At 37.6% G+C, this 144,179-nt stretch overlaps 2 protein-coding genes and 1 long non-coding RNA gene across 5 annotated transcripts; 1 reads left to right on the top strand and 2 right to left on the bottom strand.

Moving 5' to 3' along the window:
* Positions 1-33,465: 33,465 nt before the first annotated feature.
* Positions 33,466-38,014, bottom strand: LOC127059088 (uncharacterized). Its single transcript, XR_007776532.1, has 4 exons — positions 37,909-38,014; positions 36,182-36,240; positions 35,001-35,052; positions 33,466-33,796 (listed from the first exon to the last, which is right to left on the bottom strand). It is a non-coding gene; the product is annotated as an uncharacterized LOC127059088 (long non-coding RNA).
* Positions 38,015-45,207: 7,193 nt separating this feature from the next.
* On the bottom strand, positions 45,208-91,191 carry METTL25 (methyltransferase like 25). Of its 3 annotated transcripts, XM_030238414.2 has the most exons (12): positions 90,847-91,188; positions 86,898-87,062; positions 82,218-82,318; positions 75,758-76,390; positions 73,363-73,507; positions 64,455-64,549; positions 61,968-61,997; positions 60,815-60,888; positions 58,606-58,699; positions 47,741-47,815; positions 47,048-47,119; positions 45,208-45,479 (listed from the first exon to the last, which is right to left on the bottom strand). In XM_030238414.2, the coding sequence occupies exons 1-12, from the start codon at positions 91,097-91,099 to the stop codon at positions 45,381-45,383; spliced, it is 1,836 nt and encodes a 611-aa protein (XP_030094274.2). In that variant the 5' UTR covers positions 91,100-91,188; the 3' UTR covers positions 45,208-45,380. The 3 variants fall into 3 exon arrangements, 2 of the variants coding, with proteins under 2 accessions (XP_030094274.2, XP_050825646.1); XM_050969689.1 differs by lacking the exon at positions 61,968-61,997 and having other exon boundaries at positions 90,847-91,191; XR_007776530.1 differs by lacking the exon at positions 45,208-45,479 and having other exon boundaries at positions 47,047-47,119; positions 58,606-58,725; positions 90,847-91,190.
* On the top strand, positions 91,142-96,477 carry CCDC59 (coiled-coil domain containing 59). The gene is made up of 4 exons (XM_030238607.2): positions 91,142-91,309; positions 92,504-92,726; positions 93,503-93,602; positions 96,240-96,477. The coding sequence occupies exons 1-4, from the start codon at positions 91,174-91,176 to the stop codon at positions 96,399-96,401; spliced, it is 621 nt and encodes a 206-aa protein (XP_030094467.2). The 5' UTR covers positions 91,142-91,173; the 3' UTR covers positions 96,402-96,477.
* Positions 96,478-144,179: the final 47,702 nt, after the last annotated feature.

Here is a 144,179-nt window from a genome sequence, read left to right as displayed (position 1 = left end):
CCAGAGCCCCCTTTGCTCTGCAACCCCATGAGCCTTGTGGCCTTGTTGCACCCAGCTGTGTCCTCACAGCTGTATCTGGCCTCTGGGAAGATGCACTGGGAGCAAGTGGGATCTGTGGTATTCATTCAGAGCGTTCCTAGACCAACACCAACCAATGTCATTATCCAGCTTGTGCAGTCATGTTCAAGTATTTTGCTGAGTCAGGCTCTACCATCCTAATCAGCTGATTTCTACTAAGGTTACTCACAAAGCAAGCTGAGTTGGAAGGCACCCACAACGATCATCGAGTCCAACTCCTGGCTCTGCACAGGACATTGCCAAAAGTCACACCATGTGCCTGAGAGTATGGTCCAAACAGTTCTTGAATTCTGTCAGGCTTGGTGCTGAGGAGACTGCCCTGGAAAGCCTGTTCCAGTGCCCAACAAGTGAAGAACATTTTTCTAATATCCAGCCTAAAGCCCCCCCAGCACAACTTCAGGCTGTCAATGATCACTAGAGAGAACAGATCCATTGGCTATCCCAAGACTGGATAAACATACCTCTGATGGACCATATGACCTCTACACAGGACACATGCCTAGAGCAAAATAGGTGAATGACTAAAGCCCAGCTCCACAGTTCTGCAAGTCCTATTTAGGAGTCTAATTCTGCAGTTATGGAAGTCAGTGGATGTTTCCAATAAAAATGGGATCAAGATAGGTCCTCATTCAGTTTAAATATTTAAGCAGATACTTTAAGGACAAGATTCAGTCTCTTTGAACTCACTGGGAATGAAACACATGCTTAAGTACTTCAGTGAACCAGGGATCTATTCCAGCTTTGGATCCACAGTACTGGAAGGTATCAACAGAGGCAGTCCAGCAATTTCCTGTTATTGCCTACATCTCGGGCTGCAGCTATGATATTATTATCAGCTTATTTTGATAAATAAAGTACTCTTCCCATTTCAGTATTTTTTTCTTTAATATGCAGGATGCTATAAGTATGTAATTGTTGCTGGATTCATCATTTTCTGCAGTGACTGTGTGCATGGAACCTGATGCTGTTTTATTCTACTTCAGCCTCTCCTTAGATTTTTGCTCTGGCCCATTGATTGAATCATGACAAATGATTTCTTGAGCATGCTGACTGCATTCAGCCCTGATGGCATGTTCAAAAGCCTGCTTGTGATGGCTGATTTCATTTTCAAAACTTGCAGGGGTTATTTATGGGAAAATAAAAGCCCTTTAACAGATACCTAACAATGGATTTGGCTAGTTAGTTCATTTACTGTGCAAAATGGGAAAAAAATCAGGAGCTCTTTCTGCCTATGTTCTCTTATGAAATACTACATTTAGTTTTGAGTCGTCAGCTTATCAATCTTTCATGCCAAACTGGCTTTAGAGGTAAAGACTAAAATCTTTACTACAGCTATTACTGCAGTGCCAGTCAGAAAAAGCCAGCATGGGATGCATAATTTGGCAGTCTGCAGCCATAGAAGGAAGCACTTTTCTCCCATTAGAATCAAAAATAGACTTTTTGACTCGAGATCCTGGGGGGCTCTGGAAATGTCCAGGATCAACAGACACAAAAGCTACTCTAAGATGGATCAAGCCCAGTGCACATTATTCTTATGTCAGATGTACTGGAGTACAAAACTGTACCACAGTACATTGAAAAACTTTTCCTTCACTTGTGCACAGTTGGAGAATGGTTTGACTTTGGAATTAGATCTCTTGATCAACATAAAAAATACTTAATATTTTGTTTGTAAACTCATTGTATATGGCCATATACAAGAGGCAATAGCTTATAGTAAATACAAGTGACAAATTCAATAAATAGTATTTTCAAGGCTGACAAGGACTCAAGTTTTATAAAAGTGAAGTTGTCTACTGGGCATAGAAAAGGCACTAAAAATTAGGGATGGATGAGATCATACTATTTCCTTTCAAGTGCTGCATTTTTGGTTTGAAAACTCCAGCCTTCATAGGATTTCACTTTCAGTTTATTAAAGTTTGCGGGACTAAAAGAAGCAGAGAGTGGGAGAAATGAACAAAATTACCAAAAAAAGTACACTGTGTACTGTATGTGCAGCCATACACCAGTTCATGGCAGCCTAGTCAGGGCACGTGGCCTCCTTCAAACAAAACACAAGTACATTTTCTATAAAGAAAGGGAGTGTTTCAGTAGAAACTTCTCCCTCAAACTGTTTCAGACATGAGAGAAAATATTTATAAATGTAAACAAATTCTACAAGCCTAATAATCCATCTGTGAGATTAGTTACACTGAGGACAAACAAAACTATTCAAAGTACTTGAACATTTAAAAAAAAAGCCAGAAACCAGTGGACAAACTTTTGGTAAAGACAGGCAGCCTGTAAATAAAAGTTCAGAACAAAGCCACAAACTATTGTTCTGTTTCCAATGCCAATATGCATTTGAGAGCTTTGAAAACTATTGTAAATATATTTTTATGCCTTACAGGCTCTGATGTTAAAGAGAATTAGGCAGGTGAATGCTTCTGAAACATTGTACAAGATTTAAACCATTAGTGATATTTACATGGCATTTCAATTATATGGACACTTCCAAATAAGAATTTCATGTTACTCTGCTATTCATTTAGGCACTTTTTAAAACACTGTCTGATTGGTCATTTTTTCCAAGGTGTGTATTCTGAAATACATCTCAGTACATTAACTGACTCATATCAACAATAAGTAGAGATTTTAGCCATGCTCAAAATATAAGAATAATACATTTCTCCTTATCATTTCTCCTTATCTGGCTCCTTCAGGGCCAGATTTGTGTATAAAAACAACAGCAGCTCTCTCCTTCATCAGAACCCCTACTGTTCCTTTGCTAGAGGACATGCATTGGCTGTTCCAGAGGAAGATGAATCTCAAACCACCACCTCATGGAGAATAAATCTTTGCTTTTGCCTTCTCGTTCCATTTCTCGGTGGCAGCTGCAGGAAGAGGAAACCTGCTGCCCATGCATTCTGTTTCAGTGCTTTATTTGGGGTCTGTGATGGATGATGGTGTGAGGGTGAAAGTGCATTATTGAAATGAATGAAAATGAAGGTCCCTAAAGGAAGACCAGTGAGAGGTCCACAGTTCTCCCCAAAGTCTCCTGGGATATCCCAAATTACCCTAACTACTCCCCTCCCATTGGTGTGTCTATGCCAATACATGTCATGCATATACTGAGCTCATTCTCGACTCACAGGCTTTGTTTAGAGAGAGCTGGCAGGACTGGGAATATCTTATTTTAAATTGTCTTGTGGTGGAGGATGATATAGTGTGAATACCAGAGGAGATGGCTTTCCAAAAGTGCACTGATGAGTCGAGAGACACAGACATTGACAAATGCAAAGTATTTTACTGTCTCCTTGCAAAAAAAAACCCCAAAATGCTGTTTGCAATATGCAAGCCCTGAAAGCTGACCCAAAAATAACAATAATACATAGACCCTCTGGCCACAGAGGGAGTACTATGTGAAATATAGAGGATATAAACACTAGCACTCCTGCTTGGACTAGGCAAATTGCAGAAAGATATACAGGGAACATAAAGACAGCCCCTTTCATCTTACTATTTAAAGTAATATGACAAATAAAAAGTATACTTAAAGCTCTAGGATTTGTTTGGAAAGAAAACAAGATTTAGTAAGTGGCTTTTCGTCCTGCTTTAGGGCAGGAAGAAAAATTTAGGAATGAAGGATGCACACCCTCTAAAATTTAACTTTTAAATCCTAATAAAATCTAGGGCTTCAGCTTGAGATTTTCAAGCAATGGATGTTTTCACACCCCATCAGTGTGGCATGCCCCCCCTGGTTTGGACAGGCTTGCAGCAACGTGGTATGTTCAGCTGCTCTTGTAGGGGCAGGATGGTGACAATCTAGGGAGACAAGCAGACAGCTGAGGTGAACTCCATCAGCACATGGAGGAGCTATTGCAGGCACTGTAGGAAGGACAGGAAAAGGCCGTTGTAAAGTACAGTATATTTTCAGTTTTAGTTGATCATTAACCTCTTGTGCCAGGAACACCTGATCATTCTCAGTGAAATATACAGTACAGCAACCCAGCCCTTCCATCACGAAGAGAGATCATGTGCCACTGTGAAAGTTCTCAGATTTCTCCCTTATTGCAGAACCCAGTATTTTCTGTCTTTATTCATGGTCCTCTTTCTGAGTCATGGAGATAGGTCCAGGGCAAGCCTAAGAGGAAATCCCATGTGGAACAGATTATAAATAACACAAGTCTACATTTGTAGACTCTTTGAACCTCCTAGTCAATATAGAATTTAGTCTGCTTATCCACTTCACTTCAAGTCCATCCTCTGGACAAGATCTGTGAACTGATTTCCCTATTCTGAACATTTTCATTCAGGAAGCAGCATCTGAAAGAGCCCTTTGATTTCCATGCTGCTCTCTGCAATATTGGAACAAAATCCCAGTATTGCTGGGTGGAACGTGCCTGGGCTCATCTGGCCCTAATGCTCTGGACCAAACTGGTAGAAACTCAGTTTACCTCTAGTGGAAAAGGTTCAGGTGACAGTGAAGAGGAAAGAGAGCGGATTCTGCCAGAGGGTTAAATCCAGAGTTTTATTCCAGGATAGCTCTGAATCTTGGTAACAGCTCCGAATCTTGGCAACAACTCCAACAGAGTACCGACCGCACGGTTTCAGTGTCTTTTAAGCCTACAGGGAGGCGGGAGGGAGAGGATAGGTGAGCCACCAACCAGGTGGGAGGGGGAGGGTCTCAGGGGACAATGACACCTGGAAAGGCCAATGACTCCAGGTCTGAGAAGCATCTTTTGAACTTCTGCCAATCACACGACGCCCTTGCTGGAATGTGGAACTTGACAGACAGCAGTTGGGAAGAGGGCAAGGGGGAAGGGAAAGGAGAGGTTTGCACACCTGAGAGGAACTGGGACAAGATATTGCTTCACACTGCAACACTTTGAACCTCCTAGTCAATATAGAATTTAGTCTGCTTATCCACTTCACTTCAAGTCCAACCTCTGGACAAGATCTGTGAACTGATTTCCCTATTCTGAAGATTTTCATCCAGGAAGCAGCATCTAAAAGAACCCTTTGATTTCCATGCTGCTCTCTGCACATGTTGACTAGACAACAAAAGGAGAGTGATCAGTTCAGATAAGAAGGGGCATGGACTCAGATCACAGTGAATGATTTGCAGACTTTAGTGGTCACCTGCTGAAGGTGGTGGCAGTGATTTGATGGAAGAGGGAGAATAAAGAAATATCGGGCTTTGTGCTTGAGGAGACAGACAGCCAGGCTGTCTCATTGACATATTACTGCCTACTTATGGCCTCCATCACAATTCTCTCTCTTCAGATTGTGCAGCCAAGCTGGGCTTCAGAAGACTTCTTAAATGTTGTAGTGCCAGAATGATTTCCCCAGTTTTCCAGACCAGGCTTGGTGTATCCTCTCACTTGCAGTAACACTAATCTGGTATTTTATGCCCTTACTTCAGCTCCCATGGTGTGAGAGCTGGGTGTGTTTTAATGAGCCTCAGCCTCATTAAAAGCTTTCAGGAATGTGCAGGAACTGCTAAACTTCCTGCTACATGAAACATTTTCCTATGTCACTGCCCAGGAGTGGGCGAACATCTGGAGAGTGAGAGACAGTCTGCTCAGTGAGGGTATTTGGCTCCTGGGCCCTGTAAGAGAGGGTGGAGAAAAAGGATCCTTCTGTCTTTGGCATGGAGCAACGATATGAACTGACATTTCAGGGTATTTGTACATTCAATAAGGACTCTCCATGTCTGTTTCAGAGAGCCTCTTGTCAGGACTTTGTCCTCAGCTGGACTGAAAGCTTCTCACAGGAGGTGCTAGAGTCTGTGCACCATTCTCCCATGCAGGCAACCTTCCTGTGCACTAAGAGACACAGCAGATGCCAGTTAGGATAAGCCTGTGAAGGAAATAAGCAGGCAGACAGGTATGAGTGTCTGTTCTGGGGCTTGAGGATGGACACCTGCAGGCCCAAGTAGTGTTAGAGTTGAGGACAGAGCACAGGACTGCTAAGGGTTGCATTATGGACCAAGAAAAGCTTGTGAGCTGCTGCTTCAACACATCCCTTTTGTTATCCACTGCAGCCACTCTGACTTGGCACTGGCAAAGACAGTGAGAGACAAACCTGAGCTTTGAAGACAAGGAACACTATGGTGATTTGATCAGAGATAGTTCTAAATATATACTTTCAAAAAAATTACAATAAAACAAAAACTTTACCAAGTGTTCCTATACTGACAAATCTGACTGTTGAGAGAAGAGTGTCACTGGTTCTCCCAGTGGCCTTCTCAGAGAGCTGGGAAAGGGAATTAATCTAGCAGTTCTGACAGAGGGAATGGCTATAGGTGATGACAGACAACAATCTAAAGGTTCAGGCACTTTCCAGTTTCATCTGCAGTTGATTACTAGGAAGTTATTTTTCATCCAATGCATAAAAATAATTGCTTAGAATATAAATCCACCTCAGGTGCCCACAGAGAGAGGGGAGGAAAGTATATGACTGAGCAAAAATGAGAATAAGGCCTCATCACTGCAAGACACCTCAATTTGTACCCTGGTCCAAAGAAGTTCTCCATGAAGACTCGACAGTAGAAGTCCCTCTAAAATTAAAGGATCAGGGGTAGGGACAATGAATTAATCAGAGTAGTTTATCACCAGATTAAGCCTTTATATGATGCTAACCAAAATAATTGTCAATTAAACAAGAATGTTATTCATTTATTATACTTCATTATATATGAATTGGTTGTCATTCATTGCAACCTTCACTTCAGAAGGTTGCAAAAACCAGTAATGTACAAACTAAGGTGTATAAAGAATACATTCAAAATGCTAATCATAGGGCTTTGGGAGGCAGGGACAAGGAAGAAAAGACAAAGGAAAAAGAGATAGAATAATCCTCTGCAAATTTATGGTGTGCCCTAGAGACTAGTTATAAGAAATAAAAAAGCATCCAAGAGAGATCTATCAAGGGTAAGAGGTACTGGCACTCACTGTACAGAAATAGTGAAATGCTGCAAGTCATCTAGCAGACAGCTATACAAAGTTATCTACCTTCCCAGAGTGAAACTGGCTGAAACAGCTCCCCACTAAGCTGCACAGGGTCTGCAGCAGTCACAGATGATCACATAATGATTTTTTACCAAAGCTGATTTTGAGCTAATTTTGGTGGCAGCACCTTAGTTGTCAGCCTGAAGGCCTGGTCTGTTGAGGAACACACCTGGTGCAGGTAGCTCTATCTGCAATCTGCAGATCAACATGCAGGCTGAGCTCTGGGAGGGAGGCCAAGACAAGAGGCCATGAAGTGCCAACCCTTTGGTTACCAAATGGCACAAAGAAGGTGCTGCCAGGCAGGTGGATGGACACTGGGGGACACAGCAGGAGCTGAGAACTCAGGGAAAAGAACAAGATTTTTGCCTGGCTACACTGAAGGTATGAAAGCCCAGGGGTTTCTTTGTTTGGGGATCCTCCTCAGAGGACCAGCCCAGGCTGTTTTTGTGTTACTGCACTGTGAATAAATGGCTTTATGGAATGAGACATCTCAGACTTTGCTATGGGAAACCTGGGGTTAAACTGCTCAGGAAACCTGGTCTGACTGTGAGTGGGGTGTGTGGGGCACCCTTGGGCTCACTGGAGCTGTGAAGGGGCTTCAGTCCCAGACTGCCAGAAAGTCTTGTGAATGATCAGACTGGGAAGTTTCCTTAACAGGTCTACAAATTTCTGTTAGGCTTTCAGCACACATTTGGTTCCCTGATGATCCTGTTCCTAACTGGGCCAAGTCAGTAGAATCACAAAACCGCTGCTTAACAGCAGTGCAGTGAGACACCTATCCTCTCCTTTGCCCAGGCTAAAGATGTTAAAGTTCCTGAAAAAGGAAGGAGGGCTAAGTGTCCCAAGAGCAGAGAGACTTTGAGCTAGTGCATAAGCAGGACAGCTACTACATGCTAGAAAACATGCAGGTAATGATGGATCTTGACATGTTTAAATCCATTCTCAAGGTTTCAGTAGATATAATTTTGAGCCCATGTCCTTCCTGAATATCCTGGATAGGTATTCAGTGAGTAATAGGTAGGTTTCCTCACAGAGGTATTAGTGTGACTTTGGAATACCTGGCTGAAGGGGAGTTGTGCAACATCTCTGTGAAACACTGACTTTCTGGTGTTCTCTGAGGTTACAGAGCTCTCCAATAGCTCACACTGTAATTCATTTCTCAATAGAATAGTATTATTCTGCACTGTGTGAATTGCCTGAGGCTATGCAGACTGAAAATACAAGACTGCCCTTTGTGCAAGAAAAAACAGAAATGAAAGAAGAAATTTTTAAGACAGTTCTTTCCCTGTGAATCCTCTTCTAAGAGTTTCTTGACAAACCATAACTGACCTGAATGTTGGAGATCTGAGGTATATACATCTACACTGGCATCATGCATAGGACTGCAATACAATGTTGAGATAGGCAAGCTAACTTTAATTTAAATAGATCAGATACTGAAGTAGCTTTGAGAGCAAAGTATCACCAGCTTATAAACAAATCCTTTAGTCAGGAACCACAAATCTCAGAGGAGGTTAGAATAACACTAACTAGGTAATGGACTGTCGCCCTGATTTTGTAAAACTTTGTAAAGCCTTCTGATGTTTATATTCTCTCAACAAACTTTCTCACACACAATTCTGTAAATAACCTATGTTTTGCATTCTTTCATAGAGGTAGAGAGAATTGATGGACCTTCGGTCTGTCCAGTGGCATTGGAGAGGTGGCACTGTCACCCTCCAATCCACTGTCACCTTTGGAAAACTATAAATGTTGGAGTCAGAAAATAAAGGTCCTCTTTTTTTGTTCCCCTCGAGAGCAGCAGTGTCTGTGTCATCATTTCGTGCCTTATCTCAACATCGGACCAGTTTTGCACCTCTGTTGATTTTCTTTATTATTTTTTCATGTTGCAGCCTTACATATATTAAAAAACATGCTCACTCTTCTTCAAAAACTCCAAATAAATAAAAATGCGAATTTGTATTCCTTAGAGATAGAAAAAACTTAGTTTTATAACCTTTATTTTTCAGTAGTCAGTGGAGCTACTTCAGTGTAGCTAAAGAACTGATTTTCAAGGGGTCCAATGAACCTAAACTTTCTGCCTTCAAAGCCCCATTTTCTGATTCATTGCTACATCATTTTCACTGAACCCTTGAAATTGTTGGCTGTAATCTTATAGAGTTACTATGTCAGGCCCGTGCCTCGTGAAATCTTGTGGTCTGCAGCTGGCATAATCCAGCCATGGCTGGTACTGGCATGCCAGAGCCACTGCAGTATCAAATTGTGCCATTCACATCAGTCTGCACTGTCCAGGGTAGAGTCATAGAATCATAGATCCATAGAACTGTAGAATCATGGAAGAGCTCAGGTTGATCTTAAAGATCATCTCATTCCAATCCTTCTACCATGGGCTCCATGCCACATGGCTTTGAACACTTCTAGGGATGGGACATGCACAGCTTCTCTGGGTAACTTGTTCCAGTGGCTCATCACCCTCACATTCAAGAATTTCATCCTAACATCTAATCTAAAGCTACTCTCTTTCAGTTTTAAGCCATTTCCCCTTGTCCTGTCACTACAGGCTCATGTTAAAATTTTCTCTCCATATTTTCTGTAGGCTCCCTTCTGGTACTAGGAGGCCACAATTAGGCTACCCCAAAGCTTTCTCTTCTCCAGCCTGAACAATTCCAATTGTGTTAGCCTTCTCTCGTAGGAGAGATGCTCCATCCCTCTAACCATCTTGGTAACTCCTCTGGACTCGCTCCAACAGGTCCATGTCCTTCCTGTGCTGGGACCCCCGAGCTGGATGCAGCTCTGCAGGTGGGGTCACCAGAGCAGAGCAGAGGGACAGAATCCTCTCCCTGGCCCTGCCCACACCATTTGGATACAATCCAGGATATGTTTGATTTCTGTGTTGAGAGTGCACATTGCTGGGTCATGTCCAACCTCTCATCCACCAGCACTCCCAAGTCCTTCTGGGCAGGGCTGTTCTCTATCTGCTCATCCCCCAGCCTGTACTGACCCCAGGTCAGCCCTTTTCACTTCATGGTTACTCCCATAACTAAGGATTTTAACTGAAAACACAGAACAAGCATGAACACTGAGAAAAAGCACATTTGTTTCATTATATATAAATAGTGTCATCTGTAATAATCAGATAATGGATATAACAATAACATGAATATCATTTGAGAAACTGATTTTTCACCCCAGCTGCACAATTTATACTAGCTCGGTTGCTTTACTTAATTTGGCCAGGATTATAATTAATTTGTAATGTCTTAAGATGTCTGCAATGACACTGGAGTGGATATCTAGGTCAGGCCCAGTTCAGAGGGAACTCATTCTCTAGGAACGATGAGAGAGTCACTGCAGAGTCACACAGGGCAACTAATTCAGGCCATGGCTTTCACAAATTGTACTATAACTTCACTGGGGAAGATGTGAATTAATGCCTCAGTCTACTCTCCACATGTTCAGAAAAGGAAGATTCATGCAGTTTATTTAAGTTCTGATTCTTGCTCTCAGGATCACTATTGCATGTGAAAAGTGACATAAAAAGAATTCCACATATATTTTCCTGCTGTTGTTCAAAATACCTGTGCTGTGTTGTTGTTCAAAATATCTGTGTTCCTCAGCTAGAAAAGGCTTGCCTCAGGAAATGTCTGAATACAGCCAGATAGAAACCAAAATGAGGGTGGAAATAAGGTCTGTGTGTCAAGGAACTTTTCAACTAGCTCATCATCCACAACCAAAAATTTAGAAAAAGGACTAGGATAGTCACAGAAACTTTGTAAGGTCTATTAACAGAGAAATTCAGTTAGATCTGCTGACGTGAATCTTCAGCTGGAGATGCTGAAGCCCTTAATAAATGGCCTCTCCTGAAGAGATTTACAAGAACTCTCGATCTGCCATCATGCTGCTTGCATCTGTCACTTGCACCTGGTATGAATATCTTAGTTAGACATCATATATCATTTTTACGTGGTCCAGCAGGACAGCTGGAATTATTTCACCTTTGTGTCAAGACCTTTAATAGTTAGATGTGTTTTATAAGATTCATCTGTGCCATTGCTAGCATCGTTTAGTGTTGGATTCTCCTAAAGCAACAGTAGGTCTGAAAGAGTCTCATCTGCTGGCGACGCTCAGCTCTCACAACCAGTATTGTAAAATTGTCTGTGTTTCTTTCCTCCCTTTTACAGGCTGTCATGTACAGAGTTGGTTTGAGGAAGGGAGATCCTCTGGGGACCTATTTCAGCCATTATCTGAAGCTTGTATTTTGATTTAGGCATTTTATGTGCCTCTCTTTGTGGACCACCTGCCTTTCAGAGCAGGCTATTCCTTTATCCCAGATGTTAGGATAGATGAGCATATGACCCGAGGTTTCCATTATTTCTTTCTTTGTTCTAATGCTACTGTCACTACAAATAGTGCTTTTATCATATGCCAGTTCCCCGAAGCAACAAAACCTCTTTGTTTTAAAACCACAGCTCAGCCTCTGTCAGCTTGGTCCCCTTCCTCAGCAAAAGCTTTATCTCCTAATGGCTCTCCAGGTCCCCATGGAAGTCAGGAGACTGATTAAGTGCCTCCACTCAGGTATGATCCAAAAGAGAGCTGAACAGACTGGAGCAGTTGCATACCTTAACCAAGATGAGTAATTATCACTACCAGGGCAACTTTCTGCAAATCAAACTGAACACAATTATCAACGTGGCACAAGATTTGGACCTCTCTATTACAGATGTTCTCCACAGACTGTCCTACTTTTTATATGGAACTGCCCACTTTAATTTAAGCAGATTTAAAATAGAAGAGCTTTAATTTCCATGCGTGAAAGGTATACTAGAAAGGTATTTCTAGTTCCTTCTAGAAAGGTATTTCTAGCTCCTCACTGAAGTTATTTGCTGCAAGGTGTGATACAAATGTTTTTTAGTACTCAATGCAGATACACAAAAAAGCAACTTTTACAAGGATTTAGCAAGTCTGCCAGTCTATGATTTTGGAAGTGTGTCATTACCATGATTCACTCCCTAGATTTATGAAGCACTTAGTCTTTAATGTAACAAAATAATCGGGCATGTCACTTGCAATTGAGTAATCAATACAATTATCTATAAGCAAAAACTGGATCTAAATCATCTGCCCATTTCTCTACTTTCCTTTTAAAGCTATATTTCACCTATAATATTTACAATCCCTGCAAAAATACTATTGAATTTCCTTATCTATAATTATTACAAGATGAATAATTTTTTTCTGTAATGTGCTACATATTAGGTCAAAGTCTAATAGCAAAATATTAAAGACATTATTCTTCCAGGTGAATAATGACCTTATCATGTTTCCTTTTCCCATATTCATAGGCCCTTAATATTAGTCCTTTAAATTTATGTTCCTTCAAAGTAAATTCCTGATTCAGTCCTCCACATAGTATTATAAGACAGTCTGTGACAATGAAATGCTGAAATTTTCCTCTCATATTAAGGTTCTTCTCCTATTGTTTCCCAGTTTGAATTATTTCCATGTGTCCTTTTCCCTTGCACGCTAGCTTAGTGAAGTCTGAAAAGGATATAGTGGGTACCTTTGTTTCTTTCAGGCCTTGTATCTTTCCTTGTTCTTTCCTTTATATCCTCTCACTGTCTCTCATGGACATGCATTCAGGTATAATTTTTATTCACTCAGTGAATCCTTTATTTTGCCAGGGGAAACGTAAAGAAGGGTTTGTGTCAATGAGAATACGATGCTGGGTGAAAATGCAGCGCAGGGCAAACAGAATGGGAGGAAGGGGAGACTGAAGAAAGGCAGCTGGAAGCACAGGAGAGCTGTGGAGAGGTCAGTGCTCCATGAAGATGATGGTGCACGATGGTGGGCCAAGGCAGAGCAAGCAGGACCAGAAGGGCAAATGTGGCTAAGGCTTGCTGGCTCCTGCTGCTCCAGAAAAAAAAGGTGGCAGTGGTTGAAAAGAGCTCAAGGCAAACAAGCCCAAGGATAGCTGGAGGGAGTGGGGAGAGGGAAGAGTGATGACAGTGGGTGCGAAAATCTCTTAAAGCTCTTGGCTCTGGAAGGGCCTGACTAACCCCTTCCATCTTCCCACTCACATGGGCTGAACCTGGCTTCCCCTCCCAGCTGGCCTTTTCCATTGGCTAGAACTTTTACTGAGATGAGCAGTTTGCAGCTTATGCATTTTCAGGAGTAATTTAAATTTAATTTTCAAGATGTCTCTCCCTCATTTCTCTCCAAAGAACGTCCATGAAAGAGTGAACAAATTCTTTGATGTACATTTCCTTAGGAAATCTACTCATTTCACAGTCAACATCAAAGGAAAACTTCCATAAAAATACCAATGTCAGTGTAATGAGCCCCAACAAGAATGTATTGAATAAGATATCTAGGGCCACAGGTGAACTGAAAGAGGAAAAAGAGAGGGAGATGTGATAAAGCACTCAAGCATCCATAGAAAATATGTGCAGCTTTAGAACTCGCATGCAATAAGTCTTCAAAACAGGGATATTGTTCAGCTTTACTGAGCACTTCCAGAACATTTGGAAATGAAACATGATGAAACAGCAAGGAGGGAGAGGTATCCATGCACAGTACAGTTATAGACCTGACAGATCACTGTGGTGTTGAGAAAAGGAAAAGAAGTCAAAGAAAGAACAATTTTTTTTCAAAGATATACTCTCTGAAACTACCCATGCCAGGTTAGCAGAATTGGAAAAAAGTAAAGCAGTAAGGCTATTTTTATGTCCAGGATATTGTGGTAACCTGCAAGTTTATCCGGTGACTGACACAAGCTGTAGAAAAAGAGAAAATGCATGACCCTGGAAAACCTATTGAAGAAACATTAACAGTGAAAATTAAACATTAGCAATGAAAATTAAAAGCAATTAGCATGACAATATGCTTCATTTGAATAAAATAAGAGACATTCATATACTGGAAAAGCTAATAAAAGTGGGCCAGCTGTGAAACCATTCTTTCCAGTCACCTGGCTTTCCAGCATGTCACTCTGAACTTCTTCAGAATGAATATATAGCAATTTTACATCCTTCTATGGAAAGATGAAAAATTATTAACAGGGTCATTTCTGAAATGCAGCTATATGACATCAGTTTGTGGAGATCAAACAAAGGAGACAGAAGCACAGTTACTGACAAATTGAAAATATTCTGAAGAAGGCTGTATTTGAAAAATATACAGAACCTGTAACGTGAGCAAATTATCCCTTAAATTGAACCAGGTGAATGAAGCAGTGTATCAGTCTCTTTTCCCTGACCACACCTCTTCTAGCTCTTCATCACCCAAAGTACAGTAGGTATCTCAATTGACATAAGTTTTGCACACTATAAATCTCAATAGTGTCAAACTTCTCTATGTAGCCACTGTAAATAATAGCCAAAACAATCAAGAGTAATATGAATAATAACTATAAATAAATTAACCTTTTAAACTTGCATAGTATTTTGCATTTGACAGAGAAAAGATAAATGGAGAAATAATGACTTTATGAGCTGAGAAGAAGCAATCACTTATTAAAGCAACACTTTCAACAGGTCTTGCTGAACTAGGTAAGCCTGGCAAGCTTTAAGAAAAAGCATATTTTCCCAAACCCTCAGAAATTTGTTTAAAATGTTAAAAATGCTTTCTACAAAACATCTATAGTTCCTTATCAAAATTATTTCAAAGTGATGCGTTCTCTGAAGCTCTTCTCAATATTGAAGTAGAAAAATACTTATAGTCTAAGATATTCCAACTTAAGCCCCTTTATCTATGATTTCAGCTCGAGGATAAGAGCTCTTCTGTATGCAGTTTTCCTGCCACAGAAACTCAATGATGAAAAGTGATGGCAGGGAAGGTAGCTCTGTTGTGTCAGAAAAGATTAAAATGTGAAAAGCATAACTATCCTGAAGTCTTTTGAAATCTGTGTCTCTCTTACATTTCTCTTTACTACTGCCAGGAGATAATTCCTCACTGAGTAACTGGTTTTGACATGAGATTCAAATTATACTTTGGTTCATGCTTTTTAGGGCTCACACTAAATGCAGTGTGCCTTCTCTTAGAGTGATACTGATGGGAAATTTGTGTAAAAATCTGACTTCTGGAAAGGATTGTATTCCAGCATTAGAACATTTCTTGCAGGTTCACCCACTGCCTACAAGGAAAATGTTTTTACTAAATGCTGGCTCTTTGGACAGTCAGGCTTCCTGGTGGTGGAGTCACCTTTTTTATAGGCACACCATATGGACTGCTAAGAGAGAAAAGGCTCCTTCCACACCCAGTGAAAAGGATCTTTTTTAATGACCTGTCTCCAAAGTGCCATGAAGGGACTTAGATTCACAGGATTTCAAGACCAAAAAGAAAACTTCAGAATTATATAGACAAGTTTCCTTTAGATCTTAGATTTCGTGTGCTTATTCCTGGGTCAAACCAAGTAAATGCAGCTTAATAAAAGCATAGGACACCATTTTCTCTTGTGTTTACTACTTCCATTTTCCTGTGGCTTACTTCAAACCAAAAGAACCACAGAACAGCAGTAGATTTCCATATGAATCTTGCTTCCCTTTTCTAACTGGAAGAAAAGTGATAGAGATAGCTGCATTGAAAATGACAGAGGAAGAGCTGATAATCTTTTAAGCACGGTTTAAGGAAGTATCTCTAATTCTGCTCACAGACTTGACTAGCACTAAACCTACCTATGTGAATCTGAATGAAAGCAAACTAAGTCCAGGGACTCTTCATGGAGCTCTTCTACAACACAAGGTATTTGTTTTCTATTTCATTTTGCACTAGTGCTTTATAGTACCAATCAAAAGTATGTTCCATAGAAATGGACATGGAAGAAACCTCAGACAAAATCAGGATCAGTTGACAACAAAGGTGCAATTTAAAGGTACAATCAAGAAGTACTTGAAAAAATAACCACTAGTTAAAACAAGTGAACACAAAGATTACTAAGCCCCTTTCTAGTCTAATGCACTTATTTAGTGTTATCAAGATTACATTTTTTTCCCCAATTACTAATGAACTGTAAGGGTTACAGCACTAGATTATTTTGCTTGCCTTGGGTATCTAGATCTTATAGAGACTTCTCTAGGATATTTGCACCAGGAAAACAAATTCATTCTGGATCCAGATATTTATTTATAAGCCATAGCCACTAGCAAGGAACACACTATCACTTAGTTTTGCTCAGAAGGTGTTTTTCTCTCTTCTTCCAGTATTCCCTCTGAGCTCTGCATTTGTGACTATTTCATCTTGAGATTTGGCCTTTGACTGATTCTTTGGTATTTCTTATACCTCTTTCTTCCCTTTTCCTCTCATCACAAAGACACAGGCAGACACAATATGATGAACATATATATAGAGTTGTCTTGTGTCTTCCCCTTCTTTCCCTTGCCTTGCCACATTTCTTAAATTCATGCTTCCCTGGACCTGCCCAAAATAGTTTTCCATTGCTACTTCTTTTGTTAGAGGAAAAAGGAGGCAACTGTTGGGCCTCTCATTTACTTAGAAGAAGATGTGGTTTTCCTTTTTGAAGGTCTCAGAACAGCATTGTGCTGCCCAGCACCCCTCAGTGCTGAATGTCTTGCTTTACTTCTGCAAGTTAACTGTAACTTCAGGAATCTTTACTGCATCATGACTTTTGTCTGATGCTAATTTATTAAAGTTATTAAGAAAATGGATTTTTAAAATAAGCCTTGTTATGGATTTTAAAAAAATACATTTAATCTTACAGTAAAAGCTGGTTTAAGATAGAAATAATGTGGTAATAGTAAGATGAAGGTATTTCAGTTAAAAAGAACTAGAAACCACCATGTCCTTATCTTATGTAAATGTTACATTGTGAAAATCCTCTCAGGCTTAGTATAACTTAGCCTGTGTAACATTTCAGCTGTTATATTTCAACTGCAAAAACAAGGAAAGTGTAATCTTAACAGATCTTATCAAATAACCACAATCCTTCCACACTCAAGGACAAAATAACTCCTCATGAATTCTCTGTACTCTGTCTGTAAGGGTTCTTCTGGGGTTTGGGACTTCTGCCTTCCCTTTTCTTCCCCTTCTGAAGGAACAACAAAAGTATTTGCTAAAAAATGGCCCAGTCTAAGTTCCTGGGAGCTTAAGAACACTGTCTCCTTGTGGATTACAGCTGGCAGCTGTAAGGTGTAAAGTTTTACAATTTACAGGGCTGGAATTTCTTCTTCATTTTAATCTCCACCACTCAGACCCCTTTAGTTTTCTTGGCGAACTGTGAAACTTTAGATTACTAGTTAAATCGAATGTTCTGCCTGCAAATATTATAATGTATATATGGACCAGAGGGAATGTATAGTAAATGAATGCAAAATACATTAATCCTGTCTAGTTTGGGAGAAAGGGTGAAACTACAGGAAATTTTAAGCAGTTACAAGTGTCATAAGGATGAAAGATCATTTTAAATGTGAATTAATCTTTTTCTCTCTTTATGGAGAAATCTTGCTACAGTCAGTGTAGAACTAGCACACACCTTTTAACAGAATGGACATATTTCTCCACTAAGTTATTTAGACTGAATTTAGATATCTTTGGAAATGAGTTCTATAATATTTTACAATACTAATTTTATCAGACTGAGTAATTTAATTTCTGTGGCAATCTACTGCATCTGTCCCATTGGATTAATTATCATTATGTTTTTTAATTATTGTTTGCGACAGCTGGACCACACCATCCCCTTCCATGCTACAATCCTCAAAAGAGTTTTAGAAGACAACTTTGTGAGGGCTTCTTTGGAGAGAGATGCAGGCTCCAGTTTTCTTCAGTCAAAAAAGAGCCCCAGTTTTCTTCAGTCAGAAAATGCACTGAACTATTAATTTTTTCAAATTGTTAAGCAGATGTCTATGTCTATTCCTGCTTGCTTTGGCCTCAGGCAAGACTTCTGGCTTATTGGCAAAGTTGCTGTATTGTACCTGCACTGTATGGGGGATTTCCTCTGGCTCCACCTGACCCTAATAAATTCCCAAAGAGGCAGAGAAGAAATAATAATACCAGGATCCTAAAGCACTTGTGGCTAGAATGGATGTTTGCCATATCCCTAAGCCCCATCCCATTCACTTCTCCTTTAGCCTGTCCAGTTTTCCTTTAATTGCCATCCAGGAATTATGTCTCCTCCTGTCTATCCTGTCAGCAAATGAGTGTGTAGTACAACCCACCACATAAAGAATATCTGAGTGGAGATGCCATGTGCATACAGTAGGTATCCAGTCAGGGTATTTCAGTGGAAAAACAGACACACCCTTCTTATTTTAGGAGACATACCACCAGCTATTTCTACAAGTCTAAACTGATGGTTAACAGACTGTGCTGATCCAGCTTTACCTTCATTTAAAGGAATGTTCCAGTGAGGTACAATTTGGGGTTACTGAAATGGCCAAAGAAAGGCCACGGAAAACAGAAGTTCAGAGAGAGTGAAACAAAACTGTTATCAGCCATTAGGTTTTGCACCCCTCTCTTCTCAGACATAAAATGGATACAAAACAGCCACTGTCTTTGATAAAACACTCACAAACCATTTTTAATATATCTTTCGTAAATTAGCTGTGGCTTCACATCTCAAATTTAATCTGTGTCTCTGCAACTGCTTCCTCAAGGCTCCTCACTGACACATGCTTGGTCTCTCTCTTCTTCAGCCTGACTGCTGTGCTTCTGCACCAGTCTCAGAACACAACATAACCTATGGATAAAATTTCAGCTGCATTTGCAATTTTGTCATCTTTATGAGATGAAGCAACACCTTGACTTTATGAGATGAAGCAACACCTTGGTTTAAAACTCACTCTTCTTTCATCTTAGGCTCATTTAAAAAACAAATGGAGAAGCCTCTTCAATTAAAGAATTACAAGAGACTACATACAAAATGCTTCACTCCAGTATTTTCAGAAAACTTAACGCTTACTTAGACAACTTTGTGTTAGCAACTTTTTCATGGCTATTGCATTTGAATTATTGAGTTCCCCCTTTTAAATGAAATCAGTTTACCCTATATTTTGTAGATATATTAAAGTCCTATGGATATTGTTGCCCTTAGTCTGAGAGCATTCCTTCCACAGACTATCCATAAAAATACCCAATTGCAGCTGAGTACACGTGGTATCAGCAAGAAGTTGTGCACTGTTAAGAAGGCAAAAATACATTAAGATAAGTCATACATTTTAAACTTTGTAAGCATATGTGCTCGCAAACATAGCTTACCCTCTTTTTCACCAGCTGGCCATCTGTAGTTAGCATCATGGTAGTTCATACATTATTTGTAATTGTGCTCAGCATGGAGCTTGAGCTTTGCTTCAGAGCTAAAATGAACACATTTGGATTTCACTTTATTATTAATGTCTTTTAAAGGGCACGGATCAGACGTTTTGCAATTTCTCTCAGAGGCACTGGAGAAATTACAGGGACTAGTATAGGATGATTAGTTAAGCAGGACAGTTTGCAAAAAGGTTTCCAATTCATGGCAAGCATCTTGAAATGGCTATTAATTACAAACTCTTTAATGTTTGTATTCTTTTCCCAGAAGTCAATTATTGCTGCAGCATTTACAGTGCTCCTCCCACCATATGGGGCCATTTGCTGACTAGTACTCCTTCAGAGTTTCAGATCAATTCGAGCCAATGTTATGTGAATTGGTGTCCAGCCCACTTCCCAGCTGAAGTTTAGAGGCAGGTGGAGCTTGATGTGTGGTGACCTCTGCTTCCTGTGCACTGCTATAGTCATACAAGGTTTAACAACAGCACAGCACTGCAACGAATGTAAGTATTTCATGGAGAAAACACAGAATACTTTTTCTGCAATGTTAGCTTGGACTGCTTTGGGAAGGTTTCAGATGACCAGCTGCACAATAAACCACTTGAGCCTAGAAAAACAGTGTCTATCAAAGAGGGTGTGCCTCCTTCACAGATTTATAATAGTGTTGGAACATTTCAGCTGAAATGCTGTCCAGTGTAACTCCAGGTGTTTGGCCACATCTGTTGTTTACCCAGACGAAAATTGTGCATATTGAATAAAATATACTATTTGTATCTTCATTTTGTGAAAAAAAACTTCATTATTAATTTCTAAATTATAAATTCTGAGATTTAGCATGCAATAAGGGATAGAAGCATGCTTGAAAGTATTTTCTCTGTGCAAAATACTATCAACAGCTTATCAGCAACCCATAGATTCTCCATACAACCCTCATTCTCACTTCCCAAAATTATCGCAGAAAGAAAAATGGGTCAGTACAAAATTGTGACACCAAGGACAAGATCCATGACTTGCACTCAGATATGTTTTGTTGCAACTTTCTGACTCTATTCAAAATCTGAAATGACAGATGATTTAGAAGATGGAAATACCTTAGTCAATATAAGGAGTGCTACCATTTCACCCTCTTTCTGGAACAGAAGACTTTTCCAGGCTACCTTTCTTTTTCCTTGTCCAGTTAGTAAGGTTATTTGTATCCTTCCCCAGAAGGTATGACAGCACCCATTGCTGAGTGAGGTTCAGTAGCTGGGACTGTGATATTTGCCTAGGACACCTCAATAGATTCAAAATTAAAACATCTGACATGCTGCATCTCTTCTAGGCACATTTTATGTCATGCAAGGCCTGAACAAAGTCATTTGGTGTTACTAGAGCCCCACAAAACAAAAGGAATGTAAATAATACTCTGTTCAGGACAAAATATTTGAAAGAATTGATGTTGCCTTTCCATTCCAATTTTGCAGCTTTTTTCTTCTACATGTTCCTATTCCCTTTTTAAGTGATAAAAACAAAAGGGACAGGAAAGAAGAGAGAAAAAATAAGTTTATTTCTAAATCCTGAAACTCCCTCATGGCTAAGAGATTAGAGTTCATGAACGATTCCACAGCTTAATTGCAGGTTAGTCCTACATCTGTGCATTAACTCTACCCTGTTTCATCCAGTATAAAATAATCCTCAAGGATTACAACAAGGGCACTTGAAGATTGTTGTAGGATGCCAAAGGAGATTTCAGATATGCAACACCTCTAAAGAGCTAGTCAATGGTACCTAGGACAGAACTGCATCCCCAAGATGATTCCATGCTGCACCCAAAGTATCCTTGTGGATCTCTGAGTTTGTTTGGCTTGGTTTTGTTTTCTGACAAAAGAAAACTATTGCAGCAGGGAAGAGGTCAGGAACATTTCCTTTAAGGAGCATGTAAGGAGGCTTTAGTGGGAAAAGGAGTGGTTTTTCAGCACACTTTTCTGCCCACAGACTGGGCACACACAGGGCATGGGAGAGGTACTGGGTGTCTTGTATTGCACTGCAGTTGCTTTAGATTGATAGTTGGCACTTAGTTCAGGAAAAAATCCTAGTAATATCCAATAAAAAATACCCCATAATACAAGTGTTCATAGTTATCAAAGATTTTTTAAAGAGATTTTTAAGTCTCTTTTAAAATTAAATTACTTTAGTAAATAATAATAATAAGGAAGACTGTTCCTATTAAGTGTCCCATTCAGACTTTCTCATGCCTGCTACTGTTTAGGCAATGAATATTCATGAATATAAACATGATTTGTAACATCTGTATAGCAGTGGTAGAATGTTAGCAAGGCATTTACACTCCTTTGTTTGGGATATATGCATTTATACAAAAAGAGAAAGCTTCCCTTGTGATCTTCTCCAGAGATGATTTCACACTCCAAAGTCTGGCCTTAGAAATATTCTAATGTCTATCATATGACTCTGCAGGAGCAGAAATGGAAGCAGAGAGTTTCTCAGCCCACAGCCAAACCTTTCTACCTTGCCAGAAAACAAAAAATAAGTTTAATTTGTGAAACCATTTTACAGCCTATCTTCTGGAAAAAAAAAAACCAAAACACAAGTAAACCGCATCTGGGTTTGCCGGTACATAAAAATTCCATTTTCTGAGTTAAAATTCCCCTACTCCATGGCATTTCTTTACTATCCCACTTAAGTTAGATGAGGTGACATGGCTTAACACATGAGAAAGTCACTAATTTACTCAACCACTCATCCTTTGACAATCACTTGCAACCACGTGAAGACTGTTATTTCAGATTCCCACTCTTTGTTTTTGTTCTTTTTAAATTAACTCAAAAATGTGAGTTTAAATGACCATTTAAAATTAATGTCTACCATTTTGTGCCTGGTCCTGCAGGTTTTAATGTGCATTTTCAGTTAAATTAAGAATTTACCAAAGTGGAAAGTTCCTCAAGGCAGAAATCTAATCTAAACCAATTAGTTAACTATAGCTAGGAAGGGTAATATCACACTTCCTGGTGTGAGGTGTGCTCAGTGATGAACACTAATAAAGACTAAGAAAACAACCATCTGTGACTTGATCACACTGTCTTTCTGGGCATCTAGTCACAGCTAAACCTCTTACAAAGATTTGTTACCAAGATAGTTTCATTACCAAACTTGGGTGTTCATGTACATATCTGAACATCTCATCTGTTGATGAATTATCTAGAGCTACCGTTCTTGAACAGCAGAACAGCATCTTGCTCAGTGGCTTCAACACATTTTCTTACCTTCTGGTCACTTTGTTTCTCTGCACTGTTTGCATGTAAGAGCATAAATAATTTCGTTAATTATTTTCCTCCAACTTACCACGTCCAATTTTTTTTCTCTTCCTGAGTCTCAGGCTCCTACTCTATGTAGGTCACTGTACACTTAGAAAGAAGCTCTAATTTGTCTATTGACTTTTAGCAGTTCAATCACTAACATGGAGTTGGTAATTACTCATCAGTCACAGCTGGCAGTCCTTCCTGACTCAGAAGTGAGAGAGAACTCACAAATTCAGGATTCATGGAAACTGAAATGAACAAAGTTATAAAATACTCTTGACAGAAGGCACAGGATTGCAGAATAGTGAAACCATTTTTATCACTTGACAGTTTAGAATGAAATATAGTCTGTGATACACCAAAAGGCTTCTATGAGGGACTTTAAACTTTTACTGCAAATGCATGTTCAAATGAAAAGCAGTCTTCCTGTGATTGTTTTCTTTGATTTTTTTAAACTAAACTGCCGTGTGTTATTTGGTCCACTCTGTGATTCTGCAGTCAGCAAATCCAGTAGTCTATCCAGTTCCTTTGGAAACAGAATTCTTTATTAAGCACTAATCTTTAATTGGATCTGAAGCATTGCTCTTCTAGGATGAGAGCTATTGCCAGTGTGCTGAAAAATGCCATTAAAAATTTCCTCTGTCATATTCCTAAATCTTAATCTGAGTAATTGTCACATTCAGACTTCTCAATCAGCATGGAAACAGCCCATCTCAGCCTTTGTATAGATAAAATATGTAGGCTTGAGGAATATTATATATCCTTTCCCAGTCCTTAAGTGTTGCTACATGCAAAATACAGATTCTTTGCTAAAACTACATGGTATGAACAGTCAAATGGCTTCAGTTATCCTATTATGTCCATATTTCAGATTGACTCAAACCTTCTCTTCTGGAAAGCCTGTAAGAGAAAGATTAATGGCAAATAGGAAGCTTCAGAAAACACGGACATCTGGAAGTAAAGATATCATAGTGGTGTAAGCCACAGTGGAATAAAACATTTGTTTAATTCAACCTTTAGTCTCTAAAGCCAGTCAATATGGAAGGAGAGCCAACAATTTAACAGCACACAGTTGTTTACGTAAGGTCTGCTGTGCAAAAGAGGCATCCAATTTTTGCAAAACCAGCAGGTGCTGGGTGTGCTGAACTGTCAGAGCACCCAGTTCCAAGAGTAAATACATGTCATGACTCACGTAATCCCTGAACCCCTTCTGGCTAGCTGATGACCTTTGTCACCTCCATTAGCCCCTTCTTGCTCAGCCTCCTGCAGTAATGCAGGGTCAGAGAGGTGCAGGGAGGAAACCAGCAGCAGTGACTTCATAGGGATGGTCCATATCTACTCCCTACTGCTGCCCAACACAAATCCTAGGGCATGTCTCAGCTGGATGTGCAGCTGCTCCACTATGGGAATAGCTGGCACAAAAATTCAAGTGTGGATATGCAAGAGTGTTATAAAAAGTCACAAGCTTTGAATATGATGAACTATTTTGCTGGTGATTTTTACATTGTGCTGATTTTAATTTCCTACTCAGCAGGTTGAAATATTTTCTTCCAGACTGTCTTTCTCCTTAATCGTATAAGTCTGTTTTTAATTGAAGCTGATATTAAAATTAAGTAGTTATTTCTCCTAATGTAATTTCGTGTAGTGCATTAGAATGCTCAAGCATCTTTTCTTGCTCAGCAGCATTGTCAATAGGTAACATAACAACTACAAGTACAGTATTTTTTAGCATCCTGATATACAAGCAGTATTGCACCATGGGTAAAATATCCAAACTAATTTGCGTTGTGTGATCCTTCTAAAAATGAAAAGACTTTATCTAGTAGATGGCCTGGTAATAGAAAGTACCTTAGAGCATCAATAAATTACACTGATGAACAGAATCTTGTCAGCTACTGAATTTAACACATTTAAATACAATTTAACTGTGTCTATAGGCAAGGTTTGAGAGACCAACAGTGATTTACCACATACTGGTCACAATTCTGAGTGAGTCCCCTCCATTTTATTCAAGTCAATATAAGTCAGGAGTATTTTGCTCTTTTGCAGAGCTGAAGGATAATTCCGTGATAATTCCTTAACTGTTCTATAAAAATGATACAGGACTTTTTCAAGAGGACTTGCATCTTCACCATAACCTCTTTGATTAGGACATGTTCCTAAAAAAGAGAAATCTCTCTATTTACTTTTAGAGAAATCAAAACACCCCATTCTTAAACCCAAAGGGTGAGGAACAGAAACTCTTTTAGCCATTGCTACTGAGCACTGTAAAATTATGGATCAAATGATGATGGCCATTCTAACATCTTCATAAGAAAAAATAGAAAGGAAGCTGTGGAGCAACTGTGGAACATAGCTGATAAGTCTCTTTGCAAGGCACCTTTATGTATATGACAGAACTAGAGCAGAGTCTATTTCATTTTTAGATGAAGACTGAACAACTGGAATTGTCCAAGCTTTCCTCCTGCAAAAGATATCTGTCACACAATTAATCATTTGTATTTGTATGAAATTCTACATCAGTTGGGGACTGTCAGGTCCAGTCTCATAAAGCCAATTGTGAGCTTATGATTAATTAAGCTAAACAGTATTCAGGGTGGAAAGAAAAAAAAAGGAGGGGAAAAAAAAGAGAAAGGATGCAACAAAATTACATGGCGGGGGGAACACTGGATAGCCATCAATTTTCTAATTTGAAATTTTGCAACAGAAGTTAGCAAATTTTCAGTGTAAGTATAAGAATGCAATGTAGGCATAAAAGCTCATTTTCTTTGTTCAAAATCCTGCCAGCTGATTTGACATTTTTTCTCTTATTAATTTAATTAGAACGGCATAAAAGTTAACTACTAATGGCAATCGAGTAGTTTAGCATCCGAATGAACTTCTACTTTATCTGACAGAATCAGATTTTTCTTTGTTTGAGAACCATGTCTCACTCCAGGATAAAAAAGAAGAAGCAACTGGCAATAACAAGGTTCAAACTGTTTTAGGTAAGACTGCAAGAGGCTTGTTATTTTACATTGAGCAAAAGCAGGTTTCTCAAAAGCATTGGAAATTCCCAGCAAATGAAACCCAGGTATCATGCACACTGAAAAGAATGTATCACAACTTACACCTCTTGGTCATTGCATGTTTCAAATCATACCTGGACCCATGTAGAATATCTGAGTAGAATATCTGAGAGACCAATGCAACTTATTCCTAAGACTTCATGCAAAGACTGCATATTTCTAGAGTGGTTAAATTATAAAATATCTCACTGTTACCCATAATTTTGAGAAACAGTACTAGAAGGAATAGGGTACATTTCCATTTTAAAGGCTCAGGAGACTTTTTCATTGTTACTTTGAAGAAAGGACAGTCCTTACCCTCACAGCCAGACTCTGAGACTCTCTTCTGGTGTTAAGCAGAAAAGTCTTATTTTGGAAGGCAGTCAAAAGCGCAGTTGATAAATCAGATAATTTCATGATATAAGCAAGATCTCAGCAGAAATGTTATTGCCCATCATCTCTGCTGAGCAAAAAGTCTGGTTTTATCTCCTTACACGGACATAGTAAGTAGATTCTCATCCCCACAAATATGTTTCTCATAAAGATCAGCTGAGACTGCTGTAAACTAGATAAACCAATGAATACATTTAGGATTTATTTTTAAACTTCTTCTTGCTTCATTCCCTTTCTCATCTGTAGCATTTCTATCCCCATGAAAGTGTTCCACCTTTTTTCGAGAGCTATTCTTGAGCTTTGTCTTCTCAAAACTGCTTATATCACATGCTAATTGGCTTAATTAACTACAAGTCATTGCTCCAACAAAAGCATTTCCTATCTAGTCAATGTGACCATTAAAAAGTGATTTGCATTACATTTGGAGCAGCAGATGCTTAGCTTGTGAAAGGGGCTAATGAAGCATGTGTTCTGGGCACACAAATCAGGTGCTAGAGGTATAGAAAGCAGTACACAATTCCTTTGCAGAAGCAATTTAAAAGACTTTAACTAGTGGTTTTCCAATAAAACCTGACTTTTTTTTATGATAAAATAATTAAGAGAAACGAAGAACATAATCTCAAGCAATTTAACAATTATAAGAAAAGGCAGTCTTTTTTAATCGTCCTTCACAAAAGTGATTCCACACATATTAGGTCAGGAACTTATTCTGTAAATTGTCATTTGAAAATAGAATTTGGAAGGGAAAGTGCAGTGATCAAGTGTTGCTTATGACCTGCAGAGACAAACATGCATAAACGCAGGGCTATGCCCTTACAGCCAGTAACAATGTGGCACCGAAGACACCAGAAAAGGACACCGTTCCAGGTGAAATTTAGGTCACATGTAAGTGCCAATGTACAAAAATATAATCCTGTGAATTTCTGCGCAGCTGCTCACAGAGCTTGGATTTGCTTAAACTCTGTAGGCACTCTTGTTTTCATTGCAGACTTTCCACTGATACCTGTAGCTGCTATTCCTGGCATTTGCACATGTATTTCTCGTTGGCAGGGCTAAGCCATGCTGTCTGCGCCATCTAATTTAGGACTGGAGGGATGGGATTGGGAGCCCCTGCCCAAGGCTGTTGCACAGGTCTGGGAGACGTTCTCAGAGCACATCTGAAATGCCTGCAGTCCACACAGCACACAGGTGAAGCAAGCAATCCCTTCAGAATATGGCCAGGAGAATCAGGTGTTTAATTGTCTCCCCTTTTCCTTCTCTTTCTGGTACAGTTGTGATCTCAGCAGCCCAAGAGATGAGAAGAAGGCTGGACTGTATCCCCACCACCTGCTGTGTTCTGGCCACTCACATGACAAATGGAGACTGCCACATCTTCTTCATCTTAGCTTTTGGCTGACTTTGGAGTTAGCCCTGCTTAGGGGCTGACCCTCAGAGGTCCCTTCCAGCCTAAGTTATTATGTGATTATAACAGAATAACACCTGCTACTCATAATTTAAAAACCAGCAGTAGTCCTTGCTAATTTTCTGCAAGAAAAACTCTAGGCCTTTTTTTTTTTTTTTGGGAATTCTACAATGAATAAGGGAGTAGGTATAAATAATAAGAAAGACTAAGGAAAGTAAATCCTGTCTGTGGAGTTTTTCACACTAGTGAGAAGCAGATGGCTTACTATGCATATAGATGCTTGATTCTGCCATCCCTTAATGGTCCTACTTAGTAGTACCCAGATCTCCTGGGTGCCTAAAATTTCAGTCCCTAAAATTCAGATGATGTGATACCAACAGGATTGCCTTTGGGGAAAAGGAACTTCAACTCCAGCCACTCAGATACCAGCTAAAATGCATTTTGGTTTCTCAACGAGATCCTTTATTCAGCAACTCCTTTTCTGGTTTTGCACTAAAGAAGCCTGGCAGAGAGCTCTTTTCACTCCTGCACCATTTTGAGCTGAGCAGCAAGCCATGAACCAAGTCCTCATGCCCACAGATTATGGCTCTGCTTATAAAAGTGCTTCTTGAAGTTTTAATTCCTTAATACTATTTTTACTCAGTTGAAAGTAAAATGAAAATCAATAACTGAAAATCATGTTAATGCAGCAAAAAATTTCAAAATATTGTCCCACCTATCTGTAAGATACCAGCAGAGCACAACTGGACTAGAGATCATGTCTCTATTCATAGGCAGAAATTAAAGGACCCAGGTTCAAGATAAACTCCTACTAAGCAGCCCTAGAGGGGTGCTGGGCTGTGTCACTTATCCTGGTTTTGGCTGCTGTTTGGCATGCTGGGGTGCAGCAGGGCACCAGGCCCCATCCCACCATCCCAGCCAAGGTGCCCCTTTGCCCCACCACCCAAGAGCCCAAGGTGTTTGAGGTGGCTCTGCAAGAGCACATCTGAGAAATGAGTTAGAAACACATAAACACCCAGGCCTGAGGTGTCAGGATCCTGAGAGCAAAACCTTTTAGACTGCCTGTGGATACTGAAGAGAAGATGATTCTTATGTATGAGAGCAGAAACTTAAAACAGCTGTTGTCACAGGACATTTCCAGGCTATCTCAAACTATGTCTGTTTATTGGCCATTCCAGTGAAAAGGGAGAGCTCAGGGCTGGGGAGATTTACCATGGGGAGAAATGAGCCTGTGTGCTTTACCATGTTCATCCCTTGCTTCTGTTTCTTATGCTCAAATTAAATTGTGAGGTTTTAGATCTATATCTTTGGTAATGTCTGGCACAACACAAAGCTTCTGGTCTCGCTCACAGGCTTATTTCTGCCAGCTGAGAGATCCTGTGTGGATCCCTAACAGTAAGCAGAACTTTGCTGCAAGTGTGAACTGTCAGTTCTGCCAGACCTGGCAGGTACTGCTTTGAGAAATATGTTACCTACTGGAAAGCACCCTTAAACTCTTCCTTGGTATTTTGTTTCTTTCGACAGTGATTCTTCTTGAGAAGATAATTTACAAAAATGAACACTTTTTTTGGGGGGGGGGAGGAAGGAGGGGGTTGTTCAGAAATTGTGAAATTTCCAAATCATTTTTACCCACATATTTTTTCCTTTCTTAAGAGGTGAAAGATCACACCTATTTAACCCTGACTCCAGCTGTTACCTTCTACTAACTCTGGCCTTTTTTTTAGTGATAATATTGTGGTTTCTGGCTGCACAGGCTTGTGCACCTGTGTCCAACTTAAAACAGATAAATGTTTCATTTGTTTTGGATCGGTGGGTAATTCATCTTCTGATGCAATGACATCTAAAAATTCCTGTTTCTTCGTTCTCTCCTGGCACCACTAAACTCCTACAATGTGGTGTAATTACTTACAGTGTCTGCATTCTCTTCTGAAGGCCAGGAATGGTGTTGTTTATTGCAATGCACGGAACTGTTCCGCGTATGCTGATTTTCATCTCCACACATTTTATTTCTTCCTTATTGCAGTAGTCTTCTGGGTCAAAATTGCCTTCTCTTCTTCAAGGTAAAAATCCAAGTAAATTTTTAAAGGTTTAAAGCTGGATCCCTTATTAATTAGTATCTTCTGTTTCAGATTTCCAATGTGATTTGCTATACAGAAACTTAGCCTCCATAATTTGAGGTGTTTCAACCCTCTGTAACTCAAAAAGTCTTGTATCCTCTCTTTTCATTCTGTGATTAAGAACACCTCTCTACCATTTCATGCAACGTGAAGCAGAGCACTCCTCCACTTCTGTGAGTTTCAGAGTATGCCTCTTCTCTCTGTCCTGTGGTTTTTAGTTTCCTTCCTGGCATCCTGCATCCATTAGGAAGGGTAAGTATCAAAGTGCTTGACAAATGTCTGCTTTGGGTTGTAATCTCCCAGTCATTAACACTGGATGGATGCATTTCCAGATCACTGGTAATACATGCTTGATGGAGATCAGGGCTAGTCATACAAACACTGTTCTGTAAAATTAAGAGTACTCAACAGGGTGTTAATACAGCCTTTACACTGATTTTTGATCTTGCTCTGTAGGCTCTAAACTGACTCCAGTGTGCAGTCAGAGCATGACCTCAGTGCCAGAGTTGAAAGCTGGCAGCACACACAGAAAGTGAGCCCCAGCAGAGCACAATGCATTCCCCACAGCTTGTGAAGGGTTTGCAAAATCTGTAGCTCTCTACCAGTTAAGCAAGTCATACAAAGGAGCCTCAAAGCTGAAGATGTGTAACAGTGTATTTTTCTTGATACACAATGATATGGGTGTATACACAATCAAATATTCTTGATATTTAATATAAAAATTGAATTTCTTTTTTCATTTTATAATAAGTTTGCCATTATAATTTTTTTCCCTGCCTACCTATTTCAAAGTCCAGAATCACATCATCACAATAGCTTTGGGTATGAATGCAAATTTAAATATACATTTCATGGATGTCAGTATATATTTAAACTGATTTTCAAACTGAAGTATTAAAGTGCTTATTAAATACTACTGATTTTTTTTCTTCCTGTGAGATATGCCTTTAACTTATATTGTAGTTTTAGTCTATGAAGTCTCTAAGATGAACAGGGAGCATGTTGCAGGTTAACCAACTTTACTTCAGAAGCCCAGTCATGAAAATGTGAATGTAATAGTCCCAAAAGTGAGCAAGCTGACATGCAGAAGGACAGCATCTATTCCCACTTTGTCTCTTCTGCAGAACACAGTTTATTATATTTATCTTCATTCTCTCATTTGCAAAATAGGCATGGAAAAGTATGCCAAAAATATTCTTAGGATCAAATCTAGGAAGAAGCACCTATGAAAATATTCTTTATGTCACTATCAGTGCCAGTACTAACCTTATTTCATAATTCACAAAAGGCTTCAGTGGTTGACTAGAGGACTGGGAAGATTTGAGACCTGACATTATGCAAATTGTTATTTCTAGCTTTGATAAAGAAAGTAAAACATGTGGAAGATGATACACTGGGATAAAGATGTAAAGACATGGCTCTGGAAGGGGTCTCTAGGGATCATGTAGCTCTTTTAATTCTAGTGAGTGGAGGTCACCTGTGAATTAGGTTGGAGATCAAGCTTTACCAGAGCTGGACTGGCTCTGTGCCAACTGAACATCTTCCATGTCATCATTTTTACACAAAAACATCCTAATGCAGTGAAGCCTGAGTGCCCTTGGATGCATTAGCAATGGACTCTGTGAGAGGTGAGGATGCAGATGAGTGGATGTGAAGTGGCAAGCAGGATACAGACACAATGCTGAACGGGAAAGGCTGAAGTGAGCATTCATCCCATATTAATGCTCATCTTCCTGCCAGCTTTGTGCTCATCACTGTGTGCATTGAAGGGCTGTATGCTGTGAGTTACAGTGAATAGGGCTGAAAGATAACCTTACAAAAGATGGGAAGGGAGATGTGGAACCCTGTGCCTTTGGAGCCAGTCATATAAAGAGACATAGGAGGCCTGGGGTGGTAGCAGAGAAAAACTGATCATCTGTGACAGTCAGTGATTTACAGCACACATCAGTATAAAAATCTTTTTTCCCATCCCTTGTTACATGACCCTGTAGCATCTCTCTTCCTTATTCTCAGAAGAGAAATCTGCAGATTTTCTCTGAACCCTCACAGGTATTCTGCCTGTGTTGGGAGAAAAAAGAATTTTGAACAGGAAACATTCAGTTGTGAGCAAAATCCACATGCAAATACTAAAATTTATATTCTGTGGGGAGCTAAATGGAGTTCTGAGGTCTGCAAGCTTAGAAGACTGAAAAATTGCCAGAAGCCTGGCAAGGTGTCATCGTCATCCTCCTGCAATTACTGTGGTACAACATAACCTGAGTTTTCTTGAGGAGAAAACAATCCATACTGGTTTGTACAATAAGCCTCTGTCAAGCACTTCCATTTTCAGGAATCTACAGTGTAGACAATGCTTTGAGTCAAAGGTTAACAGAGGGGCTTACGGAACCCCAAACCATTTGTGAACCAAGTCCAGTTGACCAAGAGTAACCTACAGTTCAGCACTTTGAATTCACAGTTTTCTTTTCCAGTAAGACTTTTAAAGTCCAGGTAGGACTTTAAAAATATAGAAGCATATGACACATGTTTATGTCTACATAGACCCAAGAGTGAAATCTGAAAGAAGGGAAACATAGCAGACAAAATTTAAGCTTATTTTCTAGGCAAATATAGGTATTTTACTTTTAAGATAACTATGACATTCCTTAGTTATGTGGGGGTGGTGGCTTTAAGAGTTCATGCCTTGAAGGCTTGATACTGACATTCAAAATTTGGTTTATATGGTGAAAAAGATTTTGTGCAAATTGGTTTATTTTCTCCTTTTCCCTTCTGCTACAATAAAAAGAACATTTTTATTATAAAAAAAAATCCTTAACTTAACTTCCTGGGGAAAAAAATGTATGAGAACTAGTCTGGATTGTTAATACTTGTTTGTAAGAGAAAATGTATTGATGTCCTTGCTACATGCCATAAAAATAGTACAAAGATCATGAAAATTCCTAATATTTTTCACTGAGTAGAGGAAGTTTGGATTATACAGGTCACACAGAGAACTGTCCCCATCAATTCACTTTTCCCTTTTTCATAGGCTATACAAGAAATCCTGGACTGGTAGGAATACAAGTAGGAATGCTGATTATTTCGCTGGTGATTAACTGGCATTCTAATAAAGGAAAACCTGAAAACATTTCAAGAAAACTAATAAATGCTTGAAGAACAGCATCCACAGAACAACTGCTAATATAGAAGAACTACATATAATGAATCTCTTTCATGAAGTTCAAAAAAATCTCCTTTCAGTAGCCACATAACTGGAAGAAGGATATGATCTGAGGAATTCAACCACTTATCTCTGTTTCCCAAAAAAAAAAAAAAAAAGAAATCTTTGCAGCTGGTCAAATCTTGTATTCTTATTCCTCCTTGGTAAAAGTAGTTATAAAATATTGCCACAGATGTCTTTGTCCACAACTTGCTAACATGCAACACTTCATCTATAATCTTCAGAAGGTAAAGCTGACTTTCCTGGTACATGGAAGTTGCTTGTGAACTCCAACCCTTCCTTCCTCTTGCCAGTGTTTTTTGCATTAAGGTACAGCCCTAAGAAATCACATTTGGCAGCTTTCCTTGAAATTCTTGCAGTCAAGTGGCTACAAAGGATCTCTTCAATTTTACAAGCATTATCCCACTCAGACAGTGGGAAGTTTTGGAGGTGAACCATGCAGTTAAGAAAGCAGGAAATGCATTAAAGTAAACAAATAAATAAATAACACTTTTTGCTGTCACCACTAATAATCCCGGCTTCCAAATGCCTGATAGGATGCCATAAAGCAGTCTTTGTTCAGACTAGAGCAGAAACTCCTACTCCTTAAGTATTTCACAGTGTTAGTGCAGGAGAACAATGCAAAATGACTCACTCATGCCAAATAAATACAATTAAACATGCTCAGACACTGGATTTGTCACAGGAATGGTTAGGGAAAAAAGCAGGCAGGAAATACATTCCAAGAAAAGCCAACAAGGATTTTCAACACTGCTTCTTTCCTGACCACTGCAGCATTAAAACAGGCTTGCATCAGGGAATGGGAAATGGGAATTTGAAAGCTCCTGGGGTTACTATGTAATGTTTAAATGTGTATTAATGATTGACATAACAGATTGAAATTGGGAAGGTGTTCCTTTCATGACAGTGTTACCTCATTTCATATTCAACAGGCAGCAGTGAGAATACTTACTGAAACAATACAAAAAGGTAAGGTGACTTTCTTGTCCAGAACTGAAAAAACAAAAGTGAAAATGAAAATAGAGAAGCAAGATAAAAATTCATGGAAACATGATTATGGCTTTGTCTAATTTGCAGCTTTCCTCAAATCCTGAAATATTTGTAAAAATTGTGAAAGACAGATCTAGACACAGTAAAATCAATTACAGAAATGCTTCACTGTGCCATTCAAGCACGATGCTGCAAGGGGTGTATTTGTACACCATAACAGTACACACTTGATAATTTTTCTAAATCAAATTGTTACATTCAAGCATATTTGAGTCAAACATGTAGCCTCACATCTTTAGAGCTCACCAAGCTGGCTTTGAGTATTCCCATTAGAGATAATTATTTATAAAATTTTGTGTCTGTTGAGCATACAGTGTATAAAAATAGATACGCTAACTGGAAACAATTCTAATTTATATTCTGTTCAATTATTTTGGTTTACATTTGCTATGTTCCAAATGGCCAACATTTTTTTTTTTCATTAATTAATTCAGTCTTGCTTTTGTTTTCTGTTTTAGCTAAACAAAGTCTAAAAAGTTTCCATTGTTGCTGTGTTTCCAAAACATCCTGTGGTATGTCTGATTTGCCACATATTTGGCTATTTTTCATGCACTCTCTGTCAGTGTTCAGTCTGCTGTCATGCAGTGTTCTTTCTGGCATCAAATGTCTGAATTTCCTTCCTAGATTCTTTGGTATTGACTCATGGCATACTTAATTTGATCATGATACAAACATAAATATTAAATGTGTACATTACACATACCATATTAAGCTTGCAGGAAAGTCTGGGGTAAATATGCTTCAGAAATGTTTACTTTCTTTAACTACCCTAATTTATTTTAAAAATGCATTTCTTTAGCTTTGTTTGTGCCTATTTGGTGTACGTGTTCCATAAATACTTTTGTAAATGTTCTTCATTGAGTAGTTACAACCACTAATTTTGGTCAGATGCTCTTTTAGTAGCAGGAAATATAGTTCATAATTCATATACCATTGTTAATCCACATTTAATTTGCCACTGTTGCTAGCTTACAATCCTGGAGGATATCTCCCATTTTTCTGTACCACAATGCAGTGCCTTGTGAACCACACTGGATTAAAGTTGTGAGAGTAAGCAGAAGAACCAATGTCTGCACAAACAGATCTTGCTTTACAGCAAAATTTATCCAGTCAGAAAGCAAAGCAGTGGAAAATAATTGTTACATACCATTTGAGAACCATCTGCAGGTCAAGTTATTCCCTGAAGAAATTATTTTGTCCTACAAGACAACAAGTATGAGAGATAAATAGGATCTGTTAGTACAATTCACATCAGGGAGGAATCCTGCAGGCTGCTTTTTAGCTCTTCAAATAGGGTTTAAATTAGATATAAGTAGGTAATGTATTTTATACCTAGGATCAGAATTCACATAAACCAAGTGAAAAATTCAATTAATCAGTCTGTTGAAATGTTTTCCTGTTCTTCTGTGCAGGAAATAGACACTTGGTGAAAAATATTTTTTTTACAAGGAAGGGTGACATTCAGTTAAAAAATGAGAATGCTTTGTAGTATTCTTCTGGAAGAATTTACTGAAGCATCCTTGTTTTGTACGGGAAGTAATTTATTACCTGTCTGCTTTTTAGGGCAACTTAGCAACAAATTGCAGAGGAAAAAGCCCTGGCATTTAAAGCTAACAAACAAATACACAATTTTTCAGAAATTGAGTGTAAACACTTCTAAGGTCACTTTCAACAGATGATACATTGGTGAGACACCAAAAAAAAAAAAAAAGAACATCAAAATATTAATATTTCTATAGCTGGCTTTCATAAAAAACATTAGAGGTTTTTTGTTACATAAAACTGTCTGTCTAGAATAATTTGCTTAGGTTTTTGGGAAAGCAGAGCAACTGGAATTCATGTTGCTCAGCACATCACTGTTTTTGAAAGCCATAAAAATTGCATATATTGACATTAGAAATTTCTAAGTTTAAAACTTTGCAGTGGGAACCGACCTTTTCAGCATTTACAAAAACAAAATTCAGATTTCTTATCTGTATGAAATATTTTTTGAGTTATTCCAAAACAGACATTACAAACTTTTACTTCAACTGGAAAATGGTACTTCTCTCTAACACTCTATTATTCCTCAACTGAAGGAAAAAACAAAAAAGAACAGGTAAGAAGTCAATGGAAATTAGAGATAAAAACTACATTTATAATACAAATGATAGTTGCCCTGAGGAGATGTTTAAAGAGTGAAGGTCAGTTTTTGAAAAGCACTTTGAAGAGCATTCTGTTGTCAAGAGGATTGTCAGAATGCAGATGTAGTGATAAGGCATGTAGTGTATCTGCTCTTCTGCCAACAAAGGGGGATGTTTATGATTTATCACACATAAAAATACTCACCTGTCTGAACACAAAACTGGTTTTGGTTTTTTTCTCTTTAGTAATGTCCTCTAGGCAACCTGGAAATGATCAGATGTATTGCAATGCTCAATGGCAAGCTCCAGTTCAATAAAAAATGCTGAGAACAACCTGGAACAGCACACCCCACCACACTGCAAAGCACAGCACCACTTCCAAAAGAGAAAGTAAATCCTGCACCCATTTCCTGGAGACAGCAGTTCCCTATCTGACCCCACCTCTGCATTAACAGGGCTGCTCTCTGCAAGGACTGGACATAACAGGAACAAACCAGGCTGACTTCCTCAAAGGGAATTATCCAGCCTTTGGTGGCAGCATGTACTCATTACACAGAAGAGATATACAGGAGCAATGCTTGTCCCTTAGGAACTGTGTGAGCTGTTCACTGCTACCCTAAGACAGTAAGGAAAACTCAGCCCAAAGTGCTTGAAGGCACAACACAAGCAGTGGGTGGGAGGAGTAATAAAACCCTTTCCTTCTTCCTTGTTTATCCTGTAAAAAAACCCAGATAATGCTCAGAGCATACAGATGCTTCTCCCCTGGGCTATAGAGGACTAGAACCATATCAGGGCAGCACTGCACCACAGACTGGTGGTGCTGCAGAACATGGAATTAATTTGGGGGAATCCCAGACTAACAGGCTTATGTGGCCTCTGGGACACAAGGTAGCAATACAGCAATCTTACCTGGTGTAAAGTGAGTCTATCTTCCCTTCCCTGAGATGGAGAATCAAAATGAAGCTGGTCTCAACCTTAACTAGCTAAAAAGCACTGAATTAAGCTGGCATTAACTTCTGATGACAAACTGATAAAGAAACTAAATTCTTACTGTGAACTGTAATCTTCTCTTGCATGTATTTGGATTTGTTTTGGCAGCTTTTTTTTATGGAGAAACACGACATTGCTCACCATATCATACACTTCTATTTCATTTAACAGTACTGTAAAGCACTAATGCATAAAAACATGAATGTTCCCAGATTAACTCTTCCAAAATCTTAGGTGCAGTTCACCAAAGACAAGTAAATTAGCAACATATGAGGCTAAATTAAACCAGAAGTGAATGAATAATTGTGATACCTTTTACACTTTATTAATGTATGTTGTTGCTAAATCATAAAAAACAGGATTTTAAATTAAATTCTCCCCACAGACAGCCTGAAATAGTATTTTAATTCTCCACTGAGATTCTACCTCAGTGGAGAATTAAATTCTAATTTGCAAGTCCTACTGTAAAATATTTTCCTAAAATCACCTTTGAAAATGTTTTCCATAGAAATCCATGCTTAAAACACACCCTAAATGGAATTACAAAAATCAATCAAAATTTTTGTCTGACAGTCAACATTTGTAGGTTCAATTGAATTCTTGGGCTGTGCAGAAGTTGTTATTAATTAACATTCCTATCTTTAACACATGGTTCATGAATGAGGGATGTGCTGCCTACAAAGGGCTGGTAGAGGTGGCTAACTAGTGAAACATACCACTCAGATAAATTCAATTTCTTGTTTTACAATATATATAAAATATCTGCATAGAAGAAAGACAAAAGGGAAATACAGGGGAAAATGAAAAGGGAATGCAAAGTAAAATCTTGCTATGAAAATATTCTGTTAAAGTACTGTGACAAGTGTTGCTTTTAAGAATTAAGGCTAGATCTTACATTTCTTATTCACAGAATCAGTTAAATGGTGTTCATGAGAATCATACCATTGGATTCAGTCAAAGTACAGGCTGTGACACTTCAGTTGTTCTTCGGAACAAAAAGTGCCATTTAACTCTGTTACTGTAGCCAGTGCCCTCATTGTTAAAGACTAGGGAGAGAAGAGAAAATCCTGAGAGTTTTGATACATTCAAACATACTTTCTGAAATAAAAAAAAAAAAAAAGAACAAAAAGCCATTTAAGCCTTCTCTCAGTATATGTCAGGAAGATTTCAATGATGAACCAGCATTCACAATAATTTCTATACTGTTCAACTTCAATATGCCTGAATAAAGGAAGCGTACACGATCTCTTCACCTTCAGAAATGTAAATTTGGAACTGTCCTTGTACAAAAGGTATTTGATCATCCACACTGTTTGTCTTCAGCAGATGCTTTTATATCCAAGCCTGCTCCCATGGTAATCAACAGAAATTAGCCAGTGACTCAAAAGACAATGCAGGTCTTCACTACATTGTTGGACAGACATCTTTTACTTAAATCAAGAATTTGTCTAGACCTTAATCCTAATGATATGCATTTTTACTATTATTTATATTCTCAAATTAAAACTAAAATTTCTGTGACATAAAGAATTTTTTTATTAGCTAATAATAGTCTGTCAATAAATACCAGAGGACTTAAAATTGATATAACTTGTTTTAGATGCTGCTCATTGAGTATTTTGTGAACTGTGTTCTTTGAGTTGATGCCCATGCCTCAGAGTATAAAAAGCTTAGCAAATGGTACATTTATTCAAGCAATATACAGCTCTTTTTGTAGTTTTTAACATCTGTGTGTTCTCTTGATGACTTTAGCCTTTCTAATACTAACAAATGAATTTAGGATTTATAGTTGAGAAACAGCATGGTTGCTTCTGCTGTCAGTCTTTATTCAGTACTCTAATAATAGGAGGTGTAATAAACAGCACAGATTTACAACTGTACATTTTAATGATTGTTTCTGAAGGTTTGTATAAACCAGAGAGGTGATCACTGCTCCTTTCTGCTTTGGCATTTTCTCCTTCAGTGCCAGACATTACCCAGTTATTCAGTAAGCAGACAGCTTTGCTCTTTTCATCAGTGAGTCGTGAAAGAGCTGACAGTGTGTTAAGGCCATCTCAGCTTCAGTCTAACAATCTGATTTGTTGGCTCAGTAGATTTAGTGCATCTTGATTTTCCTGATAAATTCCATGTGAAACCCAATACCAGCTACCCTGACAACATCTTTATCTACATCAGTAAGCTCATGCTGGTCAAGATGCAAAAAGAAAGAAACTTGTATAAATCTGATAATTTTAAAATGAAAACATAAGAGTTTCACATGCAGAATTTGTTAATTCACAGATAAACTGCAGCTAAATTCAGAAGTGATATTTTGCTTTTTTTAAGCTTTGTTAAGCTTAAACAAAAATATTAAATAATTGCATCTTGTTAGCATGTGTTTGTTACAAGAAGAAATAAAAAGTCCTTACAACCACTGTGACTGTAATTGCAAAAAACTGAAAAGAGATAATTTAATAATCAACAACTAAAAAAAAAAAAAAAAAAAAAAACACTAAAAAAAACACCAAAAAAAAAAACCCACCAAAAAAACCCAACCCCAAAACAAGAAAACAGGCAGTTTTGAAGCAAGTTCCTAAATTGTAAGGCAATTTAAACAGCATCTCTCCTGTTTACTTACTGGAAGTTCCAGTATTCTTGTATTGCAGTTAAATAACATAATTGCATTTCTTCCTATGGTTTATAAAGACCAGCAATACATTTTATGGTAACTGCAAATCTGAGATATTTTCCTCCATGTAATCCTGTCTACGTGTTTTGTATTTGTGAATTATCAGATTCTGGCCAACAGTGCACCTCATGATGTAACCTGTCATGTACTGTGCTTTCCTACCCAAGAACACACAGAGTACAATTTCAATTTCTTTCACATTTAATTGGTAATCTAGAAACTATTTTCTGGTGTACTTCAAATGCACATTTCTGAGAAAATTGTGGTATATAGCAGGATTCTGCTTGGATAAAACAACATAAACTTACTATAAAATCCATAAATAAACCTAGGAGTAGCTACCACTCCTAGCAATTAGTTGAAATAATTTACTGTTTGGACAAGTGTATTCTGAGAAAGGTCCACTTGTGGAACATAAACCACAGGACACTGAAGACCTGTTGATGACAGTCAGTAGTGACTGAAGTAAGTAACAGACTGAACTGACTGAAAACATCTGTTCAAAGAATTTCAATAATGGTATCAGAAGAAGTCTTTGAATGTTTAGCATACCTATTTCTAAAGGTTCTGCTGCCTTTTAGCATAAAGCAGAGACTAGAATGTAATTCTCTTGCTGATTTCATGAACAGCATCACTGTGGTTGTGAGACAAGTGTCTATTTGTTTCCAGTTGGATACAGACATTGCAAAGAGCCTTGAAGAGAATGTAGGTTTACACTGGGAAGATTAGTGGCTAACAGCATGTTTTAACAATCTTCATTATGTTGGTGGGTTTCCTTAGATGTCTGAGTTTCATGATAATGTGCTCTGAAATGCTGTGAAGAAAATGCTTTGGAGCTCTTGAATTGAGAAAGAACTGTGAAGAGAAGATATTGCGCACAGTAATTTTTAATAGCCTATGCCTCTCAGGATGTCTGTTGCTTACTAATCTTTCTGATCATCAGGAATTAATTTAAGGCAGAAAGCAACAAGAAGCATAACTGTGGTGCAGCTTCTCTGAGGCATCCTAAATCTCAGAAGGATTTTACTCTATCTCAAAGTACACTGAAATACAACATTGACAGAGATAACAAGCAGGGATAAGCAAATTCAAAGAAACCATCTTATTCAGCAGTTGCCTGGAGATACAGGATATAGACCCACCAATCTGAGTTGGTTATTTCAGATAGGGAGAGAACTGCAGCTGCATTCCCAGAGAATTAGGCCATGCTCCCATCTGGCAGGATTTTGGAATTCAAATTTTGAATGGATTTCAGAAACTTAGGGAGCTAAAGTCATAGTTCTTAAGGTTAGGTGGCTGGTTTAAATGTCTGGACAACTGTACCTAAAGTTCTGATTTGCTTACAAATACTGAAAATTCTTCATGGCCCACAGCCTAGCAGGAATTCCCCTCTTTTCAGTACACTAGGCTATACATCAGGAAGAAGGAGAACAGATACCAGTGAGAATGCTAAGATGCATGGGGTAAAGAGATTTAAAGATGCTAACAATGATGGGTATTCAGTTACTTCCCTGGGAAAGGAAAGTCTGAAGCCCCACACTAAGTTGGTTAGTTCACACGTAAGCAGGGAGGACTTTCTTGGTGCTGGTCCTATTTTACCACTTGCCCTTAGTACCAGTGATACTTAGCAACATAAAGACACACTTAAGATAGTTTTTAGGAAAGAAGTAAGCATAAGCCACTAAGTACTCCAGTCATTTAGAAGACATATTGCTGTCACAAAGCCAAATACATTTAGCATGCTTCCCCTGTGCAGATTATATGCCATCACAGGACAGAGTCTCAAGATTTTAAGTCCATCAAGACATAGCAAAAGCATGTTAACTCTGAGCAGATATTAAGCTCTTTAACAGTAAATATTAAGTATATTTTATGGTAAATTATCTTAATTGACAGTATTCTTTAATCAGAAAAAAACCTCTTAAAGCTAAAACCCCAGAAAATAAAACAGCACAAATTTTTTTGTGGCATGATGTTACAAGTGAGAAATCAGACCTAGAATCACTGAATGGGGTGAGGTGGAAGGGACCATGAAGATCATCTAGTTCCAAGCCCCTGCCATGGGCAGGGACACCCTCTACTAGACCAGGTCTTAGAGCCCTATCCAACTTGAGCTTGAACACTCCCTGGGATGAGGAGTCCATAACCTCTCTGGCAACCTGTTCCAGTGCCTCACCATTTTTTCCTAACATCTAATCTAAACCTACACTCCTGGAGCTTGAGACCATTCATTCCCCCTTGGCCCTTCTCCCTAGGGCTCATCTCAATCCATTCTCTGCCCAGCCTGTGTTTGTGCTTGGGATTGCCCCAAACCAGGTACAGGCCCTTCCACTTGGCCTTGTTGAACTTCAGGAGGTTCTTGTGGGCTCATCTCTCAAGCCTGTCCAAGTCCCTCTGGATGGCATCCCTTCCCTCCAGCACACTGACCACAACCACACAGCTCGGTGCCATCTGCAAACTTGCTGAGATGCTCTCAATCCCCCTGTCCATGTCTCCAACAAGGATGTTAAACAGCACCAGCCCCAATACCAGCCCCTGGGGAACCCCAGAATTACAGCTGAAATCCATCTGCAGAATTACAGCTTGTCACAAAAGTAGGCTTGGAGATTTTAGGGCTACACTGATCTCTTGAATATTAATGTAACCCATACCCTGCATACACTCTTATTCCTCAATCTCAGAACAGCTTTCAGCCCTAAGAAAGATAAAGAAAACACTCTGAATCTGTTAGGGAATGCTGTGCCACAAAGAGAATCAGGCAATCACCTGGTGGAAAGCAGGTATATCCTCTGTTCCTTAGGGAGCACAGCAAGATAGATAATGGTCTGTCACACTGAAAGAAAATGGAGATTCTTCCCTATCAAAAGACTTCATCATATTTAGGATACAGTTTACTTTATGGGAGAACTTCTGGTAATAACCATAAAGAAAAGTGGTTTTATTCATCTTGATTACTGTCAGGGATTTTTCCACTGTGTAAACAATAACTCACAGGTATTCAGCCACCCAGAGCTTTGAAACAGCTTTGAGAGCAGATAGCAACTGACTTCCCTTGAATCCAAACTCATCATATAAACCTCTTGATAGTTATTATTCTAAGAAGCACATTGCCTGTTTTTGCCTGCATAGACTACAAAGTGCATGAAAAGTACTGAAAGAGCCTGAGAAGTTGCTGGGGGAGGGAATGCAAATTTATTCAGACCCTTTTAAAACAGTAGACAAGCACTTGTGCTAATCCTAGAGATGTGCTCGTTTTTCTAAACTGTTGCAAATGTTCTCTTAAGATAGTAACAGAAATTCAACTTGGAATTTACCTAGCATTACACACATATCACATAGAATTAACACTAGTCTGTATACCCTTTGCAATTTCGACTGAGTTCAGATTAAACCAGACAGGGCTTGCTCAAATGAATATTTTTGGACCATAAAAAGGTACTTTCCAGCCCTTGCTTTCAGGGGGAAACTGTGCTTGTTTTGTTTAAACATCATATATGTCCAGTTTTTAGAATTTGGTCTGAAAAAGAACAACAGACTCACAACAGAAAAAAAAAGCGCAATTTCTTCCCCAAGTATATTTTTTCAACAGCAGGTAAAATAGGGATGACAACACTGTAGCACTTCAGTAACAATTAGTCACCATGTCTTACCAGAACATAATATAATCAAACCTGTTTTTCTAGGATTTTTGTGCACCTTTTCTCTTTTTAACATCCTGTTCTTTGCAGTGCCTTTTCATATCAGATATTATTGGTTTTTTCTTTCTGGATGCTTAGAGGGTAGGAAAGGATTTTCTTTCTTTTGATTCCTCTCCTGGGAAAAAAAAATTCAGCAGCTTGTTAGTTTCATCAGTACTCTCTGTATAACAAAAGGTAGGATATCTGTTAGCCCTCATTTTCCTCTTAGCTCTACTGCTCCAGACCTGCAGTTTCTATTAATTTCCTTGGGCACTGAAGATGTTCAGCAGCTCTAAGGATTGAATTTGCTCAGACCAAAGAAATATCAGAATCTCATACTGGAACCATGGACTTAATAAGGACTGAAGTTCTAAAACAGAGAGCAGTGATTTTAGACAGACATAAAACCAAAATATTTCTTCCAAGTGAATGAATACATCAAGAAAGATGGGACTTGTTAGAAAATTACCTTACTTCTTTTTTCTTGAGTGGTCATGTCCACAGACTCTCATAATATTTTGCAAAGGTCAACAGAGTAAAAGCCATTCCTACTCACATCTCAGTCTCAGTCTAATTCCTGTCATTATCCAATTAATATAAAAATATTTTTTGTTATTCTTATCTTCCACGTGTACCCTTTTTTTCTTCTTTCTCGCCTTTTTCTTTAATACTGTATTTTATTATTTATTTGTTGTCCTTTTTTTCTGTGCACTAGTAGGTAATTATATTTTACATACTCTGGAAAATTCTAATAAAAGATCTAGGACTTAGAAAACAAACTTTTCTCTTTTTTAATTGATGGAAAATCTGCAAGTTTAATTAGGCAACCCATTGAGATAAATGCATCAACAAATAAATTTCCCACTCATGAAAGCAGCACAGCTAAAAAGAAACTGCCTGGGAAGTTTTAATTCATTTGGGTACCGAAGTATTTATACCCAACAGATTTGGGCCAGATAATAGCTTTCCAATACAACCCCAAGACTGCAGACTGAGCCTCAGCAGGGCAGCTGATTCTTAAGCACTGGGAAATCTCCCACTGGATTAGAGCACACATATATTTTTTTCAGAGTGACAGGCCAGCAAGTTCATGCCAGGAAAATGCCTGAATGAAGAAGGGGTTGATATAAAACTGTCCTTTGCAGGTAGTCACTACTTAGGCTCTTCTATGCTGCTCTAGAAATAAGCTGATGCTGATGACCTGAAGAAGAGGCAGCACAAAGACCCCATTTAGACTATGAGCCTCTGACACAGCATATGGCACAGCACATGCCACATTCGAGATGGCCACGATACACAGAGTATCCCCTGTTATTTGGGAAGCCTTTAAGCTGTCACCCACACAGAGGAACACCACACCCCATCAGAAGGCTGCGGGCATCTGCCCAAGCAGAGTGACATCACTTCAGAAAGCTGCAAGCATCTGCTCTTCTTGTTCTTTAGCCCAACCTTTTCTACCCTCATGTTGATGCACTGCACCTGTGTGCCCTCTGTTCCCTTTAGTGGCTGGTCACTGCCCCTGGGAGCTCCAGGTCTTCACAGATGTACCCATTGGGGATGAGGCTTGGCCCCAGCCCCACTCCTAAATACCACAAATTGTGTGCCTACAAGCCTCTTGTTTACAGTGCAGGCTTTTTTTCTGTTTATACTCTGCACCATCTGAATCGAGAAAAGAAAAATTGTGCCTAGTCTGAGACTGTGAGACTGCTGATACCAGCCATAGGTAAAAATTGAGGTTATCTTGAGATTAGAAATATGAAGAGAAAGGATACACAAGCATAATACCTTAAAAAGAAGAAACAGAAATGCTATTTTAAATAATAATCACATTTATAATGTAACATTTATAACCAAGTCAGATGTTCAACATTAATAACTGACATAAGGAAGCAATCATATTTATAAAGAAGATATTTATTTCTGAAGATTCAAAGAAGCATTGCACTTTTTTCTTTTGCATCTGAAAAGCAAACATTGTACTTGAGGAACCAATTAAAAATAACAGAATAAAAGGGAGGAAACAGCACTATCAGTTCAGAATTTTCAACCTCTTTGCAATTTGCTTCCATTTAAGAACATGACTGGTGCTTCAGAGCAATAACTGCATAGCATCTCGGGGACTTCACAGGATCAAATAACTTCACAAGTCCAGACCAGGCAATGTTTTCCTGAAAATGACATATGATTGAAGTGCATAAAAATTTGTTTAACTTATGAGCTAAAATATTGTAGGAAGTCCACATTTTGAAATACAAAATTGAAAATAAATAGAATTATCCTAATGTAAAGCAGAAAACCCACTTATATAATAAGAAAATGGGGGTAAGTTTGTTGTGAAAAAAGGACACCCATAACAGGATCAATTTTAAGGTAATTTAATTATTTCTAGTGCTATCAAGTGATAGCTTCCCACCTGCTTCATCAATAAAGCTTTGCTTTTTGGTTGAACCAGGGCAAAGAAATTAAGGATCATGTCATACTCATTTTATGTTGCACATTCTACTACTGCAGCTAATTAACTTTTCAAAGGAATCAGGCTGGCTGGATCTGGTCATCATGCTCCATTTGGCTTTTATAACTTTTATTTTTCTTCCTAAACATTTTGTGAATCATTCAGTACAAGATGAAATCCATGCTTATATTACATTTAGAAAAGGTGAATTAGTGGTATATGCAGCAAGTTTGATCTACCACCTTGGAAATCATACATATTTCTATGCAATTTTTAGCTGGTTGGCTTTTGGGAAAACACATCATTATTTAACTATTTCAAACTGGCTCTCAGTAAAAATACCAGTTAGAACAAAGGCATACATTTACTACAATTCAGTTGTTCCAAGTGCACCGTGACAGAGAATAAAGTGAGTTTTTACTTATGATAAAACAGAGTTGTTAAAATGAAAGGTTTATAGGGGAAAACCACAGCTATTCATATGAATGAGTTTAAACTTTATTTTAAAATTTTCTTTTGACCATGGCCCAGAACAGAAGCTGGAAGATGATACCATTTCCTCCTAGGAAATTATTAGTTGTGTGAAAAATGTTTACTGGTGCAGAAAAAGTATTGCCAGTGCTTTCAAGTTAACCAGGCCAAGCTCCAAATCAGTGGTAGAAGAAACAGTGTAATAATGGAAGTCATTGTGGAGCAAATGTAGTAGCATTTGCTTGTTATATCCCAGATCTATATTTGTAAAATATATCCAGGCTGCATGTTAGTCAAATGTACCTCAGCTGACCCATACAGTTAGAAAAAGTGCACCCTCTCTCATTATTGCTCTTAATTAAGAAACAGTAAAAGAAAGTCATAAACATTTTGGATCTAATTCAAGATTTTTTGAATTATATGTTCCAAAGCACATTAATTGAAAGTTTGAGTATTAACAGCACAATATTTGTTTAGCATTTCCAAAAAATTTAAATTATTAAATATCTCATTACAGTGTATAAAATGAGATTTCATGCATCTTTGATTAATTTATTTTTTACTATCTATTGACTAGTAATTACTATACAATTAAGAGAGCATAAACTTTACTGTTGCTGCTTTGTTGAAAATAAAAACATCTGCTGGGCATATGTGTATACTAAATAGAATGAATGCTTATACTTTTGCAAATATGATGAGAATAATAATTCTGCAACAGAGACTTTTCGTCTGCACAGTAATAAATTGACTGAAATAGTCTCATTTCAGTGATGTAGCCTTTAGGTATCATAAAAGAGAATGCAAAAATACCTGCTCCTTCAGGTAGCAAAGACGATCCAGAAGTATCAAAACTTCTATGCAAGGAGCCAGAACAACCTTCAACTGAAAGAAAGATTAGATGCTATAATCCTTTTGGGAAAGACAGGCAATACACTTCCAAATGGCTACACTTCCTCACAACAATTCCAGGAAGGTCAATCATTTTTTAGGAGTTCTGTTGTATAAATGTCGCCTTGCTAGTTCTCCCTATGGGATGGACATCTTCAAAACAGATTATATTAAAGATCAAAAATACATGGAATGCCATAAAGTCAGGGAAATATGTTATTAGTTGTTTTTCAGACATTGTCCAACAAGAAAATAATATTAAATGTAGCAGAACAATTTTAAAGAGGGAAATAATGAATTTCAATAAAAAGAGTTTTTTATGAAATAACTGCATGGAGACCAGTCTAGATTTAAAAGGAGACTGACATTCCATTTTCCAGTGCAACAGTCCCTCTTGAAAAAGAATCTACCATGTGTGCACATTATTACTTTACTTACACCTAATATAGTTCTGGAATAGGATAGGCTCCAAAGTATGGAAGGGGGAACTGCTTTGTTTTTTGAGATTGCATACCACAGTGTAAGACATCCACCTCCACATAAAACTTAACAGGGCTTTGTTCTAGACTAGCACATATACATGCAAGGTAGTAGTATTATTCCTATAACTTTTACCATATTAAATGCTTCAAGCTCATTCATTCTGTGCTTGTACTTTTCATAGTAATCCATTATACAGCTGTCTGGGAGCTGCAAGGGATTAAAAAAAGAGATATCAGAGTTACTGAAGTTACTTTTTCAAGGGAAATTCAGAATTAAATATTTTCACATGACAAAATGCAATCTGTGTTTTGTTTTTGAAATTAGGACTTTGCTAATCTTTATAATAATTTTCCAACAGCAGTTTCTCAATTCTTATTTAGAGTAACTGTTCTTCACACAGCATTTTCCACTGACATGAAATACTGAGATATATCCATTATTCAGAAAACTCCAGTCATTCTTAAATGAAAATTACACAGTGAAGTGGAGAGTGGCCAGCACTGCTGCTACGACTATAAATGCCATGATTTGAGGCTGAATTTCATACACAGACGGTCCAGAAACTTGACCAAGCCTTTTCAGCCCTTGTTGGCCAGTGCAGCAGAGCAGCTGCTGCAGCTGTGACCATGACAGCTCTTCACAAAGCATGCTCTCTACAGGGCAGCCAGACCACCACATCTCCTGGCTTGTGAAGGTCATGGTGTGTCTGCTCTGCTGACCACAGTCCTGGACACTGAACAACACACTTGAGCTAGCCAAAGAAGTGGGAAGAAGGATTGCAGCATTATTGCTGATGGAGGCTGCTGGGAAGAGCACAGCTGGAAGAGCCTGATGCACTTCTGCAGTACTGGGAGTTTTGCAGCATGGCTGTTCTGTTGTGGCTATGGAATGAGGGAGTCCAGACTTTGCAGCAAAGTAACGGCTCTGACAGACATGGAGATGTGGCACTGAGGGACATGGTTTGGTGGTAGACTTGCAGTGTCGAGTTAATGGTTGGAATTGCTGCTCTTAAAAGTCTTTTTCAGCCTAAATGAGTCCATGACTCTATGACAAAAGACTAAGAAAGCTGAAGTGCTCAATAAATTTTTGCATATTTTGTTAGAAGAAACATCTGAGAGCATGTGGCTAATACAGATGCAAAGAAGTAAAATCTTTGTCTAAAATAGGGAAACAAACCAGGAAACATTTTAAAAAAATATGAAAAATATGTGAGTTTTCAAATCAGGTGAGTATTATAAATTTTATCTTGGGACAGCCCAGAAGGGGCTGAAGTGACCTCAGACCTATTACTCATTGTCACTGAGAAGTTCTCAAAGAGAATATGTCAGACAGATAGCAGATATATGTCTTTTATTACAGAGCAGAAAGTTCAGATCCAATGCACTGAAAAAACCAGAACAAATAAAGAATTTAAAACCACTGAAAGATGAGCAAATGAGTAATAATCAACACAAATTCGTCAAGAATAAATCACAATCAGTCTACTTCACTTGTAATGAGGGTAAAAGGATTCATGACAGACAAAAACAACTGGTTCTCATATATTTTGATTTCAAAAAGATTTTTCATAACATTTCCCCATAATAATTTTATAAGCAAATTTAGCAAACAAGCTTCAGTATAAAGTGCAAAAAAGTCAGCAAGACTGTTTGAATGACCATAACCAGAGAGTGGCTCCTAATGGGTCTTTGAGCAACTGGAACAACCTGCTGACTGGAGGTCCATTACGGAATGCAATATTTTCATTAAGAATTCAGACAATAGAAGAGAAACCACATTAGCTAAGTCTTCAAATGTGCAACAGGAAGACATTGCCAGAACTTAAAATAACTTTCAGAAACTGGAGCATTGTTTAGAGGAGAAGTTTGAAATGCTGTGCAGAAAAGCAGAAGGGACTAGGCTCAGGCAGAAATAATCAGCTGTTCAGGATGGGGAGCACCCAATGACAGTCTAGAAGACAGCAGATCACAAGATGAGAGAGAGTCACAGTTGTGCTACTGCAAAAAAAACCCAACAATCACCATTCTGTGACATGTATGGGAAAGCAGCCTGCAAAGTGCAGGAAGTAATCCTTCAACTCTGGCAGTGGAAAAGCTCTAGCTGGAATACTGCATCCATTTTTGGGCATCAGATTTCAAAGAAAGAAATGAACTGTCTGAAAAAGCCCTGAGAAGGAAAATAGATCAGAGATCTAGAAAACATGACCTATGAAGAAAGACTCAGAGAACTGAACTGATCAGGCTAAATGAGACAAAATTGAGAGTGGGGTTAATAGCAGTTTTTACAGGGCTATCATCAAGAAGTAGGGAACAGTTTGTTCACTGTGGCTGTCATGGATAGGGCAAGAACCAATGGGCTTGAATTGCAGAAAAAAACCCATACCAAGCCAAACAAAAAAAAAACCAAAAAACAAACAAACAAACAAACAAACAAAAAAACCCAAACAAACAAAAACACAACCAAAAAACCCCAAACAAACAAACAAAAACAAAAAACCAACCAACCAACCAAAAAACCCCAAACCAATCAGCCAAAAACTTGAAGAAACATTTTCTCTTAGAGGTTAATTAAGGACTGGCAAGGTTGTCAGTCTCAATCACAAGAAACTTTTAGAATATCATTCCTGACAAATATTATTTTCAGGAATGATGCATAATTCTAACTCTGCTTTAAAACAAGAGATCAGAAAAAAGCTTTTGTAGTATTTCAGTCATATTTTTTTGATTTAGAAAGTACATTTTCCCAACTGCAATGGCAAGGCTGAGTAGCTTATCCAGCAGTACTAATGTGGACTAACAAGATTTTTTTTGGTCTTATTGCTATTTTATTTACTGTGAAGCTGTGCAAATATTTTAGAGTTCTTTTTGTTTTTCTCTTCCCCTCTAAACAGTCAAATCAACTAAAATATGCTGGTCATGAAATAAACAAAATAGTTTATTTAACCTCTGCCCTATAAGCTTTTCATTTCAACTGAGTATTAATAGGGTTTTAGTATAATGGATTTTTTGAAATTACAGGCTATTTGGAATTAAAATACAAAGATCTATATTCAGAAAAATGTGATCTTGAAACCTTTCAGCTTTTGCTTCCTTTATGTTCTCCATTTTTCAAGATGAAGCATTCAAATGAAAAGAAAACAAGATGTGAAATGTTTGGCAAATAGAAAGTAGGTCAAAAATGTCTCTTGCACACTGCTGTACTCAAAAATGTGCTTTTCCATTCCTTCCCTGCCTATCACACATTCTGACTGAACACATCCTGCTGTCATGGATAGACTAGACTATTCCAAACTGGCTCAGATAACAGTTTGGTGAGTGAACCGAATCAACAGCTCAGCTGGAAAAGAGAGAAAGTGTCCATTGAAAAGCATTGGTAGAGAAGGGCATGAAAAGGGTAACTGGTAGTTAGCCATGTGGTCAATTCATAGAAAACAACTAAAATCCAGATAACATTGGCTTTGTCTGAAACTGCACCAGCTTTCCACCTGCCTTCGGTACCTAACACAAACTTCAGCTCTCTTTCCAAGATCAAGTAGGAGTAGTTTACTCTTGGCATTTTTGAAGAAGAATTGTACTTCCACATGCAAAGCAAGCTCATTCAGCCACTGAAGTTGTCCAAGCAACTGTTCTCTGTGTTGTAACTTGCTTGTGTATCCAAAAAAAAATTCTTCATATATATGCACTGAACTTTTTCCTTACATTTTGATGTTGATACTATGAACCTGAAAAAACTCAAATATACATATTCATCTTAATAATGACTCTGCACTCAAAGATCTAGCTTATGCTACTGACACTGAAGTAACCTTAATTTCATTTTAGCCAGTATTTCCTCCATGATACAGCTACCATGTCTCCTGGTCTTTATCAGGTTGTCAACAAAAGGACCTCATCTCTTTGCATTGTGATGGTGGTGCAAGCTTTATTTTGAACTAATTTCTTTGTGGATTGATGTGGTCACTCAAACAGCCAGAACAAGCAAGACGACCTGGCAAGGTCTCCAGTGACCTAGTTATAACAATACCACATAGGTATACCATGTATACCATAAATACCATATGGTGGAGATGGCACTAAACATGAGCCATAGGGCTGACTGGTCTGTTGTGACCACAGTGAGACTGTCACAGAGCTCTGAGAGCCTGGGAGATACCGCACACCTGAGCACACCCACCTTGGACTGCAGTCCCACAGGCATGCTGATAGAGCACAGGCTGAATAGAAAATGTTCAGGCACAAGGTGTGGGGCAATTACTGATAACACACTTCATGTTTCTTCAGAGAGGATTTTTTCAGCACTGTATCCTTTCCTAGACTGAGTATTTTCACTGAATCAAAGTCTCTTTTACTGCCCAATGCTGCACATGTCCTCCAGAGAAGAGACAGCCTAAGGATGCTATTCCACAGTCTGTTAGATGCAATTCCTCTTTGCTCAAAGGGACTGCTTCTTCCTGCACTTACTGCACAATTCCATGTTTCCTCTCTCTACTTGTACCAGCACTACCAGGAACACTAATGAGAGTACAAGAAAACTGTAAGGCAATCCTTCTAGCAGAGCAGTGTCTTAGATCAGTTCAAAACATTTGGGAAAACATACCTAACAGGAAATTTTACTACTTTTCCATGACTAAGGTAGTTAAAAATAATGTAATGTTATATACTGTAAAATAACTGAAAACAGATAATGAAATTACTGAAAGACTTAAGTTTATTTAGAACTTTGTTTAAAATGCATTTCAAATGAATGGAATCTATATTATTTATAATTATACCTAATTGGGATACAAGTCACATCTCTTAGGACTCCTTGTCAGAGTAAAATGCTACAGTGCCATAACTGGGATAATATTTTGTCTAAGTGAAAAACAGTTATGCTTAAAAATAGCATTATATGCTTACACTTTATAGAGTGCTATGCAAGTGTTATCTGAGCCATCATTTACTACTTCCCTAACTAACAAAGAACACAGGAAGTCTGTGAGATGAAATTCCTCCTGTCCAAGAAAACAGTGAAGAAAGTCAACTCTTCAACAATTGCAAAATGCATTAAGTGTGTAAATCCATGCAGTACCTTCATTTTTTGACTGCTTTTACTGTCTCAGTTAATTGCTGTTTCAGGATTCAGGGGAAAGTGGAGAGCATTGTTTTGGCTTTGGCTCCATGTTTGCCCAATGGCTGAACACAATAAAACACACCAAATTACAAATATTCTTAGCAAAGACCAACCAGTTTCAGATATTCACTGTCATTTCAAGATATTCACACTGATACTGGCTGTGGGGTAGACATTAAGATAGTAAGAAATCTTAGGCTAAAAGTCCCTCTCTTCCCCATTTCTTGCAAAAATTCTTGTTAGTTCCAGTTAGTACAGCTGCATATATTCAGGTTAGTTCACGTCTTAAAGTATTACACAATTCCACTACTGACAGTTTCCCAGCCTTAAGTGAGTGGTTTTCCAACACTTTTTAAAGTAAGAGAAAATTAAACCACACAGTAAGCTTCATGTTATCTCCCTTCATTTGCAAACTGCATTTTATGATACTCCACTAGTCACTGCTGAGGACAATTTACAAGTCAAGGACAGTCTGCAGTAAGCTAAGAGTAACCCATCTCCACTTATCAAATGCAAAAAAACCCTGACTTGTCTGATAAAAAAAAAGCAATTAGTGAAAAAAAATTTTGTTTTGCACAAATTCTGATTTCAGTATTGTCTTCCAGCTTTACAACTCAAAATTAAATAGTCTGGAGTTTGCAAAAGCACCAAGTCAATAGATCCCAAAGGCTGTCAGACACATATCCAGGCCTTAGTTTTGTAAGCACTTTCTCCATTTAATCACCTTAAGCTAGCTCCTATGAAAGATCTTTTGCTAATCTACCCCAGGAAGAACAGGACACCAGGAAACCTAAAGAGTTTTGAGTTTTCTTTCTTAAAAACTCTAGAAATACATAAATACTTCCATGAGGACTTTTTGCCTTGGCAATGCTATTTGTAGCACTTATTGCCTTAAGCAGCAATATCAGATCTGTTAATAAAGAGGCTTCATTTTAAATGCATTTGCAAAGCAGCTACAAACAGCTGAAACATGTTTTGAGCTGAAGAGGAAGGAGTTGCTCTTGCTGCTTGAAAGCAAAAAGGCTAACAAGTATCAGAGGGGCCAGCTACTCTGAGAGAGAACAGGGATGAATGCTCCATTCTCCCAAAAGAGAGTTCCCCATTCACATTAATTAGGTAAAATGGTCAACAAAAGGAAAAAGAAATCTTGCCATAGAAAGAATGTCTCCCAAATCTCTATGACCCTTAATGCTCTGTCTGTACAACACAGAGTCTGTAGGAACAGAGTGAATTATGACAAAGAAAACAATCAGGAACAAAATACTGCTTTGGTATGTATCCAATTACTGCAGCCCTGTGCAGGCATCTCTAGGCATGGCTCTCTACAAGCACAAAGGAGCAGCCTCACTTTCACAAGTCCTTGTCCTCATGGGGCACTTCAACCACACCAGTATCTGTTGGAGGTTCAACACAGCAGGGCATAAGCAACCTAGGAGGTTCGTGGAATGCATTGATGAGTACTACCTTCCCATGAGATAGGAGAGCCAATGCTCTCAGTTCTCACCAATAAGGAATGCCTGGTGGGGAATGTGAAGCTCAAGGGGAAGCCCTGACTGCAGTGACCATGAAATAGTGGAATTCAAGGTCCTTGGGGCAGCAAGAAGAGCACACAGCAAACTCATTATCTTGGATTTCAGGAGACCAGACTTCTGGGATCAGCTTGACAGAGTACCATAGCATGAAGCCCTGGAGGGAAAAAAGGCCTATGAAGGCTGGTTAATACTCCAGGCTTAAAGAGGAAGTCAGGCAAAAATGCCATGAGGTCAGCAGGGAGGAACAATGATCTCCTAAACAAATGAAACAACAAAAGGGAAGGCTATCAAGAGTGGAAGCAAGAACAAGCAGCCAGGGAGGAACACAGATATTGTCCAAGCACCCAGGGATCAGGTTAGGAAAGATAAAGTTCTCACAGAATTAAACTTGACTGACATCAAGAGCAACAAGAAAAGCTTCTATAGGTACATGTGTGAACTCTCCAGAACAGGAGACTTGTTGCACAGCTTATGGAGAATGCTGAGATACTCAACAGGTTTTTTTGACTGAGTCTTCACCAGCAAGTGTTTCAGCCACACCATCGAAGCTGCAGAAGGCAAAGGCAATGACTAACTAAATGAAGAACTGCTCACTGTAGGAGAAGATCAGGCTCAAGAACATCTTAGGAGCCTGAAGATGCTCAAGTCCATAGGATCTGATGAGATACGTCTGTAGGTCCTGAAGGAACTGGCAGATGAAGTTGCTAAGCCACTATTCAGCATATTTGAGAATGTCAGCCAAGTAAAGTTCCCATGGAAAAAGGGGAACATAATCCATAACTTATTTTCAAAAAGGAAAAAAAACTGAAGGCCTAGGGAAGTACAGGTCAGTCAGTCTCACCTCGATGCCTAAGATCATGCATTAGATCCTCCTGAAAACTATGCTAAGACACATAGGAAATGAAGAGGGTGATTGGCGACAGTCAACATGGTCATTGATGGCAAACTGTGCCTTCAAAGCTGGTGGCCTTCTATGAAGGAGATACAGCATTGCTTGATAAGGAAAGAGCAACTGACATTATTACCTGGACTTGTGCAAAATATTTCCCATTATCCCACATGACATCCTCGTCTTAAAACTAGAGACCACTCAGTGGGCAAGGAATTCACTGAATGGCCACAGTAAAAGAGTTGTGGCCAGCAGGCTAAGAGTGTTGGGGCTGTGCAGCCTGGAGAAATGAAGGCTCCAAGGAGACCTTAAAGCACCTTCCAGTACCTAAAGGGGGCCAACAAGAGAGGTGGAGAGGGACTATTCACAAAGGCATGTAGTGACAGGACAAGGAGAAATGCCTTTAAAATGAATGAGGAGGTTTAGATTACATAAGGAAGAAATTCTTCACTATGGGGGTGGTGAGACATGGCACAGGTTTGCAGAGAAGCTGTGGATGCCCCATCCCTGGCAATGTTCAAACCAGGCTGGATGGGGCTTTCAGCAATTTGGCCTAGTGGAAGGTGTCCCTGCCCATAGCAGGGGGGGCTGGAACTAGATGATCATTAACATCCCTTCTATGATTTTATGATCCATGGCCCAGAGAGCAATTCCATTAATTCTGAAGCTATAAGCAATATAACCATACCTGTGAAGCAGCATGCTCACACTACAAGACCTTTCCCTGCCCTCACAGAATGAGAATGTTTTGTCAGAAATTCAGTAGTCATGGTTTATACCTCATTTTTACTACTGAGGTGAAGAGATGTGTGAAGGGAATGGTCCTGTACCAAGGCAGAAAAATGGATTTCATTTGCTTTTAGGTGTTTAATTGACAGGCTCTCCCATACTAAAAGAAACACCATGGAGGAATTTTTTTTGGCTCATCTAATAGGAAACTTCAGCCCTTGAACAGTATTCTTAACAATGAATGGTACTAGGTTATTGATAGATGCATTTTTTTTTGGTAGAGAAACTGTTTTACTGTGTTTTTTCACTCTAACTGATTTCTGACTGAGACACTTTTCATAAAGAGTCTAATTCTTGCTTCACATAAGCAAAAACTTCATATCTATTTTACAAAGGAAAGACACAGAGGGATTTCTTCACATGAATTATTGGCAGGATTCTATTGGCAGGATTCAAGAACTTATCTTTACTTAATATCAACAGCCAAAAAAACCTTGGTATTTGGATAATTATACCTGGTGAGTCTCCATCAGTTCAATATTTAGCAAAAGGCACACACTTACAAAAATGAGTATCAAGGCAGGTTACATGTTCTATATACTTGCACTCTTTATCCTGCCTCCACAATTGTCCAAACTGGAAAATGACTAGATTGCTCCAGAGCTACCTTTTGATCAGAAACAGAGGTATTGGTGTGTATAAAGGAAGCAGCTGCGAGGCTTATCATGAACCGTTAAGTTTAGAAGAGTGTTTACATCCCACAGTACAGATTCAGCTTCAGTGATAAAAACCATGCAAGATTTTACCATGACAAGCTACCAAACCCTGGCAAGGACTCCTAGAGACAGTGCCTCTACTCCTCTATTTTCCTTTCCAGTACTTTTATTATCATACAGAGATGAAATTCTGTTTAATATTCTGATAAGCCTAGTAAAAGACTGGAGACTCACAGTTTCTTGACTTCTGTATTTTAGAAAATATCTTTGCACATGTGAAACAGAAACCCATATGGAAACAATTTTTTTCTCATAGTTCTTTGGTTGTATTACACAATGCCACTACGTTTTAGCTGTTTTTTAATATAATCTAAATATATTTATGCATCAAGAAAATTATTGCCTCCCTTTTTTTTGGTGAATGACAAGGACATTTTTGATTATTCTGGAAGTGTGCTTCATGCATGCTTGCTCCCACCTTATATTCTTCCCAATGCATCAGTTTTTGTCCACTGCCAGAGATAAAGTACACATTTGGTCTATGCAGTACAGCTGCTCTTTTGTTCATTTCTAAATAGAGCTAAAAACTCAAATTCCACATAAATTCTCTTTGATTTTGTTGTCTTTCAGAGCAAATGTTTAGGCTTCATCGCATTTCTAGCTATGTAAGTATTTTTTTTTCTGAAGAGAGGCATTTAACACATTCTCCAATATTGTGTAGATACAGTGCTGACTTCACCATGAAAACTGCAGGGTCAGAACCACTGTTAAGGGAGCAGTAACAACTTTCCTCTCAGTAGTATCAAAATAGCACTGGTTTTGTGCTGCTGCAGATTTCAATATAGCTGGGAAATAAAAAATATTATTGTTTACATCAGCATAAAATCCAGTCTTCAGTATGCAGCCAGCTGCACATAAAATAAGGAGAAACATGAGCAAAAGTAAGCATTTATTTGAATCAGGTCTTTAGCAACCACATAAATGTGCAGCTTGAAGTAGTGTTGACAGACATCTTTGTCTCAGGGCAACTTGCATTTGTCCAGACCCTTCTTAGCAAAAGGCAACATATCTAAAATTAGACCTCTTGACACAAACTTTCTATGCTTATTGGTTTTAAAGAAAACAGTGAACAAATCTGCACTAGCAGAGTTCAATCAATGATCTTGTGAACTGATTATTACACAAACAGTGCACTATTGCTTTTGGGTGACTGTGCACACATGAAGAAAGACATAATTTTATTTCTAGATGGGGTGAACACATCCTGTTAGTACCTATTCATACAGAAAAGCAAACAGGTAACTACATTCTCTAGGTTTGATTTGCTAACTACAGAGTTAAATATAATAATTTTAAAATACACCACACCTCAGGCATAAGTCCTTTTCTTAATGCTGTCAGGATGATTCCAATGCCATTTGAATTGACTTGCTTATTTGGTTTTGCCTGTTTCTCCTAGCTCATGCTTTGATGTGCCTGGCAAATTTTAAGTGATTTGACATTTTGACTACAGGTTTTAAACATTACTAGAGACTGCAACAACATTTACCTTAAATATTTTACATGCTTGCCCCTCCCACTTTTCCTTTGATTGTACTTAATTTGTTAATAATCTGTCTAGTACTTTCTAGTGTCTCCTTTGCACAACTTGTTCTCAAAACATGGCTGTGATCTTCACACAATCATATTCCATGCCTAATGCTATGTTGCCATCTGTTGACCAATTGAGCAGTTGTAGGACTAAGAATAAGAGAAGATACTCAAGAACATAAATAAAATCTCAAAATTATTTTAAATCTCTACTTTATATTTACTTCTTTTTCTCTAACAAAGTGATTTCAAATCTTCATCTGTTTCCTTAACATTTACTATTGAAAAGGTATTAAGTCTTCAAATATAATGTTCATACAGCAACATATGACATAAATCAACTCAATTGCTCAAACATTGCATTGTGGTGCTGACTTAAGAAATTATATGGATAAAACAATTTCACATAGTCACTAATTAGGGACTCACCTTTGAATCATCCAGTTCCAGCTTTTTCAGAGACCGTCTGACATAATCTATGAAGGAGGATGATTTGGAGAAGGTTTTTCCAACATGTCGATCACTGCAAGTACAGTACTGAGGTGTAGGCTTTTATATATCCAACAACAGAATTCAGATATTTTTAACAGAAGAAATAAATCAGTTGGATGGCTACTACTGCCAAGTTAGTAACAACTTTCCTTTTTCCCCCTTCCACTTAAAACAATCTAGCTAATACTTGAAGTAACTTCTAGACACAGCAAATGTGTAACTGTATTATGGTTATAATACAGTTATTATTTTACCTAAAATTCTGAGAGAGTTGAAGTTTCTTTTTAATTTCTTCATTAACATTTTTTTTCCTTATATGAATGACAAAATTATTATTTCCAATGACAGACATTTCCTTCTATACTTCTATACTACTTCCATAATCTACCATGATGCTGCTGTAATTTATTTAACAGCAACCACTGAACTGAAAAAATGCCACCTTTGCTTGTTACCTGGTGTTATCCTTTCAATTTTTATTGCACTAAATGATGCCAGAAATCTGTCCTGTTCATAACTCAATAGCTTGCATTTCAAGCCAGATGAAAATGTGTGTTGTTTCAAAAAACATGCTAAAATAATTCACAAAAACATAAAAAACATATAGGAAGAATGAATCCTAGCAGACCACTCATATTTGCTCTCTTCTCTGTGCTTAAAATCTTGGAGAAAAAACACACTAACTTTTTGTGAAGTCAGAATTCACTTTCTTGACTGAGTCTAACATTATTTCTCTCCTAGAGTAGGGGTTAAAGATTCAGGTACAGAATTTTCAGCTACTGAATTACTTAACAAGAAATACACTCTCTCCACACCCTCCCAGTGAAAAACTGAATAGAAGTATCTCAGTATCTTACTTTTCTCCCTCTTTATTCTTAGTAAAACCTATCTCCTTACCTAAAACCCAGAACAAACATCTGAAGTCAACAGAAAGATTTCAATAGATTTCACTCAGTGGCAGTTCTAAGTCCTAGCTGTCAAGGACCCTCACTCATTGAGAATAATTTCTGCTGTCATATTTAATATTCAAATACACCTAAACATTTAGGCTGATGCAGACTGAGAATCAGTTAATGATTATGATGTTACGTCATTCCTAGGAAGATGGGTATTTAATATCTTGCTCAGAAAAAAAAATAAATGGGGGTGAGACAGGTCTTTCCAAGGTAGCCATTGTGTTCATTACAGACATATAATCTTAATTACTTCCTCCAAATCATACTTCCTTCAAAAACTGAAAAATCTACCCCACAGTTTTCTTTTCTTCGTAATTTAGCAGCCCTGACTTTTTGTGTGATATTTTATGCAATTTTAAAATAAAGAAGCATTTCTTCTTTCAGGAATTTGATCTTCTGAAAGGTAATCTGTCTGACTCTACATCCAGCAGAAGTTTTAAGGGTATTTGCATTAGCACTTATTTTAGATCAGGAGTATACTTCTGAAGTGAATTTTCTGGTTTTTCCCACCTCTTATGCCTTGGCTCACACCGTGAAATAGTATCAGAGCTCAAAAAATGGTTTATTTTCAAACTAAATTAAACTGGAAGGTGTGCTTCTGGATGTGCTCCAAGTGCTAACAGGCATACATCCCACAGAATAAGATAAAATCTAATTCAACTGCAGCCACAGAAGAGTATAATGTAGATGTCAGGTCCTCAGCAGCAGCTCTCCAAATCCCATTCCTACAAGGAAGCAGCATTTGCCAATGAAGGCACAGGCAGTGAGTAGCTCTTTAGAGCCATGATGGCCATCGAGCTGTCAGCAGTTTCTCTCAGGACAAACAGAAATGCCTTTTTCCATCTGCAGTATCAAAGCTGCCAGGACTTCTGCATGACAGGGTAGCCCAGGATTGTGCTGACTTTTCAGTGCATTTGGTGAGTATTCTCAGGTGAAGATGAGCTTTACCCATGTACCCAGTACCAAAGAGGGCCAATTCAGCTACAGGTAAAGAAAGGGCAATACATTTGTGATGTGGATTGAGGATGAGCAAATCTATCTTGCATTTTAATACCAATGTGTATATACAACCTGATGAGACTGATTACTATGTCCTTCTGCTTTCCAAAACATACTTTCTCTACAACACAGAGGTGGAAGAGAATCAGATCAATCTTTAGTTTGTATTCTGTGAATTCAGAGCTTCCTACCTTTTGGTGACACCATAAATTTCTTCTATAATAACCTGAAGAACAGCTCGATAAAACAATGACTCTGTAGGCAGCTGCAAAAAGTTTTAAAACAGCAAGGATTTAAAACTGGCACTGAAATTAAGATCAGAGTAACAAAACCAGTATTGGCTTCCCTAACTATTTATTGAGTTACGATCAGTCATACCAGATTTAAGAGGATAATTTACTAATGTTCTTGCATCCAGTTAAAATTATGTTTTTAAGTCAGATTCTAACATAACCATAAATGCAAGAAAGAAGAAAAACAAACCCAGACTCTCTTGATGGAAAGAAAGACAAAAGAGGAAAATGCACTGTTCATGATCTGAACTCTAATATGCAAAATAAACAACAATTATCTAAGCTGTTTTGAAGACAAAAGGAGTAATTACCTAGCTGAATCATCTGCAATCAGACCACAGTCTGAACCATGTAGAAAGTACTATGCTAAAAAGAAATACTAAGAATTTCATATATTTGTCTATAGAAAATATGTTTGCATAAAACCAGTTAATGATTGCCAATTAAAAATACACAGAAAAGGACTTCTGGGGTCAGGGGGCTTATTGAATATGGACAGAAGTCATTCTGCCTGGCCTTTTAAATACCAGCACAGTTGGTGCCCACCATCCCTTAAGGATAACTTGCACAAGAATAAATCAAAATATTCTCAGGGAAAAAATATACAGGGATTAAAAACAAGAATGATGATGTTTCTAACAGGTTCAAGCTTTTGTCATAACAATGTCTATTTTTATATTAGTTGATAAAACATTGGGATAGAGTGATCCAAACCAGGAATATCAGAAGGAGATTTGCACTGAATTTATGCATTAGCTGAAAGATAGCAAAGGAAGTTAGGAAGGTTAGTTTAATGCCTTAAATTTTAAGCTGTGCTTTTTTTTCTCAGACTCTTAATTGTAAAAAGAAAACAGATTCACTAAGTACAAGCACAGCAATAAAAATGTGATTTCGTGGTGACACATGCTATCTATCAGGATTTGACATAGCATAGGCCAGTATTTCAGATTCCAGATATGCAGAAGTTCAGTAAAAGGCCATGGATTAGGAACATTCAAGGGGGAAAAACACATTTTATCTTAGAATGGCTTAAATAAACAGTATTACTTACCATTTGGCCAACTGCAACTCTCTCCAAAGCCTTTAAGAGTCAAGGAATTAAATTGCTGATATGTTTATTCTTTATCATAACATTTTATAAACACATTGTATAAAAGTCAGAGGAGATGACATTTTAAAAGATTAATGGTGTGATATAACATGAGCTTGCACACTTTAAAGTGTTAATACCTTTAGGCACTCATAAGCAGCTACTCCTGTTATTTTGGTTTATTTATAGGAGAAGCAATGACATCCAACTGTGTGGAAATATATACATGGAAAATTTGCTTGTTTTTCTTTCTATTGTACAAGAATTTCAGAGGATTACTCTCTGTGAAAGTGCTAAAAGCAAATGCATTTTTCTTGAATATATTTCTACTGAAGTACAAATAATTCACTTTGCATATTTAATTATTTAAAAATAAATACTAGTCCAATGGATAATATTAGTTTTAATCACTACTACTCAGATAAATTGAACTGCTAATATACAGGCAAATAAAGCAACTTCAGAGAGATTGCAGTTTAAAATAATGTGCATTATTTTTCACTAGAGCCTTCATACTATAAATGCTGATGTAGATGTGAGACTACTTGATTCTTATCATGCATAGTGACAAAGAACAACAAATATTTAGAAGCATGTAATACTTTTCACAGTTGAAAAGATAGTGTGACCACAAAATTTTCAAGAGAATTTTAAAGACCATAGCAGAAATGAAGAAAAAACCTCAGTATCTGATTATCTGATACTACATCAAATTAGGTAGCAAACCAAAAATGCCTCATCATTTACAAATTATTATCACCTTTATTCCTAAACTTCACTACAGTAAATAAGACTGCCTGTTACACAATCACCCACTCCTCCTTCTCCTTGTTGGGGAACTGATCTGGAATTTCACACTGCTCTTCAAACACAGCCCACACAGTTGCAGTTCCTCCATTCATGGCTTTGGCCAACTATCAGGTTTGCCTTTTGCTGCATAAGCTCTCACAGCACCATCCATCTGCTGCTGCTGAGGAGATGGATATGGGTTCCAAGACATATTGTAAGTCTCTGAAGCTGGAACTCTTACCCAACACCTCTGGCCCTTGGCAATTCAACCTATTTGAATTCTGAGTGTCATTGCTCAGCAGACTTTCTGCTAACCAGCCATTAGCCCAAAAAAAGTGGATGCTTAGTGGCTCTGTGCTGGCTCCCTTGTACATTCTACATGGCAAGGAAAATCCCAGTCATGAAAAATGCATATAGACAATTACAAACATAACAGGAGAAGTATCTAGTTACACAGGAGAACTCTTTGCCTTTTGTGAATATTCAAAAAAAAAGTTTTTAATTGCCAAATTTCTGTGATTTGTGAGCAATCTAAAATAGATATATCTAGCAAGATCAGTACTCTCTTGGGGGTCATTTGCTCTTAAAATTTATCTTCCTACCACGGCTGAAAAACAGCCCAACCTTTTTCTTTCCAAAAGAAATGGAATAGGAAATGGGTAATGCATCAGCTGAGGAAGGACTGGTATTGTATGACACTGACAAGAAAAAGAGAAAAGGCAAATCCCTTTAGAAAGCACTTCTGCTGAGTTTTACAGCTACATCTCTAAAATTAACAATTCTTTTCCTTTACTTTGCCAAGGGTAACACATTAAAGCCTTATGGATCCTAAACAACTGTCCTCCTATATTTTCTCCTGACAGCATTTAATTATCATGGTAGTTCAAGTTTACATAACCTCAATACATTAGTCCACACTGAGTCTTTAGTCTATACTCTTCTCTGTAATGGAGGTACAGAGCTAGCAGCATAGCCTAGCCAAAACCTGATGTGATTTATCTGGATACCATAAATTAAAAATTAATAGAGGGAAGAACAATGGTCTTCTTACTGAAACAGTGGTCAAAATTTTCAGTACCTATCTGTTTTTTCAAATTAGACAACAGCTCCTCATCCTATCTTGATGAGGCTAAGTCTTTAAAAGTACTTCATCTCTTGGTGCAGTGTTAAAAAGAAGTTTCCAGACTCTTAAGCTACATGGATTTTTAAAGCTCCTCTAGTTTTTAGATTAGGCAGGGTTGTTCAGGCTTTGAACAGCTAGAACATTCAATACTATGAATCATGAAGGCATTGAGGGAGTTACTGATTGCAATCCTTCTACAATTACCTTGTTTCTCCCTAAGACCTTGGCCAAGAACTATTGTCCTGAGGGGTTACCTTGTTTAGGTTTCCGCAAAGTTTTGGCCTTTCTGTCCACTCTTAAAATATATTTCTATCAATACTCATTTTTTCATGCCTCCAGCAAGTATAAAATATATAAAGCTGGAAGGTCAATACTATTTTTTTCAGCTATAATTCATCACGCTTACAACATTAATGATGTTATCCTGTAGATTCTTGGATTAAAGTCATGGCTTCGGGATCAGAAGCCAAAAACAATGAATCCTGTAACATCTGGACAAAGCTCTCAGTAGAAAAAGAAAGGAAGGGGAATCATACCAAGCATGCTGACATCCTAGCATTGCGACCACAGCACCAGCCTTTGTCCTTCAAGTACTGACACATGGGAAATCCCCAGACTTGGTCGTGGCATTCTGCAATATGGAGGGAAAAAAAGGCACAGCTTTTCCTCTTACAGAATACACAATGGATTGAGCAAGATGAGCAGTAGGTAATGTAGTAGAAACACTTAACTGCTCTCATCCAGTACCAAAACTTGTGGTGGTGATATAAAAAACATGTTTTCCCTGTAACAGATGTTTTTGGTTTATGCTGAATTTCTGATAATTTCACATTTTCCAAAACAATTTTAAGTGAGTGCCCTTTACAAAAATCCACGGAAAAAACAGTCAAAGGGACAAGAGATAAGTTTGCAAATACTTATGGCAACCAACACCACGCCATGAATTGTGACAAGATGTAGGCCAAACAGTCATTCCATGCAGCAGGGCTTCAGTACCACTTCTCATTGTCTTATTCTATCCCAAATATCTTTCAAACATCACACAGAACAATATGTATTTGTTTATTCTAGTTCTGAAACAACATTCTGCTGTAAGGCAGAATGTTTGTTTTCCAGAAAAGAGCAGCTGCAAAGGCTCTTGCCGTTCCTTAAAAACACCAAGAAGCATTTGGATCACAATCTGTGCTCAGTTTCAGTATCATTTGTATTTTGAATAACAAGACAATTATTCATGTTAAACACTAATGCAAATGTGGGGAAACTGGTACAGAGATTACTTTATAGATGTTCTTAATAGTCACATCTAAATGTACACAAACTCTAAATGTTTATAGTTTTCATTAACACATTGTCAGCTGATTTTTAGAACAGTGAATTAGATTTACTGCTTTCTTAAAAAAAAAGCCCCACAAATTGGCCAAGATCCTGGCTTTTTAGCACAGGAAGGGGACTGGGGCATATTTCAGAATAAATCATGCAATGGGGTTAAAAAGAGGGGACAGCAGAAAATTTACCAAAAGTTGGAGATATATACATATAAGTAGAATTCACTCCATAAAAATTAAGCAAAGACAAAAAAAAAAAAAAAACCAAACAACCCAACTATAAAAGACCCTCCTCACAACTCATGGGAGGGAGGGAAAGCCTTTGGCATTCTGGCAGAGGTGCCCAGCCTCAGCTGACCACTAGAGAGTTACGGCAAGCAGGCAAGAAACCTCTGCAGGCAACCTCACACTTTGCTCCCCTTTTAACCCTGAGGAACACCAGAGGTTCTTAGGGGCTGAATACTGGTTTGGGAACCGTGATTTAAGAACAGGATTTTAATTATTAGCATGATTAGCAGAAGGAGAATGAAGACTTTTTAGAAATAAAGATGAAATTTGACCAAACAGATTGCAAGTGGTTTCAGCACTAGAAATGTACTAAGAATTTGTAAGTGCCTCATGACAAGCTCTAAAATATTAATTAACTTCAAGTCTAATTATGGAGTAAATGGAATACATGGATATTTCTGCTGCAGGGAGGGCAGTAAAAACTTACTGAGTGCAAGAAAACAATGACTGACATGGTTCCTATTGTATGATTCTCACTAATATGTCTTTCTAATATCATTGTTAAAATATTTAAAAATAAAAATTTGCAAACTGAGTTAGAAAGATTAAATCCTTGATCTTTTCAAGCAAATCTCTTCCAATTTATACCCTGTCCTCCAGGCAAACGAATCATTCATTCAAGTTAAAGTTACTACCCTGTCAGCTACAATCTCAATTTCAGTGCACTGTATTCATGCATAATTCAGATAATCTTTACAAAAGATTATCAGTCAAAGTATCATCTTCATTTAAATTATTGAAACTGTCAAGTAGAAAAAAAAGAGAGGGAAACTAATGCTTCAAGTTAGAAAGAAATTTTTCATATATATCACAAGGTGACCACACATCTACAATATTGCTTTAAGTTCTATTTATTTTTTTCACATCCAGTCTGCTCTCAAGCTACATTTAAAAAAAAACCAACTTTTTTAATGCCTGCAACTGTTTCAGATATACTTAATATTATATAGGTCACTATATTGTGCTTCTATCTAACAACACAACAGCTGTTCTAACCTGTATAAATCTCATAGAATATTCAAAAAACATTTTAAGTATGTTTAGGCATTCCATGGAACATTTCACAGGAAACAGCTCAAGTGCCCAACAATGCGTGAAGCAACCACGTTATAATTCAGTACAGAGTAGCCAATCAGACAGAATTCCCTCTGTGAACAGTTAACAGAGTGGGAGATTTTAGGTAATCATTTGATGAGTTGAACTGAAGCTATGCTGGTGTTTATTATTAGAAGATATTAGTTAAATAGCAAGGACTTTAACCTAACCTCTAAAAAAGACTGAATCACACATTTATTAAAATGCTGCAAATATCGCAGCAAAACATCAGCATATTTTTTATTGATATGGTATTTATTAAAAAAATATAAGGCAATATAAGTAAGATAAAGGTAAAATCCTTTTCACATTTGCCAACTCTGTATGTGCACAAATGATGACAAGGAAGTTCGAGAGAATGGGAAGAGCTTCTCCAATACCTTTAATATTAGGCCATCCATCAATTTCCTCTCTAAGAATAATACTACAATTTTTAGTGTGCTAATATTCAAATTTAACTTCACAAAGCTTTACAGTAAAATATAGTCATTATAAAACAAGAAGACCAACAAGCTTTAACGTTACTGGGAAAAATAAGCCTGACTTAAGTTCCATGGGATGAGCCAGATCAGAAAGGTGTGGAGGCAGAAATGTTGGTGCAGCGCCGTGTTCCCCTTGTTGTGCCTTGTCCAGCCCTGGTGTCCCTGCAGCTGTAAGCTTTGTTGGATTCTCTGAATTGGAATGGTTGCTTTTGGCTAATTATGTAATTCAATGGATTGAAATGGCATTTTTTCTTCTGAGATTTTTCAGTGGAAATTAATCTTTATTACCCTCCTCATTTTTTTTTCCACATACACTCTACTTTTTTTTCCACATACACTCTACTATGGCAAACTTCATCAAAGTAGTACCAAACCACTAAAATAACCTTTTTCAGGTCCTCCATAGCCTTTATCACCCACAACATGGTAGATTTTCAGTCTACTTCTGTTATTGCAAAAAAACCAGATAACTACTAAACTGCCTTTTTCCTTCATGAAAAAGACTAAATCTTCCTTGGCCATGTAATTCACTGTTCCTTGAATTTGTATTTTTCAAAAGAAGTCCCCTGACTAAGCAAGATTTTGTTGGGGGAAGCAGAGGGCAGTGGGGAAGCAAAATGCTCTCTAATTCTAGGAAACAGAATCAGCTGTCACCAAAATAATTTCCAACACCCAAACCTAGAGTACGTTTTAATTATGTGCATTAAAACTTTGGCATTCTCAATTCTAACCTCGTACTTTGTACACACTGAGAAAAATACAAATGTAAGATGGTTTCAGGTTTTAATATATTCTTGCTACATTAATTAATGAAAAATGCCATAATAACTTCAATAGGTAATACTTTCATTTAACATCTGTAAAGCTTACCTTGTTAGTATTTTTTCAAGTTTCATATTTTTTTTAGAATCAATTTTTATAGAAAACATCTGGGGTTTAGTGACTAGTTAGCTGTGTCACAAATACATGGAAAGGTTCCCTATGCAGCAATATCTAAAGATGCCTTGGGAAGGAAATTAAACTTTTGATCTGTTGCTTGGAAGTGTTTTCCTTTGTTGCCATGGTATCAGTGGTAGCTATTTTAAGACATTGGCTGTGGAATATCTTTGAAAATATACCTAGGCTACACATAAATCATCTGTACTCTAATACCCTGAAACAGTGAGTAATCTTTTATATTTGAGTGGAACAGAGTGATACCAAACCATTGTGTTTGTGTAAGTAATCCTTTAGAAAATTCATAGTATTTGTTCTCTGAATCCGCCTTACTCAAGGCTTTCCCATGTCTCACAAGTCTGATAAAATTCTGTATGTGAATTTTGACTACCCTTTGCAACCCTTTTGGTTCCCTTAATTATGTTCAATAGCTTTTAATAGTCAAAGTTTATTCTGCAAAAGCTTTGCTGACTTCTTTCAGAGTGCCTTATTAAGAAGCTACTTTCCACAGCTTCCTGGAGGGCTTTAGAACTCCTCTACCCATCTGTGACTTGACTTTGGAAATCCTTACACAATCTGGAGTTTATGTTTTGTCATACCTTAGCCAGCCTCAAAGAGCTTCTATCAGATAGCTATCACTGAAAGTATCTACGCAACTTCACCGACCTCTTATTTCTAATTGCAGAATCAAAGAATATGCTGAGTTGGAAGGGACCCAAAGGATCATCAAGATCACCTCTTAGCACTGCACAGCACCATCCCCAAGGATCACACCGTGTGCCTGAGAGCATTGCCCAAACACTCCTTGAACTCTGTCAAGCTCAGCGCTGTGACCACAGTGTGCTGAGGACAGTGCATGATCCAAAGCGTTACAACTTCCCCCTACAGGGGAGGTACCCGGGCATTTCCACCTGAACCTGAGCCTATATTAACCCTTGAAGTGTTTGTTTCATGGCTTTCCCAACCCCTGATGGATCAAAACTGTGACCATTGCTTCAACCAATGGACATCTGAAGTGCAAAGTGCTCGTGAAGTGCAAAAATAATGGGTGATGATAACTTTCCTCTCTGCTAGCTACTGTAATAATTTCTTTCTCTTCCTAATATATTTTCTTCAGTGATATTTTCATGCTTTTATAATGTATATCAGAAGGGATATATTCAAAAGAATCTCAGTTACCCCATCTCTGTGGTGGGTCTTAACAGTAGCTCCAGAGCAAAAGCAACATTCATGAGTTTTTTTCTTTAAAACAGGATATAATACTGAAGAATTTCACTGGTTTCTAAATTGGTATTGATGTGTTTGGTGGTATGGAGGATGGAAAGAAGAGAATCAGAACACAGAAAACCAAATTCCTTTTCAAGGAAAGTAAAATATTTAAAAAAATATGTTAAATTTTCACTTCTTTGTTTAGGGATAATCATAGACCAGATGGTACATTGCCCCAAAAATATGTTAGTTGAATGTAATATAAAACAGCTCCCAGAAATCCTAAGAATATCTCCTGAACAGAGACACAGAGTTTGTTTTAACCTAAAAATCATTACCAAACTGATTTTTTTCCCAGAAAACCTGACATAATGGCTCACTATGTAAATAGGTTTATGTAAAATGTCTCTGATAAATAGTACAATCCTTTCTACTCTGATGTAATTGACTACCCAATGCAATAACAGAGAAGAAAACCCCCAAAGGAATCAATTACACTAATGGCTACGTATATTTTATCCATACAAGAATCTCTATATAAACAGACAATTCTCCTTAGAGAGAGCCTAAGTAAAACTACTTAGAATTTTCCAAGAGCTGTCATATTATTCCTTATTAACTGAAACTTAGAATTTCATACTGCTTATAATAGCAGTGAAATTTAAGGACAGGTGTTAAAAGACATTGGCTTCAACTTTTTCAAATTGAGTTGAAATTTGATGTTACACAGCACCTCTTGGTTGTTTTAGCCGCTAATAAATCAAAGTAAAGGCTTTCATATCTTAACAGTTCAAAATTATTCCCAGCATAATTGGAAATGTGGTCCCATTACAAAAATTTCCAGATGAATTCAGCTTATTTAGAGACACAGAGAAGGACACTGTATACTGATTTGTGACTGCTAGCACCTACTTTCATCAGAAATGCTCACAAAGTATTCACGGCAGGTCCAACACCAAACTGAATCAGCCAATCTTGCAATATCTGTACTATTTTTAGAGTATGTGAGAATAATGCATTACATTATTCCCTGAAGTCATCTCAGAAACAAACAAAACAAAAAAAATCCCAAACTTGCGATAGCCAAGGTAATTCAGTAACCCAGCAAAAACACCATAGTAACATTTCGTTGATGTTTTGTCAACTCAACACCTCAGACTTATAAACACTATGTTAGGCATCATAACAGGTAAATTTTATTCCTATGAATACCAGTTACTATGAACTGAAAAAGTAATTTTTCACTGGTCTCAAACAAGACTGATCTTGATATTAAATCTTAAGTGCCAAAGAACATACTGTCCAGCCATACCAATTGATGGCAAGCAGAAGTCCATTGCAGCTCCTCTGTGAGCTGGCTCCTCTGCTTCAGCCCTCTGAGTTTCCATTAAAGAAACAGCAAAAAAGGAAAATGTGCTACTTTGGGGGAAAGAGCTTTGAGGAGGACTTGCCATAGCCTTGACTTTAAGGGTTCACACCTCAAGAAAATAAAAACCATTCTGATTACAGGAAACAAGTGAAAACCATACTCATCTTCACCTGAATAAGCTCAGATACTCTCAACAAGTTTATAAAGCACTTTTCCTAGAAACCGTGCCCAGGCCCATGAAGAGTAAGAAGAAGTTTGACACTAACTGGCAGGAATTCATCAGGCACTGACAAACTACTGCCTTCTCTGAGGCAGTGACTGGCTCCATGAACTAGGAGACAGCAGAGTCACAGTTTATCTTGATTTTATGAAGTCTTTCAGCAAAGTTTCCTTAGTATCTTTATAGACAAAATGGAAAGATATGAATCAGACAGAGCATTCCAAAATAGGTAGAAAATCGATAGTAATCTGAAGCTTGACAGTGAAGCCTGCAGATTAAGGCATGTGATTATTCTCTATTTTTAGCACTTGTGAGAGTATCTGGAGTGCTTCTTTGGGCTCTTCAGCCCACCATAATGACTGAAATGAATATTTTGGTGACAAAAGCACTAAACAGCTGCAGAGAAGGTCAAGAAGGGATCTAACTGCTGTTTTCCTAAAGGAAAGACAGCAAAAAGGATCAAGCAGGACTATTCTTGGCAGTGCAAAATAAAAAAGACAATATATAGCTGCAAACTCTGAATGGATATGAAGGAAAGAAATTCATGTTGAGGGCAAACACTGAAATGGGCTACTGTTCTTGGAGATATTCAAAACATGACCCTGACTGAAATTATCTAAGTTGGCCCTGCTTTGTACCAGGATCTGGTCCAGATGACCTTCAGAAGTTACTTGCCACTTAAATGCTATGATTTGATCCATTGTGGAAGCAGTATTTAAATCCACTTTCTTCTGACAGCTGCAAGAGGAGTTTGTTTACTGCTTGAATTGTTGGACCAATACCATCTGATAAGCGACAGAGTCCCCTAGCTTCCTCCAGAATGCTTTGTCCATTTGAAGTCCATGCACAGGAAATGCAGACACAAGATACAGTCTGAGTTCTTTCCCATTTTCCATCTGAAGAAATCTTAACTCGTAGATATTGCCAGTCCTTGTTCTCTTAGCCCTCCACTGCACACTTAAGAACAAGTCATATGGTAGATGACTTAGTAGGGGAATGCAACAGCATTTTACATTTTAGAATACTCACTCTCATAGTAATAGTAAAAATATATATATATATATTTTCTTTTGAGCATTACTAGGACAATATATATTTTCTTTCTAAAGAAAAGTATACTGTAATTTCCTTTTGTTCAGTCCAAATGTTCTCCTTTGAGAATAATTTTGTCCTTCAAGCAGAGTAAAAGCAATCCAACATGCCATTTGACTTCATTTTCACACTGCTATGAAACTGCAGTATCTCTTCTAACCATGCACATGTATCTGTTTGTTTGAACTTTGAAAAGGTTATCATGCCTGATCCTTTGGGGGGTGTCTGAGTTTATGCACTGGTCTGCAAAAAGTAATCCTATATAGCTAACCATGTCCTCTTTGCAATAATAAAAAACAACCAAATGTTTCAGACACTCAGACTTAATGAGAAGTACCTGAAAAGTTTTTAATTTCTTAAAACTCTGATGTAAAAGTAATTGTATATTTTTTCTCTAACTGCATTTCTGTAGCACAGAAACTTCAATTGTATTTTCTTTTCCTTTGCTTTTGGAGTGAACTGAAGTATTTTGAAGTATTACTAAGACTAATACACTGAAAAAACTCTTAAAAGAGTTGCAGAGTTAATTAAAAACAACATGAAAATATTAGTAAAGCAAGAAAGACCTAGCATGTGTCATGGTCAGTGTGGAGCTGTGCCATAACTGCTTAAGCAGCTAACTCTTAAAGAGCAATACCTGAGTCCCACTTGCCTTTGTGACTGTGAGGTTCCCTGAAAGAGCTGAAGTAAACCTTGCCAAGGCAGCCCTTTCTCAGATTTACTCATATGATGATCAGGTTGTAGCATGTCAGCAGATGGTCATTTAGACAGATCACCTATGTACCACTTGTCTCAAGAAAGCCAGTTCCTTAAATATTTTTCATTATAAAAAAATTTAAGCAAAAATACCAACTTTCTCTCAAAAATGGTAATGAAACCCCCTCCTTCCCATTTGTAGGAAAATTTGCCTATATTCAGAATCCACAAGAACTTTCATGTTATCTTCCCACGAAAAACTGTTATATATGTACTGTTTCATGCTGGCATAGCACTCAGATGACTGTTTTTCTGAGTATTACCTTACATTACAAAATCTTAATTCTGCTCATTGTTGTATATGTACAACTTAACATAATTGGATGTTGCATGCAGACAGCTGAGGACAAAATCTGGTACAAAATATTTCAAAAGGATGGAAACTTACTGGACTAAAAGAGTCTATACATTTAAAAGTGAATTAATGGAATAAAACCAGCTGTAGTCATGACCATATAAAAACATTATGCACTTATGTCCCTAATCTCAGTTAAAATATTAGGAATATTGGCATAACAGAAAAACAACAATGCATCTGGGAGTAAATGGCCCTCATAAAGTAAATAAAACCAGTACTAAATAAGCCACTGGAAAGGAACAAACAAATTATTAAAAGGTATAATACTCTTAACATGCAAACTGGCAGCCACAAGTTAAGCTCAGAAGAATTACCTTCTGGGTTTTCAAACTGTTCTGACAGCAGATGGTAGCAGCAGCCCACACTGCAAACAGCTTTGATTTCAGGCTTGGCAGTAAAAATTCGTAGTGTATTTGCAGCAAGATCTCCACATGTATGTAGACCCACCATCATACAGTCCTAAGAAGAAAAAGAAAAAAAAAAAAAGGCAACAATAAATCATCACCTTCATCAACTGAAAGAGCACCAATAAAAACAAACTCCAAAACCCAACCATGGTGCAAATAGTGAGCTGCAAGGTAGAAATACCCAACTCCATGAGGCCTCCTGCTGTTCTGCTCTAGAATTTTTCAGTGCTAATCAAAGCTCTTCAGTGCTAAGAAAATATGGTGAGAACTGGCTGTGATGCAGAAGTTCAAGACTATGAGTAACATAGCTGCAGGGAAGGGAATATCTACATGTTCACTGGGCACAGACATTTTCTCTAGTCTTTCCTAGGTTTCCTGTTCTTGTTATTAGTACCACTGCTACTTTTCTTAGTAAAGATTCCTTTTGTAAATCTGGCTGGACCTATCTAAGGCATTTCTGCTAGTTTAACTTGTTGAAATCAAACCAACTTCCTGAATACAGGTATAAGGTGAAGAGCAGCTTTGTTATTTCCCAAACAGCAGTACTGACAGTTTCACAGTATGCCCACTACTATTCAACAACAAATGGGCATTCTCCTTCACAGCACAAAGAAGAACTTCAGCTTCTGATGCTCAGCTCTTCTGCCCATTCTATTTCCTTCTTTCCTTTTTTCTGCAACTTTGCTTTTGCCTCCATTTCTCCATGAAAATTCTCTCTCTTCTCACCATTCATAACAAGCTTCTGCCATTATTAGTTGGAATCCACATGGAAACACAGTGTTGCTTTGAATTCCAGACATATTTATTACCCATAGAATCAAAAAGTCATTAGGGTTGGAAAGGACCTTAGAGATCACCTAGTTTCAATCCCCCTGCCCTACTAGACCACGTTGCTCAAAACCTCATCCAACCTGGCCTTCAACACTTCTAGTGGCATCCACAACTTCTTTAGGCAATTTTTTCCAGTGTCTCATCACCCTTACAGTAAATAATTCCCTTTTAGTATCTACCTAATCTCAATCTACCCTCCTTCATCTTAAGGCTCGTTATATCATGACATGCCCTCAAAAATTATCTCTCCAGCCTTCTTGTAAGGTTCCATTTAGGTACTAGAAGGTGCTAAAAAGTCTCCCCAAAGCCTTCACTTTTCCAGGTTATCAACAAGAAATCAGGCCAGGGTAACTCAATTGAGATACCTATAATCATTCTGATTTTATCTGATTATCTCACCCACCTGTATTACATAGTGCATTCATGTCTGAAACAGTAAAACTTCTGCTTTCCTCTTTCATGTTCCCTGACAGTATTTTTTAATATCAAGAAAGGCAGTGATTTAGGATTTCTTCCACTTTTAACATTGTACAAATTAGACACTAAGAGGATACAAAATCCAGCTGTGCAAATGTATAGGCATATGCTTCATCAACAAACCCTGCTGCACAGGGTGTCTTTTGCAGACTGACATGAGCTTGCTCCACATGTTCTCAGATACTCAGCTGTATTTATAGCTCAAGTTATAGGGCCATCAGCACAAACCCATGCTCTTGAATCAGAGATTATTACACCCTGGAATAAAATAGTCTGGTTACCAGTGAACACAGGGAAGTTTTTATCATTCAATAAAAGACTGAATGCATCTACTCAATCAATGTATGTTAGTCCAGGCATAAAAACTAAACATACAACCTCAGATTTCTAGACTTGTGCCACTGGCAGCTGAACTTGGGCTTGTTTGTGTAGACACAAACCCTGCCAGCGAGTAAATTACTAAATGAAATTAAAGTAATTCTGTAAAGTCAAAATAAAATCATTTTTTACAAAATCTTCATCTTGAGTACTATACACAATAAATTCTCCTATGCCTTCCCAGTGTGAATGAAGGTATAAAAATATGTAACTTGAAAAAGTAAGAACTTTCAGGAAAATTGAAACTCCAATGCTTAATATATGCATCTACCTGGTAAATAATAATAAAAAATTCACAATAATTTGATTTTATCTATAATGACAGTTGTAAAATAACTGAATATGCTGCTAACTTTGACAGATGATTATTATCTACCTCATAGATTCTAAAGACTGATTCAAAAAAAATCCCAACACATATATCAAAATATAGATACAATATTTATATGGTAGCAGACATATTTCTGCTACCTGGTTAAAAACCATTATTGGGGCAGAATATTCATTTACACCAAAGATAGTACTCTATGTACACTCAGCAAACATGTACATATTAAAATGACAATATAAAGACAACAGGCAATCTAAATATAGTAAATATTTAGAATAAAATAACCTCCAGATCTGTTATGATGTCATTGAGTTCTGTTTCTGCAGTGATGCAAGAGGTCAATGGAAAATACAGGTTCGATTCACTTGACTTTCCTGCTTTAGTCTTGAGAGATGTCATTTTTCTTTGTACTTTTTCCTCTTCACAAGGTTCCCCACAGTTACAATGAGATGAAGAAAAATCTTCTACAGCATCAACAGGAAGAGCATTTAGAATATCAAGAACCTCTTCAGAAAGTTTGGTCTCATGAGATTGTGTCCCAGTCACAAAATCAGCTTCAGTTTCTGTGCTGGTTTTGAGTGTAGCCATTTCTGTGAAACCACAAGAAGGAACTAAATCTTGGATAATCACTTGGTCCTGATTTTGAAGACTATTGGCATTATTCAAGAGCTCTTCATTGATTGTTTTACAATTAATTTCATTTTCCACTGGCCTGTCATTTCCCATTTCCAAACTCTGTCTTTTGAGGGTTTCTTTTCCTCGACTTTGATATGCTCTCCAGTGCTTCTTCAATTTTCTATTTCTTTCATGAGCACCATTTGTGTTGGAGCTTGAGGAGTCAATGCCATAAACCTTTAAGTTATATTGCATGGACAAAAACGAACTCAGGTAGCCTTTCCCAGAACCTATATCAATCACCTAGATAATGGAGAAAATAAAAGAAAAGAAAATTGCTATATTAGTGAGCAAGAAGGCACACTTTAGGTGCAAAACTATTCCCTAAAAATTTAAGCATGGATTGAATAGTTACTTTATTAGCATCATACTTCTCAATGCACTTAGTTCTTTAGCTTTGTTGGTCCACCTTCTGACTTTAAAACACAGAATTAAGTCTTAACTGATGTGTTCCAGAAAATAGACACTGCAAGGTTTATGCAATTCACATGCCCTGGTTCTTGTAAAGGCTTTCAGTACATTATTTGACACAGACCTTTCTTCTGCCAAAAAAAATAACCATGAACCACCAACAATTCCACCTGCCCTTGCTAAACTTCATTTGCTAAAGAGTTAGCAAATAAACAGTTCTCAGTATTCAGCTTTAGGCACCTAGTTCTCACACTGAGGACCCTACAACCAGTGGGTGTACAGCAAAAAGCATCTTTAGTTTCGGTGCTTAATTTAATCCCTTCAGATCTGACCTAAAGATGGGTGATATTGATACTCTTTTATGTCAGAATGCTTGTTTATTCTGCTTTCCCATTCCATGAAAACAATCCATACAGCTTTGTTTAACATGAGGATGCTTTTCTAATAAACAAAGGGGCTCATAATCCACATGCACTTTCCACTGCCCATTCTGGAGGATGGAGTGATAGGTACCAGTTTAATTTGTGTCATAGCTGATACCATGTGCTAGTTCAGTGACTGATGTAACTCAGGAAGGAAATAGCCTTACAAAGTGTTAGCAAAACCAGGAGTAACCTGAGACCTTTCAGTACATAATCACAGCTTTATATAATGTATACTTTAATATGTAATAAATAGATAACACAATATTTTATAAGAATTGGCAGAGTGACACTTCTCTAAGGAAAGAAAATTATAATGTTCACTTCTGTCAAGTTATCTACCAAAAATAATATTGACTAGATATAATGACTTATTTGTAGAACTTCCTGGAAGTGTTTGATTCAAGAACATTTATGTTTTGTTCTTGGTCTGTCACATGTTCACAAGAAAGCTTAGACTGATAAAACCAAATTGCAGCATACACTACATTGATGCATCTTAAACTCAACTGTGAAGTCTTTTAACAGGTAAAAATATTCAACACAGCAATATTCTTACTCAATGAGAGATAAAGATTTATTCATTATCATAATAAAAAAGATTTGGACATCCATGGAATTAAAAAGAACAATTTTGAGCCAAAGTCAAACGGACTATGCAAAACAGTGGAGAATACTAATAGGTAAAAATTGTTTATTCAAGTAGCACATGGCATTCTCATGGGTAGTTATTATGTGATACTGATGAATATTTGCAATCTAGACAAGCTGCAACCATAAATTTTTTTAAAATAAATCTATACAGGAATGAATTAAATGAAATGAAATTTATATAACCTAGGCATACTTTTTAAAATGTCATTTATTTGTCAATTCATCACCAATATTCTGCTCTACTGAGCCCCAGTGAGGCCACACCAGGAGCACTGTGCCCGGCTCTGGGAACCTCAGCACAGGAGAGACCTGGAGCTCCTCGAGCATGTCAAGCAGTGGGCAACAAGGATCATGAAGGGACTGGAGCACCTTTTTCATGAGGAAAGGCTGAGGGAGCTGGGCCTGTTCAGTCTTGAAAGGAGACAACTGAGAGTATAAGTATGTGAAGGGAGCATGTAAGAGGATGTTTCCAGGCTCTTCTTGGTGGTGTCAAGCAATAGGACACGAGGCAACGGGTGCAAACAGGAAGTTCCACCTGAATATGAGGAAGAATTTCTTTACTGTGCAGGTGACTGAGCACTGGAATATTAAGCTATAAAGGAATAATCTGGACACTGTCCTGTGCCAGGTTCTCTAGGATGATCCTAATTGAACAGGGAAGTTGGACCAGGTGATCCACTGTGGTCCCTTGCAACCTGACCCATTCTGTGTTTCTGTCATTTGAAATGAAAGAGAAGTACTGAAGGAATAATTTTACCCACTCTTTTATTTAATAGGCATTACAATTATGTAGAATATACACACCTAAACTTTAAGTTCTGAATTTTTTCAGAAAAAGCAGCTTTTGGACCCAGGAGAGGGGTAGTGAATAATTCCTAAGTGTGACCCCTAGTGGCTGGAGAAACCAGCTGCAGCTTGGGGAAAGTTTCTCAAGTAAACAGAAATTAGCAATACATTGTTAAATTAGCACTGGGATTTAGAAACAAAAGGAAAAGCTGACTAAAAATAGCAAGCAATGATCTTGGGCTAAACAAATAAACTGAATTAAATTATTCCCTGCTTTACCTTCTTTTGATTACATAGGGAAAGGTAATAAGCAATCCATAGCATATCTGTCAAGCATGAACCTTTAAAATGAAATTTCCATGATATAATAAACTCCAAAGGTCTTGTCCACAGTGAGTTGGGTCCTATGTTTAAACACAGTTTCTGGCACAATCAAGCATTCCAACATTTCCCAGCACCAAATAACAAATGTAATGGATGCTGAATGGAGAATTATATCATCCTTACATTATACACTCCAAGTCTTGCTGCACATGCTGCAATTTCCAAGGAAAACTGTGACCAATACGTTAAATAAACCAAATGTGCACTTAGGCAAAGAGGAGTCAACACTGGCTTCTTTTCAGAGTTTAATCAAGAACTTCTTTAAAAAAAAAAAGTTACACTTATATGACAGGAACAGTGCTTAAAAGGGTCAGCAAACTACTGGAAAAAAAAAAGCCCTTTAGTTATTTTGCTTTAATGCTTAAATTAAAATCATAAACCTAGAAATTATTATAGTGGTAATAAAATTTTTGCTTTTATTCTTGTTTGCTATTTACTATTGTACATTATAAAATATCAACAGAGAGCAATATCCTCTACCACCCATTATACAACGTGAGTATGGAGGTGAAATGGAGGGCATTTTTCAAGCTGTCAGTGATCTGTAATATCTGAAAGAAACACCCTGAGAACATGTGCTGTTGTAAAACATGTTGTTTTTCATGGCTCTAGATTTTCTAATTAAATATATTAAATATATTAAATATATTTTGTTTTGCAAGAAGGACAGAAAAAAATCAATAAGGAAAAACTCCTAAAAATTTATAATTGCAACTTTTTTTTTTAAGTTGAAATAAAACAAAAACAAAAGGAGTAGCTTTTTAAAGACTAAGAAGGAGGCTTTTCTTTTTTTTATTTTCCAAAGTAACAGGAAAGCTCTTCTCATATATTAGAGATTTGTAACTTTGCACAAATAAATATCATTAAAGTGCATGACTAAAATGGAAAAAAGTTATTATAGAGCAGTCAGCATTTCATATTTAGTAAGACACTGCAATAATATTTTTCATTTAATGCTATATTTTTTTAAAAAGTAAACAGAAAATAATCCCATGTATAGAGATACTCCAAGCTACCTGATAAAAGTATTAATCCCTGGATGAAATTGCAGCATAATGACAGATACTTAGTAAGAATTGGTTTGTGATTTTATTAGTAACCATTTACATCAAAACTTTGGTTAAGTTAAGATGGCTTTACTTTTTTACTTTCTGAACAGGGTTTTTGCTTTCCTTTCATTCCTGAATCTCACAGGAACTATTTAAATCTCAGTGAAAATGCTATATGAAACACCACCTTCCAGCAAATGCAGAGACCACTTACTATGGCACTGTAAGCAAACTATACCCTCCTACAGCTTTTTCAGTACATGAAAGGCCCTGACAACTAATATTTGCCTGGAACAAAAGGAAAACAAGGTAAAACAACATGCTCCTGAGAGAACACAAGACATTCACAAGTGTGCTGCTGGTGTATTTCTGTTCTCTCCAGAGCACACCCACTTTGGGGCTGTGGAGGGCACCCACTCTTGTCACTGTGGCTGCCTCTTCAAGGGCTGCAGGAGAGCCTGCCTAGGGCACCCACTCTTGTCACTGTGGCTGCCTCTTCAAGGGCTGCAGGAGAGCCTGCCTAGGGCACCCACTCTTGTCACTGTGGCTGCCTCTTCAAGGGCTGCAGGAGAGCCTGCCTAGGGCACCCACTCTTGTCACTGTGGCTGCCTCTTCAAGGGCTGCAGGAGAGCCCGCATCCCATCGCGGTAAGCGAGCGCAGATGCTCACAAACTGATTGTGTCTCACCCAGAAATGTTTGGCCTTAATTAAAGCTCTCTATTTACTTGACAATCCCAGTTGTAAGAACACTGCCTAAAACTTTGTCTTTGTCAGCTGTTCCTTGCAAAACAGATGGTCAGGACTGATCTCTGTTTCCAAGGACGCCACAAAGGCCTGACCCAAATCTAGCAAGAGTACAGCATCATTTACTTATCTAAATTAAATTCAGACTGAGCCAAATAACCTCCTAACCAAAGTTCAGCTTCAGCAATTCAGAACTGAATCCAAGTTTTGGGGCTTTCCCTGTGGTGGGAGCAACAGCAACTTGGGATGCTGCAGGTACATTAATTTTAAACTATACTCATCCATATTTACTTACAAAAAAGAATACTCAGAGAAAATACCCTCACCATAAAATCTGGGCAGGTACCTTATTAACCTTTGCTTTTAAACAAATATAGTTGGTTCTCCACAAAGATTTGTGGGAATGAATATTAGTCTGGAGGAAATAAGTCTCCATTTACAGTTACAGCCCCTTGAATGGAAAGCAAGTGCAGCTCAGATGTAGAAAGGAATCAAATGTCTGTTGAGCGCCCCACATCACCTCAAGTTTAAAGCAAGGATGAAGCTACATTGGCCAGTTACCAGCATTACAGAGATTAAAATGAATAAACAAACCCAGCTCACCTGAAAAATTTAGCCTTACCACAACACAGGCCTAAGGTATGGAATCTAACAGAAGGTTTACCACCGAAAAAACTTACAAAAAAGCATATGTATGTAAACTGAGGAAATGGTATTGGTGCACTTTGTCTAACAAAATATGAAACATACTACAAAAAAAGGTCAAGTATTTCTGGGGTGCTTGTGTTTTGTCTACAGTTTCACAAATAAACCATTACAAGGTTTTACTGAAACAGTTATCAAGTGCACTGTGCAATAATTACATGTATATAAAAAAAGGTTTAAGTTACAATCGAATTTGAGAAAGGAATCCTGCTATTCTTCACCACCCAAAGACAAACCTAGCATCTGATGTATGAAACAGCCAACTCATGCAGTAATTGCTTGGTGATAATGGTGTTGGGTGTCCAGGCCTCATACATGCTCTACCAAATGTATTTCATACACACTCTTACCTAAATCTCTGCCTAATTTTGTCTCTCTTCAAACTAAAACATCATAACTAGATTTCCAATTTACAGAACCCAATCCATGTTGAATAAAGGTAAACAGTATTTAACAATAGGAGATCAGAATCTTGCATCAGAATAAGAGGAGCTTTCAAAATTTCTGAAGATATTCTGCCTTCCTCTCTGTGTGACACGCTTGTGTGCATGACACAAGGCAGCTCTCCTACTGACACATGTGCAACACTGCCAGCAATATAATACTGACAAACAAGGCAGCACTGCTCCAAAAAGCAGAACAGTTTTTAGCTGCTCAACACAAACAGGATGATCTTAACTTTCTTAAAATTACTCATGAGTGATTATGAGTCACTGAAAGGCAGTTCCTTTGGAACAATACATTTGTAAACAAAATTGTCCTTCAGTTTGGTCCCAACAGCTCTTCTTTAGCTCCAATTATGCACAGGAAAAGTAAGAACAGCAGTGACAGAATATCAAAGTGATGTATTTGCACACAACAAGGAGAATAACTCAGAAGGTACCTAGTAACACAAAGTAAGAAATGCTTTCTTACCTGCTTTATTCCACAATAATTTGCTATGCTGTCTACCAGCTCTGACATCACCTGCACTTCATGTGATTTCTTGTTATTCATAAACTCATCTGGTTTGATACCTGTATCAGATTAGGAAAATAAATACACATTAACATAACCTGTAATAATAAGGATTCGTGACCAATCAGGAAAAAAAAAAGCTAATATATACTTCACTGTTTATATATTTTCAGGGTAGTAATTTTTAATTAAAACCCCACTAAATTATTACAAGAGTAAACTTCTGAACCACGGATGAATTAGCAACATTCAACCTCCCATAATACTCAGTTTTTTAAGATACAGCATATTTAATACCTGACCAGGTATTAGACAATGGCTACAACTATAAAACTGTACTATTTCTTCCTTTTCATTGACAAATATTTATTTTTGTCTCATTTATCACATTTACCTTTCCATAAATGAAATATAAGGGCAGGGACAATAAATAATCACATTGTACAGCTTATTAATGCTGCAGATTTGCTGACAGTATCAAGAGGGAGATACCTCTACTAAAACCTATGAGCAATCCTGGGAAAATTCAAGGGAAGATGAACTTTCCTTTTCTTTATTTACCCTTTATTTTCCTTTTCTTTATTTACCCTGATTGGTTATAGAACTGTTACACCTTTATGGCAGAAAATCACTCATTTCAGTGTTGCTGGAGAATGTGTTAATGAGATGGAGTAAACCTCCATCATGGGTTAACAGCTTGTGGAGAACACCAACCTCTGTGCCACCCTGCCAAAGCAGGAGCTCAGAAGTCACTCCCCTGGGAAAAAACCACATGTTTCTCTTAGGGGTCCAATGCTGCAGTACACTTGGATCTAGTTAAATTGATGGTAATTCTGAGTGATGGTAGAAGAAACTAGATCATTACTGATGAGCATGCTCCTAGAAAACAGGACTTTTCTACAGGACTAGGCAGATTAATATACTTTCCCATTTTCTGCTTCATGCATAGCATGTATTCATCTGTCCAGAAACTGATCATTAGGCAAAGACCATGCTCATTTCTTGATCAGATCATGCTGGGAGCAGAGCCAAGTGTGTTACTTCTTTAAAAGAGAGTGGGGAATTGAACTGAGCTCATAAGAAACCCAGCATTTTCTCGATTTTTCCCGAACCCCAAGGGATCTGCCTATTTCTTAAACATCTGGGGTTTTTATAATAAACTATTATGACAATACTTAAAATCTAATATAGACTCTCTGAACTGACAAAAGGAAAAATAGACTAAAAGACTTAGACAATACAAATAGCAGAAACAAGTGTTTGTCATCTCATTGAAGAATTTCCTTAACGTTAAAATTGTTAAGGTCTATACAGCATCCTAAAAAGCTCTCAATTTGTAAGCATATCAGGTTAAAGAAAAACAGACAGGAAAGAAAATTTAAAAAGAAAAAAGGTCTCTCTTTTTGTTTATGTTTGAACATATTTGTGTCTGGATAGGCTCATCAGAAAAAGAAGCAGAATTGGAACGAGAAGACACAGACATTTACCTCCTTGACACAAATAAAAGTTGTTTTTTCTCCAAAGCAGCACTGTCACTTTGGACGATGACCACATACTGCACCTCTACTCTTTTCTCTGTTATGAACTCCAAAGACTGAATGGGGTAATACTAGCTGAAGTACTATGTCAGAGAGTACTTAATCCAAATTAAGCATTTCAAACACAGTAGAAATCCAGAACAATTACCTAACTTACAAAAGCTGAGGTTCCAGACAGAAAAGGCATAATTTGTTTATATCTACATATATAATTTATTTATCACCTTAGCTACGAAAGCTTCTTAAGCACTTTTTGACTTCTTTGCCCACTTTCTGCAAGATAGCACACTGTTTATATTTCAGCTGAGGGAAAATGAAACCTTTTGGAGAAAATTATAGTTTTTGAAATAAATTTTATTTTTCCTGCTTTTTATGCAAAATTCTGATAGATTTTTACATTATTCTGAAAAACAAGCAGATATTACAAACTAATGCAAACAAATGTAGCTGGGGACTGTTCTATATTGCCTGCACAACTGAAAATTTGAATTTTAAAAAAATACTAGTTTGACTCAAACTGTGTAAATTCTTTCTGCTATCACAAAATTACTTTCTTAAAACAAATAATTACACATGTGTGTTTCCTTATTATGTCTACAACTGATTCAGGCAGAACAAATACTAATTTCAAAAAACATCAGAAATTCAGAGAACCATCTCCCTTTATGATGAAATAAAGATAGTGTGGTTTCAAATACTTTACAGAAGCAGCTTGGATATGATAGAGTAACAGAAAGCTTTATGCTACCAGTTTAGTTGGTAATGAAATGCTGCTCATTTCCATTGGGAATCCCTAGCATGAGAACCTGTATTCCATTTGAAGAACTGCTTTAACTCTGTAGTGCTGTTTACAGCTACATCTTTAGTTGTGAAGCTGAGCAAATTGAGGAGAGACTGTTTTTATATATGGCTAACACAGATGTTTTTAAGATCTCCTGTGACAGAGTGCAGGAGTCTTATACCCCAGAGACATGTGGAAATTCAGATACACCAGATAAAGATGTATAAATCCATAGTCCACACCATCTATACAGAAGCTTACTCAGGTGATTTAACTCCATGATCCAGAGTGAAACCTGGACTAACCATATACTCAAAAAAACCCTTCTGAGGAAAATGATATTCCAGCACATGGAATTTAAAGATGGATTCATTAGTACTCACTGCATGGCATTATTATTACCTTGGCCATGAACACACTGCAAAGGTGAAGCACTCTCAATGCATCCCTCACTTCTGGGTGGTTACGAAGCAAAGGGAACACCCTCCAGACTCAGAACTCCACTCTGAGTAGCTGTGTCCACAACATGCTTAAAATGTTCATGCTTCCCAGTTATTCCCAGGAAGGATACCAATAGATCTACTTTAAGATTGCAAAGGAGCTAGAGAACTATATAAGCATGCAAACTGTGGGAATAAGCTCAAAAGTCTGTTTGTCTTAAAAGAAAAAAACATATTAAAAACATCTGAAACATAAATGGAATTATCCTGATGCATATTTTTCAGAATATAAACAACACCATCATAAAGTTGCCAGTTTTCTCAGACTTACATATCTTTGAACTTGCAAGCTTTAGGATGCAAGGGAACAAACATATCTTCTGAAATACAGAAATTAGCTCAAAATTTCTAAAAGACCTCAAAGATCTCAACTTTCATTTGGCAACTTGCACACTATGAATCCCTTAACTGGTATTTTGCCTCTGCCAAACGATTACCAGGAACTTCAATTAAGTTAATTTAACTGGTATTTACTGCCAATTCAGCACAAAGGTTCTGAATTATAATTCTGTTGTACACATTTGGAACACATTTTATTTTTCCCAAGAAGTACAACTCAGAAGTACTGCAAAAATACGAATCCAGACCCCAGTTACCCAACCAAGCATCACTCCTGCAACACAGAAATCAAAATATTCAGCAATTGACTTATTCCTGATGCTCCATTCTGCATGACAAGAAGATGAAAGAATCCTCAAAGTTTTGGCTAAGAAAGTTAATCCAGGTATGAACTCAAGTACAAGAAGGTAGAACTAGAGAATTACAGAAAATTAAGAGGAACATGGGGAATGAGATATAGTAAAAATGAAAATAGTTAAAAAGCTAGTGGGAAAGAAAAGCAGCACACAGTTGTCAAGGAAGAAAATGGGTTTCTGATGAACTAAGGACATAAGGAAAGAAGCCAGAAAGTAAGAGGAGTGCACTACAAATCATTAGGAGTACCTCAGCAATGACATTCTAGTACTTCTAAAACAACCTGAGGAGCCAGCCATGAAAAATGGCAAAATTGGAAAGAGATCACTGCAGAAAATGGGAGAGATGCACAACATTTGTATAATGGTGCTATCACTTAGGATAAGAAATGTCAGGAGTTTTAATGCATCCCAGAGATAAAAGGCTCTAGAAGGCAAAGGCAGAGAGCTGCTCAGTCTGTCTCTTAAAAACTAATGAGAAATTTCAAAATATAGGGAGGCTGAGGACTCCACATTTCACTCCACATTTGCAGTGAAATGACAGCAGTCCTAGTAAGGATAAATGTCAGTTTATTATCTGATTCAAAAATTAAAATTAGGGTAAGATTCCAGTGCCCAACTTGGTGCCAATTTAAAAGTGTTTTAATTCAATGTCTTTAACTACAGAAAGTGGAATTACTTTTATTTTATCACATATAATTGGTGTTAGTCCCAAAAAAACCAGAATTAATATATTTTTTTTCCTAAGACATCATATATTTGCCATATTTTATGGTGATGCTTCCAAGAAAAGCAACTATGAGTAGCAACTATGATTCTTGCCACTTGGGGACAAGACAAAAAAGAATTAACAAAGTATCTCCTACAGCCAGGTGCCCACTTCTCTGTTCCATCCCCTTCAAAACCGAATCCCATGATGGGTCTATAGACACCAAATGCTCAAATTTTAGCAAGAGAATCCATTTCATAAACAAAGGCAATAAAGAAACTATCCAAGAACAAATGAAAATGGAAGTGAGGATCATATAGGAAAAAAATCCTCAAACAACAAACTACCCACCAAAACCAAAACTCTTTTATAGTCCTATAGTGAATAAGTAAACATTAAAATCCAAATGTAAATATACCCATTGCTCCTTCACTGTCTCCTTTCAGTGCTTCAAGCACATCTTCTAATGGGGTGCACACTCCAAGGTTGGACAAAGAATAATACTTAGCAGCCAGGGCAAACAAATGTACATCGACGAGCTTCTCAGAGTTCTCACAAAATGCACTGGAAAAGATGTCATCATCTGCACATAAAAGAAAAGGAAAAGATTTTTGTAAGCCGTGCTTAACAGCTCTCTAATACTGCTGACAGAGAACTACAGGCAATAAATACTTAGTATCACACACAACTGGCCATTTATCTTGCTTCCCTAAGTGGGAAAACTCATTATTTTTCTTCAGCTGCATTCCCCCTCCAGAACCAAGGTGAAATTTTGCTCTTAGTTGAACGAGTGTAAATGTGACAAAATCTGTTGTTTCAGCAGACCTACTTCTGTATAATTGACAAGTTAATTCAGTCAACATTATCACTTCTCTTCTGTTTACAGACTTGCTCATTAAACATGTCCTAGTCAGCCTAACCCACCAATATATGCCGCTAGATTTTTTTAAAGGAATGCAGCTGCTTAGTATATGAAATTTACAATCACTCAATTCACGTACTTCCCAAGCTGCTTTGTAACTGATGAATACTGGGAGAATTAAATTAATTTTTTATTTCCAGCCAGGTGTGGGCCAAAGTTGGATTCCAATAGTTTCAAAAATGTACATCTATTTTTAAGTGAAACATATTAATATGAATAATGTGTTAATTCTGAGATTATTTTGAATTGTCTAATTACTCTCTATTTTACCTAAAACTATTTGTGAATTCTACGTAGTTTTGCTAATAATTTTTATATATTTGTATTTATTTTCAATATATAAAAGGCAACCAGTCCAGCAATCAGACCATTACAAAAATTGGGAAAAAGTCTCCTGGCTCGTCTTTTGTGTCATAGGTAGATTTTGAGGAAGTATATACCTGGCAGAGTGGTTTTCCTGAATCTGGCATGACAATGGATTGAGCTGTTTTGATTGACCTCAGCTCTAATGCTCTTAATTTCCTTGCATGACCACAATGAAAGGTCATGCATATATTACAGCCCACTGAAAACAGTCCCAAACCATGTTAATTTTCACAATATGACACTACAAAGGCACAAGCACAGCAAACAAATTTTATATCTAAGAAAGCATAAATATTGTCTAAGCTATGACCAGAATTAACATGGTTTTGTTGTCCGCACAGCACTTCTTACTCCTCTCAGCTACAAAATCTAAAAAGAAAGCCACGTTTCTCCATAAACAACTTCCTTGTCTGAACAAATTTTAGTTAGTGTAGTCTTCATGAAGGGTAAGATTGTAACAGGATATTAGAGAGGAGAAATACAGACTGAAGCTTTCAGGAAGAAGGGGCAACTTTGCTTTACAATGTCTCTTCTGCAAGATTTATTACAGAAAGATAAGAAAATAGATGTGCTTTCACTTTTTCAGCAGCTGACATAAAATATAATCACTGTTCTTACAAATCTCACTTAACTGAAATCCAATGCAGCAATGCCCATGTTCTGTAACACTCCTTAATTTGGTTATCTGGTGGGAGAACATGACAGAACCAGCAGACTCTCATATAAGATCACCCCTAATAACACTCCCACCTAACTTAAGTTGTTGTCCCAGCCTGACAACTAAAAAACAGGAACCAACTGCACTAAGGCTTCTGAAGCCTAATTTCAAGCTACAGAATGGCAGTTGGTGAACTTTGCATTATTTATGAATATTAAAAGCGTTAGGTTTTTGGACATGTTTCTACTCTGGATGCTCACAAGAGAAAATCTAGCATGTCTTTAAACCAGTCAGTCTATACATTTGCAAACAAATCTTGAGAGGAAAGAAATACATGCCCCAAAGTTGGAAGTAATTTACAGTAAAATGTGAAAATACTTAAACACAGATTTGTCTGTGCCTGTGTCCAATTTACAGCAATGACATGATAAACAAAATGCAATATGGCAAATGCCAGCTTTTTGATGTATTCAAACCAGTTTCTGAACCTAAAAAGGGATCTTACATTTTTCTGTAGGGTACCAGTGAAAACAAGGGTTCCATCCTTCACATGGTCATTAAAAGGAAACGAGTTTGAAAAAGGAAGAGTAATTTCTGTTTATGTTGGGTTTCAAGATCTCTAATGGTTGGTTTCTGATCCCTAGTGTTATTGAGTTGCACTAATGCACTCAAATGAGCTATGATACTACATTTCTCTCTCTCCCTCCTAATTTTAATACAGGCTAGCAGTGCATTAATTTGCAAATATAAGTAGATGCTTGCAGGTATCTTCACTGAAAAAACTCATATTCTACTCTGAAGTATTTTCATCATGGGATTGGATGGACAGATACCATGCAGTAAAATTAGTAAGGTGTGAGCCAACAAATCAGCAAGCATATGCCCACTCCACTACAGTGCATTCTGTTAAATAGCACACTAGAATTTGAAAGTCAGAAAAAAGGGGCAATTCTTAATTTTTTATTGTAATTAGCAGAAACAATTCCAGCAGAAACCAAAGCAGAAATGTCATATTTTAGTCACAGAATGAAAGGTTCATACTCTTCAAAAGACGTGCTTAATTTTAGACATAAATTGTCTTTTTGTTCCAGTAATCTCTACATCAGATTCTGGAACACGCATGTTGAATCCGATTTTGAATTCTACAAAACAATACTCTGCCTTCCTGATTCTCATGCTACTCTACAGGCTACCATGTTTGAATCATTCCATGTACTTTCCCATAGAAACAGATTAGATCAGAGTAATTTTCCTTTACTGTTTTCTTTATGATGTTTGCATCTGGTAATCAGTTTTGCTCCAGCCTGTATTTACATTCAATTTTAAGTCCTGTTGCTCTGAATCAGTTCTGACTCTGACATTACCTGTCAAGAACATTTAGCCTGTCCTTGCTGCTTCCCAACACTTTTGCTGGCTGACCAGATAACTGTCTTGTTTCCATCTGGCTCTTGAAGGTAATTCATAATCCAGTGTCTTTTCCATACATAAATAAACTCTGTGGGATTTTCCCCAAACAACTCAACCTTTTAAAAATGAATCTCACAGTTAATATTTTAGAGGTCTTCAGATCCAACAGAGAAATGTCGCTAGTGATGTAGCAATTCACAGTTCTTCAATCTCTTTCTGAGTCCAAATCATTATCTTAGCTTGTCTTCTATGCCAAAAAAGCACACACTACTTACTGTGGAGCCTTCTCTTACACTCCACACTCTTTCCTGCCTGGAGTGCCATTTACCGTAGGATTTGAGAGCTAACGCAACGTGACAGATATCTACACTCCATATGCTTTGGCACGGCACTGACTTTTCTCAGCTAAGTGCTTTGTCAGAGATTTCACCTCGGATTTGAAAATGATCTCTCTGCTCGGGCTCAGTCCCCCCAGATACCAGAGCTTTCAGATGCTTCATCTTCATTGCCGTGCCCTGCCTGAAGGAGCATTACTGCTACGTTTCCCTCCTACTTGGGCTGCAGCACATTCAGCAACACAGCAGCCTAGCTGGCTTCCTCTGCAGTTACGTGAAAATTACTCAAAATATGAAGTGCTTCTTAAATAGATCTCGTCAGAAATAAAGCAGCTGCTTCCCGTGCCAGACACGGGCTGTTACAGACACACAGGAAAGCTCCGTTCAAGCCTTTTCCAGCTCTCCTCCGCATCTCCGGTTCCAACACTCTTTTAACTTTTACATCTTTCCACTCCTGGAGGTTTCTTGTATGTTTTGTTTGATTTGGGTTTTTTTTCATTTTAATTGTGTTCCTCAAGGCTCAATCACAGTGAAGGAATCTCACACTCTGGAGTTTCGTTTCCAAACGAGCAGGATGAAACTGACGGCAGGAGACGCCCCCTCACGAGCGGCACTCCCGCGAGCCCCGGCAGTGGAGCTCCCAGCCCGGCCGCGCCCCCCGCGCCCCGGCCCCACTCACCGCACGGAGCCGCCGCGCCGCCCGAGCCCGCCGCCAGGGGGCGCGCCAGCGGCCCGGCCGCGCGCAGCGCCTCGAGCACGGCGTCGGGGCGCGGCGCCACGAGCCGCTGCCAGAGCCCGCGCGTGAAGAACTCCACGGTGTGCGCGCGGCACAGCGGCAGCGCGCGCCGCACGAACCGCGCCGCGCGCCGCAGCGCCCGCGCCGCCGCCGCCGGGGGCGGCTGGGCCGGGAGCGCGCGCGACGGCCGCGACATGGCCCCGCGCGCGGCCCGTCGGTGCCGCGGCGCGGCTCGGTGACGTCATCTCGGTGCGCGGCGCCGGAAGCGCGATGGCGGCGGCGAGGCGCGATGGGCCCGGGCCGGCTGCTGCGGCGGCCAAGGGGGGCGCGGCGGCCCGCGGGCCCGGCCGAAAGCGGCGGTGGAGGCCCGTCCTGCTGCGCAGCGTTGTCGGCAGCGTCCAAGAGGGTGAGTCGGGGCCGCCGGTGGGCCTGAGGGGGCGCCGAAGGAGGCCCGATTCCCTGGCCCAGCTGCGAGCCGGCTCGACCCGAGCGTCCCGGCTGGGGCCAGTCCTGCCAGGCTCGGCGGGAGCTTTGGGCTGGCGGAGCCCGCAGTCCCGCCTCGCCCCCGGTGTTCGTGGCCCTGGACGCGGGGCTGGGGCGGCCTGTGTGAGTTGCAGCTCCCGGGGCTCGGATTGCAAACCCTGGGCCGCGTGGCGATGGTCTTCGGCTTCAGGACTCGCTTTGAGTTTTCTCCATAGAAAAAGCGTACATTTAACAAGAAGCATGCTTGAGGAGAGGTTCACATTATTGATAGACAATTATGAAGATGTAAAAAGGAATAGGAAAAAGGGTATGGCCTTCAGCAGCACTTTGCTGAAGTGGCAGCTTTGGAGAAACAGTAAAAGGAGAGGTTGAAACTAATTTGACTTCCATTTAGAAAATATTGTGAAAGTCAGTAGATCTTAAGCATTAGGAAAAAAGCATCTTCAACTTTAGGTTGATAAGTTTTCTTTAATAGCTTTTTTCTGAAACAGCTAATGTCTAAACTTTCCTTTAAACAGAAATGATTCTATGATGTAGCTGTAGAAAAGCTCTTCCTGGACATGTGTAGAGAGAAAGTAGTAGCAATAAATACTATTTAAGTGAAAAGACGTGAATTAATAATGTAGAGTGATCGGACAATTTAGTGACTTTTTTCTGTGTCACAGCTGTTGCACACTTCTGCTGCTGCCGCCAGAGTTATTACCAGTGTCTTCTTGAGACTGCTTTTAGGAGCTTATTTTAGAATCTATTTTCATATTGCTTTAAAAGCTGCCAAAAGTAGGAGTGAGGTGAAATGGTAGTACACCTTTTCCTGGACTCAAAAAGGTGGCATAGGTGCATAGTGGTGAGTGGGCATCAAGTAGCAGTGTTTGCAGTGCTCTCCCGGGGGGTTGGGCAGTCATTTTCAGTAAATTTCTGCAAGCTGCAATGCTGCAGTAGGGAGCAACCTAATCGTAGTGGTTCTTGAACTTATGACTGGTCCTTATTGAAATTGCCACACGTAGTGGCTTTTTTCAGTTTGGGAAGAAGACAGATGGCAAGGGTCCTGACAGCAGTTGAATGGTTTGGTGCTGTTTTAGTGCAGGTGTGTTTAACTGCCTTTTTCCTGTGCTTTCAGGACGAGGATTTGCATTTCGGAGGAAACAAAAGATTGAACGACAGTACAGGAGATTACTGAAAAAGAGAAGACAAGTGCATTCCCAGCAGGATGATCAGTTTACAGATACCTATCCAGAGCACTTGAAACATCTTTACCTTGCAGAGGAAGAAAAGCTTAAGAAGAGGCGCAGGACTCCAGATGATTCTGTGTCATCAGAAGAAAAGCTTAATAAAGCAGCAGAGTAAGTTTTCAAAGCATGTCTTTAAGAAAAGTAGTTCATTCCATCAGGAAAGGAATATTTTAGATATTAACAGTTCGCATGGACTTTAGTGGGGTGATTTTCATTTTTACTAAAAATGCTGCTATGTTACATTGCTTAAATATTTTTTCCTGCTGGTTAGAAAAATAATTGGCAGTGTAACGGTTTTGTACTTGGGACAAGGAGATGTCATTGCACAGTACTGCCACCAGATGGAGGTAAGAAGAAAGGAAATTTTTTTGGTTTTTTCCATAAGAGAGTGGTATTTCTAAATGTATGTTCTCATCTCTGCAGTTTCTCCCATGTGTTGGAACTAGAAAGAGAGGATGCAGCTCTGAGCTAGTATGTTCAGGTTTTCTAGCTATGAGGAGTTTGAATGATGGGCAATACTCTTTTAGGCAGTCTTTAAGCTTAAGGGAACATCATCCACGTGAAGATACAGCAGATAAAGTGTATGCATTACTAACAGTTGTGTTCACTCTGGTCTTTGGTACATTTGGCATTGAAGGAGTTTAGTTTGTTATGTTTTCTTGCTGACTGCTCATGCATGGCCTGGCATGGTGTTGATATCATGTAAGAGTAGTGCAAACAATCCATTCAGGGTAGAAGGATGAGTGCTCTGAAACCTGTATTTGTAATTAACTTCACTGACAAAAGCAGTGGAAGACTGTGCTGTGATTCTGCAGTGGCTGTGGTATCTATGGTTATGTCTGTTTGATGGTACTCAGTGTCTCAAGAATGTGTACTTTTCCCTCCAGGTCAGTTGGGACTCAAGAGAAGTTTAAAAATAAAACATCCAATCAGAAGGCAAAAGAAGAGTATGAGAAAATAAAGGCTGAGCATGCTAGAAAGAAAGAGGTAAATCTTAAACAGAGTTATTTCTTGATTTTAAACAGAATCTAGATTAATACCATTTCCACCTCTCAGTCTTCCATCTGAACCCAGGGAAGACCACAGGACATGTTGGAACTCACTCTTGCAGTCTTTTTCAACTTGACAGTGGTATTCAGGTACACAGGCGTTCAAAGAATCATTTTCTTTGTTCTTACTATTTTTATCTTGCAGTTGCCCATAGCAGGATTTTATTATGTTAGTTGGTACATAAAGAAGAGCTTAGAGCTTGGTCTGCATACCCCAGTGGATTATATTAGCCCTCTTAAATTTTGTAGAAGGGAAAATAATAACAATACCATCATCTTGTGATGAAAAATGAAATATGCATCCTGTTTCTTAGGGCATTATCATAATGCAATCTTCATTTTACTTTTTTATGTACTTTGACCAACAGTGAAACAATCAAATTAATAGCATCCACTGTCAAAATTATTAGTCATTCCCTACATTTGAATTTAATTTGCATTATTTTATTGGAATAATTACAGGGCATATTGTAGTATCATCATTGTCAATCAGCTCACTTGAATTATTAATTTGAGAGGTCCTTATTTAATTAGTTTTTTTCTCTCCCAGGACACTCTTTGTTGTACTGTAAAATGGCATACAGTGTAACATTGTAGAAGTTGTGTAACTTTCTGGTGACATACTAAATTTCAGTAGCTACTGTATAAATATTGAATATATGGCTGTATAAAAGATACTGTTTCTTCAGCTATATTTAGTTTTATGCAAGCTGATCTGTGATTCTGGGTGAGTTCCATGGTTATTCAGCTGATGGCTGCTTTCTTCCATATTAGCTGCAGATTGTGTCAAAAGAAATTAATGTTTTAACCAGCGTATTTAGAGAAGATGAGAACAAGCAAAACCCCAGCAAGATTGCAGGGAGTTCTCTTTGAGCAGCACATAGGAGTTGCCTGAGTGCAGATGTTAGCATTTTTGTTTTTATTAAAGATAATTAGGCAAAACAGGAGCTAAGTGCCCCAATAACAATAATCATTTAGGTGGAGTACTTAGGTGGAGCATGATGAAAAAGTAAAGTATGTACTTCATTGTCATGTGTTTTAGCAAACACTGGATTTGTTGTTATTTATCTTGGAAAGAGAGATAAGCCTAAAGACACAATTTTGGCCTCCTCAAAGGCCTTTTTTGGCCTAAAAAAAGCTAGTATTTAGTAAAGATCAGCAAAAATATGAACGTAAGTAACAGTTGTCTAAGTGAGATGAATGTTCTTGCTTTAAAGTAAGCATTTGGTTGGTAGCTTAATTGGATGTTGTTTACAAGAATATGTTGAACAACAGGAAAATTATTAGATACAAAGTGAATTACAGGTAAGTTAGATCTGATGCTGCTCTGTTTTTTTTAAAAAGAGGGGATAAATTGTTTTTGTTATTATGGTAAAATAAGCCAAGGATTCTGAATGGAGAGAGGTTATCTGTGCATATTTTTCCATATGCGTGTTTGTTTGATTGGAGTTTTTTTCCTAAGGCTTTTTAGATTTCTGCTTAGAAATCTTTCCTTGAGTTATATCCTGTAAATTTTATATCAGAGAGCAATTCTTGCTAGTTTTTGTACATTACTGAAGCCATCTATGATGTGGAAAACAAAAATATGATCCATGTATTATCATCTGTTCAGGCATTCTGCAGAAATGCTTGCCTATGTGATCAGCATGGCCCTGCATTTCAAAGAATAAACTTGATGAGAAGAAATTATCCAAATGAATTGAAGCGGTCTTTCAGTCTGATTTGTGATGTCTTGCATATTTTGGTAGGATGTGATATAAGTGAAGTAAGCTGGTTATCTGGCTTCTGGATGTTTGCCCAAATTACTGAGTAAAATCACAACACTGGAGAAGGGGTTGTGAGATCTTGGATAAAATCTGAATGTTACAATGTGGTGATTATATATATAGTGTTAATAGTCCATCTGTATGTAGTTAATGCTCCATTAGTAGTTTGATTGCATGTGTGCTCCATGGAAGGTTTTACAGGTAAACATTTGATTAAGGTTTGTGGTTTCATTCCTTCTCTCTTAAAAGTAAAGACAGTCTGTGTTGCTTTAAAGAGAACAGATCACTAATAGTTTGGTCTGGATTAATTTCCCCTAGATAAAGCTGTCCTAGCATCACAAACCTGCCCAACACGTGGTCCAGATAGGTCCCATACCTGTCCCATGCAGAGGTGTCCAGTATCCTAGCACATCTGGATTGGCAAGATATTTACATGGGAGCTGCTGCATCACCTTTTTCTTTCTTGCACTCAAGAGGAGAAAGTGAATTTTTTGATAGTTTGTCATTTAGGGAGAGTAGTCAAGGCACACATTTCACAGAAAAGAAGTGGAATACATTGCAGCAGCAAGCCTTACTGTAGGATGTTCTGCTGAAGAAAGCTTGGTTCTTGAAGCTTGAGGCTGTATAATTTGTTCTGATTGCAGTATGTGCTGAAAGAACATCCTGATTCAGCTTTAGAGGAATGGTGGTTCTATTGGCATTACAATTCCTAATTGCCAGTACCTATACAAAAATGAACTTATAAATAGCTTCACAGTCACAAAGGGTTTGTAATTGTTTCATAATCTTGCATATTTATTTAATTTCAGGAAGCAGAAAAAAGAAGACAACAAAGAGAAGAAGCTCAACGTTTGTACAAGAAAAAGAAAATGGAAGCTTTTAAAATACTGAGTAAGAAGACAAAGAAAGGACAGCCAAATCTAAATTTACAAGTAGAATTTCTTCTTCAGAAAATACAGCAAAATACATAACCCCTGCATATATTTAAGTTAGCTGTGGACATTTTATTATATTATGTTTAATAAATAATGTCTTTTTGCTTCCATATTACTTTTGTTATTGCCTTTATTTATCTTATCAGTCCAGTAATGACATATTCATCCTGAAAATATGTATTTTATGCTGAGAGTGAAAGGGATTTGGTACCTTGAAAATGAATGGTCTGTATTTTTATACTTAAATTCTGCTAGCTGTGTGACATCTTGAATTCAAAGTTATTGGCTGTAGCACCATGAATCTAATTCTGACCATGAATCTAATACTTCCTTCAACTGTGACTACTAAAATTGCACTCACTTGGGAGGATTAAAATGATGTGTGTGATGTGTTTGATATCTCAAGAACTGCCAGTTTTAGGAGCATATTTTGTGTGCTCTTGGATAGATTGAGCATATGAAAACAAAGTACATATACTATACTTGGATGGCTGTTATTTCTCCACAAAGAATAAAAGTTGCCAAAGGTTCAAAAGTGGTTTGGATATAAAGATCTTGGTAATATAATTGCTGTCCCATTCGTAAAGCTGCTTTGTAACTTGTAACATTTGAATTGCTCTACCTTTTGTGTATAGCTTTGTAATGAAATTTGTTATCTTCCATGTAGCTTTTAATTAATAGCAATTTGGATCAGTATTCTCAAATCTGGATTTTTGTCTTTTCCTGAAAAGAGAGGTTATCCCTGCATTTGTATTTTTTTTTATATCTTGCCATCAACCCAGCTGAGAAAACACAACATTTGTCAGTTGAGAAACTCCAGTTGAGGATCCCACTTTGTGGATATAATTTACACACCCATATCTTCACATACTTACTTGTAAAAACTAGTCTGATTTTCAGGCAGTATCTTAAGATGATCACTTTTTATTTTAAAACTGTCAACAATCACTACCACCTGAACAACAATGTCCAGGTGATAGTGATTGGTTTTAAAATAACATTTTAAACAGTAATCTTATATATATAGATATCATTTTGTGGTAATTTCATTTGCTGAGTGTTCAAGTGTATGAGCTGCTGCTCCTCCATCCATACAGTAATCTGCTCCGAAGGCAGTGGAGGTATGCTGATAAATTGCCTTTGCACTAGGAGCAATAAAACACGCCAAAACTTACAAATGTTTTGTATTTAACAAATATTTTCTTTGGGAGTGCAGGAAGGGTACAAAACAGTTACAACATAGACAGGAACACCTTCAACTTCTGCATCATACTTTGTATTAAAGCAAGTTATCCAAATTTCACTGCATGAGTCGGGGCAGGGCAGCTCTTCCAGCCCGTGTCCCCACTTGCTGTATCTCTTCAGAAGAAGCACTCCTAGGAATGGGCTGCACTTTCAGTCAGTCAGGCTTAAGTACATTCTTGATGTTAATCACATAAAGTAAGAGAAACAAAAAGGAAAAATAAAAAGCTACCTCATTGTTTCTCTAATGTCTTATCTTGTTTGTTTTTTTTCCTTAAGTTGCAACCTAAGCCTTATTAATTTCTGGCCGAGTAGTTTTCTTTTTCCTATTTCTTTTTTTACAAGAACAACCAGAAGAGAATCTGGGGAACTACAGACCTCACAGTTTGACCTCGATGCCAGGGAAGGTCACGGAGCAGATCACCCTGGCTGCCATCACACATCAGATGCAGGACAAACAGGAGATAAGGCCCAGCCAGCATGGGAGTGTGAGAAGCAGGTGCTGTTTGACCAGCCTAATCTTGCTCTGTGTTAAGGTGATGGGCTTAGTGGATAAGGGAAAAAGTGTGGATGTTAACTACCTCAACTTTAGTAAGACCTTTGACACTCTCAGGAGAGACCTTATCCTTCCCTAAGACTGCCTGAAAGGAGGCTGTAGCCAGATGGAGGTCAGCCTCTTCTCCTGGGTAATTAGTGACAGCACAAAAGGAAATCGCGTCTCAGCTTGCACCAGGCAGGTTTAGACTGGATATTAGGAAACATTTCTACACTGAAAAATTTTTCACTAAAGTTTTAAATTCCAACTAAATTCTGAGTATTGTTCATACCTTCAGCATTCACAACTGAAGAAAGCCTAAGAATTTTGATTAGAAGATGGACCTACATTTAATTCTCTGTATAAAATCCAAATGAATAGTGTTTTCCAAATTCCTTGATTCTGAAAGGTACAGGTATTCTACAAAAGTAAAATATAGTCATAATAACTTTGACACTAAGACAATTTAAAAATATTTTTAACTTTCTGAAGATTTTTGGGTAAGCTCTTTTAAAATAGGTAATTAACTTCCTTGGATTCACAAACCAAAAACATTGGTATGGTGAAGTTTGGATATTTAATATTTAAGGAAAAGCTTGCAACTGAAAACCAAAAAAAGTGAAAAAAACAGATCAGAAGTGAGCTTAACCTGAAACTGTAACATGTAGTAAGACTCTTTCCATTTCCCTAGAATGTCATTTGGCAAATGTGAAATTAAGCTATCTCAGACCTTTAGCAGCTGTAAATAATCCTCAACATAATAAAACAAAAAACCCAATTCTCTCCCCCCTCCAAAAAGCAGGAATAGCTTGAAGCATCTTTGTCTGTCAGTTTGTATTAGGTATCTCTCAAAAGAGTGCAGTCTCCTAGAAAATTATGCACTTGATATAGAAATGATTCTTTGACCTGTGGTATAAGAAATATAAGAACAGAAGATTGGTGTATGACTTCTTTGCAGTTTGAATCATTATCTAATATATTTGGGCTATTATTCCTATTCCACCAAAATCTAATTTGTACTGAACACTGCAGATTTTCTTATCTGTTAACAGCTGCCGATTAATTACAGGCTGAAAAGCTTTTCATTATCCTTTAATTTTATTGTCTTTGAGTTTCAGTTCTATGGTAGTATTAGTAAATTGTAAACAGATCTTTGAAGAGAGTAGCAGAGCTATTGTATGGGAAAGAAGTTTATTCTGGAGTGGTTTTGGTACTTGAAGTAAGGAAAATGTCATTAAAGTGGTGGGGGATTATAAAAGTGTATTTTTTATTTCTCAGTCTGGAATGAAGGAAGGGATCTTCTTCCTGGCTTGGCATAAAGACATCTCCCTAAACTGTGTTTTCTTCTTTGATATATTAAATGTGCACTTCCTTGTAAGTTTATATTTTTTAATGTATAGTGACACACCACAGTTGAGTTGGAAGCCTGACAGAAAAGAAAGGAATGGAAACAAAACACAATTGGAGAACTGGTAACAACCATGTGTTTCTTAGTGTAAACAATATTCAGTTTATATGAACCACAGTTTTACAAAACCAGTGCATATATCTGAAGTACCACTTGTAATTTAACAGAGACGTTGGCATCTACAGAACTCATTTTGTTATAAGTTCTTTAGGATATATATCCAGGATAGTTCTTCCAGTTTGAGGCAGGGGTGCCATTGCAAGTCAATAAATAATCTCATATGGAAAGAAAAAAACATAGAATATACTTTTCCGTAGTTTACATGTGGAAAAGAAGTACTACGAAGTAAAGGGTTGTTTATAATCACAAGCCAGTGTTGTAATCTGCTCATCACTTATTTTAAAAATTAAAACTAATTTCAGATTAAAAAAATCCCGCTCTGAAATTTAAGTTTTTTGTCTGGTGACAGCTGGATTTGAGTGCTTCCCAATTACCGTTCCTATAGCAATGGCAAACACATGATGGAAGCAATAATAAAACGTTTTTCAAGATCTCAGATTTGTGGTTATCTAGCTGCAGAAGATAATATCAAATGCCTGTCTACATTTCAACTGATCCACTCTACAGAAAAAATGGAAAGAAATAATTCACACCACCAATGTTGCTACCGGTACTGTGTGTGTGCATGCACTTTTTAGGGTCACTTTTTGTTCTTGGTTAAGAAAAGCCCACTGGGTGGAGGCATGGAGCTAAATTTCATCAGGAGACAGCAATTTGTATATTAAAAAATGTAAAAAAAGGGACATTAAGACCAAAACCCAGCAGCTCTGTTTAATGAAGTCTTTAAGACTTGCTAGTTTTTGAAGTTGTGCACATCTTCCTTAAAACTTCCTGATTATAAATTAAAATTATGTCTGCACTATAGAATCAATGGAAAGCTTTCTTGAATTGCTCAGGTGTATCCTTTACTTTTAATTTTTTGCTGTTCTCTTAAAATTTTGGCCATATCCTGCCAGTTACACAAAAAAAATTGTAACAGTTGTATATGTATTTATCCTTCCTGAACTATTTAGAAGGAACCCTGAAGTCTTGCAGTATAGAATCTGCTTCCATAATTTTTGGACTCTTCTGAGAGCTAATTGCCAGTTTATCAACATTTTTGTCTTAGCAGGGGCATGAAAGCTGAGCAAGGCTAACTGTTCTACAAGCCATTGTGCATTGCACAACACCTTGTTTTCTACCACATTATACTCTTATCCAATGCTAAGTGAGAGTCTTGGCCACAATTCCCCATTTCCCACTTGCAATCCCAGTAGTAGCATCAGCAAAAAACCCTCTTTACAGCAGAAACTAATCACAATTCCACAGCTTCCCTGTGCTCAGTTTTGTCCTGCAGGTGCTGACAGCTGTGGCTAAAAGTATTGTGGTGGCGCCAGTGTCACAGGCAGCTCAAATACTTTTAGCCATGTGAGCCCCTGTTTAGGGGGCCAATCCAAAATGCCACAGGGGATGTGCCTGCATTCCCCTGCAGTGATTCTGCTGGAGGAGCTCCTTCAGTAGGGTCAGTGACCTTGCAGACAGGACTGGGAGTAAAGGCTGTTGTAAATTCAATAGCCCTTGGAATTCTCTCCCAACAAGGGGAGAGAATGATGAAGAGAACTCCATAAAGAATGCTATACTATACTAAAGAATACAGAAAAGATACTTACTGAATGCTAAAAAGATAATAATGAAAACTCGTGACTCTTTCGAGTCCCGACACAGCATGGCCCTGATTGACCAATGAGTGAAAACAACCAGAGTCCAATCAAGCAATCACCTTGGGCAAACAATCTCCAAACACATTCCACATGAGCACAACACAGGAGAAGCAAATGAGATAAGAAGTGTTTTATTTTCTCTGAGGCCTCTCTCTGCCTTTCAGTTTCCAGGAGAAAAATCCCCGGGCGAAGGACTCACGTTCAGAGAATGTGAATGCCACAAAGGGCCAAAAGCTGATTATTGACATCCATGACATATGTACACAGGGATTGTTCATGGAGCACTGTGAGGTGCTGGGATTAGATAATCTCTGCCTAATCTGCTTTTCTGGGCCTTGGACACAGTTTCAGCCCAGGACCTCTATCTGTTAGCTGTAATGGTGGTGACATCTGTCATTGACTGTTCTTCTGTTGATGTCTCTCAAAGCAACTTTGTATAAAGTCTTTTCTGCAGAACTGTGTGGGAAGAAAAAACAAAGTGAAATGAGTTCTAGTTAGAGTTTTGACAGATATCTACATAGTCAGTTCTAGTTAGTGGAGGTACCAGTACCACAAGGTCAGGCTTTGTTATTTTGTTTATAGATGCCTATTCTGTGCTCCGTGTTCCTGGGAAATGTTTGTAGAGAGTCTCCAGGGGAATTGCAATTACTGAGTGGAGTCTTGGCAAATATTGACCCATCTGTGAGACAAGTCAGTGCCCCAAGGTCAACCCATGTGATGCTGTGCTGCTGCAATGCTGTTATACTCCCTTTTGGGCTGGTTCACTTGGGCATCTTCAGCCAGGCATGAAGACAGCCTGAAGTCAGGCTAGATGCACCTTTTAAGCAAAATAGAAAAAATTTATTATTTAACATAAAAGAAATAGCTAGGAATGAGCTGTTAGTCTAAACAACAGTGTGCCCACCACCTCTGGTGTGAAAAACCTTGGCAGAGAGTCTGGAAGCATTCAGAAGGAGGAAGGGTTGGACACCACCATATATCCTCACCACTTCAGTGTGCTGTCTGCCACCAGCAGCGTCAACACTGACAGCACTGCCAGTTTGACCCAATGCTTCACAACTCATTCCAAACTAAACAGACCATCCCAACTAACCTCCCTGTTTTCCTGTCTGGCCTTTTCATATTTTCATCCTGGTATTTTCTCTCTTATATCTTCGAGCTACTATTGATACTGTATCAGTAATACTACCCCTTGATGAGACTTTTGTGTCTTCTGTTACTTTACAAACCTTCCCACAGAACTTTAGTGGCAGTCTGAGCCCAGGTTACTCTACTGTGTCACATGAGACCTGAGTCTTAGATGACCAGTGCGCTGGGGAGAGTGAGGGCAGCCTTCAGGTGGGGTTACAGAATGAAGGTTTCAGCCTATGCACGGTCCCAAGCACAGATGGGCAGGAGTCCCTTCCTCTGGAGAATTGAATTCCAGCATTACTGGTTCTGCTGCTTTTCACAACACAGTGTAAAGTACAAAAACACTTGATCATGGAAGCAGTGTTTTCATCCAGGTCAGAATGCCCTCAAATCCAGGAGTGGATCATGCGACGTGGTGCCACGTCCTTCTAACCCAGGTCCAGGACTCCCATTTGTCCTTGCCCCAGGGGAACATTTGCCTGTTCCTCTGGCCTGCCTAGGTCTGAATCCAAGTCCTGCCTTTGCCTTTGAGCATGGCAGTTGTTATCCCCAGTTTTGTGCCTAGGTTGCTAATAAATATGTCAGACAAGACAGGACAGACCCTTGTGTTATTCCACTTTTCACTGTCTCCAACCAGCATGACCCTCTGAGTGCAGTCATCCAGTAAGTTCTTAGCCTTTTTTTAACCTGTTAAATATTTTTTTTTAATGGTAAATACACAATTTGTGTATTTACCATTTTCTTTTTTCCCCAAGTAGCAAGTAGAAGTATTTATTGAAAATTTAGGCCATTTATGATTTTATAATCAGATTTTGCCAAAACAGAATTGATAGGATTCCTTCTGTCCTAAATAGACCTTAAATTAGTTTTATTTTCCTTACTGTTAGCTATAGAGTTCCCTTGTTATCCTTTAATTTCTTCTATTGATTTTCAACAATTTCTTATTGATATTCATTTTGCGATCCTTCTTTGTTTCTGCTCTGTTGAACATAAAAAGGATTTTTTATTAATCTCTGCAACCCTCTGATGTATATATGTAATAAAAATGAAAATGTAGAAGTACTAATTTATGTGCATAAATTCAGCTCATTTAGTATTATTCAAAAAATGAGCATCATAAAGAGGCAGAGATACTCCATATAAAAATAGCAATAGCTGTTATATTTGTAATGCCTAATAGTCCTGAAGTACAAGAATATTTTCACAAGTATTTGATCCTGTTTTCTAAAATAATCTATATCATCTTGGATGTATAGCTTCTAAGGGGAATAAAAGAAGCCTTTCCACTGAAGATCTTAAACCCAATGTTATCAGCTGTACCAAGATTATTATAAAAGTCTTATATAATTAGTTTGAAAATAACTTCATTTCAATCTGTAATATTTGGTCTTATCCTCCGCCCTGACAGATGATGAGTTATTTTGCAGAATTATAAATTTTTGTAGCTCAGCTCCAGTGACCAATATCTTGATTATATTTCTATTATAGTTGTTATTTACAAATTACATACTGGGGAATAATACTTGAAAAAACTACTGACCCCGGCATACACTTCAATTCAGCCATCTCTTTATTCTAGCAAATAATACAATACTATTACAATATAAGGTTGTAAAATAGCTAGACAGCTTCTTTATGACTTTGGATACTTTTATCTTGTAGATTTATGAGGAACTAAGCCAATCCAAAAATTTACAAGAGAAAGTACCCTTGTGCATTTATGCAGATTTTATCCTGACTGTTATTCTCCTGAGACTAAATGTGTAATATATACAAGTTGTGGCAACTTACAAATTTGATTTTTCTGGTGAGTTTTATGGGTAAATGGATGTTTTCCAAGAGAAATAATCACCGAGAGCTTGTTTGCATAACATGATTGACAAACACCTCAGTACAATTACTCACATACTGTGAAAAAATTCCTGGGGAAAAGCATAACTGAAGGGATTACTTTGTTTGCTGGAGCTCTAGCAGTATTCTAACAACAACAGTGTATGTACAACAGGGAACACTTTATATCAGGATAAGTGTTTGTTAAAATGTTAGGTTTTGTTCCAGATGGCTTTTGGAAACACAGTCTTGATAGACCATTGAATTTGAATTCTACAGATTGAGATTTCTTTGATGCCTGCTCAGGAGAATGGTGCTGGGTGATAATTGAGGTTGGAATCTGTAGGCTAGAGCCATACGTGAGGCAGTAAAGCAGCAATTCATGCAGAGCTGGAGTGAGGCAGGGGGAGAAGGGCACACCCAGCCAGCCACTGGAGCGTCCTTCACATGGAGCTTCAAGGGTCATGTCAGTCAGAACAGGGGACAGGTATTTGACATCTCAGCTCCTTTCTGTGAATCACTCCCTGCTAAACATCTGCTAATATTAAGGTGTGAATATAACAGGAATGTTGCTGGCTTGGCACCACTCTCTCCTGCGTGGTGCAGAGAATCCTTTTCTCTTTGAGCAGCATCCAGCAGAACCACTGCAGGAGTGGGCATCAGGAGCGAGTGGGGCAGATAAGTGACTCTACTCTTTTATGTAATTTGTCCATCACCATTTATCCAGTGCTGTATAGAAATATGTCACCACGATATTTTCTGAAATATCCCTTCGCCAGGATTTCTTCTCCTGAAGGTGGGAAGGTGGGAAGCTTCAGCTTCTCCCTGTTTTGCTGCTTTGGAATGTGATTTGGAGATTGTTTATCCGGCATGTGAATTGCTTTAGTTTAATGACCAGTCATGGTCCAGCTCTGTTGAGGTTTTGAGGAGGTTTTTCTTTATCATTCACAGGTTTTTCTTTATCATTCTTGTTAAGCCTTCTGATGTATCCCTTCTCCTTCTTTAGTACAGCATTCTTTAATATAATATAACATCTTAAAACAGCCTTTTGAGAATATGGAGTCAAATTCTCATCTCTCACCTCGTCCTGGGGACCTCACAAACACCACAGAAATACAATTCAGCCTGCACATTATGCACATCTTCTTTCACTGATGGTGCAATGGGATCTGATATAATGTATTTGCATTCTGATTCTTCTATCAAAACCTCTTAAATAGGAGGATGATTGATAAGTAGTAGGTAGCAATGATTTTTTTTTCTTCATTCCGTACCTTCATAAAAAGAATATGAATATTTTAGTGTTATCTGCAACATTATCTCTTCCACAGTCTTCAACACCTCTGCAGTTTTGACCTGCAGAGTGAGACTAATAAAAACACTGGTTTTGTGTGTCCATGCCCACGCTCATATATGTGTGTGTACAAACACATGTGTGCACGTGCTTAAAATGTCAAGAATTTACATACTCAGCATTGCTGCATGCTTTCCACTGTCTGGTTTTTAACCTGGACCCATAAACCAGTTTGTTTTAAGAGTGATCAGTTCCAGGGAAGTATTCACATTCTTTACACAAAGGCATGAAATGCAGTTTTAAAACAGACACTAAGAAACCATGGTACAGTTGAAGCCATACTTCAGAAGCATATGATGTCCTTCTTTGCCCATCTATTTTGAAGGCAGTTGTTATTTTTCTTGCAGTACTTGATGCTAGTAATATCTAGATACTTTTCCTCTACACTGGTTATATTATTTCAATATTTGAAAATTGAAGTAAGTTTTCTTCATTTGGATTTGTCAGAGCCTGCAACTGTTCTGCTGGAAGTCAGGAAAACTGTTGTTCAAGTCTGAAGATGCTACTTTTTTACACTCACCATCAGATGAGGAGCATTCCTTAGTCTGTGTCAGAGTAAAAGTAGCTGTCAAATGAAGTCTAGCCCCTAGGGAACAGGAAATGAATAATGTTGTGGGATGCTTCTGAGCTCTCTGCAGAGCCTAGAGTATACATTCCAAGCCACTACTTGATTATGCTACTTGTTTTGGGGTTTTACTGTCTTCCAAAGTAAAAAAGAATGAACATGAATATTTTTCCACCACTCTTCTTATTAATAGCCCTTTGCCATAGAGCTTCACAACAGCAGTTTCTCCAGAGAGCTGTAAAACAAAGCATCTTTTCTAGATTGGACAGCTCTCTTTTTGGTTCCTCAAGTCAGCAAAGCTTGCTTTCTTGGCCTCTGTCTTTTTTCAATGTGGAAAAAATGAATGAAGCAGACACATTTGAAACTGAACTCTATTACAATTTTAGCTTTGCAATTTACTGGTGTGCAGCCTGAGCCCTAAAAAACCCCAAAACCAACAAACCAAAAAAAAAAGAAAAAAACCCCAAAAAACCCAAACAACAAAACACCAACGACAGAAAACCCCCAGCTCCCTGGGTCCAATCTCTACTGTTGGATCTTCTGCCAGTTCCTCCTTGCAGTTACATGAATAAAAAGAAGAGTCTGTAAGGCAAAAATCTCAGAGTAAGATGAGGCCATTTCTCATAACAGGCAGATCTCAAACAAGTAGAAGTCATACAGGGTAGCAATGTCCTGTGGAGTCAGCATCTTGTTTATCACGTTGTATGTTAACATACCATAGCAACTATATCTCCCAGAAAATAAAGTAGCAACAAATAATTCCATTGTTTTTAAACTCACTAGAGCTGTTCTAATAAGAAAACTTCAGATATTTTTAAAAATTTTTTCATTAAAAGACAATCAAATATCTGTCATAAAACCATAGAAGTAATAGCTGTAACAGTACTAGTAAAATTATCCAGATACATTAATATTTAAAAAGGAGGCATGTATTTAAGTGTGATGATTAGCCATAAATGAAGCAGCTTGTATTAACTTAATTTTATTTAATTGTTTTTTGAAGTACAAATTTGATCTTTTGAACACAGTCAGATTTTCACCTTGTGTTTCTTTTGTTAACCTTTTTTGCTCCCATGCTAGTCTTTCATTTCTTGAAATGATGGAGTTCAAAGATCTGATTGCAACTCTTGATAGATCTTATGGACCATAGCCCTTTATTTGCTGTGTCAGTAATTTTTAAGCTGTACAAGCAGGCTTGCGAGACCTTCAGATAAACATGTTTTATTTCTTTTTGCTAGCATATGAAGATGGTAACACAAACACAATGCCTCAACACCTGGCTTTCTCTGTAGTAGGGAACACACAGATTTTTATGAACTCAAAGAAAAAAACAGTTAATTAATGGTGAACTGCTGATTTCTCATTACACCCCTTCTTTTAAAACAGCTCCAGCAAGAGACTTCTGCTTGAAAATACCCTGTAACAATGCACAGTCAGTATTTCATCCTGTAACAAGCATAAGTCACCTTCCCTCTGGTGTTGAGAAACAAATGCCTCACCTCAGATGTGCACCCAGGGTCATGTCTTTGAAAGGCAAAACTGTCTGGTGATTTGGCAATGGCTCAGGAAAACATTCTGTAGAACCTGCAGCTTTCACGAAGCACAGAGAGGGCATTTCAGGGCATTTCATTTTGATGCCCTCAGTTCACTTTAAAGGCAGATGAATGAAACTTTCTGTATCCTCTACAAAAGAAAAGGAACAATCTTAACAGAAATCATATAATTCAAGATTTCCTTTGTGTATCTCAAACATCTTGAGAGAAAGCCAAACTGCCATTTCAAAGCAGTGTTACAAATGTGTAGTCTGAATAAACATGTGTTTTTCCATTCAACCACTAGGTCAAGGAAACATTCACAAAACTTAGTTCTAAAAACAAACTGCACACTTCTACAAAGGAAACTCAGTCTTTCTGTAGTTACTAATTTTACTACTTCATGGATTTAAATTCACCAGTGGATTTCATGCTAGTATAAAATGAAGTGTAAGTTCAGTCAAAAATAATGATATGTCTAGGTTATTTATACCCTGTAATGTAATCCATTTTTACTGCCACAATCCTGCTACAGCCTACAGGTGCATTATTCTGGAGTGTTAGGTGTGTGTCACTGTGTCCAGTTATGGAGAGCATGAAATTTTCCAATGGTGGCATTGAACACTTTGGAAAAAACCCAAAACAGACAAACAGATTGCTGCATGACAATATATGGCCTTTGGGTTTCTTGAGAAATATTTTGTTAGCTCACTAAATGTAGTTCATGGAACCTTATGAGCATGTGGATCACAAACTATAAAGCCTTAACTGTTGGAAAATCCTATTTATGACTGGAGTTTGGATGCTGAAGTCAAGCCAGAAACAGCTGAGCATTGAAAAGAGCAGCTAAAAATCACATTCATAAACAAGGGAAATAAAGTTACAGCAGTATATCAAATCTTTAGTTACATTTTTTGAACAGAAGTCTTTCTTCCTGATGGATCCCTTTTAAATTGGCCTTTTCTTAATGCAGTGATTCCATAGAAGCAGAACCATAGGCCTTTACCACATCAGAAAATAAGCTGGGAAGTTAGGGACTGCTTACAAGTAAACATTATCATTTTGGGACTTTTTTTTGGTGAAGGGTAAGAGTCAGTTCCCTCATGCATTCCTTTGCTGCTGCTTCACCTATGACCCTTCTGCCCTTTGCATGCACCATTCCACTTTGCTAAATTTGTGGAGGTTTTTTGTTTGTTTTGTTGGTTTGGTTTGGTTCTGGTGCTTTGGTTGTTGTTGAGAGACTTTGCTGTGCCACTGTAAGATACTTGAGATACTTTCTCTGTGGTGAAGCTCTTGATTTCTTTTTTTCTTTTGTCTAGTTAAAACTTCTGGATTCCAAGAACCCCGTATAGTATCAGGAAACACAAGTTGTGGATGAATACAGATATAACAGACCTGAAATTCTATGCAACTTATCTGGTTTGATGCTAAACTAGAAAATGAAGGCAACATTGCAAAGAACATGTTCACTGCTTAACAAGAGTGTCTGGCTTTCAGCATTTCTAAAGTTGTCAGAATACAAACCTAACTTCATGCCATAAAACACTTCTCAGTAATGAAATGCTGAGACTGTGAAGAAAATTACAATTTCCTACAGGATCTGATTCCATCAGGACCACTGCTAGTGTGACCTTTTAAAACCCATGGAAGAATTTGGACCCAAAGCCTGAAACTGGATATTCATATATTATGGTATTGTATTTTAAATGGGATAATAGCAAGAAATGCTTCTTCCTAAAGGATTTTCTGCTTACATTTAATGATTCCAATGTTCACATTGGTTTGTTTCCTCTTGCCTTGCCTACATGTGGAACATTTAGAGAACTAGTGAAAAATATGCATACCATATTCTTCCCTACACCAGCACCCTTTCTAAAAGGATGTTTTTCTAGTGATAGAGCCAGGTCATTGGTAAAGAAACCTTCTCAGACTGCCTGTACATTTATAAGCAGCTTGATTTGTGCCTTCTTCAGCAAACTGCTTTTCTCTGTGTGGGTTTCTCAAATGTAACATATAAAAATAAACAAGTCTTAAAAAAATTAGAAGCAGAAGTTGGGGCCTTGCTTAGTTGCATTTTCAAGAGGTATTTCCTAACATAAGGAGGGTTCATACAGGGCTAAGATCAACAGTACTTTCATCCACTTACTGGGGAACCACAGAGTTCTGGATGCTGTGCTTTAGGGTGAAAAAAAAGGGAAAACAATCTCTTCCTCTCCTTACAAGTATTTTTTTCTTAGTGAGAGTTCAAATTATGTCAAATTTTGTCTCAGAAAACCAAGAGAGTTATATTGCTATATTGGTAACATAAGTCAGTGAGCTGGGAGTGGAGGAAGAACCAATATAAGTCTCAGTAAGTGTTCTTCACAAGATATACCAGGTACCCAAAGAGAGGCTTCAGATTTCATCCACCAAATTATGAATTTCATACAAGAGACTTTACAAAAAAAAAAAAAAAAAAAAAAAAAAAGGTGTCTCTCCTCTCCAGAGAAAACAGCAAACTGTCTCAAATAATGAGCTGCTAGATTTGTGGAATTGCCTCCTTTGTTGTCATGGAAACCAAAGTTATGAAAAATTGAACGAAAGAAGTGGATGATGCCTCCTGTAATTTTTCTGTAACTCTTGGAGTTGTTAATGTTCCTTAACACAGGTAATTATTTGTAAATACTTTGAAACAAATATGGGAACAATATGGAGTTTCACTGAGGAATATCTGAATATTTATGGGCATAGATCCAGCATACTAATTCTTGTTAATAACCTATGGATGAGTATTAAAATGTCAGTAAGTTAGTCAGGCCAACTTTACCAGTAAAAGCAGTAGGAACAGAATTTGATCTAAGTGACCCAGAATTGTTGTCCTACATTCTTGGGAATTTCCACCTTTGGGAATTAATGTCTTTCCAAAGGTTAATGGCAGGTATTCTAAGACTAGAATATTCTTCAACTGTTATTTCCACAAGGTCAGTGCACAAGAATCTTTAAAAAAAAAGCCCCACAACAAAAATTAAAAAAACTAAACCAAAAAAACCCCAAAAATTGCACTGTCTCCTACAACATTAATTACCTGAACAAAATCAAGCAAGTATTTTGTTGAAAAGAACTATCTTGTGGGATCAGTCCTGTAAAAGTGTCTGGGTCAATATAAAGCCAGTTTATATTTATGGTCTTCATTATATTTATTGTTGGCTTCTGAGAAAGATCCTGAGCCCTCAAGGTTCATTTACATGGGCATGTTACTCCAATAATCAACTAGATCAACCTCTATCAAGAAGGCAATATTTTATATCATCAGGGAAGCAGCCAAATCAGAGCTACTTTGCACCTGAGATGCTGAGCATCAACTCAAATCTTAACTCTGGTTTAGCTTTTTTTATTGATTCTGCAAGTAATTATTGTGTTTTATTGGTGAAGGGAAACATTGTAAACAAATTCTGAACATCCCTGATCTGCTTCCCTTAAATCATGACTTTTGAAGTCTCCTCATTTAATCACTTTGCCTTTCCAGAACCATCTCCTGGATTTTTGTGGGTAAGAGCTTCAGATGGAAGTTTTCTGTTTGTCTTCTCTGTTAAGCATTCTGTCTTTATAGAAATAGATAAAACCCAGAAAATAGGACTTTAAGAGCCCATAAGGGCACACATTCCAGAAAACAAATAAAAATAACCTCACAGTGTTCTTTTTATAGCTGTTTTTGTAACCTAGTGTCTTTGAGGTTATATCTTCAGTGATATAGGATCAAAATTCCAAGACACTTGTAGCAAACAATGACATTTTTCAAGATATATAATTTTGTTTCAGTGAAATGAAACAAAAATATTCTCCAGTCTTGCATATGAATGTGGTTTTTTTCATTATAAAAACAAGGAAAAGAGGTTTTGTTTTATCTTACAAATAATGAAGGCTGAGAAGTGCTATCTTAGTTTAGTTAGTTATCTTTAGTTATAAAGTTTACATCCTTTATATAATTTGCATTTTTTCAGACTATTTATGAAGGTAGCAAATTTTAAAAGATATTCTTTCACCTTTGGCAATCTGTCTATCCACAAACCAGAATGTGTTTGATATATGACCAGTTATAGATCTTTCTTTACAGGATAGTAATATTTCCAATATCCATAATTTAAGAGCCAAAAGTTGGATGGCATGGGAATCTTATATTTTTAGAGATAAAAGGGGCAAAGGGTTTTTAAACACTAACATGTTTATTAGGACAATTTCACGCACAACATTAAAATATAATCCCCACAAGGCTAGGCTGCTTCTACTCTCCTGTTTCTTCTTTCACTGACATAGCTGTTTCCATTATTCTGGAATGAAATTAAATCAATCATATATACATAAATATATTTTGTCAATCTCAGCATATCCCAGACATGCCAATGAAGCTAAATGTAACCACTAAAATATTTTACAAAAGCTTGTTCTCCACCACTGTAAGTTTCCAGGAGAACTTCTCACAGAATTCTTAGCCCCTTATGTAAATCTACCTTCTATATATCTAATATATTTTTCAATACCTGTGATTCTGAGTAATTACTAATTAATATTTTGAATTCAATGTTGTTGGTTTTTTTTTTTTCCTAAAATGTACACTCTTACCCCAGTACTAGTATGAGACATGAAGGAATAAACAATTCCTGTGGACTGTTGGTGCCATTCTGAAAATTGCAGAGGATTAATCTCATCCAACTTTGAATTTCTTTAGTTTAGGCACCTTGTTTAAGTTGATTGTTTAGGAATCATCGGTATCCCATAAAGAAAATCAGTAGTGCTAGAGATGGAGTCATCCTGCTTTAAGACAGATGTCTAAGGCAGGACAGACAGTGTGATCATAGTGTGATGAGAAGCATTAAACAGATGATGCCTTAGTTTCTATTGGTAAAATGAAGGACAGTAAAACTCATTTTGTGATGAAGTGCTCATCACCATTGTTTTTCAACACCAGGAAACTCAGACTCTTGACAGTCTCTTTGTGTGCTGTTGCCGAGCAGCAGCAGCAGTACTTTACTGAGCTCCACAGCTCCTGTCTGCTGCTGCTGCTCCCAGCTCCACCTTTGCCATGGCTTTGGGGCCCTGCCTGCCTCTGCCTGGGCCAAGACAGAAGCTCCCTGCCTCAAAGGAGCAACTTGATGCATAGAGGGGTGGGCTAAAAAAATTCATCTTCTAAGCAGATAATTGTAACACCAAAGAGGGGAGGAGAAAATATGGAAAGGCTGAAAGAAGACTTGAAGGAAAAAAAGACTTAAGGGAAGTAAAGAAAAACAAAAGGAATGGTGTAGCGAAGAAAAAAAATGTGAATTATCTTCGTTATTTCTTCTTATTTCTGGTATTTATTTATTTCTTCTTTCTTTATGTAGTTCTTGATGTAGGTAGTGATTCTTTAGTCTAGGGTAGTATGTATTATTATTTATTTATTTTTTAGTTTATTCTTCTTTCTTTATTTTTTCTTTCTTATTAGTCTTTCTTTCTTTCTTTCTGTCGTTCTATTATTTATTGTTACTTCTCTTTAATCGTTCCTTTATTCTTTATTTATTTATTCTTTATTCATATTCTTTAGTTGTTCAGTTTGTAGTAATTTATTTCTTTATTTAATTCTTATATAGTTAATTTATTACTTTTAATTCGTTAATAGATTGTTCTTTTTTTTTTTTTTTTTTTTCATTAATTTATTTATTTAATTATTTAGTAGTTTTTTTTTTATTATTAGGTAATTTTATTATTATATCTTAATAGTTTTTCTTTTTAGTTTAATTATTTTTTCATTATTTAATAATTGTTTTTGTTAATTTATTTATTTATTAATTAGTAGTTTTTATTATTTGTTAATTTTCTCTTTATAAATTTATAATTTTTATTTATTAGTTAACTTTTTTATAATGTTTATATGTTTTTATTTATTCGTTAAATTATTATTTTATTTATGTGTAATTATTATTGATTTTATTTTTTAGTTAATTTATTTTTGTGTTTATTTATTAGTTTCTGTATTATTCTTCATTTTACTTTATTTATGTATTTATTTATTTATTTATTTATTTATTTACTTTCTTTGGCTTTCTTTCTTTCTCTTTCTTCTTTCTTCTTTCTTCTTTCTTTTTTCTTTCTGCTTTCTTCTTTCTTCGTTTTTCATTCTTCGTTCCTTTCTTTATTTCTTTAATCTTTATTCGTCCTTTCTTCCTCTCATGTATTTCTTTGTTTTTCTCTTTGTTCCTTGTTCTTGCTTTATTCTTTCGTCGTGTTTCTTTTTTAGTTCCTTTCCTTCTCTCATTATTTCTTTCTTTCTTTCTTCGTTTTTTCGTTCTGCATTCCTTTCTTTTTTTCTTTCTTCTTCCTTTTTCTTCTTCCTTCCTTTCTTTTCTGTGTCCTTTTATTTGTTTCATGATTATAAAATACCTACTTTTTGTGTATGATAAAATCAAGGTGATATATAAAGAACCCCAAAGGAAGAGACTGTTGAACAAATGAAGAAGCCTAATTCAGATTTATGATGGACTTTAGTCCTCTTCGGACAGCCTGGCTCATGAATACTTAAACTGAATCTCTTGACCAACCTATAGAGTGACATTTGTTTCCATAAATTATTCACTGAATACTTACAAATAACAAACTCATTTGTTGTAACTGGCTTTCAAGCAAAAAAAAAGGGTGAATTTTTCAATTCATTATTCAAACAGCTGGAGTTCAGATATGTTTTTATGTATGCCAGCCAGAAATACATTCCAGGTGTTATTAGATGGCAAGTGTGATAAACTGGGCATTTCCTTTGCATCAAATGCTATTGATTGTGAGCTCAGAGAGCCATTGTCTGCTGGAAACGTGGAGTATTTGAGCTTCTGCCAGTTTCTTGTTGCTGAGCAACGGCATTTGTCCCTTCCAGTTTCTTGTGTGTCTATAGCTTGTACATATGGATTAAATGGGATGTGGAACAAAAACTACCTTAACTATTTAGCAACCTTATAAAACATCTCCTCTGTTTAAAAAGACCTGCCAAGCAGTAAATTTTCCTGGCTCTCCTATACAGTTTGGGTTAGAGGGAGTCCCCAGCTGCCAGGGAGCAGCCAGAGCAGGTGCAGGGAGTGGGGATCCCAGGGGACCCAGTGCCGGATGGGCAGGGCTCTGAGCCAGGGCTCAGCCCCCAGGACCTGACAGTAGTGCTGGCTAACATCTCTAGTCAGAGCCACATGTTCCCTCTGCTGTGCCCGGATTATTTTATAATACATAGTTTCTGGAAAAAAAAGTAAAGACCTTTTACTACATTTTATGCCATGCCTGCATTTTTTTCCCATTCCATTATAACTGTGCAAACAAAAAAGAAAAGAGTAATCATTGGCCAAGAGTGGGTTCTCCAAAGCTTTGACTGTCAGCAGCATCTCACCATTGTGGAAAATGGGAGCATCTTATGATCCAAAGTGAGATCCAAAGATAGGTAAAAGTGGGATTCACATAACAGTGCTAAAGATTACTTCGACCTTTTCATCAGTCACTTTGAAATGTCAGATATTTTCAACTGACTCCACAGAACACCTTTAGCTCCACTAAGCTCCTGTTTTCTCTCTGATATTTTAAATTTTAATAGTGAGTTCAAATAGCTGCCTGTTAATTAACACAAATAAAAGTGATTTCCATTGCATTTCCAAATAGAAAATGTATAGGTAAGTTCAAGTTTGTTTATTTTCAAGTATGAAGTCAGTGCTGAACTCAGTTTCCAAATCTTTTAGCTCCTGTGAGGTCAACAGTATTTGATTAGAGCCTTTTTTGGACCCACTGATAAAGACCAGCAGTAAATGTTAAGTGTGGTAAGCAACAGTGCCATGGGATTGAGTTACATCTGAAGGTGCTTCGGTGCTACTCTAACTCTTACCTTTCTTCTAGCAGTTCTAACTGGAGTTTTCACTCCTGTCAGCAATGTAGGTTTTGCCTGCCAGCTGGAAAAGGAACCAATAGTGGTGGAGCAGCTGGAGACTTTTCTAGAAGATCTCTGATTTGATAACTACAGGGAAACATTGCCTTAAACAGAAGTTCTGAAGAGCTATTAACAGATTTCCACTAAGAGGTAAGGTCATCCCAGGAAGTGCTGGCCATCATTTCCTCCCTGCATTCAGGGCTGTCTACATCAGTGCCAAACTGGTGTTTGCAGTCTCCTTCAAGAGCAGTGAAATGTGTGCAGGAGATGGAGCGTCACAGGATCACCGTCACAATAAGTTAAAGAAGTTTAGTGAGCTGCAAAGTTTTCTATGAAAATGCCTTTTCAGGATCATAGCAAGAAATTGCAAAGGATATGTGAAAATCCATGTTTAAGTAAATGAAGAACCCTTATTTTTTAATTTCAGGAAGCCTGGAAGTCTTCTGTTCTTCCATACTGCCTCCATACTGACTAAATAAAAAAAGATTGAAAGAGTTTTTCATATGCAGTTCATGCATGAAAATTATTTCTATATAAAAGGTCATAGAAACTTATAAAAAATAATTATTCATTATGTACATCTGAATTGCTCATCCTCTCTTGACACAAACATATTTTATTTGGATATATCAGAGCACCCCAAATATTTGAACTGTTTCAGACTTTAATGCTTATTGTAAAACTTCCTTCCCCCTCTTCTAGCCCAGAGCCAAGAACAGGCAAGATTTAGGTCTGCATCTTTTATCATTTTCTCTGAGATGAAGAAAGCACAACCAGAGTAGCTTCTCAATGAGGCTGATAATTGAAGGTAGAGATTCCAAGGATGCTATCAAACAGATTAGGAAATTATGCTCTGGCTTTTTATCTTATTTGCAGATGTATTCAATCATGAATTTACCTGTTGTGTTAGATCAAGGTTCTTTATAGTGGAATTTGGATTTACCTAAAAAATTAATGAGATGCACATCTTCCCTCCAGTCCCTCATAGTCATTATTTTTTATTGAATTGCATATATCTCCTGGTCACATGGCATAGAAGCTTCTTCAGAGCACCACAGGAATTGTACTAAAGGTGGTGTTTAACTTGTGGGGGCATCACCAATTATGCAAGGAGAGCTGCAGTGCCACTTACCTGACACAGTCCATACTTGGAACCAAAGTCATTACAGTTTGGCTAAGCTGCTCCCCAGAATTTGTGCTAAAAAAATTGATTGTGAGATGTTCTAAGGTGTATGTTCAGAAAGGCATCCATTTAATAGTCTTATGAAACAAATATTCAGATATTTGCAAAGCCAACTCTTTTGTGGCAGTATAAATGGGAGTAAGGATCAGTGGTGAATATTTTGGTACAGAGCAGGCATAGTTTTACTTAGGTTTTGGACACAATATAATAAAATATTCTTTGTAAACAGAGAAGAATCCAAGTTTGAAAATCCTGAAGCTGTGAAACTCAAAATAAAGCTGTAGAAAGGCAATTTCCCAGCTGGACTTCTGCTGAAAGGCCATCTAAATTCCAACCAAAATTTATTCATGGCCAGTTTGTTTCTACCTGTTTTTATGCCAAAATCATTCCTTAGATTAAATAGCTCTTATTCCCCTCTTGTTTATCCCCCAAGTGTTTATAGAGAGTGACTATATCTCTCTCAGCTTTTGTTTTGCTAGGCTAAACAAGGCATGCTCTGTTGACAGATGGTTGGCCTGTACCCAGCCAGGCAAAGCTAACACACCAGCTTTGGAGAGCCAGCAGCAATCACTCTTTGGAGGTTACCTCCAGACCTTAATGCAACTCATCAGGGATCTGAGAGCAAATAAACATTCTCTTGGGCTGTAGCTGTGTCACTTCTTTCCATTCCCCAGTTTCTAACACTCCATGAACTAATTGCCTTTTTTTTTTTTTAATTGTCAGTTAGAAGCTCAAATCTTTTCATAGACATGGAATTGTAATTGTAGCCTGAGTTGACATAACTGGACTGCTTTTGATCTAATTAATTTGTACACTGAAAGAAAAGAAAGATGAGGAATCTGATGATAGAACAACAAAAAGCCATCATGGATCTCGAGTTCTTGTTTTACAATTTGAGATATGATAAAGTCCTTGCTATCAGTTCTCTTGCTTCCTCTCTTCAAAAGAGGTTTTCCTATATACACCTGTGTGGCAGTCATACTGCTGTGTGTACATATTTTCCCCTAATCCTGAAAAAGAGCTCTCTGAATGCTTGTGAAACACCATAAGTGTTAAAATTATTGATAAATCCTGGATATTTCCCCCTCTCATTGTTTTAATATGGAGCTGGCAAAAAGATTTATTCTCTTCCCCATCTTAAAAATACTTTGCAGTCATGAAGTGGCTCCTTACCAACAGTGCTGGCTGCATGTCAACATGGGTGAGGTAATCCCTACATACAGTGCTCAATTTTAGGAACTGGCTAATCTCCAAACCGTAAAAATGACTAGGTTGGGCTGTGAAATAGGCTTTGAAATCTTGTTCCTGTAAATCTTATACAGGAAAAATATGAACTCTGTCACCTATGGATAGTTTTACTATTAAAAATCTGGGCAGGAATTGCCCCGTGTACATGTTTTGCTTTTAAAGAGGACAAAACAAAAATAAATATTTATCAGCACCAATGATCCATAATTGGCTGTTTCCCTCCCTCCCTGCTGTCAGTTCCTGCATCTCACTCCCTCTTTTTTTATCCTTCCCTCCTTTCCCTCCTCCATTTTCTTTTCTCCCTCTCCTCTCTCCTCGTTTATATCTTTCCCTTCAACCATGCTCTTGAGCGTTTGTTCGAATCCTTTCCTTTCTTTTCTTTCCCCTTTCGTTTGTTTCTTGCGTCCAGGTCCCCTCGCTTTCCCCAGACCGATGTTTTCCCCATGTCATCCTTTCTTTCCCTTTTGTTTACCGAGGAATGTAGTCACGCAGTGATGACGCGAAGAGGAAGAGAGAGAGGAAGAGACCGCAAGGTTCAGGAGAGAAGTGAGAAGGAAGAGGAGAGGAAGCGAAGAGCAAAGAGAGACAGGAGAGAAGGAGCGTAAGGAAGAGAAGGAAGCCTCTTTCTTTCGTCGCTGCGAGATGTATGACGAGACGAAGATCTTTTACGCAGGGTGCAGAAAGTGAAAGAGAAAGATTTTTTCCTAAGGTAGTAGATTTGCCCCCCCCTTTATGCCGCCTCCAGCCCCCCTAAGATAAGCCCTACACTCCCAGGTTACCCCCCTCACCCTTATCTTTACTTTCCTCATCAGACCCACGGATTCTTCCCCTTCCTGCTCCTCTCTCTACTCTCTCTACTCTCTCTCTCTCCTCTCCTCTCCTACTCTCTACCTCTCTCTCTCTCTCTCTCTCTCTCCTCTCCCTACTCCTCTCTCTCTCTCTCCTCTCTCTCCTCTCCTCTCTCTCTCTCCTCTCCTCTCCTCTCTCTCTCCCTCTCCTCTCCTCTCCTCTCCTCTACCTCTCCTCTCCTCTACCTCTCTTTTTCTCCACCTCCTTTCCCCCTCCCCTCTGCTCCCCCTTTTCCTTTTTTCCTCCCTCCCCTTTTTTTTCTTTTTTTCCTCCCTCTTCTTTTCCCCTCCTTTTCTTTTTTGTTCCCTAATTCCCCCCCCTTTTTATCCCTTTTTTTCCTCTTACCCCCTTTTTTTTTTTCTTCTTTTCCACTCTCTCCCCCCTTTTTTTCCTCCCTTTTTTTCCCCATTCTGCAGCCTTTTTCGTCCTCCATCTTTATATGTGAGAATTTTATCCGTCAAACCTTCTGCCAGTGACAGTTATAAAAGGAGCAGAGGCTGAGAAGTTTCCCTCCTCGCTACTTCCTCGCTCCTTCCATTCTTTCAGCTCTACGAGATAAGCTCCAATCCGTCTCTAGTTTTTCATAGACAGTTTTTCCATTTCGCCTAATGGATACACCCCCCCACTCCCTATCTTTTTTCTTTTTCTCCTGCCCTTGATCCAGGGTCGCATTATGTCCCTTCTTTTGCACGCGCCCCTCCCCGTCCCAAAGCCGAGTAAGCGCATAATTTACTGATGTTTTCCATCTACCACCGGTAACTGCGACAGTTTCTGATCCCCCCAACATCCATCTTTTATTTTGACCTGACCGCAAGAGAACTTAGATCATGAAAAGGAAGAAGAAGAGGCAGAGCGAAATGCACGACCGAAGATCACGAGAGACAGTCGACGGACTCTAAGAGGCGAGACTAAGCCTGTCACTTTCTTTTTAGACTCTCGTCTACCTGCCTCTCTAGTCGCATTCTCTTTTTCCTCCTCCTTCCTTATCCTCTCCCCTCCGTTACTCAGGTTTTCCTCCTCTCTGTTTCATAGTGTCCTCTTTTATGCATCCAGTCTTATTTGCTCTCTTAAATGTTACATGTTTTTAAATGAATCAGGGGCATAATTCTAGTGTCAAAATAAGCCCAGTAGCACATTTTGTTGATTTACTAGAATAAATATGATCTGATTATTTTATGCTAAAATTTTCTTAGTTTTATCAAACTTGTTCTTTTTCAAAATATTTTTTCCTTACTTCTTAATTCTTCCTATTTTTCTTTGTTTTCTTGTTCAAACTGCATTTAAAGGAATTTGACAATTATGAGAATTGAGCAAATACATCCCATTTGACACTACTGACACTTTGCTTATATGTTATGTCATTTCCCCATATTTCATCCTTTGTCCGAGTGAGAATGATTAAATCCTTCAGCAGGAGCTGAACCTTTGCTGGTTGTGGAAGGACTTTTGACTTTTGGGTTCTATTGTAATATAAATAATGTGTTTATTTATTACACTGCCCTCAACAGAGAAGGCTGCTGCACAGGAAAAGAACTTTTACCTTCCATGGGTTTTCTATCTTGCTAACTGGGATTTTTCAGTTGTATGATGTTCCATTGCAATAAAGATAGCTGCAAGGACTGTACCCAAATATATATCACATCTTCTATCCAATATCTCCAATCTGACAGTATTAGCCATTCTTAATACTGTCAGTTTAAATGCTGCAATTTTCATCAATAAAATTCATATTCATGGTATTAAAACAACAGGTTTTTTTAAGATTTCAATATCTGCAGATGTAATTTTAAAATAACCCCCAATTTTATTTGTACACTGACTGCATAGAGAAGTCCTGCAAAATATCTAACCAGTTCACTCTGAAAGATAAAATTTTTTCAAGTATAACGTTACATATATTGAGCATTATCACATGTACAATTGTTCATTAAAATGTGTTTGCTTGAGATGCTTCAAATCTTTAGTGCATATGTGAGTTTGGAGGTAGGAACTCGATAAAGAGTATTGCAGGAAAGGCAGCTGCTACCAGTGGAAAGAAGGAGAAGAAAGGGAAAAAATAAGATAGGAGGAAAGGCAGACAAAATATCCCCATCAAGCAGCCTTCCATCAGTGTCTCCAGAGCAGTGACATTGAACTGAGGTCAGTGCCACAAGAACCTGGGACTTGACAGATGTACCAAAAAAAAAATCCATTAAATATAAGAGCAGTGCTAAAACCTGTGTACTTGTTGGCATGGGCAGCAAGAGACCCAAAATGATTCCTTACAAAGAGGCATTCATAGTGCCACTTACACTTACTATTCCTTCTCTAAGGTTCCTCTTTGCCTGACTGGATTTCCATATGTTGTACTCCACCTTAGTGCCATATGGTGCAATGAAATGTAACAGCTTCTACACCAAGCTGTAATCAAAGCATTCCTTAACAGCTGAAGGATCACATTGCAGTCTTTTTGTTGGAATTAGTGCTGTCAGTTTCTGGATGATCGTCTCATATGATTTTTATTCCATTTGCCTTGGTAGCAAACATGTATTGCATCCTGACACTGTTTTCTTTCCATTTATATTATGAGTGGGTCTTTGAAAATATTTAGCTCTCAAAAGGATTCTTCTGCTTTGATTTTCTTTCTTGGCTGTTGCTGCTGGTGACTGCTTTATAGTTACTAGAAATTTTAGGATTGATTCTCCACAATAAAAAGGTTAACAGTTTACCACAGTATTTCAGTGTTTAATGCTCTCCAGTGAAGATTTTTTTAGAATTTTAGTTACTGATTCTTGATTATTAGGTGTTACAGAAACATGTATTTTTTTAAGTGAATGAAATTCCAGGACAACAATGAATATGTTACTGATGAAATGGACCAGTCTGTATTTTGGGGGGGGAAGTAGGGTGAGGGGGTGGTTGTATTTTTCTTGCTTTAAAGTTTGCTCACAGCTCTGTACACTTTTACTACATGTTTTAGCATGTAGTTAGTTCTATAACTTCTTCAAGCAGGATGATGAGACATGCTGTGCCTGGAATGCACAGGACATACAGGCAGGGCTAGGTTGCAGCCATTCTTGAACTGATAACTGCCAGAGGCAGAATTCTTTCCAGGGCCTACCTGAAGGGGATGTAAACCTGTTTAATAGTGGGTTAAGTGTTTCTTTGTGCAAGAATACAGAGTGCTGCTCTTGTGCACTAAGCTGTCTCTTGCATGTGGCCATAGACAAAACTGACTCATTGGCAGAAAGATCTCACTATCAACCTAATTCTGTTTTGATAGGTAAAAGCCCATGTGTACATTCATTACTGTATTGATTCAAGAAGATATCACAGAAAAACAATTACCTCCCTGAGTCACATGCAAGCTCAGCTAACCACTTTAATATCTGTGGATGACTGAAAGGTTCAAAATTCTGAAATGTTTATTTTAAATGCCAAACCCAAACTAATGATTTTTCTGTCCAGAATGAGTTTTCAGCACATGGAGAGGAGTGTTTCTTTTGATTTCAGAAACAATTAAAAACAAATCTAATAACAAATTTAACAGCAATCCCTCTGAAATCAGAACTCTTTTTGCTCCAATAAATGTGTGTATATCACAAAAACTCCCTTGAGGAAACTGGAATTGAGCAACTGGTGCACAGGAGAAAGAGACTGAGTTCTGAGGAGTTAATCTATACTGAACATTCAAGAAATGAGATGCCAGCTATGTTTAAGGAAGATAAAAGGGTAACATCCACTATTGTAACTGTGTTGAGGGCTGCTCAATATGAAAAAAACCCAAGTAAATAAATTACATTAAATTAATTATATTGTTGGGGGATATATATTTTTTGTTGTTTCATTTTAAATCAGATTTTCCATATTTTACAAGTTAAAGACATTCCTAGGTACTAAAGACTTTTCACCAAGTTGAACATTCTATGTTGTATTTAGCAGTACTAGAACTTTTAAGAGGTGCGCTTACCTGTACTTGCAAAAGTCTTATCTGTACTTGCTAAAATATGTACTTGCAAATAAGACAAAATTTGTACTCAGTGCTGCCTCCATTTCTATTATAGGACTGAGAGCATTGTACAAAATGCCTGCCAGTTGCCTGTTTGCAACATATTTTCAACTGTTTATTTTGAGTGCAACCCTGAATGTGGAGCTGCTGGATTCATTTCCCAGAAGTGGACAAATATATCTTGAGGAAGAGAGGAAAAATTTGAAGACAGCTTTGCAGCATATTCCTTAGCAGATGTTGCTATGTGATAGACATTGGTCCATAGGGAAAGCCCCAGAAATTTGTGCACCTAATCAATGTTTTATGAGAGATGGAAATGTTCCTGCTGAGCAATAGACACAATCCAAATGATATTGTCTGTGTGGAAACCTGGTTCTCACAGATAAATACATAATTAACAAGAAATAAAAGGTTGTACTGATGACTTGAGAACATATTGCTCCAGAAATCAGAAATCAACATGCTCTCTAAGACACAAAGCCCTGGTTCCATTGCTACTAAGCACAAGTTCTCTGGAAGGAGCTGTTCTAATGATTGCATCTGGCATTTGGTTTAAAGCCTTTCTTGTTTTTTGAATTATCTGGGTCTTAAAGTGCACACACTGGCTCTTAAAAGTTATATTGGCAAAGATAGCAGCTGATGAACCCCTTGAGGTACTCAACTCTGATAATATTTACTAAAACATCCTAACTGGAGAACTTGAAGTAGTTATGCTAGAATATTTTAGTGGAAGTTGTAAAAGAGAAGGAAAGGGCTTAGATTATTTTATCTGTTTTCAAATAGGCAATTTTTGTGTGTGCATCTAAGCTGCAATGTCTCAGGAGTCACAATTAATTTCGAAAGTAATGCTGTCATTGAAAATTCACAAAGCAAGTGCATTAAACAAGTTTTAATATTTGCTGCATTGTGATTTTTTATCACTAGTCCTTTGATATCCATAATTTGTCACGGTAGTCACGATCAATTTATTTGAGGTAATATTCCTTTAGTTTAATAGTGAAAGAACCAGAAATTCCTGGGACCTCTTGCTGAGCACTCTCTTGTAGACAATAGCTACATTTAATACAGAATTTCATGTGGAAGTATCTTGAAAGAAGGAGAGACCTAATTGTCTTGAAAGCTTTGGTTTTTATTTTTCTAAACTTAGAAGGCACAAAATTAACTGTGCACCTAGGTATATGTAAGCTGGAGAAATTGCAAAGATACATTTGTCTAAATTAAATATACAAAATAATAAGTTTGAGTTTGAAGATTAAGGTTTTTTATAATGCTTTTAAATCTAGAGCAAGGACTGAAAATTGGCTCTGCAATGATAATTCATATTCTATTGAAGGGGTTGTTTTTCCACAGCATTGAATATTCTTTTAAATTTTTTCTCTTTATTATTGCTGTAAAATGCCTTTTTCTATGAGCAATAAGTACAGCTAATAGGTGTGGCTCCTTCTGCTTCTGAGTACAGAGCACAGGTCTCAACTGATGCCTTATGTTTTGAAGTTGAATTTAGCCCTTGGGACCTATTTTGGTAGCTCCTTACCACTAATGCACCTGGGATCTCTCCTTCCAGCCAGTTTCACCTCTGAAGAGAGGTCACACTGCTCTCTTCTTCCTAATGTAGCATGCCAAGTAAGCCACTAAGACCATTACATTGGAACACAGTCCTACAAGTTTATACCCCCAGGACTCAAAAAAAATTTTACAGCTGATGAAGAACAGCTTCAATGTGTTATTTTCATTCTGCTTGGATGTGTTCAATTCCCTGATTTAGTGTTTTTAGAGTTCTGTTTACTTTGCACTCTCCACTGCTCAGACACTTAATGCTATTAATTAGCAATAATGCATATAACCATGCACGTTTAATTCAGATAAATGCCTTCTACCATTTTAATGAGACACAAAGGAAAGACAGACCTATTTATTTAACAGCTGAAGGAGAAAACATTTGTCTGATGACCATATATAACTTTTGTATCTGTTAATAGCAACAAATTACATAGTTAAAATAGGCTGTCAAAACCAAGTGCCTATAGTGAGTTTTTTTGTACTAAAAATTCAATGAAATGTATTTATTTGTTTTGGTTTAGCTCATTAGCCACAAAGATTTTTCTCTTAATATGCAGCAAGTTCAATTTTTCTTAAGTAGTTTGCTTTATGGAGCTCCAATAAGAATAAAATGAGGAACATTTAGATAATTCTTTCTTTGTCAAATCTTTCATAGCTAAACAAAATGTAGCCTGCTTATCTCATCATTAAATCCCAGTTGCCTAGGCTTAAGCAAATCTTTCAATTTGGGTTTGTTAAATTCCAAAATAAACATACCTGTCATAATAAAGCTCAATACTAATTTAACTAGGGATTTTGCTTAAAGTAACCCTTTGCTTCTGGATGACATATGAGCTATGTATCTTATAGGTGTTATTTTAACTATTGCTTATAAACATTAAAAATTTCTCAAGTTCCTTTTGAATTTTTTCTATCTAAATTTGTGCCATAACTTGGCTTGTGTTCTGCTGATTAAGGGCATGCTCAGGGGAGGAAGACTGAAAGGTGGAGAAGATTTGGAGCTCCTAGAGTCCTAAACACATGCCCATACCTGAGCAGAGCAACTGGAGCTGTGAATGAGCTGTCTGCTCTCTGTCTTTGAGGCACTGCCAGGTTATTGCTGTTTGAGACACAGGAAAACATCAGCACCATATCTTGTAAGGCTGAACTTACACAGCTCTTGTACATTGTAGAGACACCCCTCAACATGCACAGCTTCTAGGAACTGAGTAAATTTAGATCACACTCAGCAGGAGTTTGATTCTACCACAAACCTGATGGCAGTCACACTTGTGCCACCAAGGCATGGCATCACATATAGGAGATGGAAACTTGGCAAAGAAGCCTGAAAAAATTATAGAATTTTCTATGAAACAAAAAGTTTCAAAAATTTATTAAATCTTCTTACATATAGCTTTATTTGTGATTTTGAAATTTAGAAATATTTCGGTTCAATTATTTTAACTTTTGAAAGCCACTTTGGAAATAAAAAACCTCCAGACTTTAAATACAGAAATGGTCCATGGTGGATTTGTCCTGGCTGGGCAGTAGGTGCCCACCAAGCCACTCTATCACTTCATACCTCAGCTGGATAGTGGGAAAAAAACATGAGTAGGGTTGCATGGCTCAAAGTAAGGACAGGTGGAGAATACTCACCCACCACCATTATAGGCAAAACAGACTTGACTTGGGGAAATTTGTGTAATTTATTGCCAATCAGGCTATAGTAGGGTAATGAGAAATAAAATAAATTTTTAAAAACACTTTCCACCCACCCTTCCCTTCTTCTCAGACTCAACTTCACTCCTGATTTTCCTTACCTCCCCTGAGTCAGCTCACAGGCAGACAGAGAATGGGGACTGTGTTTAGTTCATCACGTGTCATCTCTTCCATGCCTTTCTCCTCAGGGGGAGGACTCCTCATACTCCCCCCTGCTCCAACATGGAGTCCCTGCTATGGGGGACAGTCCTGCCACAAACCTGCTCAGTGTGGGCTTTGTTCCCCACAGGGAACAACTCCTGCCAGGAGCCTACTCCAGCACAGGAGCAGGAGCACTCTGATGGTGTCACAGCTTCCTTTGAGCATCCACCTGATCTGGCATGCAGGTGGATCTCTGTTCCTCCATGGACCTCCATGGGCTGCAGGGTCACATCCTGCCCCACCATGGGCTGCACCACAGGCTGCAGGGAAATCTCTGCTCCAGTGCCTGGGGCACCTCCTGCCCCTCCTTCTGCCCTGCCCACAGTGCCAGCACAGCTGCTCCTCTCACATGTTCTCACTCCTCTTTCCCAGGTGCCCAGCAGTATTTTCCCTTCTTAAATCTGTTATCCCAGAGGTGCTGCCACCATTGCTGATGGCTCACCTTGGTCAGCAGTGAGTCCATCCAGGGGCTGCCTGGAATTGGCTCTGTGGGACGTGGGAGAGGCTTCTGGCAGCTTCTCACAGAAGCAACCACTGTTGCCCTTGTACTAGCAAAGCCTTGCCACACAAATCCAATACACACTTAAAAGTATGACATGGTATGCAAATTAAATTCTGCATTTTTTAAAACCAGATGCTATTTGTCAGTCATGTATTTTTTTAAGTGCTTCCTTTTTGCTTTGTAACAGCTACTGAAGTTGTCCTTAAAAAAGAAAATTTAATCTATAATTAAGTAAACCAACCCAATTCAAAGTGTGAATTGACATGTGATGCTTAAAATGTTGGGTTACAGAAGACATCAGAATACTTCATGGACTGATGTTTTCATGACTAATGTTTATGTTACATACACCTCCTGTTACCAGTGCAGCTGATCATTAAAAATTGCAACAGATTAGGGAAAAAACCAGGCTATTAAGTAGGCTAGACAATAATTCTGGCCACATACCATTGTTAAAAGCTAAATAGAATGATACACTCAACAGTTATTTATGCTTACTTTGAATATATTTTTTGCACTATTAAAAACAGATGAAAACTACACCTTCTAGTTAGTCATTTACTTGCTCATGAATAGATAAAAAGATTATTTTGGTGAGCAGTGTATTAGTTTCAGAAGGATAATGCAATTTTTTATGCCCTGGGGATTTTTTGATTCTCTTACAAATCAACAGTATTTTTTGGTATAGAAAAGTTGCTGCTGTCAGCTGCTGAAAATTGCTATAACCCATCAAAGTCAGTGGAAACATGGTCACATACACTAGCTGACAGCAGGATCAGAAGATTCAGCTTCAGAGCAATTTGAAAGAATTGGAACTGCCTGAATGAAATAGCTCCCAAAATAGAGCACAATGTAAACAATACTTTGCCATGAGATATAACGACCTCAGGAAAAAAAAAATACATAGAGATGTGTGGATATAATTAGAATCCTTTGAAAAAATATCAAGAAATACAATGAAAAATGAAGTAATTCAACCAAAATAGAATTTAAGGGCAAAAGTGAATTCTGGGTTAATCTCACAGCAACCAAACAGCAAATGGGACGAGCAGCAAATAGGTCTGCACTGTGAAGGCTCCAGCACTCAGAACATTGACTAAGACCTGGGAGTCTCCTTCCTTTCACACAGGCACCGAATGATTTGCTCTGATACTTGTCTTAACCATGTTCATTATTTATCCGGATGTATTGGAGAAACTTAAACTAACAACTCTTATTTGAAACATTTGTAGTTTCTCATTCTAATTTCTTAACTTAATCAATATATTACTTGCAATGGGTATTTTTATCTATCCTCTTCAGCCCTCATGCATTTTCTCTTGCAGGCCTTGCTGGCACTTGAAAATTAACTCATTTTTTCCACTTTTCCATTTCTTGCGGGATTGCACTTTTGTGTGATAGGTTTTCAATATTAATCTCTTTAAAAACCCTTCTATTCTGCTTGCATAATTTTAGGCTGCAGGAAACATTTTCTTCTGGTTTTTATATATTAAAAAATCCAGTTAGTTAAACAAATTTTACTTTTGTGCTAGCAAGAGAAGGTCCGGGTTAAGTAACTGAGAGATTGCATTTATTCCAGCTGAGTTAATGAAGTTGGTGTGTTAGTTAGCAGAAAATTGCTACTAATTTGGCTAAGGGTCAACCTCCAAAAAGGAAGAGATTACTTAAAATGGAAACTGGTTCAAAGATAGGATGGTTTTCAGTACTAATAAACCAGCACTGAAATCTGAGACAGGCATCCAAACCTTCATTTACTGGTTTCAGGTATTTTGACAGATGAAAAGTCTGGAGGAAGTCCACTGAATCTATAAATATAAAATTTTACTTGCTCCAATGCTGTTTAATTCTGAAGTATTGCAGGCTTAAATGACATTTGATGAAGTAATTCCTGTTTCAATGGATTCCTGAGCCTGTGCTGAACCCTATGAAGTGAATGTCTGGCATTTTTTTCTTTCAAATCCCCTGCTGTGTGAGTACTTTTCACAGCTGCAAGTGCATTAGCTTCAGTACACTTTGGATTTATATCTTTGAACAGAAGTGAAAGAGGACCACATGTAATTTCAGCCATCTAAAAAGTTAGGGTTTCAGCCCACCTTGCCTATCCATGTTTTTTCTATTGCAAGTAAGACAAAAGTGCACCATCACCTGATAACCATCAGTTAGTTTTAAGGAACATGTCTTAGGATCTGATGAACCTTAAGAATAAATTTGGTTTGCCTAAGTTGCTTTTTTTTTGTGTGGGGGAGTTTTTTTTAAAATCTGATAGATGCTCTTGCCTGTAGACAGGTTATATACAGCAACATTAAACTCCAGCAGTGTAAGAGACATTGCTATGGCTAGACCAGAAGAGGTGGAATTCTCTTTTCTTCAAGAAGGAAAAAGGTAGCTGAAATATATTAAGCTGCAAGTACAGAAGAGCAAGGTAATATTTAGTGATTGATAACTTAAAATTTAGATCTTCCTAGGTTAAAAAAAAAAAGTGGAAAAATCTGTTCTATGGAGGAAGATTCTTCACTGAGAGGGTGGCTGAGCACTGCCACAGGCTTCCCTGGAAAATGGTCACAGCACCAAGCCTGCAGAGTTCAAAAAGCATTTGGACAATGCTTTGGGCACATGTGTGACTCTTGAGGGTGTCATGGGCCAGGAGTGGACTTGATGCTCCTGAGGGGTCCTTCCAACTCAGGGTGATTCTATTCTATTCTATTCTATTCTATTCTATTCTATTCTATTCTATTCTATTCTATTCTATTCTATTCTATTCTATTCTATTCTATTCTATTCTATTCTATTCTATTCTTGCACCTATTAGAGACAAAAGCTAAAGAAATACAGTGACAAACACCCTGAACCAGTTTAGCCCTCTTGGGTGAGCAGGTGCAGGTGAGACTAAAGATTCAAATTTTCAAAGATTTTCAGACTAACCTGTCTGAAATGCTAATAAAACTTATGTAGATATTCAAATTGCTGCCCATACTTTTAGTTATTTCTGGTTTTAATTACTTTTGGGCCTTAGAGAACAACAAGGGTACAAAACACCCAGCAGATAAAGAAGAGCTTATCAAGTTAAAAGGCTAGTGTTATCAATTATACTGATTGAAAAGAGGAAGCAGTGAGAGGAAGTCTACATTGATTGAATATTGCAAAGACACAGTGCTGGCTCCAGCTAATGGAGTTATTTAGGAAACTTTGTGTTCTACTCCCAAAAGTTCTCATAATTAATTTATTGTATTGTATTTCTTCTGCAACCCATTAAGCAAAAATGTTATCTCATGGAAACTTAAATGTTGTCTCTTAAATGATAACTACAAGGCTATTCTTAGCAAAGGAATTTGTTTGAAAATAATATGAGATCATACCAAGGATAAATATAAAATAATATTGTATAAACAATTTTAATACAAAAGTAGAGAGAGAGAAAAATGCCATTGGAAAACTTTTCTGTATTTTTGCCCAAATAAGACATAATATGTTTTGGGGGCAATCATGAAAATGTTTTGCATCCATACATGGCTGACTGTTTTAAACTGGACATGTAAAGGGGTTTATACATATATAATATCCTGAAATATTTAACTACAGTATACCAGGTCACATGCTAAACCAAACAGTGAGGCTGGAGGAAAGCACATCTATTCAAAGCAAAAAGTATATTCAAATATTCAAAAAGAATAATTTAAAAATAATCTTTTTATTCCATGTATTCTATTATATTCTCAAATTCTGCTGAGTCAGAAATTCTCTAGCCACTTGAATCAATCAATTTTTCATTAAAAATCTCCTAGCCCAGAATTCAAGATTTCAAGACCTGTATCTGGTATCTCACAACATTTGAAATGACTACGTAGATCAGTATGTGGATTAAGAGTTCTGTAAATGATCCAAACTCATAAACTTCATCACTGCAGAAATCCAATGACTTCTAGAAGATTAGGAACATAATTTTTAATAGAACTGGATAAAGTATAACACAGCTTTGACTCTGTTTAGTGTAGCACTGTGAACAGAAATAGTTTCTGATATAATACCAGCAGATAATTAACACTGTTTGTATTATATGGATGTCGATGAACTTGATTTGTTTTCTTAACCAGAGAAACTAAATAGTTCAAGGTTGTCAAATAGAAGAAGGAATTGCTTAACTTCAGGCATTCATTTTTGACATCAATAATGGACAGCCACACAGAACTATATTTCATGATTAAATATTCTTGTCTAAACACAGGAGACAGAATAATTTTTCTGACTAACAGTACCCTGCCTTTTCGATGTAGTTCAATTCCTTATGTCATTCATCAGAGAACATGCTTTATTTCACACAGATTTATATTCCTCCACAGAAGACAGGCAAAATCTTATAGCTGTGATGATGGCAGACTGCTTTCTCTCAATTCTGTGGCACTTTGTAACTCACTGTGGCCCAAGCAGACCTGTCTGTCCCATGCCTTCTGGAATACTGCTGGGATCTCCAGTGCTCCAGGAGCCATGTCTATGCATGAGGAGCAGATCAGAAGATTGACACTTGACTGGGTCCCAGTGTGCTCCTGAGACTATGGATCACTCCTATTCCATTCCCAGGGCAGGCACCAAACAATGCTCACTGCACTGTGCCAATGACTCAGAGAGGTGCAGGGAATCTGGGGACTGTCCCTGCTCATCACAGGGATGTGAGGATGTTGTGCACATCTGTAATTGGTGACCCAGGGGCTGACATCCTCTGTAATGACAGAACAGCTGATGGAGGATGATGCAGTTCCTTGACAAGCTGGACACCACATAAATGCCAGTGGGGCATAGGGAACACATCACAAAGAACTGTGGAGCAGGTATTCCTGAAAGATTACTCTACCAGAAACCTTCACATTGCATAGGAAATAGCCAAATTGAGCCCTGTAGAGACAGGATGATCAGGCTTTTCCCCAGTGTGTCCTGCAAAGTCAGCATGACAACCAAAATCTCACCTCATCAGGTTCAAGCAGAGCTTCACAGCTTTGTGTCTGACATGAAAAGCCCAGCAGAACTTGTGTTTTTCTTTCTTCTGTTGATCTTGCTAAACTAAAAATACTACACTTCCTAAGTAAATTTCAAAGTGATCAAGATACTATGAGACCGCCTGATGTGTCTTTTCTTTAAATTCCAGACATTATGTTTAATACACTCAGTGCAAATGACAATATTTTATTAATTTTGTGTATCAGTAAACATATCCATGTTTGAAGGATTAGTGTAAAATTGTATATTTTAAGCTTATTGCAAAGCAATTTTGAAAGAAGGGCTTTGTTGCAGAAATAGAGATATATTTTTATATTGGCAATTTTTATTTTCATTTTAACTGAACAGTGAACTGAGCATGAATACACTTGTAATATAGACACAAATTTTCAGTAAAAGTCTAATATATGCCAGTTTGTTTGGAACAGAGGTTGACTCCATAATATGAGGGTAGAACAATGCAACCCTGATCTAAAACCATCTGAAATAGGAGATGTCTGACTACTTCTTGGTTACACCAAGACTAAAATTCTTGAGTGGGGAGCTCAAGTGTCACAAAGTTCCATTACCAAAAGAAATCAGATTTTTGTAAAGGTACTTAATAACCTGAAAACATCAGTAGATTCCTAGTGGCACTTTGCAAAGTTTTGCTTCTTGCTGCCCAGATGTCTCTAAGGTCTCTAAGGGTGGGTCCTTAGCTGTGCTTGTCAGCTTTTGAGTACACTAATGCAGTTCCACATGCAATTTTTCAGTGACAGGACTGTCTAAAATAATTTCAGTACTCCCCCTGCTTTCCAATAACTCATTTCCAGGGCCAAAATATAGCCAAGGGAAATTAGGATTTTTCTTTTTATATAGGATAAAGTTTTTAAATTTTCTGGTTTGATTTAAAGTTGAGCCTGTCTTGGTTGGGTGCCCAGCCCCTGAAACTCTTGTTCTGGGGGCTCTTAGGGAGCAGCATCCTAAAACAGACACACAGCAGCTAGGAAGGGTCAACAATGCCTTAAAACCATTGCAGAGTATGAACCTTTGTCTTTAGGCCTTATTCTCTTTTGTGCTTTCAGAAATGTCTCTCTAAGCTCTCATGGTTGTTGCATAAAAGCTCTGTATTCATCTTGTGATTGGGGGATGTCTCTGTGCCTGTGAATAGAAAAATTTAAGAGTGAGTAAGGAAACTTTCAGAGCTGTTTAATTCAGGGTAGAAGTAGCTTTTTAATTTTTTTTTTATTACATGTTGCAATTTCTTTTTTAGTGCAGTGCTTCATGGCAGCATGGCTGTCTAATTTTCTAAAACATATTTTCTAATATGCATAGAAGTATGGATATTCAGTGTACGTGGAGAGATGCATGTCCAACACATAACACAAGGCACTTTTTTTCAGTGAATCATTGTGTCATTCTGTAAATCATTATAATACAATTCTCATTTAAGCTTGAAAAGGTATATTTTTATAACATTGGTTCTGAATGAAATTTGCCAGAACCCATTGCAAAATCTAGAATGTATGCAATAATTCTTCATTTAGGAGAGATAGTGATTGTTTAACCTATTATCATGGATACTAAGTAGGTATTTCAACAGAGTTGTTTTCTTGCTATTTAGAAGGAAAAATTTTGATTAAAGCTATAGATTAAATTATTAAAACTATTATATTGCTTACTGCAACCACTTCTGTTTACATCTTCAGGAGATTAGGGTGATGTTTGCACTGGTTTTGTATTGAGACTTCCCAGGCTCACTAGTCATTGCCCTGATAATTCTGCCTGGTCACATTGGTCAGTTCGTGCAGGGACATAACTGGGTGCAGTGCATCACACAGAGGTAAAATGTCAGAGTTCAGAGAATGAAAAATAACCCTGAGGGACACTCAGATGTGATTTCAGATGAGCTACAACCTGTAAAGAAAAAAAAAAAAGAAAAATTGGAGGGCATTTGATGAATCTGGTTTGTGCTTAGTGTACAATGGAGAGAACAGGGAAATATTTTTTCCAGCTACAGCCTGCATCACATTTTTGAAAGCAAGTGTAGCAACACCATGTTAGATTTCAATCAATCTTAGTTCTTTTGATGTGCAAGGAAACCGGTGTGTGCTTGGAATGAAGAAATAGGTTGATACTTTATGCAGGAATTTGGGATTTTAAGGTGACCCATGCACAAAGTCATTGAGCTAGTTTGTTTTTAAATAGACTTAGTTTAAAACAATGCAATCTCCAGCTCAGACCCTTTGAACTTTACGCTGCATAATTCTAAACACATAATTTACCCCCAAGCAGGATAATCAAAAAACCACAATGTGAATCTTTGCTAAATCTTTATATTTAGATTGCGTCAACTTATAAAAACTTGTGTGGAGCTGTGATGAAAGCAAGGAGGACTATATTGTCTATATTGTTATAGTTTATCCAAGGTGCCCTGTGTATATTATACTACTGAAAATAATTATATTATAATACTGAAATATAATGAGTGGGCAGCATGGAAAGGATTGGAAGAGATGTAGAACAACATAAACCCAACTGTTGGCAAATAGATGATGCTGCTTCCTCTCCATAATAGAGTTAGACAGTAAGTCTTGGTCTACCTGACTGCATATTTGTAACTGAAACTCCTATATTCTATTTACTTTCCAGCATCAGACATAGTGGTTTTGTCAACAGACTGGAAATACTCATCCTTCACACCCCATCAAAGCTCACAAGATAAATTGTCGATAAATGTACTGTTTCCTTAGCAGTTTTGCAGCTCAACCAGAATTACTGTGCTATCAATAAAATTCATATGCAATTGCAGTGAATTCAGACATACCTAAAGGCTTATCTTTGGCATATTTTTAGGTAAATATATATCTCGCTGCCTAAATGTTGTAAAGCTTAAGATTTACAAAATTTAGGAAGAGATTTTCACAAGAAAAAGACTTTTTGCTGTATAGAAATTGACTATGGAAATAAAACTGTTGTTATAAAATACTAAACTAACTGTCTTTTATAGACTCTGAAAGCAGTTTCTCCTTATAATATTACATATATTTTCCTATTCATCTTATGCATCAGGATTCCAGAAATTATTAATGCAAGGAGCAAATACATATTCTTGGGAAAACAGAGAACGCAGGCTTTTCACAGGACAAAAAATCTCCATGAGGAGGCTGTCATCAGGGAGAGCAAATGATGATAAAAAAAGCATGACAGACAGCTTGTCATCCTCTGGTTTTCATTGTAAGTTAATTGTTTTAAAAGATAAATTCCCTGTTCTATGGCAGACATCTGCAGGTCCCTTGGCTGTCACAATGCACAGTTTAGGGTAGCTTCCTGCCAGCTTCACTTCAGTGCTTTGTAGTCCTTGGTAACTTTAGACTGTTGGTGGGGTTTCCAAGTTTAGAAAATGATGGACATTTAGATCCTGCAGTGATTCATCTGAGATTCCCTTGAAAAGATATTGCACATATTTGCTTGGTCTGCAATTTCATTTACATGTGTATCATGCACATATGTGTGCACACATACCCTATGCATGTATGACTTCAAAATTAGGAAGAAGTGATTAGATAAATCACAGCAGAATGCAAGCTCAGAAGCATATCTAGATATGTATATTTGTAATTCCTTGTACTAATGATGGCATGTTTAGCCTTCAAACATGTTAAGTTAAAAGATTATTTTATACCTTTTAATGATAAAAGTTTTTTTTCATGTCAGGAGGTATATACACTGGGGCATACTTCAGAATAAATGTGCAGAATAACTTACCAGTGTGCACAACTGTATATTTATCAAAGAATTCTGGTGTCATTTGTGCTTGTACATAATTACAATAATCTACTTAATAGATTTACTGTTTTGCTATACACAACCTCTAAAAATAGGAACAACAAATATGTGACCTGAAAAAATCTGTTATTATTCCTTATACAGGGATATTATTAGTTTTATGTGTGGATATGTATTATAAAAAAATTAGAAATTATTTTCTTGGGTTTCTGTATCCACAAGGATTATTCCATGTGTAAAAAGACATTAAATAAAGGATCCTAAGCACATTTCATTTTATCTGAATGTTTTCCAAATAATAAATAAAATAATCTAAATCAAAATAGGCACTTAAAGCATTTCTGAAATGATCTTATTATATCTAACTGAAAATAGACAAGGGGATGGATTTTATACAGAAATCTGTAATTTTATTATTGTAATAAGGATTTTTCATGTAAGCACAGTAAGATCAGAAAATTGGACTGTTTTGAAAGAGGATTGTAATATCTGTCTCTGGGGAGCAATTATCTTTAACATACTGATAACATTTCCCTGAATTGGAAGTCTTCTAGATGGGACTAAGTGCTAAGGCTGAAGTGCTAAAATGTTAATTTTAACCATCAGGTTTTTGAGGTTTCCACTTCTCAGTGGCACTGTGAAACTTCACACTTATATTTCCTGTCACTTCTGCTATGAAGCTACCCAGGGTCTACCTGGAAATGTTGAGAAGGGTAAAGAACCTTATTATGCCTCTGTGAATTTTGGCACTAACCAAAGAAATCGCTTCCTGACACCTCAAATATTTAATGATTTCTTTTACATGCAGGATTCATATTTCAGAATAATATTTCCTTTATTTTGCTGAACATATTTAATATGAAATCAAGAATTAAACTTCATTCATGTGTCAAATTGTATAGTCTTTACAGAGATACCTACATACACCATGTATAATATAAAAATTGCATACACCTTGAAAAAAATGAATGTATTGTAAAAAATGAATCACTAAATTGGTTTAGAACTGAGGTAAAAAGGTATTAATGAGATTGTACCAGGAATCTATTATTTCAGTACTTACTGGAATGTTGTTGGGTAAATAGAAAGAAGGAATGGCTGGAACTGGTTAATTTTGGTAAGGCTTTATCTGCTCATGGCTTCTCCATAGCTCCAGTACCCTTTCAGAGAATATTCCCCTGACATAATAATCAGGTCCTGAATATTTCACCAATGTTAATTAAAACTAAATCTGTACTTGAAAATGTCAATCACTATTGAACTTGCAAGCAAATTACTTCAGATCTCTAAAGATTAGAGGACTTTAATATTTTCCATTAGTATTTATTTCAGCTGTGTTGGAGAGGTCATTTCAGCTATTTCTGCAGGCATGGTAAGAAAATTTTAACATGAATAGGACTTAAACTGCTTTGAAATGAAATAACAGCTATATCAGAAGCTGTTAGATGTGGTTTTCATTTTTTTTTCAAATTTCTGGGGTTTTTTAATTGTAGAGAATTAAAATAAATTCCTATCACCCTTGACATTTTTATTGTAATATGAGAAGGGTTTGCAGCAAGAAGAATTTTTTTGTTTGTTTGTTTTGACATACGTTTTGGAAAATATTTACTTTGTGTGTAGATGATTGTAACCAAATAACAGCTCATGGGATCCATGAATTGCAGTCTGGTGCTCTCCTGTCCCCCAAAAAATAAAAAGATGGCTGGTCTTGAAAGATGAATATGAGGGGAATCCACACATTGCCAGACACACTCAAACCTATTCACACCACTGGCAAGGTTTTCGCTGCAGTTTTTAAAGTACTGTGGGGACAAAGGTTAAAAATATTATTTCAGAGTTGATATTGCCATTATTCCTGTGGTTTTAGACCTTGTTCTTGATCTGTAAAGAAGGCAAATTTCCAGTCATTTAACATTAGACAAGCCAACCCATCACTCGAGGACCATTTGCATTACTGACTCTTGCACTTTCACTCATGTACCAATAAGCAATTAGATTCCTGAATTATGATGAGCTAAATGCATTCTCCATTGGGCCATCTCCATCAGTGTGATGAATCTTTCATTTTGTATGATAACGTGACATACAGCAAAATGCAATCTTTTCAAGAATACTTTTCTGGGTCATAGTCTCCAAGACATCACCAATGGATCTCTCAAGATGATTTCATTTTTTTTTACATTTAATACAAGTAATAAGTATATGACTATTAAAAGAGAATTTCAAAACATGTTGTAGGATGCTCATGCTTCACCAAGCCAAAACTGCTTCAATTAGTTTTCCAGTAGTTTGTAAAACAGGAAAAAAATGTTGCAGTGAAGCAGAAAGACAAAGGGTAACACCTTATATATCTTAGGATAGGATGAATTGTTCCTGAAAAGTGCTTATTCCTCTCTATTAACTATGTAGGAGACTGGAAAACCTAGTTATACCATGGTTTTTAATAATTATGCTTTCAGATTATTATCATGATGGAAGATTCATTCCATGTTAGCATTTTATAAAGAAATTTAGAAGTCAAATAAAGTTAGATGGGAACAGATTTCATCCAAAATTCAATGCTCACTCAGAAAGTTATGACATTAAGTTAGAGCTAATATTTATTTTGCATTGTGTTCTGCATCTGCAGTAGTTGGATTAGGGGAGAGAACTGACACAAAACACTGTCAGCATCTGTTTTAAGTGACTGAATAGGTTTTGCTTGGTTTCCCTTTGACATGTATTTTAAAAATTCTAAAAAAAATTAGAAGATTATACCATTAGTTTCACTCTTTCAATCACCAGACGAAAATGAAGAGATCTTAGCCTTCAATCCACAAGGCTCAAGGACAGGGGATTTTTTTTCCCCAGGACTTGCAGGATTCTGGTGCTCCAGGCAGATTAGCTGACAGGCTGCTAAATGAGTGGGTATAGCAAATGGCAACAGCTCAGGACAGGCTAAGAAAATTCTAGAGCAGTGAGACTCCTTCAGGTATAGGCTGTGTCTGACCAAAAGCCTTCGCTCAGCTGTGGTCACCATGTCTTGCAAAGTGCCAACTGACACAACTTAAAAACTGGTCACAAGCCATTTGTTGAAGACAGTCATAGCTTACAATCCTAGGCTAAGCTCCTAATGAATAAACAGCATCTTTTCTGAGAAGTAGAACTGATATTTTGAATTAAGATCACTAAATATCTTCAGAAACTGAAATGCATTTTTTGTCACTGTAGCACAGTGTATTTGCAAAAAAAGGATTTCATTATTTTTCCCCCCAGACTGAAAACATACAGAATTTTCTCTTATTTAATCATAACCATTCTGGTCTTAGCCTTTACCTCAATGTGTTTGATTAAAGCCTGTTTGCTTAAACATACTTCAAACTGCTGGCAGCTATAAGAAATGATTAGTCATTCATTTGAATCAGAATATTGTCAATTCACACTTCAGTTTGGGAAGCAAAAACTACAAATGGTTTCAAATAATTTATAAAAATACAAATTTGCTCCTTGCTTTCAAGTATAAGTTGGGGGTGGAGGAGCTAGGCTTCTTCTCAAGTGTTCCTTATTAACATAATGAGTAATTAGTAACCAAAATCAGAAGTTGCCCCATGTTTACATTAAATCTATTTTTATGATTTGTAAAAAGTACAAGCAAAGCTTTGGATAATTGCTCAGTTTGGTTCACAGGGATTAAACACATCAGTTTCTCACATTAAAAGATCACAGAAGTGAACGTATTATAGGATTAATGTTTTGAGTCACTTTTAGATATTTGAACTATTTAGCTAATATGAGGCAATATGATATTCACACTTCAAAGATATTTTTAAATTAGTTACCCAGCCAGGACTAATCCAGTTAAAAAGAGAAATAGAGTAAAGAAAGGCTTTTTCAACATCAAACTGACAATGATCTGAAATTTTTATTAGTATCAAGAATCCATGTTTTCTCTATCTTCCAGAAATGGGTAATGAAAGTTGAAAGGTTTGTAAATAGAGGATAGCCTATTAAATGCTCCAGTGCCTGCTCTTGTTTTAATAATAAAAAAAAGTAAAATCCAGCTTGAAGAAATAACATCTTAAAACATCCTTAACAGAAAACCTGGAGTTGAGCCAGATTTCCTTTAGAGAGGAGTCTAAAAGGGAACCTGGCTCAACTAAAGAGAGGCAAGCAAAATGCAGATGCAGTACAATTATGCACTAGAAAATGAAAGGCCTGCTTATTCCTGTGTGATGCTCCTTGCTTGACAGGTTGCTTGCACTTGGCACAGCATTTGTGTAAAGCAAATGCTGGAATACATTCAGAAGAACAAAACCTTGACCAGAATCTTATGTTGAATTTAGCATTTTCTGCAAGATAACAGTGAATATTGACCTTGAAAAAAGCATAATGGGATGTTTCAAAGCTCTTAGCTGCACTTCAGTGCAATGAATTGCTCTTCAGAATGTTTTTTCCAATCATGTTTACATTGAAATATAGAAGTGGTCCTAGTTGTGGTAGAAAACCTATTCCTCTCTCAGACAGAAACGAAACATTTGTCAAATTCAAGATGCTGAATTCTCTAAGGTATGTCTTGCAGATAAATGACAAACATTAATCTTCATGCTGCTTGCCTACATTATTTCTTATTTTTATAACACTGTAGAAATGTCTGGTGATGCAGATTTTACAGTTAAAATGCCTTTCAGGCTGTAGCCATTTCAGATATTCTATGATGTGAAATTCTGTCAAAAATGGGTCAACCATGAACTGAAGGTTGGTTCAACGGAAGACAAAGAATGTTCTCATACAGAAAATGAGAGATTCCTTTCCCACTGTGGTTGTTTCACTGTAGTAACTGTATTTTCACCCTCTTCCACAGATAGATGTTTTTCTTCTTGCTGTTAAAAGAGCTCTGTATAGTTAAATGCAGGAATGTGCAATAAGAACAGTTCATTACATCACTAAATCCAGTATTTTCTCTTTTAGACTCTTTTAGTTATATTTTTGCATGAATAGTACATGAACCTTATAATTCACAGAAAGAGAGAATGTATGCATGTACATATAAACATACATACAGATTTGTATATATGCCTCTGTGAATGTATATGAATACAAGTATAATCTGTATACTTGTATTCATATTCATTTATATGTGGCATAATTCTCATTTCACTCTATTTTCTGCCTTTTTTTCTGCATATATCAAATCTTCTAATCAGTGGTTGAATGTTTAAGGTTTGTGGGCACTCTCCTCCAGGGTTATTCATTTTCCTGAGACCTACAGTCTCGATAACTATATGAAAATTACTGTTAGTTGTATGGCAGAATTAAAAACCTGGAGACCTATAAATAATCCAAGACAGATTTATGAAGGGAGTGTGGTGACAGCTGCACACAAGCACTTTCTTAATGAAAACAATCACCTAGGTCCTTAATTTAGAAATCTAATAGCATGAGTATGAGCACTAAGGATACCCATGAGTGCTCCTTACATTAACAAGTTTATAACCTGTGCTTACACCTTCATATGTGCTTGAGACTTTAAATATCAAATTATGTGTACAGTAATTCTCAATTTACTTCCCTCACAAAATGTCTGTATTCTTGAATTATTGGGTTGTGGTTTGTAACCAATGTGATGGCAATTCATATTTAGGACAACAGACTGAGAACCCACAATTTGTAACGGTGTACACTACATGGTACTGTAAAACAGAATCTGGATAGGCTAATAGGCTTTTCCACATTTGTTCTTTTTATCCTTAATGATGCATACACTCTTATACAAATCTTTACTGATGTGATATTTAAAACACACTGTGGACTTTCTGAGCAAGTGGAAAATAAAAAGGAAGGCATAAAGGTGGCATTTGGAAGATGTCATGGAATCATAAAATATCCTGGGTTGCAACAGACTCGCAAGAATCATCTTTAACTCCAAAGATAAATTTGTATAAAGGAGTAAGGTTCAGAGCTAAGGTCTAGTCTAAGGAATTTTACCAAACATTATACCTGTGACATTTCAGTCACTCTTCTTTTCCAAAACCAAGTAGATTAATCTTTGTCATTTTCCAAATCAGGACACTTTAGGTTTTGATGCTTCTTCTAATTGTACATGACAAATTTCCCTCATCCCAGGAGATGTGCCTCTCCCTAGAGTCAACACAAGGCAGTGCAAGTATAGTAACACAGCTGTGGGCACAAAAATATCCTGATATTAATGGGGAGGAAGGGAGGAGGGTGCTTAGCTTGCTTTCCTCCCTGTCCTTCTCTCCACAGTTCTCACTGGGCACACAGCTGGGGGCCAGCTTTTTCTGGGTGCAAGGTGGGCACTTCTCCTGGCAGGGGTCTTATATGCCCTTTTCATCCCCCCTCTTCCTCTGCTACATTTTGGCCCCCATTTCCATTTCCAGAGCCCTTGTGCAGCTTTTCTCTGGCTCTGTTAATCTAGTAAATAAGGCCTGGGAGTCAGAGCAAAACTGCAGTTCTGCAAATATGAGTAGCACATGAGTCTCATGGGAAGGACCAGCAAATGGGCTCATCTCATTCTTTTTACCTCTTGTCTGCAATTACTGTGCTCTAGAGGCTGCAGCAGCATGCACTAGAAGGAAGTTTAGATTTTGTAACTTCTAAGCTTCAGGAATTTGGATCCCTATTTTCCACTTCTGATAAAGTGCCATAACCAGCAGGTGAACCAGGCAGGGAAAGGTTGTTTGAGCCTCCTTATGCAAAGTTTCACATGAAAAGAAAAAAGCCTTGTTAAGCCAGAAGAAGAAGAGGAAGCATGACTCCTTCAATCCAAACAGGAAAGGAAAGTGCATTTGGCACCCAGGACTACTCTCCATTTTCACATTAAGCAGCTGCTAGCTGTGAGTCCTTGCTAGCCATGAGCACTGGGTGAAGTGCAAATAAACTCAAGCTGGGGGGCCTTAAGCTGGTTACATAAAGCAGAATATAAAACTCATATAAAAAACAAACTTGGAAAGGAAACAATGAGTCAGACTTACCAATATTTATGTTATTATTCTACATACATATTTCCAGTTAAAAGACACCATTTTTCTCTTTGAGGTCAGATGATCACTTGTCAGTGATGCTGAGTTGTACTCTGGTATGTGGAAATAAAAATCCCAATCCTTCTTGTCCGTGCCCACTGTACTGAGCTGAGAAAATTTTGTCCTTTTTGTTTTTAATTCAATATTTAAGCGTCAGTCAGTTAAAGGTCAAAACATACAGGCACACTTTAAACGAAAAAATACATTTAGCCAAGTGTTTCAAATGCCTATATCTCAAGAGAGCTTTTCTGTAGATTCTCAGGAAATTCTCTTTTATTTGTAAACTTGCAAGTGAAATTATCATATCAGTGAGGTGTAGACAGGGAATATGTGAACCATAATGAACTATATAGTGAATTTGTAAATTAAAATTATTCTGATTTAAAATTAAATTTACATCACCTATATAGTTGATGATATACCAGAATTATAGTCTTATTTATTTTACACATCTTTATTTTTTTTCACGATCTCTCTTTAAAGCTTGCTTATTTTTAAAGATGGTGGAATGCTTTTGAGCAAATTTATTTCATAATTTTTTCTATTTCAAATTGCCTGAAGAAAAAGAAATTTTCTAGTGGATAGTGGTACCTTCTCCACTGGTGTTTTTCTGTCAATTCACTTCAGTTGCTGCATGTTTCATTGTACACCACACTTACTCTACCCCAGTGATTTTTTATGATCTTCTTAAGTGTTCTTACAATGATTTCATGGAGAAATCCCACAAATTCTTTCACCCAGCACTTAGTCAAACCCAGGTCCAGCTTCAGCCTGAAGACAAAATGGTATTGGCTTGGTTTTACTCCTCCATGGATTATTCTGTACATAACCCAAGTTTTGCATATTTTGTTAAAGAAATGCAATTAAGTGGCTGGATGCTAAGATGGCATTTGACTCTTAGCAGAGTACCCTTGGGTACCCTGCATGTCTTTAGACTGTAACAAAGACTGAAATTAATCAGCAGTCAGGTAATATGGGCAACTCAGGAATAGCAGCTGTTGTGTGAGCATTGGAAGAGCACAGAGGTTTTGGAAAGATGCCATCCTACAGTTCATAGAACTAAAATACTGGGTTTGTCCTTAATTCTTGCTGTGTTGTGTCTTAAATTAATATGGCAGAGGCAGGTAACCAGATCAATCCGATGTCACTAGCACCACTTTAGATCAAACACTTAGATACAATTACTTTTAATGCTTGTAAGACAAAACTTACATAAATAGCAGTAGGGTACAAGACACATCTGCACAGCTCATCTGGGTTTTTTGCTGTCTTGTTATTTGGTTTACTTAAGGCTACAACAGGTGCAGTAGATGTCCTGAGCCTGAATTCATACTTCAGGGAACAATGTCCTCTTCATCATGCAAAAAGGAGCCAGACAACTCAGTTCCTGCAGTATATGAAAATATAAATAATAAATTCATTGCCACTTTCTTCATGGATGTTTTCACTCTGGTTTAAATGGTAGAATCATTTTGACTCTTGCATCTAGAATTTCTTCACCACTGTTGTTATTTTTCATTTTTTAAAAATTTTCAGTGATTATTATTTT

This window comes from Serinus canaria, chromosome 1A (assembly GCF_022539315.1).
Source record: "Serinus canaria isolate serCan28SL12 chromosome 1A, serCan2020, whole genome shotgun sequence".
NCBI lineage: Eukaryota > Metazoa > Chordata > Aves > Passeriformes > Fringillidae > Serinus > Serinus canaria.
The sequence above is the reverse complement of the archived record's forward strand: the minus strand, read 5'-3'. Positions and strand labels throughout refer to the sequence as shown.

Bases quoted from the DNA above. Each gene is read 5' to 3' on its own strand.
- METTL25 (XM_030238414.2), bottom strand. From the start codon at position 91,099: ATGTCGCGGCCGTCGCGCGCGCTCCCGGCCCAGCCGCCCCCGGCGGCG. The intron at 60,889-61,967 runs GTAAGTAATACT...AACTTTTTGCAG, and splicing joins GAGTTGCAGTTGGCCAAATG to CTGCCTACAGAGTCATTGTT. The intron at 47,120-47,740 runs GTAAAAGTTATA...TCTTTCTTTCAG, and splicing joins AGCTTGAAGCATTTAATATG to TTGAAGGTTGTTCTGGCTCC.
- CCDC59 (XM_030238607.2), top strand. From the start codon at position 91,174: ATGGCGGCGGCGAGGCGCGATGGGCCCGGGCCGGCTGCTGCGGCGGCC. The intron at 92,727-93,502 runs GTAAGTTTTCAA...TTTTCCCTCCAG, and splicing joins AAGCTTAATAAAGCAGCAGA to GTCAGTTGGGACTCAAGAGA. The intron at 93,603-96,239 runs GTAAATCTTAAA...ATTTAATTTCAG, and splicing joins AGCATGCTAGAAAGAAAGAG to GAAGCAGAAAAAAGAAGACA.